We start from the raw sequence: 105,921 nt of genomic DNA on the forward strand, positions 1-105,921 counted from the left end.
CGCGCCCTTCGGCCAACTTCTCCCGCGGCCGCCGCGCCGCCTCGCGAGACCCGGGGCCGCCGCCGCCGCCGCCGCCGCCGCGCAGCAGGAAGGGAGCGGCCGCCGCGGAGGACGCCCGGCGGGACTGTGCGGCCGGCGGCCCAGGCGGGGCGCGGAGGGCGGCGGCGGCGGCGGGCCCCGCGGCCTCGTCTCAGGTACCGCTGCCCCGGCGGTGGCCCCGAGCGGCGCGGCCCCCTCGCTGGCCGCCCGGCAGCGCCGTCGCGTAGGGGCCTTGTTGCGTTTCAGCCGGGGGTCGCGGCAGGGCGGGGCGGCGGCTCCCTCCCTCCGCATTGCTCGCTCTCTCGCTCTCTCTCTCTTCCTCCCTCCCGGCCTCTCTCCGCAGCCCGGAGCCCGGCGGAGCCCGGAGCCCGCGGAGCCCGGACCTGGCGGGGAAAGCTGCACCCACGGCCGGGCGCCCCGACCCCGACCCCGACCCCGCCGCCGCCCATCCTCCTTGGTACCGGCGATGGCCTTTGTATCGCCCGATGCGCCTGTGACCGCCTCGAACACGGACTGTTAACACCCGCTTGCTGCCGTCCCCGACCGGTCGAGCCGCCAGTTACCACCTCGGCCCCTTTGGGCTCCTCCTCTGGACTCGGTTCCGCCCTGGGGGGCACCATGGACCAAAACGGGATGGAGATTCCCGTGACCCTCATCATTAAGGCGCCGAATCAGAAATACAGCGACCAGACTATTAGCTGCTTCTTGAACTGGACCGTGGGGAAACTCAAAACGCATCTGTCTAACGTGTACCCTAGCAAACCAGTAAGTGTCTAACAGCTGGGCTCAGCCGCTCGGGCCAGCGACTTCTTCGTGCCATGCGCTCCCGTCGCTCTGCCCCTCCCGCCCCTCCCCTCCCCTCCCCTCCCCTCCCCTCCCCTCTGGAGCCGCATAGGTCCCCAGCCAGACTGCGAAGTATTTTGAGTTCCGAGGTGTGTGTGTGTCTTGAGTGTCCTAACCATCGTTAACATCTTCCTCATGAGGTTCAGTTAATTAGTAAGAGTTCTTGTACAGAAATATCAAGGGACGTAAGAATTGACAGGCATGAAAAAGGGCCGTTTTCTTTGGATTTAAGGCATTGGCCTAATATGGGAGTGACAGATGGATCCTTAAAAAAAAAGAAAAAGATAAACACTGCAACCTATATTAAAGCTTTTATTTATATTAAAGCTTTTATTGCTTTAGTTAGGCGTTGAGACTTTTAGAAGAACTACAGAAATAGGGCAAAAACAGGTTTAGAAAAACAACTCTTACTTGCCCTTATTTGTTAGCACTTTTGATACAAGTGTTTTTATTTGAATTTTTAAAAAAGATTTTATTTACTTATTCGTGAGAAACACACACACACACACACACACACACACACACACACAGGTAGAGACACAGGCAGAGGGAGAAGCAGGCTCCATGCAGTCCTGATGTGGGACTCGATCCTGGGTCTCCAGGATCACGCCCTGGGCCAACGGCAGGTGCTCAACCGCTGAGCCACCCAGGCGTCCCTACAAGTTTTTTTAGTAGGGGAAATAAAAACCCTGAGGTATTTAAGTACTTAAAACAAAGTAGATGGAATCCTCATTTTTTTTCAGATCTTTTGTTCGAGAGTTAAGACTTACACAGGGGGTAACACATTTGTTTTAATATTTTCTGCTTTATGGAAGATTCCCTATTACATATTTGTTTTACACATTTTCAAAGGGGAAAATTGCTTTACAGAATAGTCAATCTTGAAAGTCATAGATTACCGTGGTACTGCTAATAACATAGCCAGATTACCATTCCTAAATATAGAAGTATATGCTTACATATATAAGTGTAAGTATGTGTATATATGCACACCAAGGTATATGCTCAAGTATGTGCTTATATGAGGTCTTTATATTGTATGATTAAACCAAAAGGGACTTGGTTTACACGACGATAGATCCAAGAGTTATCACTTTTCTAAAACTTTCTTTTTTTCAAAAAGTGACTAAGAGAAGAGTGTGAAACCCATTTGACTTCTCTGGACACAGGAGAAGCCAGCTTTTGGCAGGAGTTCTGTCCTTGTTCTAATCTCTAGTGCCCATGTGGATCATTTGCCTGCTGGAGGATAGATGAATTGCAAACTTTTCTGCATCCTGCCCCCCTAACCCACCTGCTGCTTGTACACACACTTTCATGTTTAACTGTAGCAAACCTGCTTTTTTCTTCTCTTCCAGCAAGTCCTCTCTAAGTGAATTGTAATACTGAAGTTTATTTCCAGGTTAATGAGAGTGGGTGGACCCTGGGGGTGAGGACTATGTGTTTGTTGTCTTAGAACTTCACTGAGGACTTCCAGTGGTTACTAGATTTGACAGGCTTGCATTCAAATTTATTTATGAGAACTGATTTGAAGTGTCTTGGTCATTGAACACACCAACTGTTGAATGATACCCCACAGGTAGTCCTCAGTCTAGAAATTGGAGTACTAAAAGTTCACTTTGTAAGATGGTTATTTAGAACAGAGAACATTTTTATGATACAGGCAATATTATAATAATATATTATGAGGGAAGTGTGGGTTCTTATGACCAGCCACAAAGACTGCTTAACACTGATTCTGTGTTTAGGTGTCTCAAGGGCTATTTGATGTTTAACAGAGAATATTTCTTATTCTTGATTCTTTGCACATCTGCCGGGTGGAAGTGAGTGATTTGGAAGCAGAGTACGGTTCCAGTGCCTTGTAGAAGCAGGTGTTTCCCAGTAAGGAGTAGAAAGTTGATGGTTTGGTCAGTACTGCTGCCATTAGGTCTTATGGGCCAAAGGTGGATAGAGGGCCTTGGTGCCTGTGGGCAGTGGCTTCTAGAAAAGTAAACAGGAACTGCTGGAGGGAGCAGAATGGAGGTTTGAAGTTGTCCTTTTAGGAACTCTAAAAGAGTAGGTCAAAAGTATACTGCCGTTAACAGAATTCTAGCTAAACTCTGCAAGAGTGTGTAAAATCTGGTCAGATACAGACTTAATCCCAGATAATCTCCACATGGATATTTATTTTATTTTATTTTATTTTTTAAATTTTTATTTATTTATGATAGTCACACACACACACACACACACACACACAGAGAGAGAGAGAGAGAGAGGCAGAGACACAGGCAGAGGGAGGAGCAAGCTCCATGCAGGAAGCCTGATGTGGGACTCGATCCCAGGTCTCCAGGATCATGCCCTGGGCTGAAGGTGGCGGTAAACCACTGAGCCACCCGAGCTGCCCCGGAATTTTAACTTTGAATGGTGTTGATAATTGCTGTAGGACTTCGTGTAAGAACTGGAAAGTGCATGTTGATAGTGTATATAGGTAATTGTGAATCATGTTCTAATATGACATTTGTCATCACTTTATGGCTTTAGAGTTTCAGATCCTGAAATTGGCCTGTAGTGTGAAATAATTATTCTCTAATTTGGGGCATGAAGATATCTGTCAAGAATGCCACTTTTACTTGAGTAGTTTCAGACTGATCTTGTTTAGGCTTATTTGCTAGAGATATAAATATCAAAATAGTTGAACTTAATGTTATTCAGTAGAATGGACTATCCTACAGAAAACTTAAAAAGTAAGGATCTCTTAAGTCTGAGTAGGCATCTTTCTCATTATCGCTTCTTTTTCACTCTTGTTCTCATACACAAACAATAACCAAGATGGACCCAACTCACCCTGAATTCAGTTTTGAGGGCAAACCTTTCTGGGGATTTTATGCCTTGGTTCTCCATTTTTCAGTCTTGAGGTCAAAATGCCTCAGTTCTGGGTAGGTTTCCTTTGTCTTGGTGCTTTAAGTTGTTAAACTAAAGCAGTCAATTTCATTACTTATATCTGCTCGCTCTCCTGGTCAGCTAGGGAGGTTGGTTCTGCTTTTTCAGATTGTTCCTCTGCACCGTGATCTGTTAGAATTAAAGAAATAGGAATAGAACCAGTTGTATTCTGAGGATATAACATCTCATAACCAAATTGCCCACAGTTCAAATGGAAGTTTTAATTTCATTAGCAGTGGAAATAGCTTGTAATAATAATATAATTTAAGATTTATATCTGCCTCACTTTTGTAATTCCCTATTACCTTACTCAGGCAGGTCATTTTTAAGACTTACTCGTTTAACTGTCTCAGAACTGTTGACCTAAAGGAGCTTATAATAATCCATACACATAAATAATTTTTGTTTTATAAGACTTGTCTTTAAAATTTTAGTGCCTGTGTTTAAGAGAGTTTCATGGTCCCTAGCAATATCATTCATATTTTTAAAACTCTTTGAATAAAGGATATTATTAAATTGAATGTGAAGATTGTTGAAAAGTTTTGAATGAGTGCTGACTAAATTTATTTTATTTAACTCCTTTGTAGACTCTTCCTAATATATTCTTTTGGAAAATAACAGTACTATATTTTGTTTAATCATGCATCCGTCTTTTTAAAATCAGATTTTTCTAGAACTTTAAGTTTCTCACGTCATATTTGGTGCTCAGATTTTAAACTTCCATTTACTAAGTGATTGCCATGTATATTCGGCATCCTACTAAGAACTTTATGTGTTTTATCACGTTTATTCCCTACAGACACCTTATGATGTAAGTTTTATTTATTAGTTGTATTTTATGGATAAGGAAACTGAGGCTTGGTGATAGAACTCCTTAAGTAGTAGAATTGGAACTTGAACCCACGTTGGTCTGACTTTCAAGCCTCAGTGCTTAACCATTATAATTCATATTGTATATGATGGTTATATGTAATAAGATGAAAAAAAAAGGCATTTAGGGACCTGGCCATCTTAGCTAGATATTTGCAAACTGAAAAGAGGTGAACTATAAAAGGAGGGGTATGTGTTCAGATGGTTTATCATATGAAGGTTGTAGATGAATGGATAACTTAGCCTTAATAGTGTTTTAATGCATGTTATCTTAGTGTGTGCTATTTCTGTTTATTTTGATAAATTTTAGGAAGATACGGGAACTTAATATCTTAAGACCTCAAAGCCATTGCTTTGCTTTATCTTCACATCCTCACTTGTTTGTATAAACTATAGCAGTCATGTATTTTGGCATTCTCTGTTGTATGTATACCTGATTTGCAAATGGTCTATGAGTAGAAACTGCTACACAGGGAATGTCTCTTTGGAGTTATAGAGAAAATTATATTTTTAAAGCTCCTGTATGCTGGTTTTGTTTACTATTGTTCCAAGGAGATAAGGGGTAGAGGCAGTTTGGGTAAACCATGCTTCTGTTTACAGTGCTTCTGAATTCTCTGGGGCTTTAAATTGAGTGAATTTAGGGGAGTGAGAAGAAGATACGTTACAGTACAAATTGAGAAAAAGATATGTTACAGTACAAATTCATAGAATTCATTTTCCACAGAAATATATTGTGCACCTTCTGGGAACCACCTCTTTAAAGTTATTAGACACTTGTGACTGAACTATATGTAGGTACTGAAATACCAGTAATTACCACTTTGAAAGGATTTGGGTTCTAGTTCTTTGAACCAACATATGAGTTGAAGATTTTTTACTAAGCTATTTGATTATGTTGATGGCATATACTAAGGACATGATTTTTTTAAAGCCATGCATAATGAAAGACTTGTTTAGTTCTTCATATACAAAATTTCACCTTTTAATACCAACGAGGTAACTTTCTAGAAATATGAAACTGTTGTTGGCTTTGTAAACTCATCTATCAGACACCTGTGAATGTTTTTTTGTTTTTTTTTTTTTTACCTGTGAATGTTTTAAATGCATTAGGGATACATAGTGTTTTATCTGTTCTTGATATCTGATTAAACATTAAAAAGTCAGATACTGGGCAGCCCGGATGGCCCAGTGGTTTAGCACCGCCTTCAGCCCAGGGCCTGATCCTGGAGTCTCAGGATCAAGTTCCACGTCGGGCTCCCTGCATGGAGCCTGCCTCTCCCTCTGTCTGTGTCTCTGCCTCTCTGTGTCTCTCATGAATAAATAAAATCTTAAAAAAAAATGGTCAGATACTTTAGAAAGTATATGTAAATCTTTTAGAAAGAAAAAAATCTCCCGAGTTGATAATCTATTTTTGCATGTTATACTTGGTAGTGAGCTTTCCTCACCTTAGTTTTTAGCAATGTCTGTTACGTGGGTGGCAAAATTTTTTGGGCCAGCTAGTTAAGCAGGTATTTATTTGGAGTGGCATAGTTCTGTCTCTGGGCTCCTCAGTACCATTAGGATGTTTCTAACTTGGTAATTTAGCTGTCTCTGCTCTACCATATAATGCCAGGTACCAGCGGTGGAGGCAGTGAAAGTAGCTTTTATCTGGTAGGATTTGCTGACTCTTGGATGTAGGGTGTGAGCAACAGGAAGAATGGTGGTGGTGTTAACATAGATGGTCAAGTATATATGTATCTGTGTAGCCAGTATCTTAGCAGTAGACTTTTAATTGACAACTTAATCAGTACTTTGTTTTAGATTTACCAATCCCGAATTCTGGATTTTTATATTGAAAGAGAGAAAAATGAACTTTTATTGTGTTAAGCTACTGAGATTATGGAGTTTGTCATAGCAGGTAGCACTACTTTTCCTTAACTAATACAGAAATGGATTTTCAGTTAAGGTAAACGATGCTTTTATTAGCAGGCCTGGATAAGTAAAATTTTGTCACTTTTTGTAAGTGAAATTGAATTTGAATTGAGATCTCAAAATCTGTATTTTTCCTAATACTGTAGTTTATAATCCAAAAAGGCTAATTGAAAGTTCAGTCAGTTGATTACTGAATTGTTTATTATGCCTAACACTGGTTTTCCAGATATTTAAATTAATTCATTGATATATAAAGTGAAGAGGCAATTGCTTTAGTGACCGAAAAATTTTCAAATCTTCTCACCTAAGTTAGGCACTGTGTTTTTCAGTCACAGTAAAATTAAAGGATTCTTTTTTTCTTTCAAAATTTCTTGTTTATTTATTTATAAAGATTTTATTTATTTATTCATGAGAGACGCAGAGAGAGAGAGAGGCAGAGAGATAGGGTGAGGGAGCAGTAGGCTCTCCCTGGGGAGCATGATGTGGGACTCGATCCCAGGACCTGGGAATCACGCCCTGAGCCAAAAGCAGATGCTCAACCACTGACCCACCCAGGTGCCCCACTTCTTTCAAAATTTCTGATCACTTGAAGGCATTTGGATATTTCAAGAAACAATTTTTTAATTGAGATATAATTCACATTCTGTAAAACTTGCTCTTTAACATGTACAACTCAGTGGATTTTAGTAATCCACTGCACAAAGTTGTGCAGTTATTTTGAATGTCTAATTTCAGAACATTTTTGTTACCTCAAAAAAGAAAACCTATACTCACTAGTTGTCACTCTCCATTGTTGGTAACTACTGATCTACTTTTTGTCTATATAGTTGCCTATTCTGGAAATTTCATATAAATGAAATCATAGCATATGTGGTCTTTTTTTTGTGTGGCTCCTTTCACTTAGCATAATGTTTACAAGGTTCACTCATATTTAGCATGTATCAGTTCTTTACTTTTTATGTCCAACTAGTATTTATTACATGTCATAAATATAACATATTTAAAGAGTTTTGTTTATTCATTCATTAATTGATGGACATTTGGGTTGTTTCTGCTTTTTGGCTATTATGACTAATGTTGTTAGGGACATTCTTATGCAAGTTATTTTATGGATATAAGTTTTCAATTCTCTTTGGTATATACCTGGGAATGGAATTATATACCCTGAGTCATCAGGTAACTTTTTTTTTTAATTTTTAAAGATGTATTTTAAAGAGAGCGTGTGAGCCAGGGGGAAGGGCAGAGGGGGAAGGAGGGAGAATCTCAGGCAGATTCTGTGCTGAGTATGGATCCCCTCTAGGGGCTCTATCTCAGGACTCTGAGATCGTGACCTGAGCCAAAACCAAGAGTCTGCTGCTTAACTGACTGAGCCATCTAGGCGCCCTTCATTGGGTAATAATAACTCTGTTAACTGAGGAACTGTCAAAATTTTTCACAAGGGCTGTTCCATTTTACATTCCTATCAGCAGTGTGTGAGGGTTCCAGTTTCTCCACATCCCCATCCATACTTGTTTTTGCTTCCTGTACTTTGTGGGACGTGCCATGTAATTTTGTTATATTTTGTTACTGTATTCTGCTTTTTTGAAAATTGATGTTCTTGAGCTGCCCAGGTGGCTCAGTGGTTGAGCATCTCCCTTTGGCTCAGCGGGTGATCCTGGGTCCAGGGATTGAGTCCCACGTTGGGCTCCCTGTAGGGAGCCTGCTTCTCCCTCTGCCTGTGTCTCTGCCTCTCTTTCTCTGTCTCTCATAAATAAATAAAATCTTTAAAATAAAACAAGAAAATTGATGTTCTCTTGTTGTGGGAAGATACAAATTTATTTGAAGTTGACCCAATCGACTATTTTGTTGACTGTGGCAATGTTCAGTTATTTGAAAAAAATCCCCAAACCTGTTCCAGACACATACTGTTTTTACGGTGAAAAGAAATGACGTGTGATATTTGTTTTAAAAATCTCTTTCTCCTCAAAAAGGCAATGGGGGATAGATGAAACAAGAATAGTAAAATATTGATAATTGTTGAATATTTAGGAATTCTTGAAGATGGTACCTCGGAGTTCATTTTCTCTCTATCTTGTGTATGTTTGAGAATTTTCATAGTAAAGTAAAAAAAAAAAATCATAAGACTGATGTCCTTTATGTGGAATGTTGATATGACATAGAAGTATCTGTTAAATGCTTGTACTGATGGAAAAATGATAGTTTATGATGTAGTATTTATCAAAATTTTTTTAGTTTCCAACTGAATTAATAATAAGTATGTTATGGAAGCTTATAAAGCATTATAGAATTCATTTTGTTGAAGGATTAAATCAATTATTATCTACTTGGCTTTTAACTTATGTTATATAATTAACTATTCATCACACACTCAATATTTACATGTATTGTTTGAAGTTTCAAGATTTGCGAGATATATTTTTAAAAAATCACCTCCTGTGTTGACTTGGTTATTATATATGGGAATTTGAACTTATGCATTTTAGGAATGCCACACTCAAAAATACTTCCAGGAGAATCTAGATTATGCCTAACAGCTAAGTATCTTGGAAAGACAGCTATACCTTTCCTTTCGTCTTTGGTTACTTAAGATTCTCTGAACCAGATCTTATTCAGTATGACAGGTTCTAGTATGATTATTTTTAATATAAGACCCTTTTTAGTAGCCACACTGAATACATATATTCTGTTTGAAAATTGTTACAGCTGTTGCTTGGATTTGGCATATTTAGCAGTTTGTTGATACAGCTAATATTTGTTTTTTTTTTTTTTAATATTTAATTGTTTTAATAGAATTCATGGAACATCTGCCTGTTTTCCAGTTATGAAATAGGAGGTCTTATGGGGACCATACATAAATGCTTTGATTTTAAATACTTTACTGGTTAGCAGTATGAGCACTTAGCAGATTTATTATGTACAAAATAGGGCAGAAGTAACCAGAATGTATTTCCTATTCTTGATTGCATATAGACATGGCAGCTGAATCTCTGTGCACTTGAGTTGATTTTTCTTAATCTTGTGTTTTTGAAAAATGTATGGAGGTATTTGTGAGAGTGGCAGGAATAATAAAAACTAGAACAGTTATGTAAAACTGTAACTAAATCCAAATGGATCTTGAACCAAAACCATTAAGTTATTCTGCATGATGTTAGTAAAGAAGAAAATAAATCTTGTGTATTCTCTTAGATTAAAAATACTGGCAAAACAATTCAAAATAACTATGGTGACCTTGAAATTTTATCCCATTGTTGACTATTACTACTAGAAGGCCAGCCACTTTCTCATTTATATAGTCTTGAAGGTTTTTAATGATAGTCATACATGGATTGCAATATGGTTGAGAAGGCAAACTTCCAGTTTACCATTTTTCCTTTTTTTTTTAAATGGTAATTGTCTGTGTTTTATTATATCCTCAATAGATAGACTACCATATGCTGAGCTCTTAATGTTTTAAGTAGAATTTGGAAAAAAAAATTCTTAAATTCTGTCAGTTTTCTGCTCATCTGTGCCTAAAGGGAGTTTTACTTTACTCATTCTAGGCATGTTATTCCCAACTTCGAATTTGTGTAATTAGAAAAAGTTGAATTCTTTTCTTTGTCCCATTTCTTAGTTGACGAAGGATCAGAGATTGGTGTATTCGGGCAGACTGCTTCCCGATCATCTGCAGCTGAAAGACATTCTCAGAAAAGTAAGCTTTTCTACCACTATTTGATACCAGATACATTCAGAGTGTGAGAGGAGATATGTTCTGAAGTGTTATTGATATCCAGGTGGTTCAATTTTTAGATACTTAAAATCAACCCTTTTGGGTAGCATAACAGGTAAACACGAACTAGAAAATAACATAATAATAGATTCTAATTAGTTTAGGTAATAGTTTTATATAGCTATGTGATGGCTAAATATGAAATAGGATTATGTGTCCTGGTATTTGACATCTTGTATCAGAAAGCAGTATTGATTGATCAGTAGAGCAGGAGTAGGGCATTCAAATAGAAGTGAAGGATTTACACTAATAATCTTCTCTCTCTTAAATCCCCTTTTGACCAAACTGCATGATGTTTTAATACAAATTGCTTGAGTTAGGAGTTTAATTTCAGGACAGGAAATGAATGGAAGTCCAATTGGTCGATCAGTTGGCAACCTTTGAATGTTGGTGCTTAGAGCTAAAATATGTTTCTTTTTTTTTTAAGTATATTTCAATGTAGTTTTTTGAGAATCAGCTGGAATGTTAGTTATTGTAAGGTCAGCTCTTACCTCATGTTCATTTGTGGAATTATACTCCTAGAGCTTCCCTGCATTTGAGATGTTACTTTTTGTTTGTGAATGTAGCAGAATCAAATACATAGCTTTTATGTTTCACCTTAACTCTTTGACTTAACTCTTAATGTTCTTTTGGATATCTCTAATCTGATTTAGAAGATCTATATTCTATATCCTCTCCTCTATGTTTATGATCACCTGTGGGAAACATAAAAAAAAATCTTATACTGGTATATTTCTTCTGTTTAGATAGTTGAAATTTTAGCTTTGCCAGTGTGACTTCTTGTTATTACTTTCATTTTAATCAGGTAGTTTTAGGTTGCCAAAGTGGTATAACAGCCTCTCTTCCCTAGCCCCCTCAAAAATAGTAGTATTGCAGCAGATTTCTCCCCCTCTCCTTTTAGACAGACTTGATTTTTTTTAAGGAAGCCCTTAAGCCCAATATGGGGCTTGAATTCATGACCCCAAGATCCAGAGTCATATGCTTTACCTACTGAGCCAGCCAGGTGCCCTGATAGACTGGAATTTTTGGAGCAGTTTTAGGTTCATAGCACAATTGAACAGAAGGTATAGAGATTTCCCATATATTTCCCATATACCTCCTGCCTCTACAGATGCCTAGGCTACCCCACTAACAAAATTCCACATCAGAGTGTATACTTGTTACAGTTGGCATCGTATGCAGAATACTACACTAATGCAGCATTATCATCAAAAGTCCACAGTTTACATTAGGGTTCACTCTTGGTGTGGTACAATTTATGGGTTTTTGCAAATGTGTAATGACATGTATCCAGCCTTATAATATCCTGAAGAATAGTTTCACTACCCTAGAAATCCTTTGGGTTCCACCTGTTCACCTTTCCCCGTGTTTATACTTAAAAACATTTCTGCTCTATGCTTTTTGAAATATACATTTATTTATTATTTTAATCCAAGGATGGCTAGACTATGCATGTGAATACTTTTTATTTTTATTTTATTATTATTTTTTATAATAAATTTATTTTTTATTGGTGTTCGATTTACCAACATACAGAATAACACCCAGTGCTCATCCCGTCAAGTGCCCCCCTCAGTGCCTGTCACCCATTCACCCCCACCCCCGCCCTCCTCCCCTTCCATCACCCCTAGATCGTTTCCCAGAGTTAGGAGTCTTTATGTTCTGTCTCCCTTTCTGATATTTCCCACACATTTCTTCTCCCTTCCCTTATATTCCTTTAAAAGATTTTTGCTTTCAGAAATGATTTCTGACGAGAACAGTTAAAATAAAAGTGCTTCAGTTAAAGGACTGTTGTGTCCCTTATTTAAAACATTTTGAACAATATGCTTATATTTTGAATAGACCTTTAAAGCATTTTTGTTAAAGTCAGTGTACCCTTTTACTTTTTTTCAGGTAGATGCTGCTATTAGCTTTAGCTGTTTAGTTAGTTATAAATTGTTTTGTAGAAACATTCCCAAAGGTGAATGAGAACTAGTTAATTATGATTAGTATGACCTTTGAAACTAGGTTTCTAAGGATAAACATCTTATCCTTGGATGCTTTTTAGTATTCTGTATTCTGAAGCTAAGAGGATATTAAATCAGATGTGCTTTCTACCTCCCTTGATAGACATAGTTCATGTCATGCTGTCTCTGGGAATGCCTTTCCCCTAGCATTCTGATGCGATTAACTCCTTTCTCCAAATTTCTCAAGCAATTGTAATTTTTGCTTCTCTGTTTTGTGCAAAAGACTTTATCTATTCTCTAATTGTGTTTTAATGTGCTATTCTGAACTTTTAATAATATGAGCCTCTTTAGGCGAGGGGCTGACTCTGATCCTTTTTTTGGATTTACCTCAGAGTTAAGCACAATTCTAGGTTTATGGGAGGCAGTTGATAAATTCTTAGTTTCTGGTAGCTTTATTTCTTTCTCACAACTGGGCATCTTTGTTTTCTTACTGTCCCCTTTTCTTTATCATTCTGTTTTCTTTCCTTTCTTTCTTTAAAAGTTGCTGAGGCATCCTTTATTCTTCTCTGCCCTCTTTTATTTTCTCTCCTTTCTCCATCTTCCATACTAGCTTTATGCCTGACTATAAATAAACTCATGAAATCACTAAGCTTAAATGCCAATCTTAATCCTTATTGGAATATTTTCCTTCAGTCTTAGTTGTAGGTTTATGGAAACACATGGAATATGTACTGAATGTAGTCAAACGTACACTTTAATTGTACGTGTATAATTGTTACAGGTAAAACTAGTTTTTGAATTAAAAAAAAAAACACTATCCATCACCTTGTTAAAATAAAGGCAAATGAGAGTAGTTGCAGTTGAGTTTATTATGGCTGTAGTCTCAAGTAATGGAAATATTTTCACTACTTGAAGTTTGTAGGCCTAAACTTCAATGTGACTATTAGTTTTGATATTAAGATGCTAGATGTCTTTATGTTGAAGTAATAGATTGCATTGATATGACTACACAGCCCTGCTTGCTTCAAGACTCTTTGATATACAAAGTAATTATTTTTTCATATAGTAGGTACTGAGTATTTAGACGATTTTCTAAGCATGGGGAATATGTTGAATTCAGAAGGGCCCCAAATACTAAAAAGGTAAATGTACCTTCACATGGCAAGAATTTATTGTATAAAATGGCTATGCTAGAAAGGAACTTAAAATTTGAGCTAAATATTTCACCTTAGCTACCAACTTTTTGAACTATACATTTTCCAGTACTACCCTTTAAATGTAATCTTCTTTAATTTTAGCAAGATGAGTATCATATGGTTCATCTAGTATGTACTTCTCGGACTCCTCCCAGTTCTCCAAAATCCAGCACCACTAGAGAAAGTCTTGAAGCACTGGCGTCCAGCAGCAATTCTGTAAGTTGTTTTGGGAGGAGTAAATGTTAAAGTTTTCTGATTATCCTATTAAGTGAAAAACAGAACAATTGGAGCTTGTGGGTTGTGAGATTGTGTTTTGAACAACTTGAGTTAGGCTGTTTAAACTTTGTTTTTAGAGAACCAGTGCATAGTGTTGTCCCTGGAAGCTTGTTCCCCATGAGTTTTTTGCTATAAGGATGGAAGATCCAATATTCAGTAGTTTAATTACTAAAATACCCAGGAAACAGATTGATGATAGGGTTGCATAATTTAAAATCCAGGGACAGTAAAGTTTCAAAAATATTAAAAGTACTCTATATACTGTGTTTTATTCAAGGTGAATTAAATTATTTATATTTGGAGTATGCTAGATCTTCCTGAAGTAGATTACTTGGTCAAGAAGTTTGTTTTTTCAAATGACCAGATTTGGGCATACATTTCAACTTCAGGAGGAAAAATTACTTAACCTACTCAGTTCTTTCAAACTTGAGTATTCATTTTTTCCTTCTTATTTTTCCATCTGCCTAAAATTGTTTTGGGAATATTTTAAATAGTTGAACTTTTCAAATTAGATATACTCTGTAAGTTTTAAAGACAAATTCTTTATGTTAAATTGTTTTTGATTTCTCATTAAGGTTTTATATGACACCTTTGGTGGTGAGAGAAAAGGATTGGATGAGTGGAAGGTTGCTTTAAACCTCTTGGGCAAGGAACTTACTTAAATACTGCCAGATATACTTTCCTTTTTGTGAAGAATCTAGCGAAAACTTTAGGGAGGAGATGGATGGCAGAGGTGATAACTAATTGAAGGATCTTTCAGTAATTACTATTTAACTGCTTCTTTAAGAATTAGATCCTTTATTTACTACGTTTAATTAGTATGGCCTTAGTGGTATGTTCTAGCACTAGCTATGGGAATTTAGCTTTTGTTAAACTGAAGTATAGTTTGTCCGTAAACCCAAGGGTCTTTCTATGTTTCCTACCTTTCATAAGAAGGGAGAAAATATCGGCATTGGCACAGAGTTCAGGAGATAGTCTTTGGACACAGTTGTGTTGCTTCAGTTTTTGTTAAGAAAGACCTCTCCTGACTTGTCTCATGGTTTCTCAGTCATGATTTCATGTCGTTAGTATATATATATTCAGCTTTTTCAAGCTGTGTTAATGAAAATATGAAAAATATCAAGGGAAAATTAAGTTGAATTCCCCTTCAATGGGATTTGAGACTGTCTTAAAAATCTAGTCATGCAAGAGTTATCTAATATTAAGAGAAATTTCAATGGGATTTGAGACTGTCTTAAAAATCTAGTCATGCAAGAGTTATCTAATATTAAGGTCAAAAGAAATTAGTTCTAGCAAAATTAGGCTGTGCTGCCAAATGGCTATGCCTTTCTTCTGTTAATTTTCTTTTTAAATGAATACCAGGAATCCCTGGGTGGCGCAGCGGTTTGGCGCCTGCCTTTGGCCCAGGGCGCGATCCTGGAGACCCGGGATCGAATCCCACGTCGGGCTCCCGGTGCATGGAGCCTGCTTCTCTCTCTGCCTGTATCTCTGCCTCTCTCTCTCTCTCTCTCTCTCTCTCTGTGACTATCATAAATAAATAAAAATTAAAAAAAATTTATATAAAAAAAATAAATGAATACTATTTTATGCTGGTCAACTTAATGAGATCTTGACAAAAAAGAGGCCTTTACCAGTTTGTGTCCCTAAGGATTAGACTTCTCAGTCTGATTAGGTAGACACCTACTTGGTGTCTACTTTATGCAGACTAATCTTTATTTTTATTTTTATTTTTAAAAATTTTTATTTATTTATGATAGTCACACAGAGAGAGAGAGAGAGAGAGAGAGGCAGAGACACAGGCAGAGGGAGAAGCAGGCTCCATGCACCTGGAGCCCGACGTGGGACTCGATCCCGGGTCTCCAGGATCGCGCCCTGGGCCAAAGGCAGGCGCTAAACCGCTGTGCCACCCAGGGATCCCCAGACTAATCTTTAAAGAAAGCTTTGTTAGTTTTGCAAAAAGACCAGTGTCCTTGGGACCTTTTATATGGCAGGATTTAGGAAGATAGACATACAAAAAGACATCCAGTCAATAGGAAGGCAGTACAGGTAAAATCTGAATCTAAAGAAGTTGGAAGGATATTAAAATTATATTGTGTCCAGCTATTTAAAGTGGGATAACTGTAATTTATATCAAATGTAATTATGATTTAAATTTACATAAAACATGTGACGAACTATTTTCATACAGCAACGAATTGGGGTGATCTTCAAGGGGTTATATTATTTAAAGTTATTGAATCTGTGAGTTAATGACATCATCAGAACATGAGAATTTTTTTTTTTTTTGGAACATGAGAATTTTAAGATCTTGATTGGTATCTTGTTCATACCTGCATTTGTTGGTTTTCTGAGCTCTTAATCTCATCAGAATTAAAATATCAGCCTATTACACTGGGCACAAGATTCAGATCAGTATATTTCTAAGATTCACTTTTCGCAGAGGGATCTCATAAATGCATTTTTAACAATGTGTCTCTAATCTCATGATTGCGATGAATTAAGTCTCCTAGAAGAAATAATTACATTTTTGTTTGTAGAGTTCAGATCAGTCAGGATCAACAACTCCATCATCCAGTCAAGAAACCTTGTCTTTAGCTGCCAGTTCTTCCTCAGAGGGATTGAGGCAACGTACCCTTCCACAAGCACAAACCGACCCAGCACAGAGTCATCAGTTCCCATATGTAATGCAAGGGTGAGTGAAACCATAGTTTTGGGCGTCTTAAAAATCTGTTACTCTTGACTTTCATGGGGGCCCCTCCACAGTAATCAAAGTACATTAGAAATTTATTCATATTCTTCCTTATACATTTTAAGGGTTAGGGGATTAATCTTTTGAAAGCTGGCCATACATCAGAATCGTCTAGGGCAGTGCTTTTTGGTGTTTAATGCTTGTGCTAATCACCTGGGGATCTTGTTAAGCTGCAAGTCTGTTCAGCAGGTCTGATGGGCCTGAAGTTCTGCATTTCCAACAAGCTCCCAGTTGATGCTGATGCTTCTGATGCTTTGACCGTGCATTGAATAGCAAGGATCTAGGTGACTAAAAAAATTCTTTTTTACTCAGTTTCACTATCAATCTACTCAAATTAGCCTTTGGGAAGCAGAAGAGTGAGTGAATGTGTTCTTGGAAGACTGTAAGACCGAGTGATCTGTTTTTAAAAAGTTCCACAGGTGTTTCTGATCAGCCAGGCTTGGTGACAGCAGACGTAGGGTAAAACTGTGATATATTATAAAGATATGGTAACCATTGCATGTTATCTAGAGTCTTTGTTAGGGGACTTTACTCAAGAAACTTGCTATGGCTACGTTATATTTAGCAATTATAGCAGGCCTCTTGGATTAGGCAGTTCTAGGGGGAAATGCAGCCAACAGCCACAGCATTCTTCAGACACCTCAAAGAGTAGGATCCTGGAGAATATGGTTTGGACCTGCCTTATGTAAACCAGGGTATTTAACTGGGGTCCTATTATTTGTTACTTTTGAAGTAAAGGAAACATGAGTAACAGGTAGTGAGATCGTTTTGTATTGCATATCATGTTATGGTCTTGCAGGGTGTGTGGCAGTGCTCCAGGTCTATGTTGTGCTGGAAATAAGGAAATGGCTAGGACCTCAGAATGGTAGTGTAAGTGACATAATCAAGGAGTAGCTGTTGACTGCCATGTTACACAGGGTAGAATAAACATTCAGGTTCTTTTTACTTAGAACTTCAGACATAATTCAATTCTTTTTCTTTTATATTGAATTATATTGATATATTTGATATAAAATATTTGATATAAAAATATCAGAAATATTTGATATAAAACGTTATGTAAACTTAAGGTGTACACTAAAACTCAATTCTTAATGCTGAAAAACAAAACTGAGTATATAGCAAAATAGAAGAAAACTCGTCGTCTCCTATTTCTTGAATGTGAAGCTTTTTCTCTAAAAGTAAATTTTTAGGTAAGATTGCTGGTAGGTTTTTATGAAGCACCTATGAAACTGTTTTGGTTTTTAGAAAACGATTACTCTAAGCCAAAACATAGGTATTTGTAAAAAGTAACGTTCACAGGATTTATGTTATGGAATGGTAGCTTAAGATATTTTTTATCTTATGACAGTAATTCATTTCCTCTCGTTTTTTGCAGAGTAAGACATTTTCAGTTCCTCTCAATTTATATAGTGATTTTACTTATTTGGTAGTAGTGCTGGAAAAATGGGAGTATTATGCCTATAATAAACCTGGAAGAATATATAATGATAAGTTAATAATGACAAGATTTTTAACTCCTCATACTTATAGTGAATATATTTTATAATAAAATAAAGCTTATAAGTTGCAGGTCTTCAGAATAAGACCATAGATATCTTGGGAAAAGGTTAATAATTTTTCTAATAATTTCCATTGAGGAAGTCAACAGAAGATGAAAGCATTCAGCTCTTAGGAATGTATTAAACAAACAGATCAGAAAAATTTGAAATAGTGTTTATTTTGTCAAATGCTAAATATTAAAATGATGAACAATAAAATCTTTAAAGAAATGATAGCTTTACTTAGGGAATCTATTACTAGATGAATAATGTTTTTAAATCAGGGAGGCAGTATATCTTGGGGGTGTACAGATTCTGGAGCCAGCTTACCTTGGTTTGGCTCTATCTACTGACTAGCTTGGGCAAGTCTTTTCCCCACTTTGCTTCAGTTTGCTCATTATCTGGAGAGAATAGTACTTATCATACAGGATTCTAGTGTAGATTAAAAGAGTACATGTATGTAAGGTGTTTATGTTAGCAGTTACTTGCAAATTCATTCATACTTAATAAGTGAATGTTGGACATTCATTCAGCAGACAGATTTGAATGTATGAATGCCAGTACTAGGTGCTGGAAAATAAGTATATTTGGGAAGAGCACTTTGTGATATACAAAGCAATTTCTGAGAGTTAATAGATTATTCAGTTCAATAAGGAATATAATTTAACTTAATCTTATAGTTATAATTTTTTTACTAATGAAGACTTTAAATTCATCTTTAAGTAGATTTTGTTTAACATAGGCTTTAGCCTTAAATGTGCAAGAGCAATAATTTAGTAAGCTTGATGAACTCACCAACAGAATATAAGCTCTGCATTCCTTTTTCAAAATTCAGTACAGCTTACATTTAACTAGTCACATATTTTTTACCACGTAGGTGAGTCTGTCTTCTCAGTCTTTAGTGAGCTTATTAAAATTGCCAAATCCTGGTCCCTTCTCCCTGGAATTTTGAATCCCTAAGTTTGGGGTTGTACTTAGGAATTTGCCAACTTAATACTCCGGGAATGTCACTTTGAGAAATCCTAATGCAAGTGATTATTGCTATATCTAAGTCTTGAGGAAATATGAGAAGACCAATAAGCAGAACATGTACATCACCACGTTGGCTGTGCATTTATAACGTCATTTATAAATCCTGACTGACTGTTTTGGACTCAAGTCTATTGTGCTGTCACTTTTATTTAGTTTAACTCCAAAAATTGTTGGTTTATAGAATAGAATACCCACTGTCTTGTGTACCAGCTTTTCCCCCTGAAATATTAACAGCTTTGTTTTATAATTAACAAAACCGAAAACTTACTCATTGTACCTTTCCATATTGTTTGAGTTTTTTTAAAAGTAAAAATGGCTGGGGCATCTCTGTGGCTCAGTTGGTTAAGCATCTGACTCTTGATTTTGGCTCAGGTCATGATCTCAGGGTTGTGAGATCAAGCCCTGCATTGGGCTCTGTGCTGGGCCTGGAGCCTGCTTAAGATTCTTTCTCTCCCTCTGCCCGCCCCCTCCCAAAAAAGTAAAAATTGCTTATAGCTCACCATCTAGAGATAACTATTGCTAATGTTTTTGTAATATCCTTTCACTTTTCTAAGTAAACTTTTTAAATAAAAAATCATACTATTATATTTCATAAGCCTTTCTTAAAAACATAGTTTAGCCAGGACATATTTCCAATTCAAATATAAATCTACCACATTTAAAGTCTTGAGACAGGGCAGCCCAGGTGGTTCAGCGGTTTAGTGCTGCCTTCGGCCCAGGGTGTGACCCTGGAGACCCAGGATCAAGTCCCACGTCGGGCTCCCTGCATGGAGCCTACTTCTCCCTCTGCCTGTGTCTCTGCCTCTCTCTGTGTGTGTCTCTCATGAATAAATAAATAGAATCTTAAAAAAAAAGTTTTGAGACATGTAGCACTCTGGGTGAATTCTTATATTCACACCAATATTTTTTAGACTTCTGTTCAACATTTACTTAAGGTGATTTAGCTCTGGAGTAGAGTTGGGGGTGGGGATAAAGAATGGGGAGAGAGATCATTAGAGGCAGTTCTCAAACAGCCAAATAAAAGCCCTTCAGCTAGCCAGGAAACTCAGAGATTGAGTAGTAGTATTTGAACATGAACATGCTTACAAGGTCCTTAATCCCTCTCCTACCACCTCAAACAGCTGATGGAAATACTCCTTCCACAGGAGGAGAAGAGATACAAAGAGTACAAGTTTCTCCAGTTGTTCATGTTCCAGGAATGCCTTAGTTGAACATCCTACTTGGCTACCCCTTAGTCATCTTCTGTACCCACTTCTTGTTTGAAACAGCCTTTGCTCAGCACTTTGCTAATCATATTCTTATTATGCACCGCCCAGTTCAAAGCCTGTTCTTTCCAGGGAGACTACTTTGCACCCAGAACATCTTATCTTCCCAGGTTTATCTCTGTCTGTCTCAGCATCTGGTGTCCATTTCTTTAAAAAAGTGTATGATATTTTATTATGTGGATGTCAGTTTGCTCTACTGATGAAGAATGTCTTTTGCTGGTTTTACTGCATAATGACCTCAAAATCCCAGTGGCTTACCACAATATACTTCTTTTTTCTTGTTCATGAGTCTTGGTAGTCACTCGGGACAGCTCTGCTCTAGGCTGTAGGTTGAGTATTGGTCTGTTTCATGTTTCTCATTCTCTGGACTAGACACCTTCTCCTTATGACAAATGACAGGAATACAAGAGGGGAAGCTAACCCCTGAGCACATTTAAAACCTCTGCATGTATCACATTCACTAACATTCCATTAGCTAAAACAAATCCCTTGGCCATGGTCAATAGCACTGAGGTATTGCCAAGTTACCAGTGGTGTGCTGGTAAATGCTTTACCAACTGGCTTTTCCAGGGGGGCAGGAATAAAGCTGATTTGTAGCATTTGCTGATTTCAAGATACCTAGGGTTGGCTCACAAAATTCCTGAACGTGAGCAGCTAGCTTTGTGAGTCAGTATCAGCTGGAATAAGTGAATTTTGCCACTGTATGCCAGACAGTATGCATGTATAATCCTGATATAGAACAGTGAAGAGTTGGGGCAATATTCTATCATAAATGTTTGAGTTGTTTAGTTTCTTCCCACTAAACCTCACTGCAATCAATATTCCTAAATACTTAACATATTAGCAGTTATTCTTTTAGGATAAGTTGTAAGAGGAGAATTCTTGGGTCAAAGTGTGTCTTAACACTTTTCACACTCTTAAGACTATTGCAAAATTGCAGTAAAGTTGTACTAGTTTGTTCTTCCAATAACAGTTGTTAGAGTCTGATACCCCATGTGCTTGCCAGTGCGATAAATTAGAATGTTCCTATTTTAATTTGAGTCCTGATAAAGAGACATTCTTTTTGTTTTATGAAATCCTTGTTTTTTGGTGTGTTGCTATTTTCCAAAATTCTTATGTGACAGCTCTTTAAAAGAATATTAATAATACTTATAAAGCACTAAGCAAAAGTTAGGCATTGTGTTAAGCACTTATATATGCTATGTAATTCAGTGCTATACATTGACTTTTATATCCACTCTAGTCCAGGTACTATTTTCTCCCATTTTATAGATGAGAAGGAGGCGTAAAGGCCATGTAGCTTGCCTAAGTTCTCAGAAGTGGTCAGCAGCAGAACTAGAATTAAAATCCATATCTGACTTAAAAGTCTGTGTTCTTAATGGTCTTGGGGAAGTGACTCCCTATTTTGTCTATCATTTGTTTTAGTAGGTTGCTGTTTGTATTTTGACTTCATTTGTAATGGTTTTTGTCTCCCTTCCAGCCTCCCATTTAAAACTGTTTTCTAAAAACAAAACAACAACAACAACAAAAAACCTGTTTTCTAGTCAGATCTACGGGTTAGATTTTAAGTATTGGCAAACTGAGTAAGCAGATCTGTTTCTATGAGGACCTTGTGACTTTCTTCAGTAAAAATTTACCTTACAGTTTGCTATATGCCGGGCATTGAAGACAGGAAAATGAATTATGCACTTGCCCTCAATGGAAGTAGGTCAGATAGCACATCAGCAGATGGTAATCTGTTTGTCTATCAGAGTCTTGAAAAAAGTTCTGCAGGAACCTGGAGAGGGAAGTGACTGTCTCTGCTTGGAGGGATGGGGAGGGCTTCGTACATGGTAATGTTTGAGCTGATTTTAAGGGAAGTTCAGCAGGTAGAACAAAGCCGCCTTGAGAGTGGAGAGGCTTGAGAAGGCATATTCTGGGAGCGAGGTGGGGATTCCATGCAGTTGCTGCATCTTATGGAGTGGTAAAGGAAATGGGGCTGACTTCACAGGGTTTATTTTAAAGAATCTGTACCTGATTTTTGAAGTTTCCAGTTCCTTTTATCTTCTCTCCTTTGTACTTCTTAACTTTAGAAAGCGTACTAATGAGTATCTTTTGGTATAGCTTTCAAGTATATGTTTGTGAATGGTAGTCTTTCAGGTTCTTGGTTTTTGTCATGGTCTCTGTTGTACTCAACCATTTCCGTGTCCTATGAATCTCCTTCACCCCCTTTTTCCATTGTTTAGCGTTTATTGAATAGTATTAACTGGTATAGTCTGTGTCAGGGGAAAAAAAAAGCTGTCAGAATCTGTGTCATCATATGATTTCCTGCCACGGGTATGTAACAGCCGACTTTCCCAAGGCCAGAGGGAGAGACCAGGTTATCCTCTTACTTTGCTTTCCTTGCATAAAGAGTATGACATTTTATTTGGAGACAAACATATTTCACATTCTAAATAGTTACATTTTCCCCATGTTTCTGCTACTTTATTTGGCTCTTTGCAAAAAAAGGACTACTTAATTATTTTGAATTATAAAAGTAATATATGTATATTAAGAGTTTTTGGGGAAAAAGAACAGTAAAGGAAGGGGGAAAAGTATTCCCCTGTCTAATCATCTGAAGACAACTATTTGTTAACATTTAGTGTTTCCTTTTTTTTTGCAAATGGTTTTCTTTAATATAGTTGTAATTTTTACTGTGTTAACATTACACTTCATTTAATGTTGAAAATTAAATGAAACTTACAAGTTTCTAGATAAAATAGTTGCTTATAATCAGCTCTTTATTTCAGAGTTTTCTTGCTATGCATATGTAGTTGTTCAACAGATATTTATTGTGCTAAGCCCTGGAGATACAATAACAGGGTTTAGCACAATGAAACCTATTTCCTTTTCTTAGGAGCACAGAATCTGATCAGAGAGATAGGAAAGTGAACAGATCATTTCTTTTTTTAGTTATTTTCTAAGAGGTGATACATGCAAATGGAACCATTTTAAAAGTGACCAAAGTATGCAGCAGTTTCATTCTTGTGTGTCCTAGTTATCCATGACAAATACTGTGTGTGTGTGTGTGTGTGTGTGTGTGTGTGCATTCGCATATGTGGGTACATGGACGTGTGTATTTAACACAAATAGTAGTGTACATCCTATACACACTGACCTACATTTTGTTATTTCACTAAATGTAGTAACATCGTCCCCTGTTAATACACAAGACCCTGTCTTGTTCCTTATTAAGTGCATAATATTCCATTATATAGATTACTATAATTTTTTTTAAGATTTATTTATTTATTTATTCATGAAAGACACACAGAGAGAGAGGCAGAGTCAGGCAGAGGGAGAAGCAGGCTCCATGCAGGGAGCCCTGGGTCTCCAGGATCACGCCCTGGGCTAAAAGGCAGGTGCTAAACTGCTGAGCCACCCAGGGATCCCAGATTACTGTAGTTTAATGAATCATTCCCTGTTGACATGTGTATGTGTGTAGGGTAAACAATATTTTTATCGTTATATTATAACAATTATAGTATATTATTATGTTAAAAATATTGTAAGTCAATATTTTTATTCACTGCTTTTTTAATTTTTAAAAATTTGATTATACTTTTTGAACGTTCACCAAATACAGAAAATATTATAAAGAACTCCCTTTTACCTAACACCCACTTCCTCAATTGTTAAACATTCTTCATCTATTCCCTCTTTTTCCTCTTTTTTTTCTTGGGCTGGAATATTTTTTTTTTTCCATTTGAAAGTAGTCATTTATTAACTGACCAGATTACAAAAATAATCATGGTAGATACCTTAGTTCATCCTTCTAATAAGCCTATTGATCTGGTCTTCCCTGTTGCATCTCCACCTTCTACAAAATGGGTGGTCTTTTTCTTCATTCCGCCACGTGGAGAAGATAATTTGAAGGGCCATAAAAAGTTGTTGGCTTCTTTGAAACGTTTTCCAACGGTATAGATCTCGTGAATCAGATCCTCCATGCAGATGATGCCATATTTACCAGGACACCGAGCAATCAATGTGTTATCTGTCAGGGCAATTCGCTTCTTGTTGATCTTGCCATAACCACGCTTGTAGATCAGTTCATTCACTGACTTCAGGTTTGGGTACCCCCATGGTTCCACAATCCTTAGCATGTTAACTGAAGCCTTGTTGAGCTTAACAAAGGTGCCACTGAAGATCTGGCGAAGGCGAAGAAGCTGCAACACCTTTTGAACCTTTGGGCTCACACCATTGGTACCTCTGATCCTGATGACAAATGCCAACTTGGGTTCTGCAGGCACGTAGAAGTTGCTGGCTTTTCTCGCCATCCTCGCCATGCGAATCTCAGTTCTGTACATCTGCCTGTATTCCTTGTGGTAATGCTTAGCCTTTTCATAGATAAGCTTCCTCCTTGCCTTTCGAAGCATCTTTTGGGCAGATTTTTTCTCAGACGCTTGATCTTCAACTCCGCGAGGTTCCTTTGCTTTTTCTTAAGGGTTTCCAGCACAGCAGGAACCTTCTTCTTCTCTTCTGCACCCTCCATGGTTCCAGCCGGAAAAAGAGGGGCTGGAATATTTTAAAGCAAAACCCCTAGATACTCTGTAATTCCATCTGTAAGTACTGGCTGTGTGTAACAGATATGACAGATACGGACTATAAGAGAATCAAAATACTAGTAGAATACTCAAAAATTCTTTAATAACATCAAACACTCAATTCATGTTTAGTTTTTCCTGATTATCTCAAATGTCTTTTTATAGTTGTTTTGATTGAGTCCATATTCAGAGAGGTTGACAGATTATGTTTCATAAAGCTCTTCTAATCTCTTACTCCCTTCACCCTTCTTTTTTTTTTTAACAGATTTTTAAAATTTTTTTAATTTTGTAGCTAGTAACAGCTATGTTTTTAACAATGTTACTAATATAAAATATTATTTGGGACGGAGATATGAATTTTTTTTTCCATATTTTGTATTTCTTCTCAGAAGTAGAATTATTTGGGCAGTTGGGTAAAAGTGAACATTTTTAAAGGAATTTAATTTGTAAAATTGTTTTTTAAAGCTGTATTCCATTTCATCCTGTTAGTAGTGAAAGAATTGGGTTTCACTTGTATCCCCTGAGGGCCAGTACTGGATATTGGCAGACAAAAAAGAAAATATATTTTAGTTTGCATTTATTTGGTGTCCTAATGATTATTTCCCTTTCTTTGAATTCTTTATGTAGAAAATATATGAACTATTATTTATTGGAAACATTTTTTCCGAAGCTCTGTCTCATAATTTTATGTCATCAAATATATGGATTCCTTTTTTTAACACTTTCTTCTATTGCTTATAAGTTAGGAAAATCTCCTTCCCTCCAAAGGTTTGATAAATAATCAGTTGCAGTTTCTTCTAAGTTTTTTGTGGTTTAACTTTTAATACTTTCATTTTAGTCCATTTAATACTTACTTAAATATTTGGAATGAGATGAAGCTTTATTTATTTTTTAAAGATTTTATTTATTCATGAGAGACACAGAGAGAGAGGCAGAGACAAAGGCAGAGGGAGAAGCAGGCTCCATGTAGGAAGCCCCATGTGGGACTTGATCCCGGGACTCCAGGATCATGCCCTGGGCCGAAGGCACTAAACCACTCAGCCACCCAGGGATCCCCATGAGATGAAGCTTTAAACTCCCTTCCCTTTACCACTAGTTTAGTAATCACTTTTCCCAGTACCACATAATTCTCTGTTGTGTTGTTTAATGATGCATTCTCTGAAATACATGAAATTCTTATTAATATGTAATATTGTAATGTAATACATAATATGTAATATGTTTTATATATATTAATAATAACTTAGTAGTTTAGTAACAAATAAATCCTTTATTTCTTGTTTTCTGTAGAGTACCAAGTACATCTTTTCAGCACAACTGAAAGTTGTAGTATACCAGCTTGGGCCTGGAGTGTATCTTAGCAATTGTATAGTCCAGTAGTTTTTAACTTATTGGAGACTAAGGGAGGAAGCATGTTGGAATCATCTAGGGGAATCATTTTGGAATCATCTAGTTTATTAGGTTTTTTTTTTTGTAACATTTTTGATAATCAAAAATGTTCTGTGGTTATGGTCTTAACCACAGGGTGAGGTACAAACCTATAGTAATTTTTTCTAAATGACTGTTGGTGGCTCTTTCTTCCCTTAATCTTTAAAAACAGTGACAAAGCCTAGCTTTCCCATTTCATAATTAAGTCATGGACTTGTATGGGGGTATATTTCTTCCTAGTGGTAGAGATTGGTAGAGCTCTACTTTCAGGGGGTTGGTTTTTTTTTTTTTCTTAGTTGGGAATATTAAGAATATTTAAAGTATATATCTAAATACAGACTTGCATTGTTGCTTATACTTGATTTAGGTGGGTTTCAGATTTGCTTAGATGGATCAGCTCACTGTTGGAGATGCCAAGATCTTTATACAAGTATTTTATAATAATACTTCTTTGCTCCAGGGGTATGACTTTTTAAAATTTTTTTCCAGATTTGATCACTAATTGATACCTTTTAAAAGGAATAGCTGAGTTAAGCTTCTTTTCCTTTTCTTATATGAGACTTGTTTATCAAGAGCTGGGATGAACTCTCATGGAGGCTTTTCTGCTTTTCTCTTATTTCAGTTTGTTGTAAAGCTTGGGAAGTAGGGGAGGAGGGCTGTATTCAGGAGGTACAAGGACTTTCTGAGGATGTGAGTGCAGTATGGCTCCCAGTAGTCTTCTAAAGATGAGGAAGTTAAGGTAATATTAAGGGGAGTTGGCACCTAACCTAGCACCAAGTGTCTAAAGAATAGTCTGTTGGGGATCCCTGGGTGGCGCAGCGGTTTGGCGCCTGCCTTTGGCCCAGGGCGCGATCCTGGAGACCCGAGATCGAATCCCACATCCGGCTCCCGGTGCATGGAGCCTGCTTCTCCCTCTGCCTATGTCTCTGCCTCTCTCTCTCTCTCTCTGTGTGACTATCATAAATAAATAAAAAAAAAATTAAAAAAAAATAATAGTCTGTTGATAAGTTTTAGCCTCTCAAGCTCTTCCAAGAAATTAGGTTTCTTTTTTTTTTAAATATTTTATTTATTTATTCACGAGAGACATAGAGAGGCAGAGACATAGGTAGAGGGAGAGGGAGAAGCAGGCTCTCCCAGGGGGAGCCTGATGCAGGACTTGATCCCAGGACCCTGGGATCACAACCTGAGCCAAAGGCAGACTCTCAACCACTGAGCCACCTAGGTGCCCGAAATTAGGTTTCTATAATCAGTTATTGCCAATTGTACACTAACAGTCTTTTGCATATCATATTAAAAGTTCATGAATTTGTTAACGATTCTTGTCTCATCTGGTTAACAGCTTATACCAGCTAAAGATAAAATTCAAGTAATACGAAGAAAAGGAAAGTTAGCACACAGATTCTGCAAATACACACTTTCAAGTTGTATTCAGATTTAGGGATAGGGGACAGTAAAAATAAAAATAGCCAACATTTATTGAGTACAAACTAACAATCCTATGAGGGAGATTCTATTATTAGCTCCATTTTAGAGGTAAGGAAACTGAGGCATAGAGCCCTTAAATATGACCTTACACAAATTTTATTGAGTTAGTAGGCATTTAGCCTGCTTTAAAAATGCACGTATAAATATGTTCTGCCAATCTTGTTTTTTTAACTAAAGAAATATTTTACAGATTTTTATAATGTTTTCTATTTTATAGCTAATATCTGCTATGTTGTTAATATAAATATTACTAACATAAAATATCATTTTGGTAGGTTCCCCATTTCTGAAAACATTTTGTTGTAAAGTTTGTTTTAGGGCTTTTGGTTCTTAAGGAGAATGTACTTAAAATAGAATTAAGAGTATTTTTGGCCTTTCCTGCTGAAATGAGAAGATAGCAAATATTCAGGCTTGCCACACATTTTGTTGGTGTTTGTTTTCTTACTAAGATTGGGCTGAAATGTTAGTTGTTTGATACACCTGGGGTCTGAGTCATCTTATATAAGCCATAATATCTTATTTGAAGAATGTTGAAAATAAGTATTTTTCTTTCCAGTATGGTTTAATATATTTTGTCTATGGATGGCTTATACTTAAGAAATGAAAATTCTGAGAAATGCTTTCAACTTCTAGAGCATGGAAAGACATTTCTTTATCTCTTTATTGCAGAAATGTGGACAACCAGCTTCCTGGGCAAGCTATTCCAGCTGGATTCCCAGTGTATCCCGCTTTCAGCCCCCTCCAGATGCTGTGGTGGCAACAGATGTATGCTCATCAGTATTACATGCAATAGTAAGTTATTTGAGTTCATTATTTTTGCTTAGTGTGCTACTTGCTTTCTTTTTCATCCTAGGTAAGTTGACTTAGGACTTCATGTACTGATTCATTTTACTGGTTTTTAAAAATTATGAGGATGAGTTTGCCAGCATTTCAGCAGATACTTTCTTTTAAATTATTTGGCTAAAGAGGAGAGGTTCACATCCAGTTCACATCAGCTAAACTTCTCTGCTTCTCCCTCTTTCCCCTAATTACATTTATCAGTAGTGAGATGCTTTCTTTAATACAACATTTTATCTATGTAAGAAGAGAAAACTTAGGGGAGTTTCACTGGAAGGCCGCAAATCTACATGAAGAGAGAGGATGCTGAATGAAAAAGGGAGTCCTATGCCAGGGAGGTTCATGTTGGCACAGGACTAATATGCTTTCTGGACTGTCAGTATTTTAGTAAGTCTTTCTTCTAGTCAGCATGGATCTTAGCACTGAGCACAATTTTTCAGCCTTCATTCTTCTATGCATTCATTTAACATTTCCAGCTTCATTTTAATGTTCTCTTATTTCTGTGATTTTGTTATCCTCTTCATTTTGTTTTTCTCTTACTTATTTTGTGTCCTTGATGGCCCATTTTCCCCTTCTTCTAAATGGTAACATTGCATGTTCAGTTAGATGGATATTTTTGTGTACTTGCCATGTACCTTATGACAGTCTGGTAAGGAAGAGAGGATCCAGTCTTGGGCCAGTTCTCTTGGATTTCTTTTTTCTGCAGCCTTAGTTGTTAGTTCTCTGTGGGTGACCCCTATTCTTTATCTCCTGTGTTTCATCCGGATTGCTGGAAGATTTCCGTAGGGACATTTGCCTTACCTCTAAATTCAGGACATCTCAGAGTTGACATCACCATCCTCTTAAGTGTGCTCTCCTTCTTGACTTCGTCAGTGACACAGTCTCTTTTTATTTATCCTCTAGGCCCTTAACCTAAATTAGCTTTGACTCTGCCTTCAGTTGTCCCTGAACCCAACAATTTACCAAGATGAGTTAATATGTTGTTTCACTTTTGTTCTTCCCCCGTATCTTACTTTATCTATTTTGCCCAGATCTTTTCTCATTTTGGACCTATTTTACTGCAATTGTTCTTTCTCCTTTTAGACTCTTGACTATACTTCATTCTAACTGCTGCCAGGTTAGTGTGCCTAACACTGAATTGAGCCAGTATCTGATGTATTCCTCCTAAGTATCTGATGATTCCCTTATCTATGGTGTGAAGTTTGTATCCTTATCCTTACTCCAGACCTTACCCCATAAAGCTGATGTGCTTTATGAACCTCATATCCTAATGTTCTTTCGCATTATCCCTTGGCTGCAGACAGGCTATTTGTACCTTACCTGTTGCTGTGGTAATAGTTATTATTCCAGTGACTGCTTTGTGCTTAGTACTGTACTGTAGATGCTTTATACCCCTTATCTCATTTATATAACCTCCTGAGAATTTGTGTGAGATGAGTGGAGCTTATTGTAGCTTGCTACTAAATCATGCAGTTTTATGTACATTATTTAATTCCTGAGCCTCAAGTTCCTTACTTTAATGAAATAACTCACCAAGAATCAGAATATCTGTTAGGTAGGAAGTATTTTTGGTAACTAAAAAACCCTCTACAGATACAAGGTATTAGCATACTGACTTAAATAGGTTTTTGTAAAATTTCTGGTTTTATATTTTGCTATCTTGATTTTTAAATATTTTATTGTAGAAAAATTTTAGCATGTGAAGAGATAGAATAGTGAAATGAATCCTTGTGTACTCACCACCCAGCTTCAACATTTATCAAATCATGGCATTCTTATTCTAGAACTTTCCCTTCCTTTGCTGGATAATTTAAAGCAAATCCCAGATATATTACCATCTTACTGGGAGCCTCTGGAAAATTTATTCTTTCAAGCAATCAAATTATAGGCAATCTTCAGGATCACAATTCCTCGTAGGTTTACAAGTACCTATTCAAGTAGTTCTTAGATGGAGTTCCCAAAAGTCGGGATTGGGGTTGAGGGGTTGTTATCTGGGATCTAGTTAATATCTTAAAATACAAATACAAATCATTTATCACTGACACTGGATACATAAGGTAATGATTAATGTACATTTTTAGACATATTTTTCAAAACATGGCTCTAAGGGAGAGGTGGTGGGTGTGGTAGTAGTCATCCCATGCAGAAAAACAAAAGGGGCCACTAGTGAAAAGATTTGGTAAAGGATTCGGTTATTACTTTATAAGGTACTTTAATGAAAGAGAGAAAAGATAGTAATTACCATGGCTTTCTTATCTCTTCCACCTCTCCCCTACCGTCTTAGACTGTGAAGCTGAGGTATTAGCATCCTTTCTTGAGCTACTCACTCCTATCATCAAATCTTGGCTCCACTTTTCACTGTGATTTGTACTTACCTAAGAAATGTGGTATAGGAGTTGTGATATTCCATATTAGGTTTATGAAAATACATACGGCTCCCCAAAGAAGTTTTGCAAAATATAGTATGATAAAGTTTTTTTTAATATTAATTTTGGTGAATATTTCAGTCAAGCTGCAGTTTCAGCTCAGGCCACATCAAATGCCAACCCAGCGCAGCCTGCTGCTTCACAGCCTCTAAATCTGGCACATGTTCCTGGAGAAGAACCCCCACCAGCTCCAAACCTAGTGGCCCAAGAAAATCGACCCATGAATGAGAATGTTCAAATGAATGCACAGGGAGGTCCAGTGCTAAATGAAGAAGACTTCAATCGAGACTGGCTAGACTGGATGTACACGTTCTCACGAGCTGCAATTCTCCTTAGCATTGTATACTTCTATTCTTCTTTTAGTCGGTTTATCATGGTAATGGGAGCCATGCTACTGGTTTATTTGTGAGTGATGCTCATTAACTTTTTGTGATTTCTTTTAATTACTTTCTAAAACTGTTGAGCACGGAATTTGGCATATGGTAATCTGTCATGACTGTTGAGTGAAGGGATAGGAGTTTTGGACTCCAGATATCTAGCACCCAAAGTAAAGTAGGTTATATTGAGTAGGAATGTTTATTAGAACTTTCTACAGATTTTTCTTTTACCATCTTTCATAAAAATTAGACCTGGCATATCAATTATTTAGAACTTGAAGTGTCTGATGTACTTTGCATAAGGGTGTTCTTTTTAGTAATAGTTATCAATATCAATAGTAAGACCTATGGGAATACGTTAGGCTTTTTTTCCTAAGTATGCTTTTTCTTGCCCCCCCTTTTCCCTAAGAGGCAAAGAAATACGTAGTTGAATTTCATTTTGAAAAATACTGGAAAAGATGTTATGACTCTCAATGTGTTATGATATTAAGATAGCTAAATTAGATATTAAGATATCTAGCATAGAGCCATTAAAGTCCATGATAAATTTTTAGAGTTAAGCTGAGTCCTATTTTGCTGTCATTGCTTTGAGGGGGGGGGGGTAGTTCTTGGCTTGAAGTAGGAGATTTGGTCTTTTTATTTATTATAGTTGAAATAATTTTTCTATTGTAGGACACTAATGTTTTAGTGTTACAAATAAAAACAATTGCAACTTCTTTTTTTCTTTATTTTACTGAACAGACACCAAGCTGGATGGTTTCCTTTTAGGCAAGAAGGAGGTCAGCAACAGGCTCCCCACAATAATGCCGAAGTTAACAACGATGGGCAAAATGCAAACAACCTAGAACTTGAAGAAATGGTATGCTAATGAGGGTTTTGTATTTTGTATACTTCAAATATAGATGTTCCTCAGCACTTGTAAGAAACCAACATGATAAAAGAATCTTGAGGTGTTCCACAAGTTTTTGTGGAATGGCACACGAAGAAATATTAACACATAAATTGTGTGATTTTATCTGGGAGAACTTAGATTATAATACTGAGTCAGTCATATATTAGAATTAAGCAGGGGTGCCTCAGTGGCTCAGTTGGTTAAGTGTCCGACTGTGGATTTTGGCTCAGGGCATGATCTCAGTGTCATGAAATCCATTCTTGTCTTGGGCTCTGCACTCAGCAGGGAGCTTGCTTACTATTCTCTCTCTCTCCCTCACCATCCGCTTTTTCCCTCTTCTTTCTCTCTCAAAAAAAAAAAACTCAAACAAAAAAAAATACCCAAAAAGACTTAAGAATTAACATTATTCTACCTGAAAACAGCCTAGAAAGTAAATTATGCACACTTTGAGAATTTATTGTATTAAATTGGCAGTTATCCACTTGAACATGAACACTGAGGAATTTATCAATTTTGGGTTTAATAAAGCTTTACAATGACCAGATATGTACCATTTCCTTATTACATGCTCATATTCCTTTTCTGTAGGGAAGAATTTAATTCTTTCTTTCATGAGTTAATGCTAACTGTTCAAATCCCCGAGGATTATGTTTCTTGTTTTGTTTGAAAGGAGCGTCTTATGGATGATGGGCTTGAAGAGGAGAGTGGAGAAGATGCAGGTGAAGATGCCAGTGCAGTTCAAAGGCCTGGATTAATGGCGTCAGCTTGGTCTTTTATCACCACCTTCTTTACTTCACTGATACCAGAAGGGCCTCCCCAGGTTGCCAATTAGACCTGAAAAACTGTGCCAGCTACAAAGGAGGGTCTGACTTTAGGAAAGTGTTTTAAATAACAGTGCAATTTCAAAAAAATTTATTACTTTCTTTTCATCATCATGTACAGAGGTGTTTTTTCTTTAAGCTTCTCATGCATATGAATATTTTAAGCACAAATGGACTACTAAATGTGTGATTTCTTTTTTAAGATCCTAACAGAACATAGTATAACAATATTGGTCTTCCAGGTTTTGTTAATTTCAGTTATGTATATTATATCAAGGCAGACCTATTTTGTGTGTCTTATCTCTTTAAAGAGCTGCTTCACATATAAATGTCTATAGCCAATAGCCCAGCCCTTCAGTGTATAATTTGAATAAATATATCTATTTTCTGTGAATTATCCTGAAAGTTTTAAACAGAAGGACCTCATAGTTTTTAATAAAGAATATTATTTACATAAAATGTGCTAGCAGCATCTTGCCCAGCCATAAAGCAATAAACTTCTCAATAATGTTAATTTTGACATTTGGATAAATAATGGAAACTTTCTATTTTAAGGGCATGTATCCCATCAATTGGAATTAGTACCTTAAAAAAAAGGCAGCTCTTCAATGGAATTAATAGTGATATAAATGTTTGATACAGGCAGTACTTTTATAAAATATGCTGGAAATTGCTCCCTGTAATTTTTTTAAATAAAAAATCAATTATGGTAAACTGTCTTATGGGGTATTTGTTCAGACCTTCAGTAATGTACTCATTACATGTAAGAATCTATGTAAATTTCAGTAGTTGTTGGGAAAGGTTGCAAGTCTTCGAGGTCATTTTCACCTCTTTGTGCTCCAGATAGATATCTTTGTTCTCAGTTTGAAACCTTGATAATCTACTTAAAAATTCCTGTGTGAAAGCCAAGTCAGTATTTTATAAGAAAGGAGTAGTTAACAGTTGAAACTGAACAAATGGGGTTGTTCATGCAAGAACTGTATCTCACGTGAAATGTGTTATAAAGTTATAGTGGTACTGGTCTGGTAATACATGATTAGATAATAGAACAAAATAGAAGATTAAGAAAACATTCATACGTGATTTTCTAAGTTATCTACTTATAATGGTAAATTATTATAAGTGACACTTCAAGGGATAGCTAGTTAACTTTTTGAAAAGTAAAATTAGTTTTCTAGAGATATGAATCAAGATATTCAGTATGAGCAGCTGAACATAACAGACACAAACAGAAAATACAGATGAATACTCACATACTGTCGGGGTGACAAAATATCTTTGGGGCAGAATCCCTAAAAGAAAATGTTGCTATGTCTGTCATATTTCGATATACATAATTAAAGGCAAATAATTAGGGGAAAAATTAAAAAGACAGTAATAAGTCTTAAATTTAGTTAAGACAATATCCCAGTAGGAAATGGGCAAGGATACTCTTGGGTCATCTTGGGCTGGGTGGCTTACACAACGAACATTTATTTGTCACAGCCTCACAAGTCCTGCGAGGCTGAGATGTCTAAGACCAAGGTGCAGGTGGACTGTGGGTCTGCCGAAGGCCCTCTTCCTGCTTGCAGATGGCCAGCTTGCTGCATTCTCACACAGCAGAGAACAGCAGAAGCAAGCTCTCTCTCCTGTCTTTTCTTACAGGGGCACCGATCCTGTTCAGGAGAGCTCTGCCCTCATGCTTAATTACTTCCCAAAGGCATACCTCCTAATACTATCACATTGGGGGGTGCAACTATGAATTGTAGGAGGCACAAACATTATGTCTCTAATAGATAAAAACATGGGCAATAAATATGAGAACAGATGTAATGAGTCCCAAGTTCAAACTATCAAATTGTTAAGATCATAATAGTGTGGGTTAAAAAAAAAAAAAAAAGGTAGGTGAAGCTATAGGGGAATATAAAATGGTACATAGCCTTTCAGCAAGTATGAGATTTTCAAAATGCACAGAATCATTCAGTGTCATCCTGTTGTTCCTGGAATGAAGATAAGATTCTTAACATGTTTATAAAGTTCTGAAAGGTTGGGTCCTTGCACCCTCTCAATCTGTGCTCACCATTAATGCCTGTTTTAGCTAGGCTGGTCTTCCAATACCAGTATTCTCTCTTTCCAGCCCCAAGAATTTTAAATTTGTTTTTTGTTTTTTTTTTTTTTTTGCTTGGAACACAGTCTCTTCCTGTTTATTTCTTTTTGTTTGTTTTTGCCTTCTTCACACTTACTTAATCATTCATGAGATCTTTGCTATAGGCCCGTTCTGTGGAGAAGCTTTTCCCTGGTAGCACTGTTCTTTCAAGTGACACCATTGCAGTTCACAGTTATTTGTCTGTCCCACAAGATAGGAGGGCTATGACTCTGGGAATATATTTATGCTCATTATTGTATCTCCAGTCCTAGAAGATTGCCCAGAAGTTAGTTCGATACTGAATGAGTGACTGAAAATTTGCATACCCTTTGAATCAGCAAAAGTTTGAGAGTATGGTGCATATGTGAGATCTAGCTTTTTAAGATATTCTTTGCATTGTTTTAACAGGAAAGAATTAGAACTGATAGATGTTCAACAGGGTGAGCTATGGTACATTTGTATACTGTTTGGATCACGTTCAGGGATGGCTTTTTTCGGGGCTTATGGAGTCAGTGCATCCAGAGGGAAGGTCTGGATTTTAACCCAGGAGCTAAATAAATAAATAAAGCTGCAAGAAATGCTTCATTGGTCACATCAAACCAGAATGGGTAGGTAAGGTATGAATGCAGAGATAATTATGAGACAGATTAGTCTTTTTATCTTCTGTTGGGAGCCAGAGATGTGAGAACTGGAGCCATAGAATTCATAGAGGGGAACAGCGTTATAGGTGACACCCCCATGTGGAGGAAATGAGCAGGTCTTTGTGTCTAGCCGCACAATGGGGCCTGAAGAGAAAAATGCCAGTCATAGACTTGCCCTCAGAAGGCGCATGGCTAAGAATTCTAAGAACACTGGAATGTGTTGTTAGAACTTAATTATTTTCCCTACATTATTAATTCCCTCATGTTAGGCTCACTTTTGGTAAGTCTTTGTGAAAAACTACAGCCCACTGTCAGCTGTGTTTTAGACAATTAAGGGAGGAATTGTGTCTATACTGGGCCAGATGGTGCCTAGGGGGCAATGGTAGCTTGGAGATGGTTTCCAGGTGGCAAGACAGCAGCATAGAAGCCCAGACACTAGTCTCTAGGTCAAATGCTGACTAGCAACATCCAGGATGGATTTGTGGGATATAAGCACTTCCTAGAACTTCTGTTCCTTACACATCACAATAAAGACTAGACTTTGTACAGCCAAGCAATATGGGTGAGGTGGGTCGGATTACGTTAGGTGGGTAAAAGGAAAGGGTGATCCTCAGGGCTAGAAAGCTGGAGACATTCTTGCCATAGTTTGGTGGCATTGTTCAGTGCCACCATCCACCATTATTCTAACTGGTTTCTCTGGCTCCAACATCACTATTGAAATTTGGCTTTTCAAATGAGGGGAGGAAAGGCTGTGTTTGGATCTTCATTTGTATAGTCTCAGCAACTGTTTTTGCTTCACTGTGGAAAGACTAAGGTGTGCCCATTTATAGATCAGCTTTCTGTAAGTCTGGTGTAAATCAGACCGTCAGGCCTGTCGTATCTGGAGTGGTGTTGCTGGGTCTGCAAAACTGCACTGGGTTCCGGAATGTGGTGCTCCCCACAACAGAGTCTTTACTGGGAGTCCTGGTGTGGCTGAACTCACTCCCGACCTGGATCGAGTGCTCTAACTGTAACCTGGGAAAGTGAAATAAACTGACCGCATGGTGAGTACAAAGCATGCTTCTGGTATTTTATATCTGACATAAATAGTTTGGATGTTTCAATACATCAACGATTAAAAGTACTTCAAACATTTTTTTGAACTTTTTTCTATGGTAGGAACATTGAACCTGAGATCCACTCTCTTGACAGGTTTTTTTTTTTTTTTTTCCTTAACAGGTTTTTAAGTGTATAATACAGTAGCATTTAAAAAATTTCAGACATTTAAAAGACAAATGATGCTTCTTGAATTTAAGTGTTGTGAAGCAATGTAAGCCTTTTATTAAAATACTATGGAATCTTTGAAATAAAGGTTTTTCTTATAAAGAGAACCCAGGATAACTAGTTAAGGTTCTTGTTGCTTAGCACCTGGAGCTTCTCTGTGTCCAGGAGTCATAGTAGGTAGAAAGCTTTTCCCAGAACAATGAGGGCTCAGCCCTTTATACAGTGAGGACAGCAAAAGATCTGTCTCCCTTTTCCAGAGCAAACCATGGTGATTACTGTCTCATTACACTTGGTTACACCCTCGGGGCCACAGTCTAGGGGGGCTAATTTCATGAATCTTCTAGCCAAAGCCTGCTTCCTTGATCCTGCTGCTAAATTCTCACACCAACGGATCTACTTTCCAAAATGAACATACCACTGCCTGCCTAAACTATTTCGAGCGGTGCAGTGAGCCGGCCTATCCAAGGGTTCCAAAGCCACAGTTTGAAAAGTTGGAAAAACTAAGATCTGTGTCAGGGTCTTTTCCAGTTACCACTTCTCACAGAGGGTGCGCAAGAGAGAGGCTGCTGTTCTGTATTAATTTATATAATTAGTAATAACAATTATTATAGCATCTGAAAACTATTATTACCAAGATTTGAATAACATTTGAATATCTGCTACATTCCTGGCTCTGACCTGCATCTGAAAAAGATCCTTGAAACGACTCCTGGTAGGTGCCACGGTTACTTCTGTTGTGCCAGATGCGGCCACCAGGACTCCAGGAAGTTACAGAGTTCACGTGACGTCACACGGCTGCTAAGCGGCAGCGTCCAGATCTGTAGTCTGTTGTACCTCAGAACGTGAGCCCTGCAGAATGAATTATTCACGTCAGGCACGCGGAGCGTTCAGCCTCCAGCAATGGGCGATTAGCCTGTTTAGCACCAGCCCTTCTGCTGAGAAAACTAGAAAAGTCAGAACATTGTCTAGTAAGAGATCCGAGAGCGGTCAGGAAGGGCACGGCCAGCGTTCCAGACAGAGGCGACCTACATTTGGTGCCACCTCTTGCCACCTCAAAGCGACCGGGATCGCAGGGGCCACGCACCCCTGGAGTACACGACTGCGGTGGCCGTGGCTCCCAGGGGCTGCAGCCCAACCTCAAGTCACCTCAGCCCCCGAGGGAGGCCATTTGCAGGACACCTAGTAACAGCCAGAAGCAATGAACTCCCATGGAAGGAAGATAACATGCATTTTTCTCAAATTTCCCTCCAGTTTTTTTTTTTTTTTTTTTTTTGTGGAAGTCTGTTCATTGAACGGTAACTCGGAATACAGAAACACAGGATCTGACTGAGCTGACAAAGCGAAGAGATCGAGACCCTCAGAAAGTTCGGATATTTAGCATGACCCGGCGGGCCTTCCAGGGGCTGCTGGACGGAAATGCTCCGGGGCTCTAGGGCTCGGGGCCCGGAACGCAGGAGGCACCGCGCCCGCCTCGCGCCCACTCACACCTGCCGACGGGCCGCGTCCTCCTGAGGAAGAGCTGGGAGCTCGACGGGAGCTCGAAGAAGCCGGGCGGCGCAGGACGGCGCAGAGACCCACCGCGGTAAGCGGCGCCGACCGGGAGCAGGCCCCTCCGCCGAACGGGAACGGCCGGCGACTGAGCATGCGCAAGCCAGGCGGGGCGGGGCGGGGCTGCTGGCTCCCCGTGACAGAGCATGCGCAAGCCAGGCGGGGCGGGGCTGCTGGCTCCCGGTGACAGAGCATGCGCAAGCCAGGCGGGGCGGGGCGGGGCTGCGGGGCTCCGGCTCTCGGGTGGGCGCGGCTGCGCGGCTGCGCGGCTCCGTGTTCCCTGCCCTGGAGACACCGACCAGGGCGCGGCCAGGGCGCCCCACGCCGCCAGCCTCCTCCGTGAGCCGGGGCCCAGCCGTCCCCCCGGGGGCCCCAGGGCGCTGCACGCTGCGGCACCCCTGACTCGCGCTCACTCCGGCCTCGGCCTTCCTGCCAAGGTGACGGAGGCCCCAGGCGCCCCGCCGCCCTCCAGCCCCGCAGCCCTTTGGCTTCGGATGACTTGCTAGAGCCACGCCTGCGCAGAGCGCTCAGGAACCTCCGGCTGACGTCGCCTTCACATCTCGCTGCCCTGCCGGGGTGCCCCCTGCACTCCGTGCTTGGGAACCCCCAGCCCTTGTAGGACCCCGACATCAGTTCTAGCCACCGTGCCGGGTGCCCCGCGTGCGGAGCGTCCCGGAACACTCCCCGCCCCCGCACTGGCTTCGGCTCCAGGGGTCAGGCCAGGCACGCCCTGAGCTGAGCACCCTGGGACTCCCTGGCTTGCACCACTTCAGCTTTAGCTGTTTTCCCTGTTGCCACTGCACAGAAAGCCCCAGGACCTCCTGACCTGTACCTTGCATCAGTTCCAGCCAGCCCGCCACGGCACCCTCCACATAGAGAGCCCAGGACACTCAGAGAACACCCACTCAGCTTCGGCTATCGTGCCAAGGTGCTCTCTGTAGGTGGAGCCTCAGAACACTCCCCTCGCACTCACTTCAGCCTCAGCTGCCCTATCAGGGCACCCGCTACGTGGAGAGCCCGGGGGCCACTAGCCCATGCCAGTCATAGCTCCATCCAGCCAGTAAACGTCACCAAGCACACACAGTCTACATAGGGGATGACCACACATAAGACCATTCCTTCAGGTACAGGAGAAAAATACTCTTATGCATAATCCATAGGAAAAAGAACAGAAAGTCCAGCAAAATGGGGGAGACGTAGAATATGTTCTAAAAGGAAGAACAAGACACAACCTCAGAAAAAGAACTAAATGAAATGGAGATAAGCAATATACCTGATAAAAAATTGGAAGTAATGATTGTAAAGATGCTCACTGGGCTGGAGAGAAGAGGGGAAGAACTCCATGAGATTTTCAGGAAAGGGGGGAAAATATAAAAAAAGAACCAGAATTAAAGACTAACAAAACTGAAATAAAAAACACTAGAGGGAATCAACAACAGATTAGCAGATATAGAAGAGTGTACCAGCCATTTGGAAGACAGGGTAATGAAAAGCACCCAAGCTAAACAACAAAAAGAGAAAAGAATAAAAAAACCATGAGATTAGGTTAAGGGATTTTTAGACACCATCAAGTGAACAAACGTTCACATTATAGGGATCCCATAAAGAGAAGAAAGAGAGAAAAGGGCAGAAGACTTATCTGAGGAATAATGGCTGAAAATTTCCCTAACCTAGGTACAGAAACCATCAATAAAACAAAAGACTTGGGCAGCTCTGGGGGCTCAGCGGTTTACCGCCCTTTTCAGCCCAGGGCGTGATCCTGGAGACCCGGGATCGAGTCCCACATCAGGCTCCCTGCATGGAGCCTGCTTCTCCCTCTGCCTGTTGTCTCTTCCTCTCTCTTCTCTCTGTGTGTCTCTCATGAATAAATAAATAAAATCTGTAAAAAAAAAAGACAATCTATTAAATGGGAGAAGATATTTGCAAATGATATATCTGATAAGGGGCTAATATCCTAATTATATAAAGAGCTTATACAACTCAACACTAAAATACAATCCAGTTAAGACATGGATGGAGGCGTTAAATACACATATTTCCAAAGAAGACATCCAGATGGCCAACAGACACATGAAAAGTTGCTCATCACTCATCATCAGGGAAATGCAAATCAAAATCACATTAAGCTGTCATCTCCTACCTGTCAGGATGGCTAAAACAAGAAACACAAGAAACAACAATTGTTGGTGAGGATGTGGAGAAAAAGGAACCCTGGTACACTTGGTGGGGAATGTAAATTGGTGCAGCAACTGTGGAAGACAGTATAAAGCCTCCTCAAAAAACTAAAAATAGAAATACTAAATATTCCTGTAATTCCACTATTATTTCTCCAAAGAGAATGGAAACACTAATTCTAAAAGATACGTGCACTACTGTGTTTATTGCAACATTATTTATAATAGCCAAGATATGGAAGCAACCTGAGTGTCCATGATAGACAAAGGATATGGAAGATACATACACACAGAGGAATATTATGCAGCTATAAAAAGGATGAGATCTTACCATTTGTGATAATATGGGTGTACCTAGAAGGTATTATGCTAAGTGAAATAAGTCAGACTAAGAAGTATGACTTCACTTTTTAAAAAAATATTTTATTTATTCATGAGAGACACAGACACAGAGAGGTAGAGACATAGGCAGAGAGAAAGCAGGCTCCATGCAGGGAACTTGGTGTGGGACTCAATCCCGGGACTCCAGGAGATCACGCCCTGAGCTGAAGGCAGGCACTCAACCGCTGAGCCACCCAGGCGTCCCTATGACTTCACTTTTATGTGGAATCTAAAAAGAACATGAATAAGCAAACAAAAAACAGAATCAGAACTATAAATATAGAGAACAAACCTATGGTTACTAAAGTGGAGTTGGGTAGAGGCATGGGCAAAATGAGTGAGGAGGAGATACAGGCTTCCAGTGATAGAATGAATAAAAATTATAGAATGAATATTCAGCATAGGGAATACAGTAAATGATATTGTAATAATGTATGGTGACAATGGTAGCTATACTGTGGTGAGCAGAGCATGATGTATAGCAGAGACATGGAATCACTGTGTTGTATACCTGACACTAATGTAACATTGTGTATCAACTAGACTCAAATAAAAACATTTAAAAATAAGTAAAATAAAAAAAAAAGTTCAAGGAATTAAATGAGAAGAAGGAGAAATTTCAGCAGAGACCTGGAAATCATATAAAAAGGAAATTCTAGAATTGAAAAATAACATAGCTAAAATTTATTTTATTTTTTTTAAATTTTTTTTAAAATTTATTTATGATAGTTACAGAGAGAGAGAGAGAGGGAGGCAGAGACACAGGCAGAGGGAGAAGCAGGCTCCATGCACCGGGAGCCCGATGTGGGATTCGATCCCGGGTCTCCGGGATCACGCCCTGGGCCAAAGGCAGGCGCCAAACCGCTGTGCCACCCAGGGATCCCCATAGCTAAAATTTAAAAAATCAGTAGTGGTTTTGATGGTCACAGTTTAAGAGAGAATTGGTGAACTGAAAGGTCAACAAATATCCAGACTGATGGAGAGAGAATAGGGGGGAGAATAAAGCAGACACAATATTTGAAGAGACAATGGCTAAGAATTTTCCAAAGCTGATTAAAGACATTGAACCATAAAAAAATAAAAATATAAAGACATTGAACCACAGATGTAAGAAATGCTATTGATCTTAAAGAAAGTCACATCAATTGCTTCCTAGTAAAACTGTTGGAAAAAGACAAGTTATAAAAGTAACCAGAGGAGAACTTTCAATGAAGTAACAGTAAGTAAGCATAATAGTGATATTTTCAAAGAGCTTAAAGAAAACAGCCAACCTGGGAGACTATAGGCAACAAAAATATCCTTCAAAAGACATTTTCAAGCAAATGAAAATAGATTTTGTCACCATTTGAAAGTATCAAAAGGAAAATACTAATGGCTGTTGGAACATAAGGAGAATGATCACAGATCACTTGGAGGTGCAGAAAGAAATTGAAAAGGCACGGAAAGGTAAATATGTGTATAAATCTAAAAAGTAAAATCCATAAAGTAGAAATCTGATTTTTATGGTGTCTTCCATGTATAATGAACTAAAAATTATGACAAAGGTAGCCTAGATGTCTGATGAGAGGTAAATAGAATGGAATATCCTGAGGTCCTTAGATTGTCTTGGCAATGGAAATGTTGAAGGCACTAATTTATATTAGGAATTAATAAAGCAGGGTGTGTGTTTCAATTTCTCTGGTATTTACTAAAAAAATTAAAATGTAAGGCAAACAGATAATATAAGGGGAATATGAAATTTTAAAAATTCAAAAGGCAAGAAAGGAGAGAAAGGAGCATAGTATAGATGGGAACCAATGGAGCAAACAGCAAGAAGGTAGATTTAAGCCTGAATGCATCAATACTTACATCATGCAGAAGTGGACTAAATATTACAATCTAAAGACAATATTGAAAAAAAATAAAGACAATATTGCTGGCCTGGATAAATAACAAAATCTGATTTTTAAGAGCCTTAAAAACAACAAAGGTTGGGGCACCTGGATGGCTGGATGGTTGGGTATCTGCCTTCAGCTCAAGTCATGGTCTCGGGGTCCTGGGATTGAGCCCCACTTCTCCCTCTCCTTCTGCCTGCTGCTCCCCCTGCTTGTGTTCTCTCTCTGTCAAATGAATGAATGAACGAATGTTTGAATAAACAAACAAACAAACACACAAATAAAATCAATCTTTAAAAACAAAACCAAACCTTCAGTATAAGGGTATGGGAGGGCTGAAAGTAGAAGAGTGGAAAAAACCTTCCCATGTGATTATGAACCAACAGGAAGCTGATGTTTTTAGTTTCCAAAGCGGACTTTAAGGTAAGAAGCAACTGGAGTAAGAGGGAGATTTCACAGTAATAGAAGATTCTCTTTACAAGGCATATGCAGCTCTCTGAGGGGCCCGGCTGTCTATGAAGCCCGGCTAGGCTGCCCAGGCCATGCTGCTTCGTGGTCTGGCCCAGGAAGCTAACAGTTAAGAGGCATCAGACTCACAGTTACTATTTGAAAACAGATTATGTGTGTGTGTGTGTGTGTGTGTGTGTGTGTGTATTTAGGGGAAAACACAAGGGATGGGATAGAAGCATTCAAAAAGACAAGAAATGTAATATGTAACATTTTCTTTTTATAAATCAAATAAATGCTGGCTGGGAGCCTTTCCACTCCCAGCCCTGCATTTTTGGGTCGGCAACATTCAGAAATATTATTAATAATTGATCACACTCATCAAATGTTGACTCTACTAAGTGCTTTGCAGATATTCATTTATGTAACTTTCTTTTTTTATATTTGAGTTTATTCTTCATTTAACTTTTAAAACACTACTATAGTTGAATATTAAAAACAATAGCAAGTAGTGAGCTATGATTATAGTCCTTCACTCATTCACTACTGCATTTAAGATGCCAGCAGCAGTGTTATTCACTGACCCCATTACGAGGTCTGACACTGAACACCACCCCTAGGATGATGTTCATCATCCTCATATGCTTCCCCATTGTAATGGCATCGTCTTTCCTAATTGGGATCAAAGTCCACTAGGTCCACTTGGTCCATTTCATCAGTCTCTTCTCCTTCCTTCCTCTCAGTTAGGAGTTTTTTCCAGCAAAGAAATTTTATCAGGAGAGAGAAAGCCATTCTCGGGGAAGTTTATCTTAAATTTGATGATTAGGTGACCCTTCTCATATGGTCTACGATAAATTGGCATGCTTCCGTTTAGCACACACTTGATATCCCCGTGCTTGACAGTCTGACCTGGATGAGAGGTGATGGTTGGGTTGTTAAGAGTAGATATTGGCTTTTGAAAGCCACACAAGGCTTCAACCAGCTGTATATCCATTCGCATGAAAAGATCTCCTCATTGGGTAAAACAGCATGATCCTTCTGATCTAAAACAATGATAATATCTCCTGGTTCCAGTCCTGGTTCTTGGTCTCCCTCACCATGGAATGTTATCTTCTGGCCATCTTTCATGCCTTTGTCAATATGCACTTCTAGAATCTTCTCTCCAACTATCTTCCTTCTGTTGCAGCTTTTACATCTATCTTTAGGACTGATCCGTTCCCCATGGCCCTGGCACTCCCTGCACACAGACTGAATTTGCTGAACCATTCCAGGTCCTATCTGATGAATTATTATTTGCATTCCAGTACCTCGGCAATTGGGACAACATTCAACTGCTCCTTTCTTACCACCTCGGCCTTCACATTTATCGCAAATCACATTCTTTTGCAGAGCTAGTTTTCTTGTTGCACCATTATATAAACCTTCCAAGGTTACTGAGAGCTGATGTACAACATTTTTACCTCTCCTTTCTGCATCCTTCCTCCTCCTCTAAAAAACAAATCAAAGATCTCCGCAGGGGAGCCAAAACCACCACCAGCTCCACCTCCTTTAATTGCCTGTTGTCCTCCTTTGTCATATAATTCCCTTTTCTTTGCATCAGAGAGCACTTCATAAGCTTGAGAAATCTGTTTAAACTTCTCTCCTTCATTTGGATTCTTATCAGGGTGGTACTTCAAGGCCAGTTTCCTGTAAGCCTTTTTCAATTCCCCCTGGGTGGCATTGGGTTTGACCCCAAAACATCATAGTAAGTGGTTTCTTTCACCATTTTCTACAGCCAGTGAAAAGGCCCAGGCCGGTGACGGGAGCGGGAAGGAGCGTGTTGCTGGGTGCAGCAAGGGCAGCTGCCACTCCTCTGCGTCTCACCGAGCATTCTGGAAAGTTCCCTCATTTATCTAATTTTCACAACAATCCTAGGATGTAGATATGTTTATTACCATTTCTATTTTGCAGATGGAAAAACCAGCAACTGGCAGAGCTGGTATTGAAAACAAGGTGGTCACCTGTCACAGTGTCTGCTTAGAGCACTATGCAGTATGGCTTCTGGATTTTACGGCATGTCTGACTCTTTGGATAAATGTCATCACACCTCTCATGGACTATCTCGTCCATTTCTATGGCTCAAGGTTGTTATGGTAATTGTGCACAAAGGGATGGAGAGACATGTGAGACGGAATACATTTATTGAGGGGCTACTATGAATCCAGTGCTCATCGAGGTATGTTATAACAACCATTTTAAAAAAGATTTTATTTATTTATTCATAAGAGCCAGAGAGAGAGCCAGAGACATGGCAGAGGGGAAGCAGGCTCCTTGTGGGGAGCCTGATGTAGGACTCGATCCCAGGACCCTGGGATCACGACCTGAGCCAAAGGCAGACACTCAACCCTGAGCCACCCAGGTGCTTCTATAACAACCCTAAATGTAACTATTATTAGCTTCATTGTAAATATGAGGAAAATAAAGGCCAGAGACATTCAGAGACTGAACAAGCCACACTGAATACAGAGAAGGGATCCTCTCTCAGTCCATCCGACCCCAAAGTCTTTCTACCCAATAAACCATATTGGCTTTTCAGAGTATGATATTAGTAAACTGAGTAAATCTTGGCATGTTGCTTCTTCTAGATTGTCAACCTCTGCTCAGTAACTAGTTTAGGTCCCCAAGACCAGGGAAGCATTGTTGCACTTTCTTATTTCAGCCCTAGATGGCGGTGTAGCACCACTTATCTCTACTGCTGTGAGCCCTAGGGGAGGGTTACCCTAGCTCCGGGCCCTGCGGGGCAGGATGCTATTTCACAGTAGCCTGAGAAAGCATGCAATAGAGGAAACCCCTCTCTTGGCCCTGACAGTCTGGTCTTTTATGCTAAACTCTGGGAAGGCTGGAGACCGAGGCCCCCAGTCAGCTCCAGGGCGCACAGTACTGACAGCTTGGTCCTCTCTCAGACAGTTTTGGGTTGAACTCCCCCACCAAGCCCTGGTGAATGGACTTGGGCAGATATTTACTCATAGTGCCCCCCCCACCTCAGAAATTCCAGCAAAGGAGGTGAGGTTTCTGGGTATCTAGGAGCGTGGCACTGAGGTAGAGGCTCAGGAGACCTTAGTTTAAAACTTGGTTTGTCTGTAATTTTGATGCAGGACAGTCCTGCCCCTGCTCTGACACTTCCTTATCCTCTTCTTGCTCCTTCTGGGGGTTTGCTTGAGGTGATAGAGACATCTCAGATAAGAACCCATATCACGGCTCTTCCCTGATGTGCTGGCAACGATCTGAAGAGCTCTCTTCAATAAGACTGTTTTGGGGAGATTGCCATAAACTCCATGAATTTAACTGCTTTACTCTGATGGTTCAAAAGTGTTAAGGATGTGAAAGAAAAGGCAGAGGAACTGCCCCAGGCTGGAGACATGGCAACTAAATGCAATGTGTGATCCTGGACCAGAAAAAGGATATTAGTGGGACAGTTGGTGGCATTTGAAGATAGTTAGTAGATTAATTAATAGTATTTCTTCAAAGTTAATTTCTTGGTTTTAATCATTGTACTATAGCTATGTGAAATGTTATCATATGGGGAAGTTGGGTGAAGGGTGAGCTATTTTTGCAAGTTGTCTGCAAGTATTTCAAAATTGAAGTTTCAATAGGAAAAAAAATCTAGAAAAACATGAGTTTAATATTATTATGGATTATTTCAAACATACAGAAACAGAATAATAACCACTTGTGCAGGTGACTGAAGGGTGCTGTGGAGGGCGCCAGAGAGGCAAGTGCTTCTGGAAGGAGCTAAGCATGGCAGTCTCACTATCTTCCTGTCCAGAGCTGGCTGCTGGACCATTATTTTTCAGGCGAGGGTCATTTAAATTTTTGACAGCATCCATTTTGGACAAATGCACAGAAAACTCGCCCACAAGACCACAGCTTTTGATAATGAGATGACCCCTCCGCCTCATGCCTTACATCATAGTTCCCTCAGGAGACACCTTTCTTCAGGCCTCATCTCTTATTACCCAAGTTTAATTATTACTGTCTAAAACTCAAGCATACAGATAAAATTGGCCACAGTTGCTTGATGTTTCTTTTGATCTTTTCCTTTAGCTTCTTCTTTTTTTTTTAAAGATTTATTTATTTATTTATTTATTTATTTATTTATTTATTTGAGACAGAGAGAGAGAGAGAGAGGCAGAGACACAGGCAGAGGGAGAAGCAGCCTCCATGCAGGGAGCCTGATGTGGGGCTCGATCCCAGGACCCCGATCACACCTTGGGCTAAAGGCAGATGCTCAACTGCTGAGCCACCCAGGAATCCTGAGCCTTGCTAGCGCAAGTATGTACATTTATTGCAATTAATACACCAATAATGATATGTTGTTATTCACTGAAATACATGCTTTATTCAGATTTTCTTAATATTTACCTAATGTCCCTTTTCTATTCCAGAATCCCCTCTAGGATATAACATGAAATCCTACTTAATGTCTTAATGTAGGCTCTGGCAGTTTCTCAGACTTCGCTTTTTTTTGATGACCTTGACAATCAGAGGAGTACTGGCATTTTGTAGGATGTTCCTCATTTGGGATTTGCCTGATGTTTTCTCATTAGACTAGGCTTATGTGTGCTGTTGGGGATGAGCACAGAGGTAAATTGACGTTTTCCTTGCATCATATCAAGAGTACATCCCATCAACATGACTTGTCACTCTTCATGTTAACCATAATCACCTGGCTGAGGTGGTGTTCGCCAGATTTCTCCATTGTAGAGTTACTCCCTTTCCATACTCTGCTCTTTGTAAGTTAGTCACCGTGTACAGCCCACACTTAAATAGTAGGGAGTTGTGCTCTACCACCTTGTAGATGGAATATCTACATAAATTCTTCTGCATGGAAGGTTTATCTCTCCCATTTGTTTTTCCAATCATTTATTTATATCAGTTGGACTTGGATCTTTACCTATATGATATGCTGGGTTTTAATCCAATACTACTTGATTTTTGTTGCTCAAACTGTCCCAGCTTTGGCCATTGTGAGTGCTTTTAGTTGGCCCCTGTATGCCTATGACACACTCCCATTACTGGGATTTTTTTTGAACATTCCTTTACTTCCTGCTATAACAAGGTGCTTCAGGCTCATCTTATATATGCCCTGCCCCAGGCCTAGAATCAGCTATTTCTCCCAGGAGCTCTTGGGAGATATTTGCTTTCTTGATTACAGTTAGAATTTTCTCATGAGGGAAGTTTGCTGATGCACTATTGGAGCCAAGTACTATGTGACAGCATGAAAATTAATTGCATCTTTCCTTCTAGATTTTGCATATAGAAGGTAGTGATTTAAAAAAATGATGAAAGAAGGAATGCATCTGAGAATTCAATCAACAATAGATTGTTTATTTAGAATGAATATGATTTTGTGTACTTCTCTCACACAATTAGGTTTATGCTTCCTAGATAATTTTTTTTGACTAAAGAAAAGCAAGGGAGTGATTAACACAAAAGTCAGGAAGGGACTGCTTTTTTGGGGAAGGGTGTTGTTGCGGAGGCTAGATGCAATGGGCAGCTCCATTTGTGTATATAGGGAAGCTGCATCTGCCAACCTCCTTTACAGTAAAAATGAGGCCATGGGGCAGTTCTCACAAAGAAAGCAAAGATATGTCACTTTTTGAGAAAGGCAGTTCAAAGCAGAGTTCTCCATGCTGTTGCTCTTATTTGTCATACTTGACTAGAGGCAGAAAAAAAAAAAAGGGTACAAGATGGTAAAATCGTAAGATAGAAACACCCCAGAATTACATCCTTAGGCAGCATGGGCTGTGATGTGAATGGAATATAAATATATGTGTCTTTCTATATATATGTTAAGCTAGTGATATTATGAAATCTGCATGTGAATGCCACAGTATACAAAGGGGGCTTCTACTTCTAGAGCATTCTATATCTTAAATTGGGGGATGGGTACAAGAGTGTTAATTTTATTATTATTCATTCATTAGATTGCATATATGTTATGTATTTTTCTGTATGTAAGATACCTTTCACAATAAACATTTAAAGTCACCCTCTTCTGTATATTGTTGACCACCCTTGAATTGAAAATTAATTGATCCTGTTAATTTGAATAGTATATGTAGCAGTATAAGTTGGAGTAGTGTTTTGGGAAAGTTTTTCACGATATATCTCAACAACCTGAATATTATCCTTTAATTCAGTAGTTACACTTCTAAGAATCGAACCTATAGAAATAATACTAAATGTTGGAAAAGTTTTATGAAGAAAGATGTTGCTCATTCCAGTATTATTAAGGATAATGAAAAATGGGAAGAAAAGAGCATGGTTTGTTAAAGTAGAGTGCGTCCACCCAATGGAATGTTAATCAGCTTTTCTAAAGGTGGTTGTAAGCCTTTGTGTAACCTCAAAAATGCTTATGTTATGCTAGATGAAAAAGGACGGGATACAAAATCTTGTCTGTTGGATGAATATAGTTATATTAAAAAACTATGAAACAAAAGCTCTAGTGCCTAATATCTACCAAGTCCGTTTTATGCCTAAGCGTTTAGACCATTACTGTGAACAACAATGATAATTTAGGCATCATCCAGTATGTATAACTTATGATTGGGAGGAAGATAGAAATGTGTTTCTGTCTTTTAGATGTGTTTGAAGTTGGAGATGAGATCCTTTTCTTCTTCTAGAGTAGTTAGAGAAATTCAAATGCAGATTTAATAAATCTGATTCAATTCAGCAACAGGGCTGGAATAATTGAACACAGTTGTGTGTGAGGCTTGAGAAGGGAAGAGCGGAAAGGCAGGACTGTGAATGGAATGGGACAGGGTTCATTATAGTCCAGTGGCTAGAACTGTAACAGATGGCAGCATTTCAGCTCTTTGTCAAATGAGTAGAAGATGACCTCTGAAGTTTCTCCTATTGTGTCTATGACCTTGCATTCCATCATCTGAAAAGAAATTACAAGATTTTATTATGTTTCTTTTTTCCCAAGGTTTTTTGGTCATCAGGATTTTCTCATGAAGGCAGAAGACTCATTGATGAAAAAGTCAGTTTCTAAGAATATGGCTAAACATACCTACCTTACTCTCCCCCCCCCTTTTTTCCCACTGAAAGAGCAAACTACCCTTCCTTACCACGGTAAGTTCAGTCCTTCACTATCTGTTGTTTACTCTCTCATTTAAGCCACTATGTTTAAAACAGTAAGACATTTGACCACTTCTTAAAGGTCTGTAAATGCCTTCCCACTCTTCCTCTTTGGAAGGCTGTCAGAGTGGTGAATTCTCAGATCACAGACACAGATAAGATGGACAAAGAAAGAAAGATACAAGAAGGAAGTAAAAATGTCCATAATGAACTCACGCATCTTGAGGAAACCTCTAATCTAATGAGAATGGATTTTGTTGAGAAGGTTGTACACGAATAATTAATTATTCATGGCAGAGACGTCATTAGGATTTCATTTTGTTTAAAGGCCTCTAAGTGACTTATGCAATTGGGTTAAGCTGGAGAAGAATTTCAAGAACGAGACAAGGGAAAGCTTTTCATTATATTGACTTTTCATAATATTTTCAAGGTAGTTATTATGACTTGGCACATAAATTACACTCCAACTAGAAATGTCCGATGGTTTGCCTGGGCAAGAGTCTCCACATGAGTGGATCGTGGACCAGTATGATGAGATGGAAGCAGACTGGCAGAGATCTCTGAAAGGATTAGAAGATTTATTCCAGAAGTCCATATTAATACCATTTGGCTTTCTGGTTACTTTGGGAGTGTGAGGAGTCTCCTTGAAGTGACAGTGAGATTTGTACAATCTGTGATATTTACACTCAATGATTCTTTCCCTAAGGCCCTATGGGAGGTGAGTACCTGTTCATTTACAGTAAGTGTGAAGTAAGATACTTTAACAAAAACCCTAGAGATCTGGAATATAACGGCCTTCTTGTCTGCTTATCTTAAAGGCAAATGTCAGAAATTAGTGTCCAGTTGAGATTTTAATGTGGGATTGATCATAAGCACAGATTTAGACATACAGGGTAAATTTATAGAGAGGCATTGCATACGGGATCAACATCAATGGGTATTTAAGAAATATTAGTTGAATTAATTCAAGAGTTTTTGCCTATTTTATCTGTTTGTATCCCAAGCACCCAGGACAGTAACTTGCACATAGTAAGTGCTCATAATTAGTTGTTGAAAAATTTTGAAGTTGAAGTAGTAAATCAGGGCATGTCTGTGTGAGGAACATCATGCCAACCTGGGATCTTGGTTGCACTGAAGGGTTGATAAAAGGGATAGCCTTCTCTGTGTCTGGGGACTAAGTAGCCCTGTAATGCCTTTAGGATAATGAAGTGTTAGGGTTAGCACCCTAGGCTTGCAGGGTGGAGTGGTAAAAAGAAAGACATTCAGGTGTGGTGTAGGAAGCCCCGGGCTTGAGGTTTTAGCTGGGTCCTGACCAAAAACCACAGCAGTGGCAGCAGCCACCATAGGCAAAGATCTGTGTGTTACAATAGAGGGAAAGAATGAATAAACAGTAAGTGCAACAAATAAGCGAATTATATATTAGAAGGTAGTAAGTGCTACAGAAAAAAATTTTGAACAGTGGTATGCCTAGATGACCTCACTTACAAAAATCTACTTTCCACATTTTCAGAAACCCGTCAAATGGAAAAACAAGGTATTCCGTTATCTTTATACATTTCTGGCAACAAATTAATAACTCCTGCTTAACTGATGATGACATTAAGCCAGAATGTCTATGGCTTTTATATAATGGTAGCTCTAATTTTTCAGCAGCAGAAAAGTTGTCCGAGTGGCTCCCTTATTTTAATATCACAATGAACAATGTTATGTATGTGTTTATCTATCTCAGGCTCTCTGTACCTCTGTGTAACACAGAGTGGCAAGATGGCATGTTGCCTTCTTAGCTTGACACATACCACAGCCAGAATTCCATGGCACGGTTTACACATTTTGCAGTTAAATGTTTAGGCCTTGAGAACAGGCCTTCCTCTCTTGAAATCAAATACTTTGCTTTCAACACTGCTTCCTTCATGCAGGGTAAAGAGAAGTCTCACCCCTGAGGTTGATCCCAGGGCTCTGGCCCTGAGTGAATCATAAGTACTGGACAAAGCAGGGGCTGAGGTCGAAGGAAATGTTTCTTCTGTGAGCTTAGTTTGTAGCCAAATGGGGAGAATTTGTTTTCCTACCAACCAGTCACATCAGAGGGTATGAGAAAGGAGACTAGTGTTTGTGATGGGGTCTCAAGACTGTTCTACACTGACCTGGTTTCCTTCAACTTATTAGTAATGGCTCAGAAGTCCTAAGAATTTTAGGATTCTGGCACCCAGTAGTTTATGGTAAAGATTTGACCTTTTGTTTTCTTGATGATTTCTTGGGAAAAATAGAATTAGTTGAGCTGCCTTTCTTTCTTTATCTCTATCCCATACAATCCTTCCCACCTTCCATGTTTTAGAGTGAAGTTAGCTGTAGTCTTTTTTTTCCTCCTTTAACTCATTCAAATCAAGGAAGCATTTTAGTCAGAAGCCTGAACACTAAAGCTCTTTTCTCTGAACCACAGCAGAATGAACTAGAGGTTTTGTGCATCGTTTCCTTTACCAATGGTATTCCATTATTGCAGGAAAGAAAACGTATGATGATAAACCTGGATGGACGGGGGATTGGTACAATATGGATTCTTTGGAAAAGTGTGAGTGGTGTGCATTAGATGCTAGTTTCCATCTCATGTCCCTTCTCCCTTCTGCTTGTATGCACTACAAGTGAGTCACCTGCAGAGATGCTGTGGGGGGAGACCCGAGCCAGTGGCTCCAAATGCTACTTCCACATTCAGATTACTATTAGGCATAGGGCCAAGGTTTCATCTTCTAACTATTGAGATTCTTCAATCTGTGGAAGAAAAGGGAAAATAAATCAAAACAATGGTATGGTTTTAGTTTCTCTTCTGAGAAAAATTATGTCAGTCAAACTTATGCCTTTAAACCAGGCTAACAGGTCCAAACACCATGAGAGCAGCTGGCAAATAGCTGCATGGTGGATGTGTTAGCTGAATGGGCTCACTTTTTGGATGCTTAATTCCAGGTTCATCCTGGTTATACTTGGCTTCTGCTACTGGCTTTGTCTCACAGTGTCAACCCTACTTTTGCTGCATGGATTTTTGTTTTTGAACTTTGTTTCCTCAATTTTGACTCTTAGATGGCCTAAGAACTCAAGTTCTGGCCTTCTTCCCCTCCTGATTGCTTTAAGTAGACTGAACCTAGGGCCTGAGGATCAAATACCCACTAGGGCTAGTCAGTGGGTCAGACCACCTTATTTGCCTTAATATTTGGATTTCCAAGCAATAAAGAGCAACACTGATTCCCAACCACCATGACTATGGTCGTCATGAAGGTATTCGGAGTGTGCTGAGAAGTCTTGTTCATTATCTGCAGTCTGAGGCCACAGACTCCAGCCTTCTTTTGAAGTTTCAAAACCTACCTATAGGTTGGAAGGGTCATAATTTTCTTAGAAAAATTTTCTTACCCTCTGTGGTAGGCAGAATAGTGGCTCTCCAAAAATGTCCACAGCTGAATTTCCAGAACCTCTGGCTTTGTGCACATTATGTTACATAGCAAGGGAGAATTAAGGTTACAGGAAGAATTAAGTTGCCAATCAGCTGACCTCAAAATTGGGACATTATTCTGGGTTATGGAAGTGAGCTTGATGCAATTATAAGAGTCCTTTAAATTGGAAGAGGGAGGCAGAAGAGGAGGTCAAAATCACAGGAGATTTGAAAATGATGATGTACAGGCTTTGAAGATGGGAGAAGAGGCCACGAGTCAAGAAACGTAGAAATGTAGGCATCCTACATGTAGGAGGCCTATAAAAGCTAGAAAAGGCAAGGAAATGGATTTCCTCTTAGGGTCTCCAGGCAGAACACAGTCCTGCTGATATCTTGACTTTAGTTCAGTGAGATCCAATTCTGACTTCCATCCTCCATTTATTTAAAGTAATAAATTTTACTGTTTTAAACCAAGTTTGTGGTAAACAGTTATGGCAGCAACAGAGACTGAATACACTGCTCAACAACAGAAATGTGTCTTTTTATTTCATGATGAATTTTTATAACCTAAAAAAAAATCCATTCTTGAACATATAAGATTAAACAGCCAGTTAAAATGCCTGTGGACTATTATCGGGGTGCCTGGGTGGTGCAGTTGGTTAAGCGACCGACTCTGGATTTGGTCATGATCTCATGGGCTATGAGATAGAGCCCTGCATAGGGGTCCACGCTCAGTGTGGAATCTGCTTAAGATTCTTTTCCTCTGCCCCTCCCTCTTCTTGCATGCTCTCTCTCTCTCCCTTTCTCTCAAATAAACAAATATATCTTAAAAAAAAAAGAGAAAGTTCCTGGATTATTGAATATACATACAGGCTTTGTGCACATTCTAATTATATCCTTAGAGCAAAAGTTTAAATATGAAAATGCTTTCTCAAAGTGTATGGACATTTCAGGCTTTTGAGACAAATGTTCTCATAATATGCACAATCTCTCCAGAAGTGCATGGAGTGCTGTTTCTTTGAGTCCTTGCCAATACTATGAATTTCTATTTTTAAATCTTTGCCAATTGTTAGATGAAAAATTATTCTTTGTGTATACAATAAATACTCACTGAGTAGTCACTTTGTGCCAAGCACTACGCTTAGCAACATGTTCCTTTAATTCAAAAACATTGAGTTGCTTGTTGACATTGAGCACTTTTTTGTAAACTCAATGTTACACATACATATATATTTCCTATTTGTTAAGTGCCCTCTGGCTATGGTGAGACAAATGGGCCATGGATGGGAGCTGGGGGCCACAACCGAGGTCCAGAGACTGTGGCAGTGGAGCTGATGGGGGCTGAGTATGACTGGGCTGGGTGAGTGCAGTGGAGGTGATGAGGAGTGGGCAGGTTTGGGACCTGCTGTGAGGTGGAGCTAAGGAGGCCTCCTGATAGATTGCTCTGAGGCTGTGAGGGAAGGAAAAAAAAATCACGGGGTTGGTGTGTGAGATAAAGGCAACCATGTAAAAATGCCAATTTCTATTTCCAATTTCTTCTGTTTTCCCTGTCATTGGGTTATTTTTTGGGTCAAATGACTGAGAATAGCTCTTGGTGTTAACACTGTCCGGAGCCAGAGTTCCCTCAGAACATACCTGTAGTGGGACAGTTTTGTCTGTGTTACTTGCTACAACAAAGCAGACCACACCAGGAAGCAAGTCAGGATTGGAGCCCGTGTTAGGTGATTTTGTGGAGTGTTCAAAGAAACAGAGCACTCTTCGGGATTGGATACTGTAAGGAAGGGAAATTAAATCTATGCCTGGATAACTTAATACTTTTTATCTAGGAGGTGGGAGAAATGGAGTGGAGTGAAAGATGAAATTGACCAAGAGGCAGTGGCCATTCCTGTTAGCTGAAAGGGGAGACATTTGATTATTTTCTTATTTTTTTTAAGATTTTATTTATTTATTCATGAGAGACACACAGAGAGAGAAGCAGGCCCCGTGCAGGGAGTCTGATGCGGGACTCAATCCGGGGACTCCAGGATCATGCCCTGAACCAAAGGCAGACGCTTAGCCACCGAGCCACCCGGGCGTCCCTTGATTATTTTCATGGTTTTCCCCAGTATCCTTGTTCTTGTCTGCTGTCTGAAATCATTGCAAAGGAACCTCACTTTTATCTCACTGACATGATCCCATAGTGATCGCATCTGATGTTGCCGTTCAGTGAAGTTCTTTCTCTTCAGGAGAACCTCATGGTCTCACTTGTTAGTGCCGGCTGTTGGCTTCCAGAGATCATTTTTTTCTCATTCACATTCTGGTTAAGGGCAGATAAAATTAGGCCACGGGACATTAATTCACAATACTGAGATTTTCACCATTACTGAGGTTCTGTGTATCAGGAGGTCGTCCAGAAAAACAGTATTTGTACTTGGGTAAAGTAGTGCTTCTTGCTCCTTTTATTGCAGGATGCATTGTTGAATGATCTGATCTGACAGTGTTTGTGCATTTTTGACCGTACAGAATGCACCAGTCAAGTGGGATACAGGCAATTATGAAAGACGACATTAGTTTTTGTAATAAGCTGTAAAGTCAGGGCCAGATGACTAATCCCAGACCAAGAAAACATGCCCTAAAGTCCAGGTGGGTCGGCTCCAGAGATCCAGGTCTTGCTTTTTTTAAAAGTCTAATCATAGACTGTTCCATTTCTTTAACTGTATTGATGCTGGCAAGGTAAGAGGTATTTACCTTAGCATAAATTCCCCCTTAGCTAGTAAACTTAACTAGTTTTCTTGGGGTTTCAGAGTAGAGATAATGTGTACATAAAAGTAATATTGTAAGGGGCACAGACTTTATTGAATAACAAAACCCTACTTCTAGTTTTACCCATTTTGTAAGTTATTCATGTAATAATTTGCAGTGAAGGATTTATTAATAACCTTTTGTGACTGTATTTAGATATATAGAGATACATAAATATAAAAATCAGTGATAAATATAAATATTTAACTATAACTTTAAAATATAATTAACCTATTGTGTATTTTCAAACAATGTATATATTATATTGGGTTTATCTTAAACACTTTTCCTATCATACATATGTATTTAAACGATTATTTCATCAGTGAATGAAATAGCATGAAACTTGGTCCTTAAATGATAATACATCTGCTTCTGACACTTAATCAAATTAGAAAACTTATTTCTTGCATGGTTGAGAGTAAGCCAGAAGTCATTATAATTTTGGATTTATCACTTGAATACACTCGTTTTAATAAGCAGACTATTAAATCATATCCACTGAGGAGGCATCACAGGCTCCAAGTAAGGCAGGAAAGGATCCTAAATTAGGGTCCAGGAAGTAGTGGCATGACATAGAGAGGTGATGAAGCTTAACGTGAGCATGGAAGGGGGCAGCACCATGCATCCCACCCTTAGAGGGGCTCTGGTTGGAAATGTAAACAGAAGAGGGAATAAACAAAGGAAACGGTTTGGTTTGGTAAAAGTATGTAAATCCAAGTGTAATTACAGAGGGAGCTTCTGGGCCAATGAGTCCTGTCTCCTGCTGATGCTACTCACCTCATTGTAGGTGGGAAGTCATGTAGCTCTCATTCTGTCTTTCTGGCATCACTGCAAGGAGGAGACCGTGAATCAGAAACAGGCTTACTCTCTAGTGCCCTGGGTGAGCTGACCTTGGACAGTTGCTACACTGAGGTCATTAATTCTCACAACTGTGAAGTCCTAGATACTGTTGTGATCTTGATATTTCATAGGAGAAACCTGAAGTTACTATCTTGCCCACATTCACAAACTTCATGAGTTAGCTACCCGGCAGTGAACCCAGGTCACCATACTCATAACCCCCATGCTATTCCCTCCCATTCTGGGTCTTTCCCCTAAATCTTTTTTTTTCTTTTTTTTTGCAAAGGGTCCCCTCTTAGAGGAGAATCAAGGATGATTCCAAGGTTTTCATGCTCAACAACTGAGGGGATGGTGGTGTCTTTTCCTAGGGTGAAGAAGACAAGGGTGGAGCAGGTCTGCAGTAGGAGATGATGAATCAAGATTTCTGTTACATTTAAGGTGCTTATGAAATGGCCAGTGGAGAACTGAGTCAGTAGTTAGATTTACAAAACTGGAAAGATTAAGGACAGAGTTTTGCAAAATTTATTGTTTCCGCAATACACACATGCACACACTCACATAGATTGAGAGAGCGAGAGAGAAGAGAATGGCAAAATGGCAAAACGGTCACGTTATTGAATATAAGAAATAGGTACATGGGTGTTCACTGTATTCTTTTGCTTTGGTGATATTTGAAATTTTTTCTAACAAACATTGCATGTGAACTCTTTTTTTTTTTTTTTTATGTGAACTCTTTCTTGACCTAAACTTTACGTCTCTTCACACATCGGCATGCTTTTGCAAATTATGACATTCTCTTCTCTAACTGTATGCCACTGTGGTGCCTTGTTATGCCCATTTTGCAGAAGCACAGAGAGAGAAGGGATGTTGTCCAAGTTGCATGGGAAGTGGTGGGTCTGGAGTTTGTATTAGATCTCTCTGGCTCAAAAATCTATGCTCTTTCTACTCTACTCATACTTGCCAAACTGTAGAATGTGTATGTCTGATGGTATTTAAGTGGACTTGATGTGTCATGTGGATACAATACTAAATTTCATTTTCACAGAAGGCTATTCCCTTTTCAATGATTTTTATTAATATATCACTGAAGAGGTCTCAGGTTAGTTCCATATTTAACACCATTCACCTTTTTTTTTTACCATGCACTTTTTAATTTTAATTAATTAATTATTTTATGTTTTAAGTTTTTATTTAAATTCTAGTTACTTAACATATAGTCTCTATGATGTTCTTATTTCACTTCTTAAGAAAGAAAGATCAGGCCTCAGGCTCAGAGCCTTCAGATAACAGTATCTCCAGTATATACATCTGTATTACCCAAGGCTGGGGAGCTTTGAAGGATGTATGTATGTGTGTGTGTGTGTGTTTGTGTATGTATATATATGTGTGTGTGTGTGCACAAACATGTATTTTATTTAAATGTGCGAAGTTCCTTAAAAAAAATAAATGTGTGCAGTTCCTTTTAAAACAAATTTACTTAAGTAGAAAAGGGAAAGAATAATTTTCCCGAAGTAAAACAACCAGTACGCTAGTTGTATGGTCATACAGGCAAAGATTTTAGCCCTAATTGTGAATTTAGTATGTGATTTACTAAAGTTTCAGAATGCTTTTCTCAGCCATGGTGCTTTTCACTAGACAAATCACTCCCCTTAAGAAAACATGTTTTATCCATAGCTTCAGTGAATGAGGTTCACTAAAATAGTAATTATCTGAGCATTCTTAAGCATAACTGAATCAGCTTCAATTTGCTTAGATAGATAGACATTTTAGTGGTTCACAGCAAAATGTAATAAACTGAATAACTGTAGGCTTTAATGTAATCTCACACAATCCTATTACATCCCAATTACTTTTTTGACCTTTTTAGGGTAGTCCTTGCCTTAAAAACACACACAATCTGTAGTTTTGAATATCTCCCCCTATGCTATGCCAAGCAAATCAATAGATCAGAAAGAGTGAATATCTTGCCATTTCTTCTAATGCTGTCCCAGGAAAGCCATAACGCATGCCTCCCAGGCATTAGAAATGTAACATTATAAATATTTACTTATTGTTTGTTAAAAGCTCCTCATTTTTCATTCCCATAAGCGTCAGGACCTTAATAACATCTTTTATTTTCCTTAAACAAACAAATTTAGGATCAATCTTATTGCTGCATCAGAAGAGGTAGGAGACTGGATGGGTTAGACATAGATTTGATGCTGGAAAGAAACTCCTCTTTGAAAGTAAGCTTGCAATGCATGCAGAAGTGAATGACAGTGCAATTATACAATCTAGATAGACTACCCAGTCTCTACATGAAACAATCCACAGGAAGTCCATTGGTCTCCAATCACTTCCAGTCCATAAAGAATGAGTTTGCCAAATGAGAATGATATTAATAAATTAATACACTCATTCAAAATTAAATAACTAAACTGCTATTTGTTTGTTTATTTATTTATTTTTAAAAGATTTTATTTATTTATTCATGAGAGACACACAGAGAGAGGAAGAGACACAGGCAGAGGGAGAAGCAGGCTCCATGCAGAGAGCCCGACGTGGGACTGGATCCCAGGTCTCCAGGATCATGCCCTGGGCCAAAGGCAGCGCTAAACTGCTGAGCCACCCGGGCTGCCCCATAAACTGCCATTTATTGATGCTATTATTAATTTATTGGCATCTATGTATATTGGATTCAAAGCTATATGTCAAGTAAACAAAGCTGTGTAAGATATGCTGGCTGTTCTCTGGAGACTTGTGGTTTGGTAAGGAGAAAAGCTGGACCAAGTAAATCCTAATACAATAAGATGGGGCAAAGACAGAGAAGAGTGCCAGGCGATGGCATGGAGGAGGCTGTGATCAGCTCTACTTGGGAGAGTCTGAGAGCACTTCTACAGGTGAAGGGGGATGAACAGGGTCTTGAATGCTGAGGAGGAGTCATAGAAGCTCTAAACAAGGTGAAGGAAGACATCTCAAAGTGGAAATTGATTCCAAGGAGGAGGATTAATTCTAACATGTACTGAAGCATGTTCTAAAATCATTTCTATTTGGGAGAGAGAATTTTTAAGGTTTATTATGGCTGCATTCATTTGCAGTGCATAGAAAGCCCACTTAGTAGTGCTTTAATTGGTCAAGCGTTTATTTGTTTCAAGCAACAAGAGTGTGATGTAGACAAGTTAAGTCTGGGATGATAGTCTGGGGATGCATTTGCAAATTGAGTTCTTTTCATATTATGTAGCATTAGCTTGTGGCCTTATGGACAAAAGGATGAAGGGATATTATAGGTGAGACTGTTCTTTTTAAAAAGCTATTCTGGAATTTCCTCTTAGAGACTTCAGTTGACATCACTGGCCAGAACATGCTTACATGGCCTTCCCATCTAAGTGCAAGGGAGTTTGGGAATCAAGAATGTTAGCTTCCAGCCTATGATTGAGGAAGGCAAGAGAAAAGGGGGTGTGATTAGATAGCATGTGAATAGCCAATGCACAAAGTTTAGCATAAAGGGCTTGCAGATGATTCTAAGCCCAAATTGCATAGTTTTAGCACTAAAGGAGGTTTAAACATCTAAAGGAGGAGAAAACATCTCTTCTAAGCTCTTTATTTTGTAGATGAGACAACTCAGGTCCAGAGAGGCCAAGGACTTGCTCTCAATCACAAAGTAGCATGACAGAGCTAAACTGGAACTCAGATCCCTTGGTTTCCAGCCTTTTCTCATGGACAACTGAACCGACGTGCTGAATGTGGAGTATAGTTTACACTGATGTCGAATCAAACTGTAATTACAAAATATCGCAAATTTATATAATTATTATAATCAGGACAGAGAAACAACAGCTACAAGCAAGAAAAAGTCTAGAAGAAACTGAAAGCTTAGGATACACGGGCAAATATTGATAAAACAGCCCAATGAGTACTTAGTATCTTAGTATCTTACCTTTCTCTGGAAGGGAGATAAAGGCTGGAAGACCATGATTATACTGGGCAAGAATAAAACCTCCCATCTTTTTGAGAACGGAGTTCTAAAGCAAAGTTGACTCTTCCAGGCAGAACTCAGCTAGCTTAGATAGTGATGATCGAATGTTCCTCCAACCCTTCATCAGATCTCTCAACACACTGTGATGATATTCCTCCATAAGCTATTTTTCGGGGTTGCAGAGCCCATTTCTGATTACACCACTCCTGCTTATCACACTATGTCTAAGGATTTGGCAAATGTTAGTTTTCAGAGAGGAGAATAATGGAGGGGAAACACATTCTGCAAAGACAGTGTTGTCCAATTATTGCCTCTTACCTAAAGGAAGGCCACTGAGCATCAACACTGCAATTTAAACCATGGAGGACACAGGTTATTTTCTTGTAAGTCATGTGAATGTTGATTTGGGAAGGAAAAGGGATGCCCGGGTGGCTCAGCGGTTGAGCACTTGCCTTTGGCCCAGGGCGTGATCCTGGACTCCCAGGATCGAGTCCCACATCGGGCTCCCTGTTTGGAGCCTGCTTCTCCCTCTGCCTGTGTCTCTGTCTCTCTCTCATGAATAAATAAATAAAATCTTAAAAAAAAAAATAAAGAAAAGAAAAGTGTATGAAAATGTTGTCATGACTTGATAAGGAAGCAAGTATGCCAAATATTACCTTCCACTTCTAAATATTTTGAGAATGAAACATAATTGACACATACACACATTATACATGTCTATAAATTCTATCCCTCAATACATATTCATGCAAGTGGTCACCCAGAAAACCTCATCTGAAGTCTGTTGTTTAGATGTGCGTCAGGTATGTTGGTGGCTTATGCAATTTTGTCTTTAATGGTTTCTCTTTCTTTTTTTAAAGATTTTATTTATTTATTCATGAAAGACACAGAGAGGCACTAAACCACTGAGCCACCCAGGGATCTCCCTTTAATGGTTTCTCACATTTTGTGACATTCTGTGTTTTCAGTATTTTGTTTTGTTTTATTTTATTTTATTTTATTTATGAAATGAAATTATTTTAACTTGAAAAAAATTCCTAGGAATCAAACATAAGTTTTAAAAAAATGACATTTTTCTAAAATTGTATATTCTGAAATAATTGACTAATACTTTGTTACAGAAAGTAATTCAAACTATTTTGGTATTTCAATATATCCCTAAAGAAATGGTTAAAAATGTTTTCATACACCAAAATTGGAAGTGTTTATAATTCTGTTTATGGCTATGAAATGATAATCAAATTCTACTTAAACCACCAATGATGGAATATACTTCAAAGAAATAAACATTTGGTCTTACAATCTTTAATATTGGTTAAAAAAACAGACTGATGTTTGCTGCTAATGGAAGTTATTTTAATCCAATGTGCAAAAAAAAGTACAGCTGTCTACTTTTACTTGAAATACATAAGACCAACACTTCTACACTATTTACACACTTAAAAAAGATTTTCCATTTATTAGTTTAAGTAACAATACTACATCTCCTTTATGGATAAATCACGTGCTGCAGAGAGCCCAAAAGCTTGATGACATTCTCTTAAGTGACACAAGTGTATCTGAAGTAGCATACCTATTCTTGTCCTAATTTTGATCCTAAATAAAATCCAATTTCAAAATCAATTAAGAATTATTTTGATCTAGAAAATCTTGGAATTGTTGCAAACGTTTTCAGTATTTTAAAATTTGTTCAAATTACCTTAATGTTTGCTCTGAATCTCACCATTTTGTACCCACATAACAATTAGTGGCCTCCTTGGACTTACCACTAATTCAGGTAGGACTTTATTATAATTCCATAGTATAAACAATCATATTTAATTTCTTGTGCTTAGCATATGTTAGGCACACAAATACTGATTAGTTGAATCATTTTACATGTGTCTTTTCAGCATTCAAATTGTGTGTGCATTGTAGTGAAATATGATGCTTCATTTTACTGAACCACTATATAGAATTTCCCAGTTATTGAGTGTAGCCATATTCCCCTGATTTCAGTTAGTTCGAAGCATAAATGGATTGTGTATACTATATGGGTGACAGCAAGAATGAATGACCTCATTCATCACAATCAGCATCATAGGGATGCAGGTGTTGTGGACAATTATAGGCTAATAGTGAGTTATAAAATGCCTGAATATGACAGAGATGTGAGTTTTAGTCCTGCAAATAACTAATATGCATCTTAAATTAATTTAGGATATTAATCATTGTCATATATTTTTCTGTTTGATTTTTCAAGGCTCTACCACTCTACACACACACACGTATTGAAATAAGTTTCACTTAATTGAACTTACCCTTAAAATGTGGGAAGCATGTTGCTTTCTGCTATTCTTTTCTAGTCTCTTCTGTTTTATACTGTGTCATTAACAAAAAGGTGGTCAGACCACTAAGCTGATTTTATTACTGATTGTAAACTGCAAATTGAATAACAGCTATAGGGAACACAAAACGTTGATGGACTAATATATCTCTAGACACATAGCACATGATTAATAAGTATTAGTTGATAATATATGATCTCTTCTCTTTCAATCCATGTAAGGCACACATTGAAAATAAAAATCCTGAACAAGAATTAGTGTTATAAATCGGTTAAATAAATGTAGTTGCAAGGTACTAGTATATGATTAAGAAATAAAAGAGTTGTATGGATGATAAGTTTTGTGAGTTCAACTAATACACGGTTATTTCTTATAAGAGAAATATAAGGAATTTATTTTTATGATTAAAAACCTGATTCTTGATGTCAATTTTAATTTGGTCTTTGGTTGTGAGACATTTATTACACAACTAGACAAGTCAGTAAGCTATAGCAAAGGGAGAAAAAAGAAAGCACTGATAAACTACATTTTTGCTTAGCTTCCAAATACAAAGGGTAATACTCTATTGAAATAATATGTTTTGCTTTAATTTTGAATCTTGGTAAGTGAAAAAACATGTATTTCTCAAGTTCAAGACTGTGTGACAGTCTAGTTCAGTTATGAACTGGTATATGCAAATATTTTCCATCCGAGTAGGTGTTTTTCCCTTGAAATAGTTTGACAATGTGGAAAATTTATTATGTTCCATACATATTTAGCACTAAAATTTTAAGGCAATAGTTTTCAAATTTTGTTGCATATAGGAGCCACCCAGAAAATTTTTATGAATTTTACAAATTTTACAAATGCCTGATTTCCACTCCCAGTGATTCTGATTTAAATATCTGGGGTGCAACTGGTCATGAGGACTTTTAAAAAATCATTTTAATGAGAAATAAAGCCTAGGAACTGTGATAAGGGAACTGTAGCCTTCCCTCTGTCGTGAGAAACCTTCAGTATCTTGTGGTGATGGTCTATCCTTGCTTTGATTAAGGTGTAAAGGCAAAAATGTCTCAGTTAACAATATGTCCCTCTTAGGATAGATGTGATAATTGAAATAAATGTTTCAGATTCTTTAGATTATCTAATCTCCCTCTTTGTTTTTTAGATTATGTAAATAATCCCTCATTATTAATTTAGGAGAGTAAGAGACACAGAGAGAGGCTGAGACACAGGCAGAGGGAGAAGCAGGCTCCATGCAGGGAGCCCAATGTGGGACTCAATCCCGGGTCTCCAGGATCAGGTCTTAGACTGAAGGCGGCGCTAAACCGCTGGGCCACCCGGGCTGCCCAAGAGGAAGGCAATCTAAAGTCAAAATGAGGCTGACATTTTGAAAAAAAGTAGCAAATTTTGAATATTGCTTGGGGATTAATCACTCTCTAAATTCTATTACTATGATCATTTAACCAGTGACAAGGTGGCATGCTTTAATGCATGCATAGCTGGATTACTTATTTGACCATGAAAACGGAGTGCTATGTCAATTGTTCTGATGTAGCTGAACGTTAGAATCATGTGAGGAGCTCTGAAAAGGCCCCAGGCTTTAGGCTGCATCCCAGATCAAAGATATCAGAATCCCTGGGGTGTGAGTCTATCCCTAGTACTGGTGACTCCAGTGTACACCCAAGAGTGAGGGCCCCTGTACCAAGTAAAGAAAATCGTGGGTGTTACAGCCCCACCGTTCTGTTATTAGAGGATAAATGACATCCCTGGAGTGTGGAGTGCACAGTTATAGTGGAGTTCTAAAATTGGAGGGTCTTCTAAAAGATAGGACAAATGAGGCTTTCTAAACCCTTTTCCTTCCTAGAGAAGAAAGGAAAAGGCTTTGTGAGAGGGGTTTGTTACAGAGAGTTTAAGAGGTGATCCATAGATTAGGGAATTAAGATAGCCCAAACCTACCATACCTGTGAGGCTTTTCTACACGGGGCTGGCATAGGCAGTGATGGAATACATTTCTACTTGTGTCCCAATTCCAGATGACTTGTGGTGATCTCCTCAAGCAGAGTGAGAGAGATCATGGGGCCAAGTCTAGCTTCAGTAGAATGAGTACTAGGTTGCTTATGATGTCCACTACAGGTGTGGAGGTGAACTGTGGAAATATTTATGCCACGTTTTTCCTACCTTGAGTATCAGAGACAGAGCCGGAGATGTAAAGTTAGAAAGAGTTAAATGAGAATTCCAGTTCTGCCTCTGGGGTTATTTTAAAATACGTTGCAAATTGTTTGACATGCTTGTCCTAAAAAAGTAGAATCTATTTCCCCCTCCACTCAATGTGGGCTGGTCTGAGTGATTTGCTCCTAATGAATAGAATGTGGTCGAAGTGATGCTATGGAGAGCCAAATGGGTAACTTCCACTTGGCTGTCTGTATCTTGGATCACTCACTCTGATGAAAACTGTCCACCATGTCATAAAGTCACTCGAGCAGCCTGTTGAGGGGTCAGCCTGGGGAAGAACTGAGGACTCCCAACCACAATCAGCACCAGCCCCCCAGCCATGTCCCAGTCAAGCATTTCAGACTGTGGTCCCCGTGACAGTGTGACCGAAATCCGAAGGCAGAAGCACTCATCCCAACTATCTCCAGCTCCTGACCCACAGAGGCTGTGTGAGATAGTAGATGTTTTATTGTTTTAAGCTAAGTTCTGGGGTAATTTATATTATGCAGCAACAAATAAAACTTTTTTATTATTATTTATTTATTTATGATAGTCACACAGAGAGAGAGAGGCAGAGACACAGGCAGAGGGAGAAGCAGGCTCCATGCACCGGTAGCCTGACGTGGGATTCGATCCCGGGTCTCTCCAGGATCGCACCCTGGGCCAAAGGCAGGCGCCAAACCGCTGCGCCACCCAGGGATCCCAACAAATAGAACTTTTTAGCAGCTTTATTCTCCCAGCTTTGGTTTCTTCTCCTATACAGTGGAGATAACAAATATTTCATAATGCTATTTTGAAGTGACTTAATAGTAAAACCCACCATTAGTTGAATGCATTTGATACTATTACATAATTTTGCACTCTACTAGCCTGTGAATTATTTCCAGGTGCTGACCCATGCAAGCAACCCCTAAGCATCTTGAAAGGGAGGCATTTTCAGTGACATATGTGCTCTTCTTTCATTGTATGAAGTCTCCTTCTCTTTCTACTAGTTTTTCTTATTATCTGAAGTGGAAAGAAGTCAGACCTGGGCATTAGATTTGAGAGTTATTTTCCACATATACAGAGTCCTTGCACTGTGAGAGTTCAGAGTGGGTAATCAAGCATTTGGGGAAGGCTGATAACTCATTACTATGAAAATAAGGAGCCACTACATGATGACTGTGTTTCTGGGGGACATGATGACTGTGTTTCTGGGGGACAAGGGGAGGTCACAGGGTTTCAAGCTTCCTCTCTGAGAGGTGATCCCAAATTTCTTGTGCTGATGCAGAGAAACTTCTTCCTAAGGAGGGGAAGGCTATGTTGTTCATAGCCTGGGGTTCTTGATGGTTAACAAGGAGGTAGAGGTATCATTGTGAGTTGCCAACTGGCCAGTCAGGTGGGTCTCTTCTCAGATGGGGTCAGAGTTTGTAAATCTGGAAACTTCACTCTCTGGGTACATTAAAAAATTTATTATTGATTCATATACTTCAACAAATATTTATTGAGAGCTTATGGCAGGCATAGCACTGAAAGCTGGATAGAAACCAGAATGGCTAATTAGTGAAACATGATGGAAAATATGATCTTCAATAGGCTAGAGTGTGTCAGGGATGGGCTCCTTTATATAATTCTGGTTTATTCATCCACTGTGCACTTGGAATAGGTAAAATATATGTCAGAAGGAGCAGACTTATTTTCAGCTTGTTAATCTGAGATTAACTCCAGCCAGCTCTTCATTTTCCTATTTCTTTGCTTCTTTTCCTTCTTTTGACTCTAGACTGGGGTTCTGGGGCTTTTTGACCCCAAGCATGGACTTGGTTTTGACCTTAGACCCTTCCCCAGGAAGCATTTTGGTGTTCATCCTCCAAAGCATGCAACCCTGGGCAAGGTCTACTTGGCCTTGAGGGTTGGTTGCAGCTTCTATTGACAATATATGATTCAAGGTTGTTATGCTTCAATAAAAACTGCAAAAAACATTAAAAAGTATAAGGAACTAGACTTGGCAGTACAGCTTTAGATATAACTATCCCATGTGGCATGGGACTGGAATCAGAACAGGACTGTCTATAGAATAGGAAAATAAGTTTAGGATGAAGGCACATATCTCAATAATCTAATAAAACTCATTTATTTTTTTTGCCATAGTGACATAAATATTCTATTTTTTAAAAGATTTTATTTTATTTATTTATTCATGAGAGACACACAGAGAGAGGCAGAGACATAGGCAGAAGGAGAAGCAGGCTCCCTGCAGGGAGCCTGAGGCGGGACTTGATCCTATGACCCCGGGGATCACGACCTGAGCCAAAGGCAGATAGATGCTCAATCACTGAGCCACTCAAGTGCCCCATGACATGATTATTTTAGAAGCAAAGGAATTTTATTCCTCTCTTTATCCTGGAAGAATTATTGGTGCACTCATCAGCTCTGACTCAAATTAGTGCAATGGTCACCGTGTGACCATATATGTGAGCTGTAGTTTCCTCATCTGTTAGATGGCACTATTCATACCTACTTCGCTGTTGACAGAGTGGGTGTGAGGAAAGATGCTGGGATGCCTGTAACATGCCAGGCATAGTGCTAGAACATGCATGCCCATAATAGTTTCTTTTTCTTCCCCTCCTTCCCCTGCCCTATTCCTCCTCCTTTCCCTCCTCTTCCTCCTTGTTTCCATTCCTGTTTTCTCCCTAAATGCATCAGTGGATATGTAGTATATGGGTGTGCTGGAAGGAGCACCCCATTCTGGATAATGTGGATAGAGTGCCAGACCAGTGCCTACTGTATAGTTGATGTCCAATGGTAAAACAAAGATGATCTCTCCTTGAATTTTCTGCAACAAAAACAATGCACCTCAGCACAAAGAGTTGACCGTGTTTCCACAGTAGCCCCCCTCTCTAAGCAAAGTGACCATTCTCCTTCCCTCCCTCTTCCCATCCTCCCTCCTCTTTTCTTTCTCTCTCTCTTTCTCTCTCCCTTTCCCCATCTCTTTCTTTCTCTCTTTGACTTTTGAACTCTTTAACAATGCTTAATGCTTTCTTCCAGAACATTTTCAGATCTCCCATTCCATTTCAAGTCTAAACTGTACCCAGAACTTTTAGAGCTGGGTTACAATACAAGTCACAGCAAGGAAGATTGGGAGGGGGTGTCAGTAAACAGGAGTGGTGTGACCATGAGCAGGAGGGAACTCTGTTGCTTCTGGGGTTACAGGAACAGGGCTTGTTGGTGGAGGAGCCTGGCTTCCTCCCAGGAGCTGTGGCCTTCACTGGGGCTGGACCCTGTCTCAGGTGCACCACCTCTGTTACCTGGCTGACTTGCTCTGATATCTCCACCCTCCACCTTTTGGCAGCAGTACATGTGCAGATCAAATCTAGCAACAGAGTGCTAAATGAAATCACAGCAAGCAGGCCATGTCTGTCAACCTCTAAAGGTATTGCCCAGTATTATTCTAGGGTAAGATAAAAAAAAGTCAACAGCACCAGTTTATTTGTCTTAAAGAGCAACTTTTCTAATCTGCCAAGGGAAAAAGAGTTATGGTTTTGAACAGATGAAGAGGTGCTGGTGCATCTGTTCTTCGGTCATTGGGCAGTGAAAGGGGATCAGAAATAAGGCAGCCAAGCAGAGTGTGCTGGAAACAGCATGGGTGTTGTAGCCGGCAAGGTGGGTTGAGACCCCAGTTTGATTACTTGCCACCTGTGTCCGTGGTAGAGCACTTAGCCTGTCCTCCTTCATCTGTGATAAAATAAGGGTGACACTCCTTCTTTCCTGGGCTGCTATGAAGAGTAAGGAGAGGACTGTGTACATGCCCAGCGCTGTGTCTGATATATAGTTGGAACCCAAATGTGAGTTCCTGTTCCCTAGACCTAATCTGAATCTATATTTCTTCTATCCAGACTGTATATCAGCATGTATTTAGAAAACAAAATCACTTTCTTGATCCTCCAAGAAATATTTACTCTTTCTAAACTCCGTCAGACTGACCAAGGGAGAGTGTTTAGCTAAGTGGGAATTAAGTGCGCAATCCTCATTCCTGTTCTGAGGGGCTCTGGAACTGCTCTTTTCTGTGGATAACTTCTGGGTAAAATCAAAACATAGCGGTTCCCCACTAAGAAGGCCTTGCTATTTCTGGAATGAAAGAAATGGAACGCAGGAACAATTCTGCTTCTGCAGGGCCAAATCTCCCTTCCCCTCATTGTGTGGTCATGCTCTGGAAGTCTTGTCAGCCAAGGCCTGTCCACTCACCACGGCTGGGCCCTTGGGTGTCTTGCTGGGCCTCTCCAGGCTGCGATGGGGGACAGTGGTAAGACTATTAGGTCATTTACTCATTTGTATTTTGTGTATTTTAGGACCGTAATGATGGCGGTAATGTGAATTATAATCCCTTACATTTTATGCTGCTTCCCAATTTCCAGAATATCTCAGCCTGCACCATCTCACATCATCATCATCTTACTACATCCTCACAATTTTCAAAAATCAGAAAGTATTCACCCCATTTTACAAGTAAGGAAACAGAAGTTAAAAGATATGCCTTAAATAAGGTTTAATAGCTGGTGATTTCCCCAGTGCTCTTGGCACATCCTCATCTGAGTTCAGTGGGTAAAAGCAGAGCTGGAAGTCTGACCGAACCCTTTAGAACCACGTTCCACCCCAGTCCCACTCTTGTTGGTTGTGTGACCTTGCTGGATTAACGTCGCTGAGCCCAAGCTCTGGGGAAGGAGCACTGGGGTGAAGTAATGATGGTGCCTGTTATTTTTGGATGCCTCTGAGGAAGACAAGACATTATCTTTATTCCCCTGGGACCTCTCTGAGTAAGGAGGCATCTCGAAGCTTTATAATCCTGGAATGTCTTTGAGGAGGGAGATATCCTCTATCTTTATCATATATGCTCACTCTTTCCAGCTTCCAAGGAGTGTTTGCTGTTCAATAATTTCTGAGCAGAGCTCATCAATGCCTTTGCTCAGAGAAACCAGACTGTGTAGAAATGACAGGAAATGGGGGGAAAATTGTTCCAAACATCAGCAAAACCTGACCTGCGCTGATAAAAGATTATTTGGAATCAGTATTTATGCTGTTTGAGAATCAGTCACAAATGTTGCTGTAGAAATGCTCATGTGTCTGATTGGTGTCGCCCTAGCTCCAGTGAGGGTGTGTGATGTAATACCCAGTGTGTGCACATTTGCCTCTGTGGTACCCAAAAGAAAATGCAAAACACATCTGGTCCCAAAGATTTTGACTAAGAGATCATGGCCCTATATGAGAAGAAATAAGACTCAGAGGATGGCACACCAGCTCCTGGCCCGAGATAGAGTCACTTTGGACCAACATGTAAATCAAGTCTGTCCCTATATCAGCTCACTGGTTTCCAACCAGACTTAATAAAAGAATCAGCGGATTGCTTTTCATTCCGGTGAGCGCTCCTTATCTCACCAAAGGCTGCACTTTGAGAAGCACTGCTGTAGCGCAGGAGCCCCTCAAGGATTGGAGCCTTATCCTAACCATCTTTGGGTCAGAGTTCTTTCACGGGGCCTGGGACATGGTGAATGCTGGACACTCTTCTTTACCTTTGCCTTGTGGCGCTCTCTCTAGCTTTTACCTGCCTCTGAGCCCCACCCCCTGTCTCCCACCCCATCTTCACTGCTCTCTCTTCACTTACAGTGTAAACACCCCCCTCTGCCAAGAGCCATCCCAGTGTCTCCTACATAGCAGAAATTACTCCATCCTCTGGACCTCTCTAGCAACACGTCCAGAGGTCACTTCTTACAGTCATATCACTTCCTTTTCAGTTACTGCAGTTCATGACTCCTGTCCTCTGTCAGCTGTAATTCCTGCAGGCAGAGACCTTGTTCTACCCAATGTGTGTGCTTGGCACCCAGCCCGCTCCCTTTCTCACCCTGGGAGCTTCAGAAATAGTTTTCCATGAACAGATATAATGTAATACAATCATTGCTGAGTTCTCAGTGATCATCTACTGCCAGGACACACGTCTCTGAGGTGAGATTTTCAGAAATGACAACTGCCTACATTTACATCAACATGAAAGAAACTTCCATGTCCATAGAAACCTGTTCTTCAAAATGCTGCTTGAGTCGGCACGACTTTGATGTGCACTAAGCTTTACAATTTGGAGCAAGTTAAGCACTGAATCCAATGCTTGCCACAGAGGAAGGGCTCAATAAATATCATTTTTGTTGTTCTCATTTTTGTTGATGTTAATATTACCAGACGTATACTTTTGGGTGTATTCTCTGGGATTGAGAAATGTCATTCTTTGTTGAGTGAGTCTGTAATGGTTTTAGGCCCTAGAATAGCTAGTCCCCTGGCAGGGATTTGCTCATCTATCAGCCTGGCTGTTTTCTAAAATATCTTTAGGCTAGGGGCGCCTGGATGGCTCGATTGGTTGTGTCCAACTCTTGATTTTGGCTCAGGTCATGATCTCAGGGTTGTGAGATTGAGCCCCGAGTTGGGCTCTGTGCTGAGAATCTCTGCTTCTCTCTCCCTGTGCCCCTCCCCTTGCTTGCACTCAAATACATACATACATACATACGTATATACATACATACATAGTCTTAGGCTGAATCATATTGCATAGTGCTAGTCCTTTCCAGGACTTTTAGCTGGTGGCTAGCTGCTGATGGGCAGTCCTGACATGGCTGGTGTGCCTACAGGCATGACTGTATATTATGTTGTTGGCCTCACATGTTGTCATGAGGAAATCTTTCTGTAACTCTATGGAGCAAGTGCAGAAAAGACTGAATCAAACTCCAGGCATGAGCACTGAGGTATTTGGTCTTTGGCAAATCATTATAATTTCACGGGGTTTTCACTCCAGGAGCTGCTGGGTTTTGGGGTCTTTGGCAAAAGTCATAATCTTATGTGGAAGTAGGAGGAGTTTGTCTTTTCCTCCCATTTGTCCTTTCTTTGGACCTGCCTCTCTTTCTCTGCAGCGAACCTCCCACCAGCCACTCAGTAAGCCTTCAAACATGCCATCTGGAAAGTATGCACCATCAGGAATTTATACTTCTGTGAAATGTTGATTATGAGCGGATCCTTCCTAAAATGCAGTGGATTCTTGCATTACTTGCAGCAGTTATGTCCTGTAAAGTTGCCACAAATACTGAATTAGCAAATATGGAACCATTATCCTAGAGGAAATAAATACAGGGTGGGGCTGGCATTTGCCTCTGGTCACAGATCAATCCAGAACCTTATTTTATGTGTGTTTCTGTTTAAAGACACTTTATTTAATATATATTTTTATGCATAATTAATTAGATGGGTTTTCTAATAAAACTATATTTTATTTTTTAAAAGATTTTATTTATTTATTCAGAGAGAGACACACACACACAGAGGCAGAGACACAGGCAGAGGGAGAAGCAGGCTCCATGCAGGGGGCCTGATGTGAGACTCGATCCCGGGTCTCCAGGATCATGCCTTGGGTTGAAGGCAGGCGCTAAACTGCTGAGCCACTCAGGGATCCCTGAAGTTTCTTAATCAAGTTAAAAGAAACCTTTTAGAGGAGAGATCTGAACTGGCAGACAAGTTATATGTCAGGGCTGACCATCTTGGGCCTTATCTGGGCACTGAATGACAAGGCATTTGCACAGTTAGTGCCTTCGCATGGACTAGTCATATTTACTTGACTCATCATTTACAAAATGGTACCCAGTCAGGGATTAGCTGTTGGTGTCTTCAAGAAGACGTCTTGTGTTGAGTGGTTCTTGGGTCTATTTCTTCCAACAATACAACTATCTTGATTCTCATCAGGAACATTGTGATTTTCTAAAATTTAAATGGGTAGAGGAGGATAGCAATTTAAGGCCTCCCTTGAAACTCTCAATTAACTTATGCTGCATGTTTGGAAAACCCAGTTATAGCTAATAAATGTATCAGGCTACTGCTTTAGGGTTACATATTTCCTGTCTATTTCTTTTTTTTTTTTTTGACGTATTCAGATAAAAGGCTGCATGGCGGAGAGATTTATGGGTTTGCACTGACTTCCTTATCTTTCGTTACTGAATTGGAACTAACAGTTGGCTGGCCAACCACCGCAGCTCCCACTGTGGAAAGAGCTTGACCTTTTCAGCATTCTGATACTGTGGGTTTTTTTTTCCCACATTAGGCTTAAACTGAGCTGCATATTTTCTAGCAACCAAACCAGTGTCTTTGAGGGGCTTTATCCTGTGATGGCAGGAACTCATTTCCTTCCAGCTGTTTAATTACCATTATGTTACCTCAATTTCTTTAAGATGGTTGTTCCTGGGGAGGCCAAAGACCTAGCAGTTTGGAGAAACCTCAGATTGAAGTAAGTGCCCAATGGGCAGGTAAAGCATAAGCATGAAAGCCAGCACGCAGTATCAAGTTTATGGCAGGCGCTCAACAGTTTCTAGTGTTCTTACTCTCCCTCCCTGCCCTTTAACACTCTTCTCACACTGAGCTGCTTCTGATATGTCCTTCAGAGCTTTGATCTGAACTCACAGGAACCATCATGCTTTTGGTCACGTATCATGTAATCCGTACAACTTGGAAACAGTAGTCACCCAAAGCATCTTACTGATGGGTAGTTTTCCTCAGGATTCTAGGTTCCTGGTCAGCCTCTACAGTCCCTGTTGCCAGAACTCCATGATAGGGACAATATTGTCCCATCAGGAGGGAGCAGGCTGAACTATATTAAACAATATCTACCAGCTGGCAGAAAAGTTCTCCTCTACCTCAGACAAGATATTTTTCTGGAAAACTATATAAAATCCAATCTTAAATTATTCTAGAGACACCTGGATGGCTCAGTCAGTTGAGCATCCAACTCTTGGTTTTGGCTCAAGCCAGGACCTCAGGGTGGTGAGATCAAGCCCCATGTCAGGCTCTCCACTCTGTGCGGAGTCTGCTTATCAGTCTCCTTACCCCTCTCCTTTTTGCCTCTCCCCACTCATGCATACACGCTTTCTCTAAAATAAATACGTTAGTTAAACAAATCTTAAGAAAATTTAAATTATTTAAAAAATGTGCTTTAATTGTGCCTGTGCATATATTATTTCTTATTGCAAGCCTTCTATCATCTGAGAAAAATAACCCTTCTTTTTTTTTTTAAATAACCCTTCTTTCTCTTACCTCTAACAAGTGTTATTCTATTCCTAAGAATTGTTTTACACACACACACACACACACACACACACTTAATTGGGAAAGGGCAAGAACTGTAAATGATTGTTTTCAATGACTTGAAAAGCAATTTGTGTACTTATCTCTTTTTCTTCCTTCTTTGTTGTATCCACCACCTGGAATTGTTTCTCCTTATTGTAGTTGGCTTCCCATATTGCTCAAGAGAATCTTCTATCCCTGATAACTTGAGAGACTCCATGCTATTGCTCATCACAATGTCAGGGTGGCCTAAGGGGAAGAGCAAATTCAACTGCAAATCTGGATCCTCAGAACACCTGCTCTTGGGACTTTTGATCTAAGCCTCACATTTGAGCTTTGTTTGTTTTCTACACCAAGGCACCCAACCCCCAAAGACCCCTTGCTAAATGTCAGTTCAAGTTGACTGTTCCTTTTGTTGTTGTTGAGTAAGAATGGTGAGTGTGGGGATCCTTGTCTTGTTCCTAATTTTAGAGGAAAAGCTCTTCAGCTTTTCACCACTGTGTATGATGCTAGCTGTGAGTTTGTCATATGTGACCTCTATTATGTTGAGGTATGTTCATTTTATATCCATTTTATTGAAAGCTTTTATCATGAAACGATATCACATTTTATCAAATGCTTTCTTTGCATCAACTGAGAGGATCGTATGACTTTTATCCTTTATGCTATTGATGTGGTGTATCATATTTATTGATTTTCATATGTTTGAAACATCTTTGCATCCTGAGGATGAGTCCCACTTGATCAGAGTATATGATTCTTTTAATGTGTTGTTCATTTTGGTTTGCTAGAACTTTGTTGAGAAGTTTTATATACATATTCATCAGGGATATTGTCAGGATGAAGCATATGGTCTGACACTCCTCTGGGCCTCTGTTTCTTACTCTGTTAAGTGGGGTAATAGTCTTTAGCTTAATAAGGAGGTTGCTGAAAATATTAAAAGAGCTAATGTATGTAAAGTGTTTGGTAAATAGTGTGTATTCAAAAGATACTATTGTTATTATAAAAACCTTATTATATATTTATGAATATCTTCAGCAAATTACTTAATCTTTGAAATATTCAGTTTTCTCACTCATAAAATGGTCATTATAGGGGCAGCCTGGGTGGCTCAGTGGTTTAGCACCGCCTTCAGCCCAGGGTGTGATCCTGGGGACCCGGGATTGAGTCCCGCGTCGGGCTCCCTGCATGGAGCCTGCTTCTCCCTCTGCCTATGTCTCTGCCTCTCTCTGTGTTTCTCATGAATAAATAAATAAAATCTTTATATAAAAAAATAAAATGGTCATGATAATAAATCGTTAACAGTTAATTATACATATCAGTTATTTTCACTATGTTAAGTTTAGAGATGGTAAAAATACTTTCTCTCTGTTATTTATTTTGATGCGCTCTGTCCATTGAAAATCGTGTCTGACAAATAGCATACATAATAATAAAGATATGTTTTTATGGTTAATTTTATTTCCATTATCCCTCTTGTGATATTCTCTTCCTCATTCATTAATATTGAGTAGCTACTATATGTCAGAAACTGTTAGAAGCCCAGTGTGCACAATTTGTCATGTTCTCTGCAGCTCCTAATGTGTGCATATCTTACCCCCCTTTTAGAGATCAAATATTTTTGGCTTAGCTAAAAACAGAGCACCTTACAATGTATTCAGAAATAAAGGATACCATCCTAATCCTCACAGAGCTCACTGTCTTGTTGAAAATAACCCAAGACGTTCTTATTTGAACCCAAAGTGGTGGCATTTGGGGCACCAAATGGCACTGTTCTCTCGATACAGACACTCTGAGGCTCATCCCTCACGCAGCGTGAGCCACGCCTGCTCTCAGTGGTTAAGAGCTTCTTGTGCTACCCCAAGGCTGTCCTTTAGGGCAAGATAAGCCCTGCAATGAAAGTAATGGAGTTAGCTAATTTACGGCAGTCTTCTTGGCTAAAATAAGCTATTTAATTTCCTGCTCTTGGAACTAGATCTACTTAGGGGAGATAATGACTCTGCACAGCCTATCAGGGTATACTCAGAGTTATCTGAATGCCCCAAATGAGGCTGTAGCAAATTTTCAATCAGACACTGGCTAGCTAGCAAGGCCTTGAGAAATTCAGCCTTGGTAGAACTTGGCATTCTTCCTGCCTGAGATATTCTTCTTTTTATTCTTTTTCTTTTCTTTTTTATTTTTAAGACATTCTTATTTTTAATAATTTGGCTTGTAGGATAAAACCCTTACCCAATACATGAGTATGTAAGATATGTCTAGCTCAAAAATATCTATAATCTACCCTTTCCAAATATAATCACAAATGGAAAGAGAAACTAAAATTTTCTTAGAGGAAAATTTCATTCCAGAAGGCCCCATTTTTCTAGAAGTGGTGGTTGATACCCCTAAATTATCATCTGGCAGGTGCAACTTCTCTAAGGACCTGATCCTTTTTTTTTTTTTTTTTTTTTAAGCGAATACCGCATGCTGTGGAGCTTGGGCTGCTCAGTGAACCGGCAGCCCAGGCCCATCACAGGTGCGACAGGGTCCAACATTCATCCTGTGTGTTCACTGTCTTCCCAGCACCCTCTTCTCTTAAGGCAAATGCTGGTTTGCTTGTTCAGTTCATTGGCTGCTTTAGGGCCAGAAGAGGCAAAACTGAAAGAGAGTTACTGGTGACTTGGGTCTGATAAGGCCCAGGTATACTTACCAAAGAGAAGAAGGAATAGGTATTGAAGGAAAGGTAGGGTGGAAGTCCAGAGAAGGGCCATGAGGGCCCACATTTGGTGTTGAGTTTTCAGCAGGCGATTGAGAGTGAGGTGTGAGGAGAGAAGCTGTGAAGCAGCCACTGGCTGGGAGACATAACTGGTGTGATGAAATGGCAAAGAGGATTTGTGGTGTGGCAGTGGCTGTAAAGTTGTATTTGCTTTCACTTTCTTCACAAAATGCCAGTAAAGCTTGGGATTGATTTTTTTGAATAAAGAACTGATTATTATTTTTATAATTTTTTAAAAGTAATCTTTGCACTCAACATGAGGCTCAAACTCATGACCTAGAGCTCACGAGTAGGATGCCCTACCAACTGAACCAGCCAGGTGCCTCAAACTTGGGATTGGTTTTAATTATTCAGAGCTTCTGGGCTATGTTTACTCAAATGAAAAATTGTGCGAGTGTAGATTCCCTGGTGTTTTAGCTATCTATTGCTGTGTGACAAATTACTCTAAAACTTAGCTTAAAATAACACACATTTACCATGTCATCATTTCTGTAAGTCAGGAATCTAGGCATGGCTTACCTGGGTCTTTCAGCTCAGAGTCTCCAATGGGGTTGCAATCAAGGTGTCTCCACCGTGGCTGACAGCCACTCTCAATTTCTCCCACAGGGGCCTCCCCATAGGGCAGAACAACATGGCGGCTGGTTTTACCTAAATAGGGGGTGGAGAGTGGAGCACAGTTGAGCAGACCAGCAAGAAATGACATTGTATTACTTTAGCTGTATTCTATTTGTTATAAGTGAGTATTAAGTTTAGTCTACACTTGAGGGGAGAGAATTACACAAGGGTATGAACACTGGGAGACAGGGATCATTGGGGATCATCCGAGAAGGTGGTTTACTACGCTTGGCACTTCCATTCAGGTTTGGGTTCTATAGATTTTTTCCTGAGTCATTGATGAGGAACTGATTCTCACCAGGATGTGAGCCTCCATGAAAAAAGCCTGGCTTTAGTTCTTCTGAGCAGATTTGAATGGTTAGTGTCATCTTTTAACTACTGGTTTCGAGATACAGTCCCTGTCATCGTGATTGGTTCCTATAATTATCTCACATGGAGAAAGGGAACTAACATCTATGAGGGCAGACTATAATAGATAGCATATAGGTGTACTCTAGTTTGTAGGTGTACTGTAGCTTATAGGTGCACTGCAGTGTGCAGGTGTACTGCAATGCACAGGTGTACTACAACGCGCAGGTGCACTGCAGCGAGCAGGTGTACGATAGCACACAGGTATACTTTTAGCACTTATGACAGTTCTCTGATGCAACTACCATCAGCCTTATTTTCCAGATGAGGAGACTGAGACTCACAGGTTAAAGGATCTCACTTACTGTCACTCAATTAAGAAGTGGCAGAGCTAGGATTCGAACTTGGGCCTATCTTCCTCAAAGCCTATGCTCCTGCCACCTCCCTTGCAGCAACAGCTAAGTCCCTTACCAGATCCTAGGAATTTTCTGAAGCCCAAGTACAAACTCACACACTTCTGCTCTGCTATGCCTAGACGATGGGCTTTCTGCTCTGGCATAGGGCTGAAACTATAAGGAAAGAGGAGATGAGGAAAACACATTGCTTGCCCCTTGGCTGTGCACAAGTGGACAGACCAGAAGCTTTGGAATTAGGCCTGAGGCCTCCAAATGCTGGCTTTGCCTCTTTTCACATGTGATCTCAGGCAAGTTGCCCTGTCTCTCTCATGCTGTTTCCTAACTGTCCAAGGAAAGTATCATGCAGATGTGATGGTTACAACATACATAAAATGCAGGGCTCAGCACACAGGAAGGCCTGAATACATATTTTCTTTCTCTCTTTCAGTGTCCCTATTCTCATTCCATTACTGTGTGTGTGTTTGCTGTTTTAGTCAGTCTCTTCTGGGCAAAACCGGTGTCCTAGCCACATCAGTGTATTTGCCAGGAGAAGCTAGTTCTTGGTGCATGTCACGACTTACATTATGTTGCAGATTTATTTTGAGTGAAGTGGAGCCCTTCCAGCTGTTCCACTGACATTGCCACCCAGTACAATCTGTTTCTCTACATGTTTCTTCAGGGAACCCACAAAAGCAGCAATACCTTTCGTTGGTGGGGATTTCTACAGGCTCTTGGGGGTACAGGTGCAGCTTCAGACAAATGTCTGCTTCCAATTATACAGTCTTATGGTTCACTTCTATTCCACAACGGGGATGGAGTGGCCAAGAGAGTCAGCTGTGTCTCTCATGTGGAAACAAGAAGCTAGAGGGCAGGAGGTTACCCTCCCAGCCCAATACCAGGGGGTTTGCTATCCTTGAACTTCCTCATTCTTAAGCCCCTCTATTCTCTCACCATGCTCTTCAGCAGCACCATGCTCTTCAGCAGAATGATGGCTCCGAGAGGAAGGGTGAGGTGCTTTCAGATCTTGATTGTGAGTCAAGAACCCAGGGTCAAACATCTAGTTAAAATGTCCCCACTGATAGACTGGGATGAGTAAGATTCTTCCCCCATCCTGCTTGTGTCGTCTTCTGGTCCACCACAAGAAGACAGTGTGTGATTCTTTGTCTTAGAATATTCCTATTTTACCCTCTCCCCAGCCGACATGTAGGATCTATGTGATTTTAACCTCCTCTGTTCTTTTGCTGCTGGACACAGAGAAAGGACCCAAGCATCAGGATACTCAGCATTTAGCAGATGCTCAGGGCTGACGGAGGGAAGGCAGACATGGCAAGACAGGTGAAGGTCACTATGGCTGGCAGATAATCTTCCATTTCTCCCTATAGGGTCTTCCTTACCCCCCTCCATAGGGTGTGGGTTGTTCAGTGTTGGGGAGGAGCTGAGAATTGGGAGTGAGTCATGATATATTGTCATGGGAGAAGAGTATTTTCTTTTGAAAAAATTAAAAAAAATTAAGCCTTGTTCAACAAGTCTGGGAGCTGGGGCTTTACAAAACACTTTTCCTCAGCTTCCCTGGGATCCACCCAGGAATCATGATACGGTGAATGTTCTGTGATTTGGTGAGTCTTGTCAAATGCTAAGTTACTCGAGGAAGCCCAAAGGACCACGTCTACTCAATAATGCTAATGACTGCTTCATCTTTGGTTGCTGGCATCTTGTGATCTGTATGGCCTTTGGACATGGGCTCCATTACCCTTTATGAAATTTGACACCTCTCCCATTGCTCCTGCCTCAGATTTCACAGGAGCCCTCCACTCCCACCCCCATGATTCTCCAGTTCATCCCCAGAAACTGCTCATTGTGTTTGTAATTTGCTCACTGTCCTGGAGTTTTACTACGTTTCTGTTCTTTCTCTGTCACCTTCATTAGTTCTTCTTGTTCTGCCTAAGGATTTAACATTTTTGTTTCTAAGTAAACAGTGACAATCTCTTTGTCTTTTCATTCACTTTCTGCCTGGGCCAAAACACTCATTTACTATCACAGTTTTCACCCTTGTCATGTGATGAAGTCATGTTACAAGTCTGTGTCTCTGAGTAGAATTTTCTCTGGAGCTCCAGAATCTCATGTCCATCAAAATCTTTCCTCGAATGTACAAAGACTTTTCAAACTCAACCTGCCTAAAGATAAATTAATTCCCTACCCCACCCTAACCAAGCATTTCTTTTATTTTTCCCATGTACTTGGAGACATCACCATTCCCTAGCTTCCAAAGCCGTATCTTCCCACATTCATTCTTGATTCTTCCCCCATTCATCCCTACATCCACTCCGTTGATATATTTGAAGGCTTTACCTCCTAAGGATCTCTTTCATTTGTTGCATCCCATCTCACCTTTCAGTTACAGCCCTAGCATAGACCCTTACCTCTTTTTTACCTGGACCATTCAAAGTTTGTTGATGTCAACTTAATGTTTGTGCCTTCTTATGTTTTCCTATGGGACCTTTCCCATAGAAAATAATACATTTTGAAATTTTTCCTCTTATTAAATCTTTATAAAGTATTCCTCTTATGAAAAGAACAAAGAATATTTATAACAGTGACTCATTGCATTATTTGAAATAAAAACATTTGAGTAGATCTTTGGAGAGGCGAGTTTCCAAGAAAATTCCCCAAAGGGCAAGAATGGTAAAATTTGCTGTCATGTATCAGGTTGCATGGACTCTAGTTATCAGTGATGTATCTGTTCCAAGACTTCAGATTGAGGTTTGGATCAAGCCCTGGAGGGAAGCCCGGAGCCTCGAGTCCTGCCTGGCACATTTTGGACTCTTGGCAAATCCTTGCTGAATGAATGAACTTCTCTGGGTCTTAGCTTCCTTCAGAGGGAAGGAAAGGATGAGACCAGATTGTATCTGAGCCTTCTTTCTGCTCCCATGGCTTATGATTCTGATTTAATTATAGACACAGAGAAACTCAGAAGGAATGGTATAATTGCTTGTCACTGGAGAGATGGCTCTATCCATGAATGGCCATTCTCTAATGGGGTCTCTCTCTTAAAAAAAAATCTTTAATGTTATTATTTTTGTTTACAAAACTAATGCACGCTCATTAGATACCCTTAATTTGGTGTATAATCTTTCAGATGATTTCCTATGCATATACTTATACAATTAATATCTGGTATCTTCTTGCTATAGCTGATTCCTTTTTAAAAAATTTATCAATATATCATGGACATCTTGCAGAGGCAATTTTCTTTATGGAAAAAGGCGGTGAAATTCTTTGGTGGTTGATGTCAGTGGCTTCCACTAAAAACAGAAATAATACTTCTCTCTTTCTATCACACTCTTGACCAGAAAAGTGTTCTAGTCTTCTGAAGGAGGAGGAATCTCTAACACGAACTTTTGTTGAAAATACAGGTGCCCATCTCATATACTCCATATGATTCCTGGTCATCCCTTAGGGGTTCTGTTCACTTTTAAGACCTGGAATGCCTTCACTGGCATGTTTTGATGGCTGCCATTGAACAAACTGGGCTTTTGGCACCCATTAGCAATGCCCTGAGTGGAAGCCAAGGAGCCCATGTCCCTAAGACTCGCAAGTATTCCCTCCCCTCACCCCACCTAAGGGGCTGGAGCTCTTCCAGCTAAGTGGCCTGAATCCCTCCTCCTCTCTGCACCCCAAGTCTCACTTTGGGGGCTGCTTGATATGCAGCCAGCATCTACTCAACATAATGTGCCTTTACCTGCCAATGTGCTTTGAGGGATATTGTTAGCATTAAATTTGCCATTTACATTTTCATGTCTGACATAATTGAGGAATGAATGCTCTTATGAAAATTAAACTTGTGGTTCTCCTGGGCTGCTGTAACCCTGTTAAAATGTAATGTGATTTTTGATGCTTCTTCTTGAGGTTTTTATTAAATAGAATATCAGGATGACTAATTCCCTGGGCCTAAATGCAGGCTGGGAAGCAGCATTATTGATAGGGCTGTGTCCAAATGGTCCTCCGTGCTCAGCCTCTAATGGCCTAATAATGCATTATACTTGAATCAGAAATACTTTGAGTTGTAGTGCTTATTGCCATTATTGAAAACACCTGGATGCTCCATTCATCAAGGTTACATCCAAAGGGGCCCATTTGTTTATTAGGCTGTCAGTAAACATCTTTATTTGGTCTGAGTTCAGCCACATTTGGCCACACTGGAAAGAGCTCAAATCCAGCTGGGGCTTTCTTGTGGTTTTTCCTGATTAGTTTTCTCGTTAAGAAAAAAAGCAAGCTAATGAAAAGTTGGGAGTGGCTTTATAAAAACACATTTTGCTTCACATAATCTGCTGCGATGGTAGCAGAGATCAGGGAGGCGGGCTCCTGGGGAGGCCCCAGCGGCTCCTTCTTTCAGCAGCTGCCAGCATAGCCCGCTCTGCCTCTCCCAGTGCCAACACTCACCAGCTTGGACTCCCCGAGGGGTGCCCTCAGGCCCCTCCTCCAGGCTGTCTGCAGCTCTGCATCCCTCTGGGCTGGAGGCACAGGTTCCTGCGCCCTAGAAGGGGTAAATCTCCCATCTGCCACCTCCCACAGAATGAAATCAAATTCCTCTCTCTTTCAGTGCTTAGAGAGTGACATTTCCCTTTCACAGACGTTTCCTGACTCATGCACGGCATCACTTTCAGGAGGCCTTGGCAGCAATATTGTGATTAAACTGGAAATGCTCAGGATGCCTTTTCTTTAAAGCCATGTTTCAAAAAAAAAATATGAAATACGACAAACATTCCACTGCACAAAACATAAATATACAGCTGAGTGAACTTCTGTGAAGTAAAAGGACACTGGTGTAACCCCACTCAGGGCACCATCTAAAACTCTGGCCGGACCCAGGAATCCCCACCGCGTGCCCCACCCAGATCCCTTCTGCTGCGGTGGTATCGGTAGTAGCCTCCTCTCCACCATGAGATTTGAGCCTGGAGTCCTCCAAGACTAGCCACCAGATCCACTCACTTTCCCCTCCCACAGATGTTCAAGAGCGGGCTCTCTAGTCCTGATTGGAATGTGCTAAGGAGTGAATGAGGGAGGGGGTCTGATGATGCCAATAGCACAGTGGTCTCAGAAGAATCTATCCCTTACCAAAAGCCTGAGACTGAAACCCAACGCTTCTGCCTATGATTACCCTGCCCTCCTGGGGGGACTGGTCTCCTGGCATCCATTTGAGCACTGGGTTGGTTTGTGATTCTGATCATAATGCACACGCTTCCACACCCCTAAAATTGTATTACACATCTCCTAGAAAGAAGCAGGGAAGGATGAATTTGCCTCAGTTGAAAATTATATCCTCAAGCGTATTCCATAACTGCCACCCCAAAAGTGGAACAAAATCTATCAAAGATGGGTTGTGTGTTGGTCTCCCAAAAGCACGTGCCTCTTAGGTTTCACTCCCCGTCCCAGGGTGGCTTTGTGATCTTTCTGGGCTTCCCTGGCAGTGGGAGGCCAAGGTGGACTGGGCTGGGAACCCCAGAGGCTGGGGAGGTGAGAAAGGTGGGGTTCGGGTTGCCCAGTCAGTAGGCCTGCTGGAGAGAAAGGGCATTCTGCCCAGAAGGAGAGTCAGGTGGCTTATGTTGCGCACTGAGCAGGTGATCTCTGCTAGCAGTATTTGTTGTTCAAGTCTCTGGGGCCAGGAGGGGAGTTGGATAGGATAGATCCTCTTCAGCAGGCAGGGATTACTTGAGCATTGTTCTCCCTTCCAAAGCCTTCCAAAAGTCTTCTGTTTCACAGTCGCACTCCTTGGAAGTGCATGGGTCAGAGTGACGCAAAGACCAACGTGCCTGCACCTGCTGCTTTGAACCCTCTTCTTGCTTTGCAGGCTACGAGTGCACCTTCAGCCCTGCCCTCCAGGAGTCCCCAGGCTTCACCATTCTTGTGTGCTACAAAGACCCGATCTCACTCAAAATAATATCTGGCCCTTTTCCATCCTTTTTCTATTCCTTTGTTTAAAGAATCCAGCTTGGTTTCTGGGGCATCTGCTTTTAGGTTTTTGTAGGCAGACGTGAGTGGGTAGGATGAAGGTAGGAAGTGGTCTAAGGAAGTTCCTCATACCCCGGGACCTCTGATCCTGGCCTTTCCTGGTTTTATGACATACAGCAACTTGCACAGACTCCCTGGGCCTCAGTTTCCTCATCTGTACAATGGAGTGGGGTGGTAAAATAGTACCTGTCCTTCAGGCTTATGAGGAATAAACGAGACAATGTGTGTAGTGTGCTTCACAAGGAATCTGGTATACAGTAGGTGCTCTACCCATGCCAGCTCCCTCTCTGGTTTAGACTATTCTTTTTTTTTTTTTAATTTTTTTATTTTATTTATTTATGATAGGCACACAGTGAGAGAGAGAGGCAGAGACATAGGCAGAGGGAGAAGCAGGCTCCATGCACTGGGACCCCGATGTGGGATTCGATCCCGGGTCTCCAGGATCACGCCCTGGGCCAAAGGCAGGCGCTAAACCGCTGCGCCACCCAGGGATCCCTGGTTTAGACTATTCTAAATGAGATATTTACTTAAAAAATGTTTTCTGAAAAAAAAAAAAAGAAAATAAAAAATATTTTCCGGAACCACATTGCCTTAGTAGAGACAGTGTTTCTAAAAGGAGGAATTTAGGGGTGTCTCCCCAAATCAGAGAGAATCTGGGGGTCATTCAAGGCTGTCCAGCTGGTGGCCTCTTTAGCAGGGCAAATGCCCTTGGGTCTTTCTCCTGTTCTCAAAAGGCTTCAGATTCTCAGTAGAAAGAGCTCCTAGCCTGCAGTTCTGGATTCCTTTGCCCTGCTTCCCTGGTGAGGAAAGGAGGGGAGCCCCCCTGGGGTGGGGGGAGACATTGCCCAATCCTAGACTTCCGATCCCCAGTGCCTAATAGGCTGGGACCTGATGCAGATCGCCCAGTGAGTTTGTGGAAAGGAAGGCAGGGAGTAGGGGCATCAACCACAACTGTGTGGACCACAGTCGGCCCTCCCGACGCTCAGCTGCATGAGCTCAGCCCTGCCATTTCCTTCCCTCTGGCAGCTAGAGCTTGGGAGCCCCTGGTTTCTCTTTCCTTGATTGCTGGTTCTGTGCTCTTGTTTCATTCTCTTTTCGCTCCTGTGGCCCAAGTGATCAGGCCCTGCATACTGACCCCAGCTCAGAGCCTGCTCAGAGCAATGGTTACCAAAGAGAAGTATGACAACACTGTAGGGCTATTGGAAAACCACACAGGCAGCAGAAGAAACACATTAAAGGTGATGTGTACAGCATCATGATTGAGAGCTCAGGCTCTCAGAAGAATCTGGATTCAATTATGGTGCTGCCACTCCCAGCTGTTCACCCCTGGGCAAGTTATTTAACTTCTCTGAGTCTCGGTTACCTAACTCATAGGTCTGTGTGAGGATTAAATGAGCTTGTTTTGCACAGTGCCTGGGCCATGAAAAGTGCTCAACAAGTGCAGGCTCTTATCACCATTGACCAAGGAATTTTGTCTTGTTCTCTACGCTGATTCCCTAGGCTCTGCAGAGCATCTGGTACTCAGGAAGCATGAATTGAATGGATGGAAGCGTCTTTTCAGGGGAAAAGGGTTGCTTGCTGTGTAGCAGAGAGCAGGAAGAGGTTTGTTGTGATATCTTTTCCCTGAACGAATTCAACTGCTGTTGACCACCCCACCTACCCTCCATTCAGCCAAGATTGATTGTTTTAATGAACCGGAGGATCTGCAGTTGGGCATCTTCCTGTTGGCAGGCCTGCCCTAGGAGCTAGGATACTCTGGAGCTGGAGGCTGGGAGAAGTTCAGGGGGTGCCTTGGCTTTGGCTGCAGATGGGTGTGGTTTGAGACCCAGCTCTGATCCTCATCAGCTGAGACCTTGGCAGTGGCTTGACTACTTAGGCCTCCATTTTCCATCTTAAAATGAAGTCAAGCCTTATCAGAGTGTTGTAAATTCTCAAAGTCCAGCCCAAGTGGGTGCTCAATAGACGCCCTTGCCTTCCCCTGCACGTATGATTAAACTGAAGCCTGAAAATCTAAGGGAGGTGCTTAAAAACACAGACCATTTCCTGCAAAGTGTGGGCTTTTAGGGTTTTAAGCAAAATAATTGAAAGCAGTCGTATTGTGCATCTGAATGACCTGAAGTCTTGTTAAAATATAGATTGCTGCTCCACCCTCGAGAGTTTCTGATTCAGTAGATTGGGGTGAAGCCCAAGAATTTGCATTTTTAACCTGCTCCCTGCTGTTGTTGCTGCTGCGGCTGGTGGTCCTGGGACACACTTTGAAAACATTAATATAAAGGCAGAAGATGCCCAGGAAATGGGCACCCCAAAAGCCAGAAGGAAAACAACAAAATAAAACAGACATTCTTTAAGCCTGTAGGATGCAGATATCTCAAGCCACTTCCAAAAAACAGAATTTAGCAAATACTCCGTAAAAGAAAATATACATTTATGATATGGAGAGCTGACAGGATTGAACGGCAATACATCCATCCTTCCAAAAATGTGCTTTTTAAAAAAGATTTTATTTATTTATTCATGAGAGACAGAGAGAGAGAGAAAGAGGCAGAGACACAGGCAGAGGGATAAGCAGGCTCCCAGCAAGGAGCCCCATGTGGGATTCAATCTTGGATCCCAGGATCATGCCCTGAGCTGAAGGCAGACACTCAACAGCTAAGCCACCCAGGTGTCCCCAAAAATGCGCTTCTTTAGGAAATAAATGAAAGGGAGATCCTATGAAATGGTTTGATTGTAGGAACTATAATCACTCATCCTGTTTCGGGCTTTCCACGGTGAGTGTGGGGATTCCGGGGAGAAGAATGGCCTTATTGGCCTTGGCTCCTGTGAAGATGGGGAAGATACCGTTGCCTCCCTCCTTCCTCATCCTGGCCTTGTCAGGACCTTAGCTTCTTGAGGTCAGAGCTGCCAAGGACAGCTTTTCTTCAAGAAACCTGCAGCCTGTGGGTGTGTCTTCCAGTAAGTGTCACAACTAGTGTTTTCTTTGACATTGCTAAGCTAGTGAGGCCTCTCTGGCCCGACTGTTTACGCTTTTGATGCAGCATTTTCCACTCTGTGGTCCCAGAAACACAGGTGTCCCCTGAGGTGTTAAGAGAAGTTCTCTGAATGAGAGAGATGAAGAAAGGGAGGGGGTAAGAGCATGAGGGGAAAGAGAGATGGAGAGAGAGCTCTGAGGTCAACTATTTTTGGAGAACATCAGGAAAAAGAAATTCAAAAGTCCCTTTCCTGCAGGATTCTTTATCAGAGTCTTTATCACACAAATACAAATCCCCACTTTATTTTTCAGGGAACACCATTAACATCTCGGGGAATAGATTTATGTCATGGCTTTGGAATCATTGGCATCTGCCTTCCTGGCCTAGTTTTGCCAATGCCCAGGTGCCTGGGGAAAGTCCCATTCTCTTCCTTCAAGTGTAAAGAGGGGGCAATGATAATCCCACTTTATGGCATTGTTGGGAGGATTACTTAAGCTGGTGCATGCTAAGTGTTTAGCGTAGTGATTCTGGAAATAAGAGGTGCTCCGTGTAAATGATCACCTAGCAGAAGTGTCAACGATGTCTGTAAAGAATTAGAGCAGAAAGGGGATGAAGTTTAGAAATGGCAGAGGAATCGACCAGGCTTGCTTCTGGGCACAAGTGAGAACTGGGGTGGAAACAAGACCACAGGCACAAGTTTTGCAGTTAGATTTATCATTTACCCAAGATCTACATGGAGAAGAAATGAGGAGACCACAAACCAAAGGATGGGGACAATCACCCCTTAGGTTTTTTTTAATCAAAATAATCATGTAATATAAAATCAACCATTTTTAAGTATACACTTCCATGGCATTCAGTATATTTCCAGGGTTGTGCAACCATCACCACTAGATAGTTCCGAAACTTCATCACTGCAGAGAGAAACCCCATACCTATGAAGCAATCACTCCCCATTCACCCATGTACCTCATCTCTTGTTGCCACCAATTTATCTTTCTGGATTTCCCTATTCTATTTCTTACACATGGAATCATCAAAGATGTGTCATTTTGTGCCTCCTTGCACTTAGTGTTTTCAAAGTTCATCTGTGTTGTAGCATGTGTGAACACCTCATGCCTTTCCATGGCTGAATAATATTCCACTGCATGGCCATGCCACATTTTGTTTATCCACTCATCTGTTGATATAAGTCTGGGTTATTTCTACCTTTTGGTGATTGTGAATAGCGCTGAATGAACTTCTAAGTGCAAATTTTTGTTTGAATATCTGCAGTTCTTTTGGATAAATACCTAGGAGTAGAGTTGCACATATGGTGATTTTATGTTTAGCTTTTTGTGGACCTGCCAAACTGTTTTCCACAGTGGCTGCATCATTTCCCATCCCTACCTGTAATGTTCAAGGTTCCCAATTTCTCCACATCCTCACCAACACCTGTTACAGTCCATATATTTGCTTATGACCATCCTAGTGGGTGTGAAGTGGTATCTCATTGTGGTTTTTATTTCTATTTCCCTAATGACCAGTGATGTTGAGCACACTCATCAGTCCTTAACATGTCAACCCCCGGGGGATTTTCTTCCTTCCAGGAACTGCTTTGGAATCCACAGGAAAGTGGGGGCCTTGTAAAGGCCATTCTGTTTGAAAGGGAATTTAAATATAGCTTTTAAAGAACACTGTCAGCTACATTAGAAACGGCAAAATAGATATGGTAAAAGAGACTCAGGTATACATTTAAAAAGAAAGAAAGTCACAAAATTCACTTAGAAGGACAAAGAGGATGATGATATGGAGAGTCTCTTTTGAGTTTTGATTTGTAACTTTTAGGACACCTGACACAAGCTCCATTGGTTCTGGACTTGTTGACCTCTTCAGAATTTCCTGAAGACCCTTGGAAATCCTTTGCAGGCGAGGTGCTGCTCTGAAGAGGTTGGGTCCTGCTTTGGCAAGGGATGACAAGACTTTCAAGCTCCTTACATGCTGGACCTGAAACCAGAAATTGCCTGGGGATTTTGTAAGACTTGTAGTCTCAGCATATTTTCTTTTTAAGCCACTTCCTAGGATAGTATTAAAAATGTTGTCCAAGTGGATGGTTGAGGCTTGCCTATTCGGGCAATCAGACTGGGATGGGCTCCGTTGTCCAGGGGTAGTATTTCTAATCCAATGACCTGTGTGCCATGTAGAAGAGAGTGGCACAATTTCTGCCAAATACCCAGAGGCAAGTTTGTCACCGATGATTGGGGGTAAGGGATGGAATAGGTTTGGGGGGAACAGATTGGTAGCTCCCTGGATTGAAGGCAAGTGGCATCCATTCAAACCTTCTTTCCCTTCTCCCTCTCTTTCCTTCTATTGCCACATTCAGAAAAGTTCTGAGGAATGGATTTTTGGGGGTAAATATGCAACTGTTAGGAATGAGGCAAATCTAATCTGCTCTCACAGCTTTTACACAGGATATCATAAACTAGGAGGGCAGACTCTAAGAGTAGAAGGCTTTTTGTAGAATATGATTCAGAGATGTTTGGAAAGGACCTAAAAAAGCAGGTAATTAAAATATTACTTTTACTTTTTTGAGGAGGTAATACATTCATATGGTGCAAATTTCAAAAGCTGTAAGTAAAACACTGAGATGTCTCCCTCTTTCCCTGCTGGTCGCCTCTTCTGAGCAAGTTACCACTGCTGTTTGTGTCTGGTTTATTCTTCCAGTGTTGTTTTTCCATACATGTACAAGCTGGTACAGATCGTATTTCCCTCCCTTCTTGCCATGGTTGATAATTATTATTCTCTGTTCTGCACTTCACTTTTTCACACAATAATATAATTTCTTCAAGAAGCTGGGACTTGGTTTCTGTCTGTTTTATCCTTGTTGTTAAAACATCACCTCCACCTCAAGATGCTCTGGCTCTTTCTGGCTGACTTCTTGTCAGATCGGATTAGATCGTCATTACTTTTATCTAATAATGTGACTGAGGACTTGCTCTCACGGGGAGCAGAAGTGTCACGGCGAGCTTTCTCTTGCCATTTGCTGTGCTTGCAATATTATCATTATCGTCTGCAATCGGCCATTTCTTGGCAGGACTCTTTTAAAGCTACTTGTCTATTTCCTGAGGGCTGGTTTAGTTAAATCTGAATACCAGAGTCATAAATCAGATGTCACTGGGCACGTGTCAACTGCGGCCCAACATGAGGCACCGAAGGCAAGTGAGGAAGTTAGATGAGGCCTCTGCCGTGGGACCCCGCCTCCTTGGGCACCCTCAGGTCACATGTGACTCATGCCTGGCTCACCTGTGGACCCAATAAAGGCCAGTGTCAGCTAGGCCATTAAATGTTACTAACACTTAACCTCTTTCTTATTTTTTGGTGAAAAATAAAATATAAATGGAAAGTCTCAGATTTTCTTCCCACATTTCAACGGATCATCTTCTGTGCACCCTGGCATGCACATAAGCTACTTTGGAGACCAGAGTCTCCATATGTGTGTGTGTATAAAACCTGTATATATGCAACCTAAGACATTGCAGTATTAGTACATATTCGTTAAACAAAAAGATGGAGTATATAAAATCGGTCCTTTCTCTGTAATCTAATGGTAACTACAGTTTAGTTTTTGGTTTCTATTCTCCTAGACTTAGTCTTAAAGACATGTATGTATGTATACTTTATAGACATATATTTCTTTCTTTCTTTTCTTTTTTTTAACAAAAAATGGAGTCCTATAGGTACGTTATTTGTAGCTTATCTTATGGTACATCCCCATTTATTTCCTCAAGATAGACTCTTTTTACTTTGTTTGTTTGTTTGTTTGTTTGTTTATTTATTTATTTATTTATTTATTTATTTATTTATTTATTAATTATTTATTTATTTCAGGATAGACTCCTTGAAGTGAAGTTGCTAAACAAAGGGTATGCACTCAGTAAGGATGTTTGGTGCACATTTCCAGCTGCTGTACAGAAGAGTTGCACCGTCGTTCACCAGCAGAAAATGGAAGTGCCTTTCCCCATGGATCCTCAGGAATACTGCCACCTTTAAAAAACAAAATAAAACAAATCCACATGTTGCAAATGTAATGGCCCAGTGTATTTCATTGTTATTGGTAGCTCAGTGATTCCTGAAGAATTTAGCAGTCTTTTTATGTTTATGGCCATTCGTGTTTATTTTTTTTGTGGATTGCTTTTTCATGTTCCCTGTTTATTTTTCTGTTGCAGTGTTCTCCTTTAAAGAATTTGGATTGACCCATTTGATTATCAATTAATTTGAGTCCATTAATTGTTTGATCTGTTTCCTGGTTAGCTCAGGCTGGGCAGATGGAGGTGATGTCCTTTCCTCCCATTATGGCTGCAAGAACCTACCTGTGTGTGCGGAGAGCAGAGCTACCCTGTGGTCCTTTGGCCAGTCTGCTTGTACTTGGCTTGTTCTCAAGGTCCCTGAGATAAACCATAATGTACCATAATGAGATAAACCAGAATGAAAGCTGCCTAGGATGGTAGGAATCAGGAATGGGGAAATGCAAAGCATGTGTTAAGAAATCTTTGGTAAAAAAACAGATTTCTCAAACCAAGGCTTCTTTCCTTAAATCCTTTAATGCCCATTCTAAAAAAGAGACCTGCTTACTAAATGCTATTATTTCCTTATAATGGATGCTGCAATTATAACTGTCCACTTTCTGCCATATGTCAGCACTGCCTTGGAGTTGCACAGCCTTTTGTTGGTGTGGCTCTGGGCTGGGTCAGGGCTGCAGTTCCAGTTCTGCCAGTTACCAAATGTAGGACCTGAAATAAGTTACCCCATCTCTGCAAGCCTGATTCTTTCTCTGGAAGACCGAGACAACTGTCACAGGACTCACAGAAGTATTGCAGGGCTTGAGTGAGAAAATGAGTACTAAGTGCTTAGTAAAGTGCCAGGCACATAATAAACACTCAATTAGTATTTCTATTATCCATTATGATTATGATTATTATTATTATTATCAGCAGCAACCACCTGAGATTTCCTCCAGAAAGTACATCTTGAGCTAGCTCCAAACAATTGATTCACAAACCCTCTTTGGAAATACAGTCTATTTCTTGGCCAGATGTTCTCTTTATTCCCCAAGTTGTACTGAATTCTTTCAAAGCTCTCAAAAGCCAGGTATGGGGAACAATCAACTCACCAGCACCTGGCACGTAGAGTTCTTAAAATTATCTATTGAAAGAGAGAAAGGTAGGATGTGACCGTTAGCAATGTAAAAATAGTCATCCCCTAGCAAAATGTATGTTGAATGAATGGATGGTGCTGTCAGAGTTCTGGTCTTCAGTTCTTCCCTCAGAAGTTTAAGCCCATCTAACCAGTAGATGGGCTTCTTTCCACCATGGTCATTGGGCAGATCTGTTCACTATTTCCTAAAAGTGAGGTATTATCTTAGTATTTCCTCCCCCATGCCTCATCTAAGCAGACTCCTTTGTTCTCATTACTTTCCACTGAGGTGTCCTGGAAAAGGATACCTGGAAAAGGAAGCCCATGGGGACTTTTGCACTTAATGGGGATCATATATAAACCAAGAAAGTTGAGAGCCACTGCCAAGAAGGGAAGCAACAGAAGCCGTTGCCTTGTGAGTTTCTGGCTGAAGTATACCAGACTTTAAAGCTGGCAAGAACTGGTAGATAGAGTCCGGGTAGCTAAGCATCATGGAATACTCAAGTATTTATTAGATTTGCCACTGCCAAGTACAAGGGGCCAGTGCAGCACCGAAGATGTCAGAGCCATCTTGACTTCACTGACAAAGAGCAGAGTTGTACCATGGGTGAGGTGACACTCGGAGCATTTCCATGGAACTCTAGCTGGTGTGGCGCTCCCTGAAGAGAAAGTTCTGGCACCAGAGTTGTTTAAGGAAAAGGTGCCTACCCCAATCCCTTGTGGGGATTGTCAGTACACATTAGCTTGTAAAAGACTAAGAAATTTTACCACCAGGGATCCCATGGAAGTCTGTTCAATGCATGCCTTGCCAACTTTGATGACAGAACCCAAGTTTTGTGCTTATGACGTCCTAAGGGAGTGCTGTTTGCCGAAATGCCTCTGGCAAATAATGTTTTCGGTCATTCAGTCCCCTCGTCTAATACCTGCTTATGAGGAGGATGCCTGGGATAGGGGATCTGACTGATGCTGACTGAATGTGTCCCTTAAATGATTTTCGATGGCAATCCTATGCTTGACTGTGCCTATGTAGAAGGAATGTCGGTATCAGATTACTAGGCCTGGCTTCAACAAGCGGGCAGGTACCGAATCCCTGCTCTGGGGCAGCCGTGAGTTACACAGAGTGGGTGGGGATGGAACAAAGTGGGTGAAGAGATGGCGAAATATGATGTATGGGAGGGGAGCTGTGAGATAGTCGGGTGGCTAGAGTAGTGGTTGAGTATGGGTTTTACAACTAGAAGTCCATGGATTCCAATCCCCGCTCCTCTACTTAACAACTGTGAGGCACCTTGCTTACCCTCCCCAAGCCTCACTATCTTCACCTGTGTAGAGGGCAGTAGGGTTCATGGAGTTGCTCCAAGATGAAGAGGTGAAACGTTTCCACAGTGCCCGGCTCGAGTAGGCGCCTAATAAATGTCAGTTGTCGTCATCATCATTATTATGGAATGCCATAGCACCTGTGGGGTATAAGATGAACAAAACCCAACACAGAGCTTGCCCTCTTGCCAGCAAGAGAGACATTAGTCGAATTAGAACATGTTCCACAAAGGTACCCCCCAAAAAACCTCTGACAGGGAGACCTGGCCGGTCAAGGAGGTCAGAGAGGGCTTCGTCAAGGAGAAAGGAAGAGCCTGCCAGGCAGAGGGTATGGAACGTGCAGTGACCCTGGAGAGGCAAGAACCAGGGCCTGAGAAGGCAGAGGGTGGGTGAAGCTGGAGAGCGGAGAGCAAGGGGTGGAGGGTGGGGGGTTGGTAGGCCAGAGAGCTGGCAGGTGGGCAGGGCCCAGCCCAGGCAGGGCCTTATTAATGACTTCGCTTTCTATCCCAAGAGCAACGGAAAGCCACACAATGGTTTAAATGGCAAGTTCTGACTGAATGTTATTACGTGATGCTGTGGGCGAACAGGAGCCCTGGTGAGACGTGAGCCAGGAAGCGGGTGGGCACCCCAGGAGGCCGACCCCGGGGAGAGAGCGCCCCGGTCTCTCCAGCCCCAGCAGTGGATCGTGGTGGCAAAGCCTGTGTCTTTGCCTGGGTTCAAGCTGTCTCTCCCCACAGAAGGAGGGATGTGCCCACCGAGTGGGAACCACGTTTCACCTTCCTGAGAAAGGAAATGTCGGACCACTGCTTCTAACACTCGTCCCCAGAGCCTGGTTTTTGAAACTGCTTGTTAGAGGACGGAGCCGCGGCCTCCACCGCTAGGCCTCACACTCAGCCATGAGCTGGGCCACCGCGATCGTCCTTGGTGCTGGGAGACCAAAGCTTATGGAGGACTTACTTGCTTCAGAAATGGGCACACGTGAATAATAACCGCACCTTACACACTGGTTTCCCCTCATCTCTCCAGAGTGAGAGAGAAAGGGGGTGGGATCAGGACCTCCAGGAACTGTGCACGATTTGCAGGCCTTTGGGTTTTCCGAGTCCACAGGCGCCATCTTATCGCTGAAGCCTGAAGTCCTGCCAATTGCCCTTGGGCTTTGTCAGCGGGGAGGCTGCAGGGAGTTTTATTTTCTTTTACATTCCATTTTCCTTTGAACGTTTCAAATCCTTCTCTTCCGGGTCTTCAAGTACCCGGTGGATGCATATTTGGCGGGGGCCAAGGAGAGGGGGAGCTGGTGGCCGAGGGAGGGAGCAGGGCGGGGGGCCTGGCTCACTGGCCAGGGAGGGTGGGGGGCAGCCAGCGGCTCTGGGGGGCCGGGCCCCACTCCTGGCCTGCCCTTGCACAAATCTCCCGTGGCCCCGGGCTTCCAGGGCGCCTCTGCCCAAGCTGGTGACTAGGGTGGCCAAGCTTTGGGAAAGTGACCACTAAGACGCTTCTGACACTAGATGGCGTGGGTGTCTAGCTGATGCGCCAGACACCCCTGGGGAGGGGTGGGGGGACGCTGAGGACGATTCCCCACCGCCCGCACTCACTCTCCCACTCCCCACATGCCCCCAGGCCCCAAATAGACGCCCCCAGGCCCCCACACACACCCCCAGACCCCCCTAGATGCCCCTAGGCCCTCCCATACGCCCCCAGGCCTCCCTAGATGCCCCCAGGACCCTTCACATGCCCCCAGGCCCCCCTAGACGCCCCTAGGTGCCCCCCATGCCCCCAGGCCCCCCTACACCCCCAGGCCCCCCTCGATGCCCCCAGGTCCCCCCATACCCCCAGGCCCCCCTAGATGCCCCCAGGCCCCCCTAGATGCCCTCAGGCCCCCCTAGGCACCCCCAGGCTGTGCTCAAGGTTCCCCCAACCCCCTCCCCACCTTTGCATGCTTCTGATGTGACCCCCCCCCCCACCCGCCCCCAATACCGGGTAGGGCAGTCGCAGCTCCCCTCCCAAAGAGCATCCGTCCTTGGGCAGGGGGTCCCCACGTCCTGCGGGTCCCATTGCCTGTCCTTGGCCCAGAGAGGGTCCCGTGACCCTGGCCACAGCCCCGCCCTCCCAGACCTCCTGCACCGAGGCGCTCGGTGCCTGTGGGTTCGGCCAGCTTCCTGGCAGCTTGGCCCTCGGGCCCAGCAGGTGCTCTGGCCAGACGACTCCAGAGGGTCTTCTTCTTCTTCTTTTTTTTAAATTTATGTTTTTAAAATTTAAATTCGGGGCCTGCTCTGCTCGGAGGAGGACAAAGATTATATGGTCTCATTCATTTGGGGGAATATAAAAAATAGTGAAAGTGATCATAGGGGAAAGGAGAGAACATGAGTGGGAAATATCAGAGAGGGAGGGAGACAGACCATGAGAGGCTCCTAACTCTGGGAACGAGCAAGGGGTGGTGGAAGGGGAGGTGGAGGGGGTTGGAGTGACTGGGTGACAGGCACTGAGGGGGGCACCTGATGGGCTGAGCACTGGGTGTTATGCTATATATTGGCAAATTGAACTCCAATAAAAAAAATTAAAAATAAAAAAAATAAAATAAAATTTAAATCCAGTTTGCCAACATATAGTATAATACCCAGTGCTTATCCCATCAAGTGACCCCCCTCAGTGTCCCTTTGATCCCCTGCCCTTAGCACATCCTGCAGTTCTCATGCACCCTTCAGTCCTGTGACTTTGACCTCGGACAGGCTGTTCAGCCTCCCTGTGCTCTATCTGGGGTCTTAGTACGTCTACTTTGCCTGGGGCTTTACTGGGGTACCCTATATGAGTGCTGGGGCTAGAGCAGTGATCAATGAACACCACTTGTCTCTCACCCACCCACCCACCCATTCAGTTCCCCCTCTTCCTCGGGGTGTGGAGGGGAGGCTTCATCCCACTAGACTTGCTGTTACTGCCCTGGGAAGTGCTGATACCTCACTGGAGACAGGTTTCTATCTCCGTGGTTTGCGTTTCATGTAAGATGCTGCCGTGGCCTTGGTTGATAAAAGTCGCATTGGGCTTGGCAGTAAGCGGGGCTTTCCTGCCCCGGACATTGCTTTTCATCTGACTTCAGTTGTGGGTTTGGGCCATGTATCTGTTGAGGGGCAGTGGCCTATGGGCTAGAAGTTTGCCCTGTTTGCCAAACCCCATTACACACAGGTGGTAATATGGCAGGTCAAAAGGGCCGGCAAGAGCCCCCATATTGTTGAGACCTAACTCTGAGTTTGTTCAATGAGAGGTGGCTGATTTTCAGCCTGGTTGGTTTCAGAGCTGCAAATAAGCACTGACAATTCATCTTGACCTTCTAATGGACTCTGCTGTCTGCAACAGAGCATGGATTTGGACCAGAAGAGGCCTCGTTTGGCCAAATGAAATCAAGCTGCTGTACAACTAGGAGGCAGAAGTTGGAGGAGAGCCCCTGACTCCGTGGGTTCTCAGTCTTGGGTAGGCTGCAGGGTATGGAAGGGCGGATCCCCCTAGTGAGAGATGGAAACCCTGGCTCCTTACCTGGGCTCTACCCTTACACTAGAGAGTCCCCTTGAGGTCTTAGCCAGGTAAGGTCTGGGGGCACGTCCTATCATTCAAGACCTTGGGTGGGAGGGTCAGATGAGATAGGCTTATGCGCTCCGAGCCAGGGAGCCAGGGACGTGACCTAGAAGAGCTAATCAAGCAGACTCACGGTCTTGTCTTCCCTTCTCCCTGCACTCCAATGAGCCAGGGCATGGCCGGACAGTTTCTCCCCCTGGAGAGCACCCGGAAAGATCTGCATGTGAGGGTCAAAGGGATTCCCCTTCCCCTCTGCCAGACTTGAGGTAGAGAGAGCGCTGGGTCAGGAGTCACAGGGCCTTCATGCCATTCCTGCTGTGTTTTTTTCCCTGGCGATGTGATGATAGGAAGGTCACAGAGCCACTCCGAGTCTTGGTGTGGGCTGCTGCTACCTACTGCTTCACGGTTCCCAAGTTTTTTGCCAGCCCTACAAATCTAATGGTGGAAGCAATCACTGCCCCACAATGCATGATGTGACTGGTGGTGGCTTGGCGCAGCCCAGCCTCCTTGCTAAGAAAATAAAAAAAGTCACGCTCCTACCGTGCTGTAGTCTTCACAGACAGAACGGAGGGGATGCCCACTATGAGCGCTCCCTACTTCTCAGCTCGCCAGGTCTAAATGCATGAGTGACGCCACCAGTGGAGAGCACTGATCGCCACATTAGGTGATGCACACTGGAGTTCTCTGCGAAGTGTTATTATTTTATTTTATTTATTTCTTTATGTATTTATTTATTTATTTATTTATTTTTTCTGCGAAATGTTTTTAAGATATCAATGCATAGATATTGCAGATCTGTTAAATTATAATCTCTGAGGGTGGGACCCAGGTATCCTAGTTTTAAACATATCCCAGTGATTCTAATGAGCAGCCGGCATTGAGATCCTGGGTGGAATCACTTTCCTTCTTGCAAATAGCATGTATTTTTTTAAGTTTTTATTAAAATTCCAGTTAGTTAACCTACAGTGTAATATTAATTTCAGGTGTACAATATAGTGATTCAACAATTCCATACGACACCCGGGGCTCACTGTGACAAATGCCCTCCTTCATTCTCATCACCTATTTCCCCTATTCCTGCCACCCCCTGACCCCGTTACATAGCCATCAGTTTGTTCTCTGCAGTTAAGAGTCTGTTTCTTGGGGCACCTGGGTGGCTCAGCAGTTGAGTGTCTGCCTGTGGCTCAGGCTGTGAAACCGGGGTCCTGGGATCGAGTCCCACATCGGGCTCCCTGCAAGGAGCCTGCTTCTCCCTCTGCCTGTGTCTCTGCCTCTCTCTGTGTCTCTCATGAATAAATAAATAAAATCTTTTTTTTAAAGAGTCTGTTTCTTGGTTTGCCTCGCTTTCTCTTCCCCCCTCTGCAAATAGAGTGTATTTAATGTCCAGATCCCTCTGCTTTCCATGTCCCCTGGAAAGGGCACTTTGCCCTTGCTCACCACTTCAGGCACCTCTTCCTTGTGCGTTTATTACTGAGTCGATTTGACCTGTTGGAACATGCCCACACTTTTGTGATGTTGTTTTAGTCTTTTTAACGCTTTGTTGCTCAAAGGGTAGTTCCTGGATCAGCAGCATCAGTATCACCTGGAAGCTGGTTTGAAATGATGTCATGCCCTCACCTCCTGAATCAGAACCAGTGTTGTTGTTGTTGTTGTTTTAAGATTTGATTTATTTATTTGAGAGAGAGCTAGATAGTGAGAGGGAGCAGGAACAGTGGGGAGAGGGAGAAGCAGGCTCGACTAGGGCTCCATCCCAGGCTCCTGGGTTCATGACCTGAAGCAAAGGCAGACACTTTACTGACTGAGCCACCCAGGCGCCCCAGAATCAGTGTTTTGTTTATGAATATTAGCCAATTATGTTTATTAAACCATAGACATAAACCAAGAGGCACTGGTTTAAAAGAATATTCTACACATTTATTTATTTATTTATTTATCCATCCATGAGAGACACAGAGAGGCAGAGACACAGGCAGAGGGATAAGCAGGCTCCCTGTGGGGAAGCTATGTGGAACTCTTTCCCAGGACCCCGGGATCACCACCTGAGCCAAGGGCAAACGCTCAACCACTCAGCCACCCAGGTGCCCCTCACAATTTTTTTTTTTAAACGAAACAGTTCAAACATGGAGTAGAACTGAAAGTATTTTACAGTGGATACTCCAAAACAATTATTGTAGTCACAGTCCAACTCCTGTAGAGGACAGAGTTCTGAGGAGCCGCCCTGGAGTGGGGTGGTATGCAGTGCTTCTCCATGGTGCCTATTGTCTGTCCCATTTGGACTTCTGGGCTCTGGTGACTGTGTACTAGGGCAACTCCTGTACATTGGTGTATTTATTATTCATGCAACACACTTCCATCACTGAAGGTGGTCTGTGTAGGTCCCTTCCTTGCAACTTTGGTTCTCCGTTGACTGTAGTTTTCATCTTTGACTCTCCAGCTCTCTGACAATGCCTGGCACATAGTAAGTCCTCAAATCCTATTTCTTGAATGGACTCTCTCATTTCATCTCACATTCATCATGAACGATGTGATATGGGTGATTGATTCAGGGAGCAGAGAAGTTCATGGGTCACCCAATGACAGTTGATATAAATTTGGTAAGCTGGAGAGAAATGAAAATGGACTAAGTACAATTTTGTCTTCCTCATGGGCTGTCTATGCCTTCATTTTCTAAGGGAAATTGGCAGGTATCTCCCTTCCTGGCAGCTAAAGTCTCCATCAGAACATCTAAAACAAGTAGAAGTTGGGTGTGCAGATCCTTTTCCAGAGCTGGTCTCATATTTGTATTTTAGTAGGGAAGAGTGGAGAATTAAGAATCCTGGAAGGACACTCCTCCACAATCTATCTCTTTCCATTCCTTCTTCAGTCCAGCATGAGGGAGATGAAGGGACAATATTCCAAGAGTGGTCCTTGGCATAATGGTTCCCCTCTTCCTCTAGCCATGAAGAAATACCCTTTGCTTGGTGAAATAATTTTCATCCTCCAAAGCCTATGGCAAGTGTCGCCTTCTCTGGAAATCATCCTGGAATCCCACCCTGCATCCCTCAAACTTAATCTATCACTCTTCCAACTCTGTGTCCAACCTTCCTGGTCTATTGGGATTAGCATTTGTTGTCTATGCTCCTTGTTCTAGTCAGAGCTTCCAGAGAGGAGATCTTTGCTCTTGGAGTTTGGAAAAGGGCAGATGTGGCCCTACCACCTGTCCATTTTCCTTAAGTGTCCTGTGTCTAGCCTATCTGAATCCGAGACACCTTGGATCCCTAGAGCGGTCACTTGCTGGAAGGCCTTCCCCACCCCAAGTCATCTGAGTGCTCATCTTCCCCTTAAGTCCATTCTCCAGGCTTGGTATTTTCTTGAGCTTTTGCCCATTTCACACAAACTAGTCCATGAAAATGTCATAAGAACTCCAAGTTGGGGTCCATTGCAAAGAGTTTCTGACCCAAACAATAGCCTGTGGAATCCAGCTTATGGAAGGACAGTCCTCTCTCCCTAAACAGCACTAGACTGATCACTGATCCTCATCTCCATGGAACAGTCTAGATATGGCTGGAAAATGTGGACATATATTTCCTGACTTGGTTGTCAGCCATCTGTTAATTTTATATAGTGCATATCTTTCTGTGAATTATAGGCATGTATTTCCTCTGTGTAAGTACCCCAGGGTAGATAAAGAGAATTGTGAACTAGCCGGATGGAGCTGCACATCAGGAAGTGAGTTCTGGGAAGGAGAGGGACGCTTGGGTGGCTCAGGAGGCTAAGCATCGACTCTTGATTTTGGCTCAGGCCATGATCTCAGGATCTTGAGATGGAGCCCAGTGTGGGGCTCTGAGTTCAGTGGGAAATCTTGGGGATTCTCTCTCTCCTTCTCCCTCAGCCCCTCTCCCCCTGCTTGCTTGCCCTCTCTCTGTCTCTAAAATAAAGAAATAAATCTTCAAAACAAATGGGAAGGAATGACCAGCCTCTGCTTACTGTGGGCACAGCAGCATAATGTGCTAAAGCTGTACGAAGGGCTACAAGTTAGTGCACTGACCAGATGTCCTCAGAGAGCTGACTTGGCATTCTTTTATTTTTAATTATTTTTAAATTAAGGTATAATTGTCATAGAACATCATATTAATTTCAGGTGTATGACACACATGTTTTTCTTGTGATAAGTATTTTAAGATCTATTTTCTTAGAACTTTCCAATATACAACACTATGCTATTGATCATATCCCGGGACTTGATCTTATAACTGAATGTTTGTACATTTGACTGCCTTCACCCATTTAGTTCACCCCCACACCCTGCCTTGGCAACTACCAATCTGTTCTCTGTGAGTTTGGTGTTTTGTTTTTTCATTTATATTCTTTTTTTAGAGTCCATATGTAAGTGAAATCATGTGGTATTTGTCTTCCTTTGTTGGAGCTATTTCACTTAGCATATACCCTCAAGGTCCATCCATATTGTCCCAAATGACAGGGCTTCCTTCATTTTTGGTGGTTGAATGTATTCCTGCATATATTTATATATCTATATCTATCTATCTATCTATCTATCTATCTATCTATCTATCTATCTATCGTGTATATATATGGTATATATATATATATAGTGTGTGTGTGCTCTGAAGGAGACATCTACCACCAAGCAACAGCTGATCAGTGCCAGAGATCATGTGGGTCCAGAGTTCCTACATCTTACAAGTTTTAAGAGAAGCTGGAAATGTAAGTTTTCACAAATGTGAAATATATATATAAATGCACACACCACATTTTCCTCATCCACTCATCCATCAATGGACACTTCTGTTACTTCCATGTCTTGGCTATTGTAAGTGATGCATGTGTAAAAGAACACGGAGGGACACATATCTTTTTAAGTTAGTGTTTTCATTTTCTTCTGATAAATAACTGGAAGTGAAATGTATAGATCATGTGGTATTTCGGAAAAACCTCCATACTGTTTTCCATAGTGGTTGCATCAGGTGGCATTCCCATGTCTTGGCATTCTTGATCCTCCGCCTCCTGGCAGATGGTGCCTCTGAATGATCCCTAATTATAATGTGATGCCAGGAAGGCTTAGTGAAGAAAATAGCGAGGCTAGATGGGCCTGAGGATGGACAGGGTAGTGGTGGGGAGCAGTGAAGAGGAAGGAAGCTACCTTCAGTCTGGGCTCTCAGAGGGAATAAAGTCCCTTCCTGCTGCTGGACTCTGGCTAGGGAGTGGCTGCTGAAGACGGTCCTGGTTGGTAGGATGGCATCTCACATGGGCATGCTGCTTGGTGGGAAGCAAAGCCAAACTTCCTGGCCTGAGTTTGGGTAAGTGGAGAGCCAGCAACATTCGGTTATGCTTTTCTTATCTCTCTGTCGTTTCTCATTTCCTTTCCTCCTAGTCCAACAATTAGCTGTCTCTGTGTTCATTGTCTCGAGGAGATTTGTGGTAGGGAGGGAAGCAGACATAACCAGCAGTTCTTTTTTCACCTTTGTGTTCTAAAATCCTCTGTTGAGGGAGCTTAGAGGCTTTGCAGAGGGGCTGAGAGGTAGTGATGAGGGGATCTGTGGAAGAAATAGAATGGTAGTCAGCTTTCCCAGGGTGGAAAAAGTCCCTATGACTTTGGTGGTGCAGGGCTAGGGGCAGACCACAAGAGGAGGGAGGAGCATGAGCAAAAGTTGCTGGCTCCTCAGGCAGCTATCCTGGGCTTCTAGCAGAAACCTCAGAGAGGAGCCTCAGAGATTCACATGTTCACAGGGACCTGGAAAGTTGTATAAATGAGTCAAGGTGACTGCAAACCCCACCCCCCCAAAGACCTCCCGCACAACAGCAGATGGTACAGTTGATGCCATCACATGCCATCCAGATCCCTCATCAGACTGAGGGACCAATTCCCCAGCTGCAAGGAACTGCCCTCAGCTGAAGAGACCCACCTGAGCCAAGATCACTCTCCTCTCCAGGGGCAGCCACATCCAATGACTGGTGGGTGCCAAAGTATAAAGCCCGGTTCCTTTCACCACAGGAAAAGGGCCATCAGAGCTTCAGAGCCCCCTGTCAGGTTGGCTGAGGCCACCATTGAGACCCGCTGCCCAATTTAGTACCTTTCTCACTCTTTCACAGGTGCTGACTCCAAGAACACTTCCTGCTTCTTCCATGTTAATCTATGTTCCTGTCAGCTTCAGGGGAACCCAGGCTACCACAAGTACAGAAAACCATTTCTGTCCCATGAGAAAAACAAAAGACAAGAAAAGCATAACCGAATGTTGCTGGCTCTCCACTTACCCAAACAATGATATGGGGGTGGTGGTTGGGGTGTCTTATGAACAGGACGGGCTAGAGGACTCAGTTCTCTCTGAAGGAGACATCTACCACTGAGCAACAGCTGATCAGTCCAGAGATCATGTGGGTCCAGAGTTCCTCCATCTTGCAGGTTTTAAGAGGAGCTGGAAATGTAAGTTTTCACAAATGTGAAAAGTCCTGATTAAAAAAATCAATGTGTATGCCAAAGGGAAAAAAAAAGCACCTCTGTACCCCTGTAGGCCATATTTGTGTCTGTGGGCTCTAAGTTTGGGGCTTCGGGTCCAGGCAGACAGGGAAGTTCCACACTCAGATGCCACGTGGACCAGGCTGACAGCAGGATGGCACAAGCCCTGTGCATGGTGGTGAGGAATACATGGGAACCTTGTCCCGCTGAGAGTCCTGTGGCATGTGCCCGGTGTGCAGAGCAAGGGGAGGGAATGAGAAATGCCCAGAAAGACTGATGTGCCATCCCATTGGAATGGGACTGAGAGTCAGAAATCAAGGGAAGTGGTAGGAAATAAAGCAAGCAGCCTTCGGCTTACCTGAGTTTGTGGTTCAGAATTCCCACTGCATAGGATGATGAGGCCAGGAGATACCCAAAAGCTGAAAGCTGCTCCAACCATGGAAGCTCCACTTCCATGGGGCCAAGTCACTCTATATAAAATATCAGAGTTTATTAAATCTTTTTCAGTTAGATTTAATTCCATTAATACCAGTATTCAATTCTGCCAAAGGTATGTCTAAGATTCGTTTTTCCCTAATAACACAAAGAGCTCAGGTCTAGATGAGTTTTAAATCATAACCCTGTAAGAGAATATGATTGAATGTGTCCCTGCATGGCACCAAGGTCTGGGTCATAAAAACTCAAAGTTCATGTTGATGACATTAAGGAAATGAAGAGAAATGGTTTCTTTCTTCCTCCCCCACCCCCCCCGCCCCAATTCATCACGGCATCTAGGTATTTTGGAAATGATTAAAAACCAACTCTAGCCCAACCCTCTGGCTTCACCACGGAGAAAGGCTGCTCCCGAAAATCTGTAGCATGTTTATTTCTAATAATGTTAATAGTTGAAATGTACACACGGGGCCTCAAAACTCCAGTTTTCTCCACCAAGTA

At 41.0% G+C, this 105,921-nt stretch overlaps 2 protein-coding genes, 2 long non-coding RNA genes and 1 pseudogene across 6 annotated transcripts; 2 read left to right on the forward strand and 3 right to left on the reverse strand.

The window, feature by feature from the left end:
* The first annotated feature begins 221 nt into the window (after nucleotides 1–221).
* On the forward strand, nucleotides 222–33,898 carry HERPUD2 (HERPUD family member 2). Its single transcript, XM_072783504.1, has 8 exons — nucleotides 222–804; nucleotides 10,193–10,270; nucleotides 13,593–13,706; nucleotides 16,304–16,458; nucleotides 28,501–28,623; nucleotides 31,176–31,499; nucleotides 32,213–32,330; nucleotides 33,034–33,898. The coding sequence occupies exons 1-8, from the start codon at nucleotides 658–660 to the stop codon at nucleotides 33,193–33,195; spliced, it is 1,221 nt and encodes a 406-aa protein (XP_072639605.1). The 5' UTR covers nucleotides 222–657; the 3' UTR covers nucleotides 33,196–33,898.
* On the reverse strand, nucleotides 24,080–26,890 carry LOC140608686 (large ribosomal subunit protein uL30-like). The gene has a single exon (XM_072783505.1). The coding sequence runs from the start codon at nucleotides 24,748–24,750 to the stop codon at nucleotides 24,142–24,144; it is 609 nt and encodes a 202-aa protein (XP_072639606.1). The 5' UTR covers nucleotides 24,751–26,890; the 3' UTR covers nucleotides 24,080–24,141.
* On the reverse strand, nucleotides 32,213–38,838 carry LOC140608687 (uncharacterized). The gene is made up of 3 exons (XR_012010658.1): nucleotides 38,701–38,838; nucleotides 37,892–38,062; nucleotides 32,213–33,214 (listed from the first exon to the last, which is right to left on the reverse strand). It is a non-coding gene; the product is annotated as an uncharacterized lncRNA (long non-coding RNA).
* LOC140608688 (uncharacterized) lies at nucleotides 36,165–92,530 on the forward strand. Of its 3 annotated transcripts, XR_012010661.1 has the most exons (6): nucleotides 38,066–38,795; nucleotides 45,588–45,852; nucleotides 47,791–47,948; nucleotides 50,608–50,753; nucleotides 53,257–53,325; nucleotides 92,352–92,530. It is a non-coding gene; the product is annotated as an uncharacterized lncRNA (long non-coding RNA). The 3 variants fall into 3 exon arrangements; XR_012010660.1 differs by lacking the exons at nucleotides 38,066–38,795; nucleotides 53,257–53,325 and adding an exon at nucleotides 36,165–36,993; XR_012010659.1 differs by lacking the exon at nucleotides 53,257–53,325.
* Nucleotides 44,211–45,402, reverse strand: LOC140609448 (dnaJ homolog subfamily A member 1-like; annotated as a pseudogene).
* Nucleotides 92,531–105,921: the final 13,391 nt, after the last annotated feature.

Source organism: Canis lupus, chromosome 18 (genome assembly GCF_048164855.1).
Source record: "Canis lupus baileyi chromosome 18, mCanLup2.hap1, whole genome shotgun sequence".
NCBI lineage: Eukaryota > Metazoa > Chordata > Mammalia > Carnivora > Canidae > Canis > Canis lupus.

Excerpts from the sequence above, each read along its gene's own strand:
- LOC140608686 (XM_072783505.1), bottom strand. The coding sequence starts at position 24,750 with ATGCTTCGAAAGGCAAGGAGGAAGCTTATCTATGAAAAGGCTAAGCAT.
- HERPUD2 (XM_072783504.1), top strand. The coding sequence starts at position 658 with ATGGACCAAAACGGGATGGAGATTCCCGTGACCCTCATCATTAAGGCG. Across the intron at positions 805-10,192 it reads ACGTGTACCCTAGCAAACCA|TTGACGAAGGATCAGAGATT; the intron begins GTAAGTGTCTAA and ends CCCATTTCTTAG. Across the intron at positions 13,707-16,303 it reads TGGCGTCCAGCAGCAATTCT|AGTTCAGATCAGTCAGGATC; the intron begins GTAAGTTGTTTT and ends TTTTGTTTGTAG.